General features: G+C 49.0%; 2 protein-coding genes across 2 annotated transcripts; both read left to right on the top strand.

The window, feature by feature from the left end:
* The first annotated feature begins 1,344 nt into the window (after positions 1-1,344).
* On the top strand, positions 1,345-27,621 carry Il22ra1 (interleukin 22 receptor subunit alpha 1). Its single transcript, XM_059256191.1, has 7 exons — positions 1,345-1,387; positions 5,779-5,911; positions 6,705-6,883; positions 10,922-11,097; positions 18,849-18,987; positions 23,230-23,351; positions 26,668-27,621. The coding sequence occupies exons 1-7, from the start codon at positions 1,345-1,347 to the stop codon at positions 27,619-27,621; spliced, it is 1,746 nt and encodes a 581-aa protein (XP_059112174.1).
* Positions 27,622-40,696: 13,075 nt separating this feature from the next.
* On the top strand, positions 40,697-91,903 carry Myom3 (myomesin 3). Its single transcript, XM_059256192.1, has 36 exons — positions 40,697-40,857; positions 41,579-41,659; positions 43,008-43,167; positions 43,804-43,961; positions 49,020-49,115; positions 49,883-49,971; positions 51,911-51,955; positions 52,259-52,399; positions 54,488-54,649; positions 55,971-56,112; positions 56,832-57,031; positions 58,171-58,224; positions 58,606-58,733; positions 62,869-63,052; positions 65,648-65,822; positions 67,504-67,625; positions 67,998-68,185; positions 68,398-68,524; positions 69,912-70,090; positions 72,229-72,343; positions 74,002-74,158; positions 74,596-74,705; positions 75,101-75,145; positions 76,142-76,278; positions 78,844-78,988; positions 79,186-79,245; positions 79,428-79,495; positions 80,675-80,785; positions 83,686-83,773; positions 84,232-84,270; positions 84,510-84,618; positions 85,783-85,946; positions 86,906-86,942; positions 87,112-87,134; positions 89,181-89,236; positions 90,597-91,903. The coding sequence occupies exons 1-36, from the start codon at positions 40,697-40,699 to the stop codon at positions 90,858-90,860; spliced, it is 4,320 nt and encodes a 1,439-aa protein (XP_059112175.1). The 3' UTR covers positions 90,861-91,903.
* Positions 91,904-143,518: the final 51,615 nt, after the last annotated feature.

Genomic DNA, 143,518 nt, shown 5'->3' on the forward strand with positions numbered 1-143,518 from the left:
TGTCATGTGAGGTGGATGGGTTTGATCCTCTGGGTTTGCAGTTGACAATGAGGCCAGGCAAATTGTCACAGGGCAGGGTCCTTTATCATGTACACCCTATACCTAGCCCAAATAGACTTCTCCCATCATCTCTGGGGCCCAGCAAGAAGGAGAAAAACATTTCTTAAACACTCACACCTTTGATACCATGAAGTTCAACTTCATCTCCATGGACACTGCTGTCCAGGAGTGCTCTTTGAGGTGGAATAAGAGCTGGCGGAGGAGTTTCAATCCTCACTACCCCAATCTAAAGTCCTATGGTATTGCCGATTCTGGCCTCTCTAACGCAGCAGAAGGAACCCCCTTGGTTATTATTACCTTTTTCTCTGCGCGTGCATGTGCATGTTTGTGCGAGTGGGGCCAGGCACACATGTGTGGAGCTTGGAGGACAGCCTCAGCATCAGCACCTGCTTCCACTTTCTTTGAGACAGCCTCAGCATCAGCACCTGCTTCCATTTTCTTTGAGACAGCATCTCTTGTTGCTCGCTGCTCGCTGCAGCATCCTCAGGCTAGCTGGACCACCAGTGTCTGCAGATCCTCTTGTCTCTCGCCCAGCCACCTATAGGAGTTCGGGGATCACAGACATTGGAACTGCATGTCCGTCCAGCTTCACTGAGGTTCTGGGGTCTGAACGCAGGCCTTCATGCTTGCTTGAAAGAGTCCTCTCTACTCCAATTTCCCCCTACTTTTTATAGCTTCTTCATCCAAGATTCAAGTTTAAGATCGCCTGGGCTTCCCACTTCAGCCGTCTTGCCAGGAGGAGGCTGTTCCAAGTGCACACTGTTCAGCCTAGGAGGACGGGATAGGTGCCTTAAGCCCCCGGCATTTCCTCCAGCCAGAATCAAGCCAAGGAGTCATTGCTGAAGGAGCACTCTGATTGCCCCCTCACTTGCCCCATTCTTTTCTTCTTGTAATGAATTCTTAGGGCAGGCTTTGATATGTGCCGATCGCTGTCTGATAAGACTGTGTTTGGGCTTTGCCTTTCCCTCTCAGTGTGCTGATATACCACCAGGGCCCTTGGGATGAATCAGTCACCAGACCAGATAAACAAGCCCTTCTGCTGCTGGTGCCTCATCAGCACCCAAGAAGGGAACCTCCCTTGGATCTCACCCAGGCCCTGGAATTCCTCAGCACTAGACTAGGTACCTTTGTACCCCTGCCCCCACGGGCCTGGATCTTACTCTGCTCTCCTCTCCCCGCCCTATGCCAGGCGGAGCCAGCTGCCAAAGCGGCAAGACTTCACACACAGCCCAGCCTCCTTGCAGGGTCCGGAGCCGAGGTCCAAAGGGGCCCTGGGGGGACCCAATGAAGATACTACTGACCATCTTAGCTGTGGGAACCCTAACCGGTGAGTGCTTCCTAACCTGTCCTCAAATCCCCCTGCCCCAACAGCCAAGGAGCACATTTGCCTCCTCGTGCCCCAAGAGCCTCCTAACTACCAGTTTCGTTTTCTTCCTTGCTGGCACTGGACTGGGTGCCGGGTTTTTTTCTGGAGACAGAGATGGCCTTCTCCAGGTAGCTGGAGGGGACGCTAGAGTACCCCTAGACCCTAGCTTCTTGAAAGGACTCAATTGACCTTCCAGTATGCAGGCATTGGCCAGCTGTCTGAACTGGGGGTGCTGAGTCCCCACCCTTCAGTAGGTAGAGTCTTAGCCTGGGGGTGGGTACCCACTTCATGTTCAGCTTCTGACTAAGAAGAGGGTGACAGGCCAGACAAAGCTGGAGTTAGGCCATCCATTGCCTCTGCCCTCGTCTCCTCGGGCCACTCTGGCTGGATCAGTAAAAGCCCTTTCCTTCAAGAGTGGCCAGATGGGTTGCACTAACATGCCAGGGTGCCCATAGAAATGAGACTACTACTGTGAAGTCCAGTAAAGTGAATTTTGGGGTTCATACCTGTGAGAACCTCACGTGAGCTGTGGGCATGGTCTGATCTCCTGAAATGATTCTCAGAAGTCGGAGCTCAGGCGTGATGGAAGGAAGTGGTCCAGCCGTCCCATAGACCTCCTCCTTGTTTACTGCAGAATTCTGTCCCTAAAGAAACAATCCTGCTCTGGCTCCGCTCTCCAAACAGTACAGATGGGCCCTTAGCATCAGCACGACTTCCTCACAATCCCGCCTGTGACAGGCTGTGGAGATTAGAAGCAGCGATCCCCGCCACCACCTCTGCAATTCCTCAAAGCGTGTTCTCTTATGTCCCACAAGTTGTGGTGAGGAGCTGTGACTCTCCTGATACTTTAAGAGGGGTGCGGGCGCAGAAAGGAGCCCTGAGGTGACAGGTCTCTGACATGAGCCTCAGACACAGGCTCCCACCCCAGCTCTCAGGCTGGCTCCAGGTCACTGTGCATGTTGGCAATGCCTTTGGTTTTTTTCCCCTTAGCTCCCACACCAGCTGATACATTGTTTTTCCACACAAATGTGAAACCTGTCTTTTATAAAGTGGCTGGACAGCCAGACTCCTCACCATACATCTCCTCCTTTCCCGGGTTTCACAATGTAGACTTTCAACCAGGAAGTGTAGGGATGACGCAGGCGGGAAGGGGAAAGCAGATGGATTTCAAGAGGGAAAGAGGAGAGAGAGAAGCCTCGCTGACCCCCTAAGTTAGGAGGGGCTCTGCCACGTCAGAAAGCCCACTCGGGTCCTCCCCACCCTGCTTCAATCAGGGATGCTCCCACCTCTCCCAGCCCAGACATCCTCCCCGGGGACTGTCCCCAGTAGCAGCCTGCCCTGCAGCAGAGTCTAAGCCACCTGGAGGGGACAGACAGACCCCAGCCTTCTCTCAAATCTACTCTCTCCTGTGTGGGGCTCACCCCCCATGTCCACCCAGAAGCCTCTACTGAAGTCTGTATTACTTCTGCTGGTCTCTTGTCCCCAGCTGAAGACCCGCCCCAATAGAGAACTCTAGAACTGGCCTCGAATCTGCCCAGCCCAGGATCGGAGCAGAATGATAGTCACATCTCAGGCCCAGCAGCACAGCCACCACACTGGGTCGAGGCAGTGGGAACACTCGAACCCTGTCCCCAAGGTCCCACTGGGAAAGCCTGGAAAACAAAGATTGCCACAGCTGTGCCCCAGCCTGACCCAGATTTGGGGAGGTGTAACCGGGGCACCTGCAGGAATAGGAATGGGCTGTTCCGATCGTCTGCCCACCCTCACCCCTGCAGCGCACAGATCCCTCTTGAGAAAGCCATGTAGACTTGGACTGTAGGAATAGCTACCCTCCCCTCAAGCCCTCCATCTGCTCGTGGCTGTAGTCAGGTGTGGGGGAGGCAAGCATGTACACATCAAAGACATGTGTACTCAAGGCCTTCCCTCAAAACTCGGCACCTGCCCCTTTTCCCACCCTCGCCAACCAGGCTGTTCTAAGTATGTTCAGAGCTGGAGCAGCTCAGCTGCCATTATCTGCCCCTTCTTCCTCACCACAGGTGGGGTCTGGCACATCAGAGGCAGCAAGCCCCTCCCTGGTCACCCTGGGACCCAGGCCTGTCCGGCCCTTTTCTTGTCTAAAGCTGAGCAAAAGGCCTGAGCTGGAAACAATGGCTGACAGACAGGTTCTGTTTTAGTCTGGGGTTGGGGTTTGGGGCACTAGGTGTTGAAGCCCTGCTCTGTCTCCGAGCTACACCCCCAGCCTCTGCTGCAAATTCCCTAGCCTGTCTTCTGTCCTTCTCCCTCCTTCCATCCCCCTTGAACTGGTGCCCCCCCCCAGGACTCAGGTCACTAACACCCCCACTTAGCAGAGGTGGAGGACATTCCTTCCCCCCCCCCCGCCCCCCCCGCCCCCCACACACTCCTGCTTTCCAGCCCCTCCCTTACACTCGGGACAGGCAGAGTCCTATGGAGTGCTGGTCACCCACCTCGCTCCACTGCTCAGTTGAGCAGTCCGTGTAGCCCTGGGACCCTGTCAAATGCTAACTGTGACGCTGGTCAATAGCACTCATGACTAGCTCATTCATGAAATGGGAACGGCAGTAGTCATCATCTCACAGGGTGGGCGTTCAGTGAGTGGAGAGGCTGGGGCCGGGGGCGAGCAGTGGCACATCCCGCCCAAGCGGCTGCTGCTGCTGCTGCTGGTATCGTCTGTTGCTAAGTAAGTCAAATTGTCCCCATTCTAAACTGAAGGAAATGAGATCAAATTGCTTAAACAATTTCCCCATGGTGACCCTGTCTCAGTGTAGAAAGCTCCTTTGCCATCCAGCATGGCTAGTAGGTGGGGACTGACATGGGAAGAATTCGCAATATGTTCTTCACCACTGTGTGAAAGGATTGACTTCAGACATGTGCTGTCTTGGGGCTTTTACCTGGCGCACTCTAAAATAAGATTAAGGATGCCAACCTCAGTGTTGAAAAGTGAATGAGACAGTAAGTATTCACAGGGTGTAAAGAAGTCTGACAACTTGATTACTGCTGGGAGCGGGGGTAGAATTTAATGCTTTAGGAAACCCCTTGGTAATTCCCTCAAAAGTTAAGAATAAAGGTCAAGGCTCAGCAGCAGAGTGCTCACCTATCAACATCTCAGACCCTGGGTTGCATCCTCAGCAATGCAGAAGATAAATGAATAGGTAGATAGATAGATAGATAGATAGATAGATAGATAGATAGATAGATGATTGATAGATGATAGATAGATGATGGATAGATGATAGATAGATTATAGATAGATAGATAGATAGATAGATAGATAGATAGATAGATAGATGATTGATGGATAGATAGATAGGTAGATAGATAGATAGATAGATAAATGATAGGTAGGTAGATAGATGATAGATAGGTAGATGATATGATAGATAGATAGATAGATAGATAGATAGATAGATAGATAGATAGATGATAGATGATTGATGGATAGATAGATAGATAGATAGATGATAGATAGGTAGATGATAGATAGATAGATAGATAGATAGATAGATAGATAGATAGATAGATGATTGATAGATGATAGATAGATAGATGATAGATAGATGATGGATAGATGATAGATAGATTATAGATAGATAGATAGATAGATGATAGATGATTGATGGATAGATAGATAGGTAGATAGATAGATAGATAGATAGATAGATGATAGGTAGATAGATGATAGATAGGTAGATGATATGATATGATAGATAGATAGATAGATGATAGATGATTGATGGATAGATAGATAGATAGATAGATAGGTAGATAGGTAGATAGATGATAGGTAGGTAGATGATAGATAGATAGATAGATAGATAGATGATAGATAGGTAGATGATAGATAGATAGATAGATAGATAGATAGATAGATAGATAGATGATAGGTAGATGATAGATAGATAGATAGATAGATAGATAGATAGATAGATAGATAGATAGATAGATGATAGGTAGATGATAGATAGATAGATAGATAGATAGATAGATAGATAGATAGATATAGATAGATAGATAGATGATAGGTAGATGATAGATAGATAGATAGATAGATAGATAGATAGATAGATAGATAGACAGATAGATAGATGATAGATAGATGATAGATGATAGAAAATGTTCTAGAATTAGGTAGGTAGTGACAGCTGCGCAGGGTGGGGATGATCTCAGAAGACACTGACCTGAACACTTTAATGGTGGATGTCTTGGGGTGTAAACCATGGCTCACTAGGCAGGGTGAGAGCAGGGAGTAGCACTGAAGAATGAGGTACCCCCTCCTTGAGGGGGGATCCTCAGTGTGCCAACCCACTGGTTCACCCTGCTTTCTCCTCCCGCAGCTCACACTGCAGAGGACGCACCTGGTCTCCTTCGATACGTGAAATTCCAGTCCAGCAACTTTGAAAACATCTTGATGTGGGACAGTGGACCAGCTAGCACCCCAGACATGGTCTACAGCGTGTTGTATAAGAGGCAGGTATCTCATCCTACCCTACCCTCTCCTGACCCTGCTCTGCAGCACCTCCAGGACATCCCCAATTCCAAATGTCCCCACACAGACAAAGCTCTGCTCCTTTCTATATCCCTCACAAAGGGAAGACACAATAGAGTTAATAGTACAGGCAGTGGAGTCAGACTGAGTGTGAGAGCCAGCTCCAACCATGTAGCCTTGGACAGTCAGGGAAGCCTCAGTTTCCCCATCTGTCAAGGGTGGGTAATGACAGTGTGCTTATCACGGATCTCAGGTGGAGTAAGATGGCATCACTAGAGTGCATGCCCTCTGTGTGATAAAGTACTAACAACTGATTGTCATGGGCGCGTCTGGGTCCACGGAAGCTGCACCCATGCCTCCTACCTGTGTCTAGCTCCAGCACCTCCACAAAGCCCAGGTCCCTTCTTGGTCCTGCCACTTCAACATGTGGCAAGTCACTCTCCATCTCTGAGCCTCTGTCTCCTCACCTGTAAATCAAGGCTCACGGGGGCTTGTGAAAGGCTAGGTGGTAAGGAGCACGGAATAACTCAAGCTGGCAGGGTTCCGTCTGGTCATCAGATGCCCACTTCAAACCCTTGGTCACAGCTTTCTCCTCTAAGTGCAGCTTCCTCCCTTGAGAACAACACAAACACACCTATAAGGACCATTGTGAGAGCTGACCTCAGCGCCCGCACAGACGGCTTTGATGCTGAGTAAATACCAGATGTCCTTATCACCATTAATAAACCACAGGCCCGGTGTGGCTCTTCATTCCCTGCCTGCCTTCACCTACAGGTACGGAGAGACAGAGTGGCTGGCAAAGGCAAGCTGTCAGTGGACCAAGCAGAAGTCCTGCAACCTGACTATGGAGACAGGCAACTTCACCGAATTTTACTATGCCAATGTCACGGTTTTCAGATCAGGAGTTCAAGAATTCTCCAAGAGAAGTGAACGTTTCAACTCACTGCAACACAGTGAGCAGGGGGTGCCTGCTCACTTCAGGAAGGGGAGAGGCTGGCCACACATCTGGGGGAAGGGAAGAGGCTGGCCTACACATCTGGGGGGAAGGAAGAGGCTGGCCACACATCTGGGGGGAAGGAAGAGGCTGGCCACACATCTGGGGGAGGGAAGAGGCTGGCCTACACATCTGGGTGGAGGGGAGAGGCTGGCCACACATCTGGGTGGAGGGGAGAGGCTGGCCACACATCTGGGTGGAGGGGAGAGGCTGGCCACACATCTGGGTGGAGGGGAGAGGCTGGCCACACATCTAGGGGGAGGGGAGAGGCTGCCCACACATCTGGGGGGAGGGGAGAGGCTGCCCACACATCTGGGGGGAGGGGAGAGGCTGCCCACACATCTGGGGGAGGGGAGAGGCTGCCCACACATCTGGGGGGAGGGTAGCGAAGGGAGAGTTCTCAGACCTTCTGGAGTGGATGGGGACCCAGCAGATCTCTGCACTCAGGGATATATATGGCTTTCAGAGAAGGTATTTCCAGGCCAGGGCACATCCCAAGGGGTTGCTCCTTTTCTCTACCTCTATTCAGAACTTCTTAGGTCAGAGGAGGTCCCACCACCACAGCTGGGGCTTTGAATTCCTTTCCCTACTCTCTTGGTATCCCTTGTCTGTCCTCTCAGGATGTAAAGCCCTCCAGCTCTTCCTTTGCTGCTGAGTCTTAGATAAGATCCGGTTCCTCCCTTGGCCCTGCCAGTCCTGCCTAGCCCAGTCACAGGTAGAACTCTGTATTCAGCAGGTCTCATTCTCTGCTGGTTCCTGCCTCAGAGCCTACACTGCTCCTCAGGTCTGGGAGCTTAGTTCACCATAGACTCCGAAGAGAATCCCTGCCTCTAGCCCTGACCACCTGTCAAAGCCAGCTGAGATCTTTATTCTTTATCTTTATTTATTCTTCATCCCAGTGGCCCTCGGATTCAACCAAATGCAAATGAAAAATATTGGGGAAAATATTGCATCTGCACTGAGAGTCTGTCCACGTTCTTCTTCCCTTTGCTGTCTGGGTGATACACAACTGTTTATATAGCACTTACATAGTATTAGGCGTTATCTGTTAATGGTACACAGAGACCGTGTTAGGCTGAGCACAGTACTGGGCCACTCTACACAATGGACTAAGAATGACAGATTTGTGCATTGGTGAGGCAACCCAAAAGCAATCCCCACAGACACTGAGCCCCTGTGCACTGTTCATGTCGTCCTCACGGCTCAGGTCACAACTGGCAAAGACCACATTTGCTTATTCTCAACCTCCCCCACAAAGACACGAGCTTCAGGACAGCCTATGGGACCCACTGTGTTCCATGCCATTAGCAGAGTGCCTGGTACATAGAAGAGACTCCAGATGTGACCACAGAATGGATGAATGAATGAAAGAATGAATGAATGCCAGGTGCCAAACCCTATACACGCTAAGCATGTGGTGATGTCGACTGACTTACAAAGTCACAATTCCCTGTGTTTTGAGACAGGCTCTTAGTCTGTAGCCCTACCTAGCTTGGACCTCACTTCATAGCCCAGGCTAGCCTCAAAATAGCAATGTCTTGGTTTGCTTTCTGTTGCTGTCATAAACACTGACCGAGGGAGACACGGGCTTCTCTAAGGCTTACATTTCCAGATCACAGTTCATCATTGAGGGACACAAGGCAGGCTCACTGCAGAAACCATGGAGGAAAGCTGCCTTCTGACGTGCTCACAGGCTCACATGCAGCTAATTTTCTTACATAGCCCAGACCTGCTTACCTAGGGATGGCACCACCCACAGTGGGCTGGACCCTCCTACATCAGTTGCAATCAAGAAAATGCCCCACAGACAGGTTCACGGGCCAATCTGATGGGGGGATTCCACCTCAGCCTCCTGATCTAGTGTCACATTCTTGTTTTGGAACCTCCTTTTTTTCTATATAACAGTGTCATGAACTTTGCCCATTCTAGGAAACATTTTCCTCAACCTGATTTCCCATAGCTATGAAACAACCCATTCTAGTGGAATCCTAACTCCTTTTCCTTTCTGAAGATATTTATCTCCATTTTCCTTCTTTTTTTAAGATTTCTTTTTTACATTTATTATTTAGTTTTGTGTGTCTGTGTGTTCGTGTCTGTCTGTGTCAGTGTGTGTGTCAGGATGTGTGTCTGTATGTGTGTGATGTGTCTGTGTATGTATGTGTCTGTGTGTGTCTGTGTGTGTGTCTGTGTGTCTCTGTGTGTGTATGTATGGGTCTGTGTGTGTCTGTGTGTGTGTCTGTGTGTGTGTTAGGATGTGTCTGTGTGTGTGTATGTGTCTTTGTGCGTCTGTGTGTGTGTCAGGATGTGTGTCTGTATGTGTGTATATGTGTGTGTGTGTCTGTATGTGTGTGATGTGTCTGTGTATGTATGTGTCTGTGTGTGTCTGTGTGTATGTGTGTATGTCAGGATGTGTCTGTGTGTGTATGTGTCTGTGTGTGTCTGTGTGTCTGTGTGTGTGTGTGTGTGTGTGTGTTAGGATGTGTCTGTGTGTGTGTATGTATGTGTCTGTGTGTGTGTATGTGTGTGTGTCAGGATATGTCTGTATGTGTGTATGTGTGTCTGTGTGTGTTGAGGTCAGAGGACACCTTTCAGGAGTTTGTTCTTTCATTCCATCATGTGGTTTCCAGGGATTGAACTCAAAATCATCAGACTTGGTGGCAAGCACCCTTACGCACTGAGCCATCTTGCCAGCTCTAGCTCTGCTTCTCAGTTTCACTGGAGTAAATTCTTTGGCTATGATGGTCTAGACCTTGGAGAACAACAAATCCTTGTTAGACTTGTGCAAATCAGATTCGGGGCAAGTGGGACGCATGAACTCCTGAAATTGGATGACAGATTTTGGTGTGCTGACATTATCATGGATCAAAGCACCAGAGCAATCGTCATATTATTTAAAAAAGCTACGCAGGGGCTGGAGACACGGCTCAGTCCACTCTTGATATATAGCTGTGAGGACTTGGTTTGAATCCCCAGCACCCATGTAAAAAAAGTAAAAATAAAAATTGGGCTGGAGAGATGGCTCAGAGGTTAAGAGCACTCACTGGCTGCTCTTCCAGAGGTCCTGATTTCAATTCCCAGCAACCACATGGTGGCTCACAACCATCTATAATGAGATCTGGTGCCCTCTTCTGGCTTGCAGGTGTACGTGCAAGCAGAATACTGTATATATAATTTAAAAAAAAATCATCAGGCATGGGTGTACCAGCCTGTAACCCCATCACTGCGGTGCTGACAGGTGGGGCCTGGGAGCTCAGTGGCCAAGCAGCCTAACTGAAATGATGACTTCCAGTTCAGTGAGAGGTCTAGCACAAGACACCCAACAGTCTGACTGACAAACTAGCTCAGCAATCAAGAGCACTGGCTGCTCTCGCAGAGGACCCGGGTTTGATTCCCAGCACCCACATGGTAGTTCACAACCGTCTGAACTCAGTTCCAGGGGATCTGACACTCTCTTCAGTCTCCTTGGACACCAGGTACACATGTAGTACATAGACAGACATGTAGGTACAACACCCATACACATAGAATAAACCCAATATCACCTCCACGTGTACACACACACACACACACACACACACACACACACACACACACTTTTTTTTAAAGGTATTGTAAAACAGAGAAGGTCATTTGGAAAATTCCATCCTGAGAGAGCAGAGTCTTGGGAGTAGAAGCGATAGCATTGGACCGGGTATTACTTAGACTCTGTCTGGACTCAACAGCCATCGATACCCCCAAAATTGTCATTGCAGCAGACTAAGGGGAAGGGTGTTCCAGGCACATATTGGGGATGCCAGGGCTAGGATGCATGGAGGTGGAACTAAAGGCATCAGATGCAGGGCTAGTCCCCTTCCTTCCTGGGTACCTCCCGTCCACCCTCTGTCACCCCCAGGCAGCCTCATTCTTGAACGACGGCCACTCAAAGGCCTCTTTACACATGTTGAGTTCATCGCTGCTCCACAAATCGTTCTGAGCTTTTCTCTCTCCCGCTTTCTAGCTACCATCAAACCACCGGCTGTGACCTGTATCCCCAAAGTGCGGTCCGTCCAGATGCTAATCCACCCCACATTCACACCCATCCTCTCGGAAGATGGCCACCAGCTAACTCTGGAGGAGATTTTCCAGGACCTGTTCTACCGCTTAGAACTCCATGTCAACCACACCTACCTAATGGTAAATATAGGTCATATCCCAGACCTTCCCGAACCCTCTTCCCTCCCAAGAATATCGGTCTGCTTTCGGCAAAAGTGACGCATTATATAAAACAGCACTTCCCCAAAAATGTCCTTGTGGGGTTCCTAGAATCCTAGTGGGGTCATGAGTCATGACCGACCTCTGTAGGCTCACGTATTTGGTAGCATGCTCAAGGGAGGTCCTCCAGAGCCAAGGCTTCAGTTTTGTACCATGCAAACTGTTCATATTTAATTTTATACCATACAAACTTGTCATATTTAATTTTGTACCATGCAAACTGTTCATATCTATTGGACCAGATTCCTTTGCTTGGTTGGTACATTGATTGGTGTTTTGTTTGTTTGTCTGTTTGTTTGTTTGTTTGTTTGAGGCAGAGTATCACTCTGTAATCCAAGATAGTCTTGAACTCACTACAAACTCATAGCAATCCTTCTGCATCAGCGCTAGTATTACAGGCTTGTGTCACTGGGCCTCCTTCAGAAAGCTTTATTGTTTTTTTGCCTAACATCCTCCAATATCCCAGAGAACAATACAGTTCTATTAATATATCCCAGAGAACAATACAGTTCTATTAATATCTCCAGTCCTTCTCTTTCTCTCTTTCTCTTTCTCTCTTTTTTTTAAAATTTATTTTATTTATGTTTCAAGACAGGGTTTCTCTGTGTTGCCCTGGCTGTCCTGGAACTCACTACGTAGTCCAGGCTGGCTTCAAACTCACAGAGATCCACCTGCCTCTGCCTCCCGAGTGCTGGGATTAAAGGTGTGGGCCACCACCTCCCAGTCAGTCTCTTTAGAAAATGTTGGAGCCATGGGTCAGCACCATACCTGTATTAGTAAAGTCCTTGCCTAGTATGTGCAAAGCTCTGGATTTGGTTCCCCAAGCCACAGAAACAAAGTGTGCTGGTGTATGCTTATAATCACAGCTCAGAGGTAGAGGCAGGAGAATCAGGAGTTTGGGACCATTCTGAGGCCGCAGGTTTGACCTGTGTGAGTCTGTGTCTAAAAAAGAGAGAGAGAAAGGAAATTACAATCCTGGAGTGAGCCCGGAAGTGTTTGGAGAAACTGTGTGTCGGGAGTGACTTAAGATGGGTCCTAACAAGAGGTCAAAAGGCCACAAGTGGCAGACAGTATGCAAATGATCTGACTGTGTACACTCCCCTGTGTACCATTAATCCATGACTCAATTGGGTGAACCTTTATTTCCTTCTCTGCAGTTCTGGGGGAAAAATCCCTCAAAGAGTGAATGACCTAGTGGGTGGGGGAGGGGTTAAATCAAGAATTGGAACAGGCACAGCTCGGCAGGACCTAAGAGACTGCGGAAAACTCTGGGGTGTCCATGCCACTTTCTGAGGCATGCTAGCATGTCACTTATCTTCATCACAGCTCCGTGAATGGGAGCTAGCATCCCCATCTTTGAGATGAGAAGACACAGACTCAGAGAGCTTAAGCCACTCACTGGACAGGGTCACAGATTCGAGTAAAGCCTGCAGTTACCCTGGAGGGCCTCCATCTGTGGCGGCACCATGATCAGAAAGAGAAGCAGGACCATGCACAACGTTTTTGGAAAGCCCAAAGCTGGCTGTTCTGGCTGGAGCGTGAAGCCACAGGAGGCCGTCTTCCGGCATGGCATGCCCGTGCCTTGGACCAGTGGCGTCAGAACCTCCCAGGGAGCTTGGTCAAAGCGCAGCTCCTGTGGGCCCTGTCAGAAGTAACTCAAGGGACAATAGGAGTCTCAGAGGTGTCAGGAGGGGTGTGGCAGAGCTGAGTGCTGCAGGTCACAGAAGCAGGAAACACAGAGAGAGGACACAGGAAGAGGCCAGGGCATGACTGGACGGGCTTCAAGGACACACATGCAGTGGCCTCCTTCCCCAGAAGACCACTTCCCACCTCTCACTGCTTCCTAGTGAAGCCATCAGATTACAAACCCATTAAGGGATTGATCCATTCATCAGGTCAGAACCCCAGCAATTCCATCCTGAACACACTCTCACAGACACACCCAGGGGCAGCCTCTCTGTCCCCTAAGTGGCTCTTAATTCAATCAAGCTGATGAGACGGACCATCAGCTCCCCCCACCCCACCCCCAGTCTGCTCAGATGTTTGCAGCGGCCTGGCTGAGACCCGGATTGTAGTGACCATCCCACAGGGCACTCCTCCCTCGCCTTGAAGCTGGAGAACCTCGGGTGTGGAAGGACTGTGGGAGACAAGCTTGAGGAGCCTGTTGGGACTGCGCTGTGGAGGCCAGGGGTGCAGGTGGTGGAGGATTCCTGCAGTCGTCATGGCAACAGCTAGAGATTAGCCCGTCATCAAAGCAGCTCCTTCTGATAAATATTTGGGTTGGACTAGAGATTTTATGATTCCTGATTTCTAATTTAATTTGGCCTGTGGTCCGTGAGCTTGCTCTATCTGAATTAGTCTTTTTTTTTTTTTTTTTAAACTCATGAAGGTTTGTTTTATGGCCTGCCATCTGCTTGGCTTCTGAAGAGAGTAAGTGTGTTTGGAGGTGTAGGGCAGTGTGCCCTGCAAACACCAACTAGATAGTGAAGCCCAGTGGAGCTCTCCCATCTGTATCTTTTCTGATGGGGGTGGGGTGGAGTGTCTGTATTGTTCTTTTAGCTAATAAGAGTACTGGACTCTTCAGCTAGGCATCTGAGTTTATTTATCTCCCCTTAGTTCTGCCCATTTTTCTGTCATGCATTTTGAAACTATTATTAAACACATGCATGCATGATTCTCACATCTCCCTGATAAGTTGGCCTCTAGTCACGATGACACCCCCTTTTTGTCTCCTGCTGAAGTCCACTTTATCTGACATGGATATTGCCACTCCAGTCTCCTTATAGTGTGTATGGCATATACATACATATATATTTAAAGATTTATTTAATGTGTATCACATGCATGCTTGGTGCCCCTAGAGGTCAGAAGAAGGCATCAGATCCCCTGGAACTGGAGTTATGGATGGTTGTAAGCAATTATATAGGTGTTGAGAACTGAACCTGGATCCTGCAAAATTAGTGGGTGCTCTTAACCACTGAGCCATCTCTTCAGGCCCCAAAAGAGAAGCTGGAAAGATGGGCTCTGACGTGGGTCCTATGTAGCTGGAGTTTCTCAGTTGTTAAAGGCCATTGCTGAACCCATACAGGCTTGTCTGTTGACCATTTTAAAGGTAGAGCTGTTGGTGTTTTTGGAAAATTATCAGTTGTTGTGCCCTGTTCTTGTATGACATGGATGGCTGGTGAGCACTCATTAGAATAATATCTTTTAATATTTCTCTCAGAAACATGTACTAATTTATGATTTGTTTCTGAGATTGGAGGGATATTAATCTGAGTATTCCATTGTTGTAACAAGTCTCGACCCCACAGTTCATAGCTATGTTAGCCATATATGGTTTTAATTTTCCTTTCTGTCCTTCTGGACCTATACATTCAAGCCATCTTGCACTTTGTTTCACTCGAGATAATGTCCCAATTCCTAACAGTTGAACGTTTACCTCCTGAAGAGGCCAAGTTGGATGCCAAAATTCTGGTGCAATTATGGTAATGTCAGCACCTGTGTCTACCAGACCAGACAACAAAACACCATTTATCTTTATTGTTAGTTTTGGTCTTTGTTCATTAATAGAAGTTTGCCAAAAAATTTTCTTTATGTTTTTTCCTGAATTTCCTATTTTCTCTGTTTCATCATCTCGACTAACATGATTTATTCCAATAGACGTTTGGTTATTTAGTTGCTTTGAGTAGGGGTTTCTATCTATCCAGCCCTGGTGTCTTTCTTTTTTTTTTTTTTTTTTTTTTAAAGATTTATTTTTATTTATTATGTATACAGTGTTCTGTCTGCATATACACCTGCAGGCCAGAAGAGGGCACCAGATTTCATTACGGATGGTAGTGAGCCACCATGTGGTTGCTGGGAATTGAACTCAGGACCTCTGGAAGAACAGGCAGTGCTCTTAACCGCTGAGCCATCTCTCCAGCCCCAGCCCTGGTGTCTTTCTATAACCATTTATCTTTAGCCTGTGTCTTTATATTTAAAATACATCTTTGCAGACAATATCCTGACAGCTTCCCTTTCAAGGTTTATTTTGTGCATGTGTGCACATGTAGGGGCATGCACATGCCACGGCACATGTGTGGAGGTCAGAGGACAGGAGCTGATTCTCTCCTTCCACTACTCAGGTTTGAACTCAGGCCGTCAGCGCTGGCAGCAAGCGTCTTTACCCACTGAGGCACCCCGCAGGCCTTTTTCACTGACAGGCGACTCACATGCCATAAAAACACATTCTTTTCTCACCATTTTTGTAACGTGTGGACTAGAACTCAGAGCCTTGCAGGTGCTAGGTGAGCACCTGGCCACATGCCCAGACCTAAAGTCACCCTTTTAAGGTAGAGTCCCGAGGTTTTCAGCACACCACAGAGGGGCACCACCGTCCCTCCTACTTACTGCGATTCATCCTGTCCATTTGTCTTCAGGTTTCTGTCTTCTCTCCTTCCCAAACCATTGTGAAGGCCACTCTGCACTTTTTTTGAAATAAGATATTGTTCAGTTCTGGTTTCCAATATTTCTATTTACCAGACACTACTGAAATTTCTTTCTTTCTTTCTTTTTTCGAGACAGGGTTTCTCTGTGTAGTTTTGGTGCCTGTCCTGGAACTCACTCTGTAGCCCAGGCTGGCCTCGAACTCACAGAGATCCGCCTGCCTCTGCCTCCCGAGTGCTGGGATTAAAGGCGTGCGCCACCACCGCCCGGCTTTGAGATTTCTTTACTCGCTGCATTTTGTGTGTGTGTAAAGGGGCACAGGTGCCACGGCACTTCCTCCAGGTGGATCCCGGGGATTGAACTCAGATCCCCAAGCTTAGCGGCAAGCACCTTTATCTGCTGAGCCATCTCACCTACCCTCATTTATTCATTGTGAACATATTGTCTTTTACTTCCTTGAACACAGTTTGACAGCTGATTCAAAAGTGTTGTGTGTTAAGCCAACACTCTGGTCACGCTGGGGTCACAGTTTTTCTTTCCTAGTGTGTTGTGTAACATATCCTGAATATTATGAATGCCGCATTGAAGTGACTCTGGATTGTGTTAACACCTCCAAGGGGTGTAGATTAGTTTTTGTTCTTTGGGGGGTTGTTGTTTGTTTGTTTGTTTGATGTAACAAAGTCTCCTGCTGTAGCCCAGGCTAGCCTGGGACTGATCGTGTAGCTAAGGTTGGCCTCAAACTGGCAGCTGTCCTATCTCTGCCTCCCGACTGCCACCGTGCTCGACTTCCTGGGGTGTTTTTGCATTAACTTGGCTAAACTCCACTCTCTGACGTCTCCACTCAGTCTTCATTTCATTTAGGCTTGGAGGCTGCCTCACGCATGCAGTGTGTATGTGAAGGCATCCAGGGGTAAGGCTGAGTTCCCACAGAGAACCTGGGCCTCCTCCACAGAGTGTTCCTGTCTCAGATTTTCCCCCACTTTCCAGTCACTGGGATCACCCCAAACTGTCCTCTGGTTTTCCCGGCAAAGTGACACAGCCTCTAGGCTTCAGCCACCCCGTAGAGTACAGGTTGGAATCTGCCTTCAGGATAAAAGGCATTAAAGGTTCGGTTGCTGTTAACCCTCCCTCACTCCCTCTGTGGCTCACCCCCCAGCGCCTTTAGGCAGCTCTTTTTCTTTTTTTTTTTTTCCATTTTGATCATTTTATTAATTGCTTTTCATCGCCATGACCAAAGTACCCAGCAGGACAACTTAAAGGGAAGAGTTGGCGCTTGGGCTCACGGTTCCAGAGGGCTCAGTCTGTGGTTGCTGGTACCGTGCACTCGGGCCAAATTCATGGTGGAGGAATATATGGCAGAGAAAGCTTTTCATACACAGAAAATAGAAAGCAAATTGAGGGGAGGAAGGGACAGGAGGGGAGGGGAGGAGGGCTGGAGAGATGGCTCAGTGGTTAAGAGTGTGGCCTGCTCTTGCAGAGGTCCCAAGTTCAATTCCCAGTCAGGTGACTCACAACTGCTGGTAACTCCAGTTCCAGGGGATCCTGGCTTCCAAAGGCACTGCACACACACACACACACACACACACACCCCTAATTTTAAATAAATAAATAAATAAATAAATATGAAAGCAGGGTCAGGGACATAATATCTCCAAGGACCCACCCCTTAACCCTTGACCTACTTCCTCCACCCAGGTCCTGCCTCCTGAAGTTTCCAGAACCTCTCAAAATATTGCACCCATCTGGAAACCAAGCAGTCAAAACCTGAGTCCATGTTGGACAGCTCATGGCAAGCTGTCAGAGTGTCATAGACATGTCCATAATAGTTGTTAAATCCCTAGAATCAGAGTGAAAAGTGGTCAGACATATGAACAGAAGAGCGCGAGGTGGGGAGCCAGAGGGTGACATGCTAAACCAAGACAGAGGCAGGGACAGCTTGGGAAGGGTTTGCGGTGCCGTGATGATGGCCCTGGACTTGTACCACAGGATATTTGCTGTATGAGCTCCACAAAAGAGTAATTCATAAAATAAAGCCACATATTCCATCCACTTCATGCAGACATCCCCGTCCCCACCAGCCCAGGCCCCTCCCCTATCAACCATCACAGGACCTTAAACCTTGGCTCATGTGTCCAGGAGAGAGAAAGCATGGCCGAAAGAGTCCAAAAAAAAAAAAAAAAAAGAGTCCTTTAAGGGAAGCCGTTAACCACAGAGGACGAGTTAAGTTTGGGTCTCCAAGATGAGGAAAGTTAGAAGTTATAAAGAGAATTTGAGAACAGGAAGCAGTGTTAAGGGTGGGGTCTGGGAACCTGTAGTGTGGGGGTGCCTGCCTGGTGCCACCCAGAAGGGGTTTGTTTGGTCCATCAGAAACCCTTCAGAGTCATGCATCAGTGACCGTAGAGGCCACAGGTCCAGACAAGATCATTAAGTGACCAGACAGAGATAAAGATGGGTGAAGAGTTCATCCTGCGTGGCACAGAGGGGCTGACACAGGTGACCTAGCCACAGAGTGACAGGAGCCCCCCAAGGGCGGCACCAGGCAGGCAAGTTGGGGGAATCCAAGGTAGGGGAGCTAGAGAAACCTGGGGCGAGAGAACCACAAGTGGTTACAGCAGCAGGACAGCAGACAGAAATGAACCCCAGCTTACTCAAGTCAGGGGTTTATCAGAGGCCCAGGGCCCTGCATGCCCAGAGCTTTGGGGGGGCGCTGTAGATGGGGTTTGACTAGGATGTTGTTGCCTTGTGGATACGGGCCGAGCAGCTGAAGCTCTGGAGAAGCTTTTAGAAAGATCACAGTGGCACCAAGATGAATGTGACAGTGAACAGGGACCACGCCAGAGGTGAGTGTCCAGCCAGGGGCCACAGCAGAGCCCAGGCTGGGGAGAGCAGGGCAGGAGGGGCAGAAGGGGGGAGGAACAGAGAGTGGGGGTGGGGTTGATGATGGAGGGGGCAGAGGGGAGGCAGGGATGGTGCTGGCAATCATGCTGTCACCACAGCAGCTGGTATCTGTAGGCGCCGCAATATGACAGACCAGGTTCTCTGAGAAATGATAAAAGAAGATGGAGCAGAGTGAAAGGCCACCAGCTGAGCTGCCCAGTCAGGCTGGCTGAGGGGGTCGTCTTAGTCAGTGCGAGGAAGAGGAATGAAGAGGGGTGTTTTGTACATGTGTATGGGGTGTGTGTGTGTGTGTGTGTGTGTGTGTGTGTGTGTATGTGTGTGAGTCACACTGGGTCCTCTGTCCATTTCAGCACCTTGAAGGCAAACAGAGAGAATATGAGTTCCTGGGTCTGACCCCCGACACACAGTTCCTCGGGTACATCACAATTTTGGCTCCAATGTGGTCCAAGGAGAGCGCCCCCTATGTGTGCCAAGTGAGGACGCTGCCTGGTGAGTTCAACTGAGGTCAACTGAGGGGGGAGGATTCCTGGGTGCCCAGCTTAACCTCATTCCTTCCTCCCTGTAACCAAGGGGATGCTTGGCAGGCCTCTGAGAACCCTTGGAGACTGGTGGTGTCGTATTAAGATTGATCTTTGTTTATCCATAGCTGAGTTGTCTAATGGGTTCACTTAGTGAATGTTTAATCACCGCCCTCAGCCAACGCCTGAATTTCTTTCCTCTGGCCAGCTTTGTGTAAACTCTGGCAAAGCAAACATATGCATTATCAACTCAAGGAGCATATACTAGGGGAGGAGGTGTGCAGGGGTGGGACAGAGAGGATAAAATGATCCTCAATACCTTTAAAGCCAACGAACCACAATGGTGATAACGATAGCTCGAATTTCTGCTAAGCGGACCACGGACTAGTCACTATGAACCATGACCCCCGCACAGTCTTGGGGGGCGGGGGGGGGTACTTCAATCACCCTCATTCTACAGAAGAGGAAACTCAGGTTCAGAGTGGTTACATAGTTTACCCAAGGTCACACAAGAATGATGGAATGAGGCTCAATTCCAGTGACCATTCTAAGCACTGTTATTGTTGCTGTATGGATAGTTTTGAGTCATCTGCTTGGGGAGATCGTGGCGTGGCCCCTTCCTCTAGCACGTTTTGGGGACTCGGGCTATGGCTCAGTAGCAGAGTGCAGGCAAGGTTTGGGGTTCCGTCCCCAACTATGGGAAGTAAACTATGAAAAGCTTCGGAGCACCTGCTCTTTGGGTAGGCTCATGTTCCCAAGCAAGTTAGAAAGTCGTGATGCTAGTCGTGATGTCCAGCTAGAGCAGGACAGTGACGTCAGTCGATGGGGATGTCTGTGAGCGTGGGGGTCCACCCGAACTGTCGTGTTCACGTGACTTCTGCCAACTGTAGTCTCCCTCAGAACTCAGTTTGAGAACTGGACAGCAGTGCATGGCACTGCCTGAAAAATGGTCCCTGTCCTCAGCTTTGTCTGGAAACTCAGCCCATCAGAACCTGCAAGAGACTAGCTTCTCTGCCTGAATCCCAGAGCATTATCCGGCAGGAGACGCAGCTGGAGGGCAGCCAGCCCTGGCCGACATGATAGGGCATGCCCTTCCTTCGTGAGGGACCCAGGCACCAGAATAGAACCTGGCAAGCAGGAGGCTCGGAACAGAAACCACTTTGCGGGTGCCAAGCCGGGGCGTGTATAATGTGATCTTTGACCTTCACCCCAACCTCATGGGATATGTGTCACCTGTCCCCAGGCACCCCACCCCACCCTGCTTCTGGACAGCAGACGGGCCACTCCTTATCCACCCTCCTAGGGGCTTGACCCCATGTGAGCTGGCTTGCAATACCACACTAGGTTTTGTTTGGGTTTGGCTTTTTTGTTATGTTTTAAAACAGGGTCTCCCTCTGTAGCCCAGGCTAGCCTCTGAGATGACAGGCATACTTTCACCTGAGACCATTGCTGCTTTCAACTGAAGCTTGCTTTTCTCGGGTATTTCTTGCCCGTGGACCTAAGATGCTTTCTCCTTAAAGAACGAAGTATGTTACAAGCTTCCTGCTATTACAAACGACTCCATGGCTAACATGCCAGATGCTTTATGCATTCTTCTATCATCTTTATGATTGCATATATTTCTTAATTTTTAAAACACTCCCCCACCCCAAATGGTGGTAGCATAATCCTCATTTTACACAGGAGGAACTCTGGCTCAGAGAGGTTAAGTAACTTCCCCAAGGCTACACAGCTGGTCAGGGAACCCAGTTAGCTTTGCCTGACTCTAACCATCTCCTCACAGCTAGCCCCTTCTGGCTTACCCTGCCAGAGTGAACATCCTGCCCTTGACCTTAGTCTAGGTTTGCCCTCTCCCCAGATCCCAGAATCCCCTCTTTATTTCCTCAGAATGCCTGGAAGTTACAGAATAGCATCCCAGCATCTTGGTAGGGGAAAGGGGTGTCAAAGTTATCTCACCTCATATATTTCACAAATGAGGAAACTGAGGCATAATTGTACATTGTCTGTGAGGATATGCTCTGGAGTCATACTCATCCACCAAGGAGCTGTGTGATTTTGGGCAAGTCACTGAACCTCTCTGGGCCTTATTCTTGTTGCCAAGAAGAGAACATCCCCATCCTTCTGTGTGTTCTGGTGATTTGCTGGGAGAGCCTGGGCATGCAGGTAAAGCTCAATAACTACAGGTAACTATTACCAAAGATGCTGGACCAGAGAGGATTGCATGGCAGGAAGGATGCTCAGCTCAAGAGCAAAACAGACCTCTAATGTCCCTGTACCTCATCCTCAGGTTGTCATTATTTTCTCTCCCTGCCTCCACCTGGGTGAAATGACCTGTGGAAATCTATCAGGCCAGCGATGTCCATGTCCCTGGTACAAAGAGCAGTGGCTTTCCACTAACACAGGGCATGTTGTAGAGACGTCCATGTCTTTCTTCTCACTGTAGAAGTGACAGTGACAGGGGCCAGCCCATTACTTCGGGCTGGCCCAGATTCCCCCAAGGCCCTGGACTAGAGGAGGCTGGAGGTTAGGACTCTGAGATCTCTACCACGTCTGGTAATGGACTCCCTCACCGAAGCCAGCTGGGGTCACAGGGGGTCGTGGAGAGAAGGAGACAACGAGGGGGCCAGGACCCCAGGTCACGTAAACAGCCGGTCACCGGAGCTTCCACCAGCCTCTACCTCTCCAGCCTTTCACAAGCGCCGCTCTGACTGACAACAGGAGAGATCACACCAAGAACCCCCACGCCTATCCCGAGACAACGGGGCAGCACAGAGACAGAAGTCTCAGCACTCCGACTCTGTCACTTTTCAGAGGCTTGGTGACACCCCAGGGTCCTCCGCCAATGCCAGAGACAGGGGACAGGTCTACCTCAGTCTACCCTCTGACCGCTGTCAGGGAGGCAAGATGGCCCTCGGACCCCAGCGGGGGTGGGGAGGGGGACCCAGCCTGCTCACTGCTCTCCTGCCGGGAGCCCTTCCTCTGATACATGAGAGGTGAGAAAGGCCCTAGCAACAGTGACGGAGCCGTCTGGACCCTCTGCACCAGTGGTTCCAACCTTCCTAATGCTGCGACACTTTACTACAGTTCCTCGTGCTGTGGTGACCCCCCCCCAACCATAAGATTAGTTCCGTTGCTACTTCATAACTATAATTTTGCTACTTATGAATCGTAATGTAAATATTGGTCTTTTCTGAAGTCTTAGGCAACCCCTGTTTGTGGCCCACCCCCCCTCCAGGTTGAGAACCAATGTTCTAGAACCTTCTAGACCAAACTCTGAATTGCAGACACTTGGAAGTCCCGGTGCCTATGACAGAGCTTGCGTCCTGACCAGGCTCACCTCCTGCTGAAGGAAGATATTGGCTAGCATACAGATGCTTGGCCCAGAGAGTGACTAGAAAGTGTCTAGATGTGGGGTCTGAATGAACTGGCCGCGTGGGCTGGGACATCAGTGGCCATCTGGGACCCCTGGCTATGTGAGTTGGAGCCACACTGAGGAAAGAGACCTGAAAAGAGGCCTTCCTTAGATCCCACTTTTGTTTTTAAGGCAGGGTCTCATGTAGCCCAGAATAGCCTTAACTCACCCTGTGTGGGGCATTTACCCAACCACCCCCACAGTTCCCCAGAGTTTTCTTGAGTGCGAGCAGCAGGAAATATTAGATAGAAGGATTTATTGCGGAGAATATCGCAGAGATAAACAGATAGAAAATAAAGGCTAGCCTCGAGAGGGCCTGGAACCTATTCCAACGGGCCCCGACTGTCTCTGCCCCAGGGTTTTTATAGAGACGCCAAGGGGTGGAGCAAAAGACCTCCTCCCCCAGCACAGCCAAGTGCAGACCATCCCAGACACCTGCACTCAGGCCCGTGGTCCTAATCATCGTCTATGCGGACCTGCTGGGTAAAGCCACGAGGAACCCGAGAACGGGCTCCCACAACCCTGTACCTAAGGATTGCCTTGAGCATCTGATCCAGTCTCTGCCTCCCAGACGCTGAGATTTCAGGCCTGCACCCTGCTTACACAGTGATTTATTGAGTCCAGGGCTTTGTGAATGCTAGGCAAGCCCGTTCCCCACCGAGCTACATCCCTAGCAATGCATTTTGCCCTTGAAGGTGGTGAAGAACTCATCCTGACAGATAGGGTCACATCGATTTTGCTAAGGACAGGGGCCCGGAGGCCTCCAAGCCTCACACAGCCTTCTCTTGTCCTCTTCTGCAGACCGGACGTGGGCCTACTCCTTCTCAGGTGCTGTGCTGTTCTCCATGGGTTTCTTGGTCGGCTTGCTCTGCTATCTAGGCTACAAATACATCACCAAGCCACCTGCACCTCCTAACTCCCTGGTGAGTCACCCACCTGGGGCTAGAGGGGGGTATCTTGGGGAGACCCTCCAAGTCCCAGAGGACAGGGGAGCCCTTGAACAGTGCGAAGTTCTGCCACAAAGCAGATTGGGTTTATAAAGATGGTCTGGCAGGTTCCAGGGTGTGAAGAAGGCGTATGATCAGGGCAGTGGGATTGAACAGGGGTGCCCTTGAAGGCATCGGGGCCAAGTGGGAACACAGGTCCTGGGGAACACCAAGGGCTGAGCAGTGGGGCTCTATGGGGCTGCAGAACCCCTCACTATTTGACTAGAAAGTCAAAGCTCAGTGTATGGCTACAGTCGGGTAATCCCAGGACAAGGGGCCCTGATACAGAAAAAGCTCAAGGTCCAGGCCAGCCTGAGATGCACAGTGAGACTTTATCTTACAAACCTACCCCCACCTCCGACAAAGAAAAAAAATGAAAAAACGACAACGAAGAAATAAATCAAAAACACAGACAGAGTGGTAGCTATCCCAGCACTCAGAAGTTGGAGGCAGGAGGATCGGGGTTTCAAGCTCATCCTTAGCTAGAGTAAGAGCCTGTCACAAAGTGTAGCAAGGGCTGGGGACACAGCTCAGTTGGCAGAGGGCTTCCCCATCATGCACAAGACTCCCAGTACTGTGATCCTAGCACTCAAGGAAGGGGAAGGCAGGAGGGACTCAAGGTCATCCTTGGATACATATCAAGTTCAAAACTAGCCTAGGGTACATAAAACCCCACTTCAAAGAAACAAAACCAGCCAATCATGATGGCCCACATCCTTAACCCCAGCACTCAAGAGACAGAGGCAAGAGGATCTCTGTGAGTTTACAGCCAGCCTTGTCCACATAGCAAGTTCCAGAACAGCCAGGCTGCACAGAGAGACCCTGTCTCAAAACAACAGCAACAAAACTAAACAAAAAGCCCCAAAATGGGCAGCCCAGGTCTGCCCAGCGAGGCCACCCACTGCCACTTTTTTCCCCCCCATGAGAATCCAGGCTTCAGATCGTAACGTGAAATCTCTAATTTCAAATACCGACATCTAGTTTTAGCACCAAGTCCCTAGGGAGTCAACACATCTCATCAGCGGCCCCATCTGGCTATGGGCCTGGCCTCGGCTCCAGCAGCAAGGTCACCATCAGAGCCTCAGGCTGAGCAGTGTGGCTCTGGAGCCAACTCTCTCCATCTGCGGGTCTCAGAGGGCATTTCACATAGTGTCACAGTCCTGGCTATCCAGTGTCTCTCAACCTCTTCTGGCCCTCCCCACATCCACATCCGTTTCCACCTCAGTCCCTCATAGCCATGCAAACCACAACCTTGAGGAAGCCCAAAATCTGGGTCATCTACTTCCTGGGCTGTCAATCACCTAAGTTACTCTACCAGAGATGTAACCTGGACCTTAGATGCCACAACATCCATTTACTTGTTTGGTTTGGTCTTTCAAAACACCGTCTCACAATGTAGCCCAGGCTGACCTCTAACTCAAGATCGTTCTGCATCGGCCTCTCTAGCTTGAGCTGCCTCAGAAGTTGGGTGCATTTGGAGGGAACTCTGTGGGCAGGGATGGATTGTGTACATCTTGAATGAACCTCAGTGCCTTGACAACCCGCATAGAGGGCCTTGCCTATCTATATCACAAAACAGAACATGGAGCTGGCTTAGTGGGTAAATACTTGCCATGTAAACATGAGGACCTGTTAGGATCCCTGTACTCACATAAATGCTGGGAAGGTGTGGCCGCCCACCCATAAACCCAGTGCCCTAGAGGCAGAGACACGGGATTCTCAGATCAAGGTGGCTAGTTAGACCAACCAAACTGGTGAGCTCTGAGCTCATTATCAATACCCTGCCTGCTACAAGCTGCAAAAATATACAAAGTAGGATTTCAGCTGATTACGACAAAGCTATACCTGGAAGAAGCCTAGGGCCTTCCAGAGGTCACGCTGAGGCTCAAGGAGCCTTGGTGATATTTGGCTTTTGATTATCAGCCGTTTCCTGCTGTGAGTTTCTTGTGTGTTTTTCCATCATTTATTGGGCACCATTTCCCCTCTACTAAAGAAATATTTAGATAACCTGTGCTGACAGCTATGTACAGCCTGAACCCCAGTTCAAGTCTCCCTGTAATTATCATCATTGGCAGCATCCAGCCTGGACTATCCCCAGACGGAGCAAAGTACCTTATCAGAGATACCTCTGTACTAAGAACAGACTTAAGCATCCAGACTACCTGTTTGAGAAGGCCTGGCAGATGTGCCAATTAAGCTTAACTACCTCCTTTCCCAAATCTTAGCTCTAGTTCCAGATCTCCCTTTAACTATCACCAGAGGCATCTAGCTATACACAGGTTGCCTAGCGACCGAGCATATCTTTCCCCACTCTGCAGAAAAAAAAAACGGCAGACAGCTTGGACAGATAGGAGCCACAGGAAAAAAGACAGTTTTATTTTCTCCCATTGACCTAGCAACTCGACAATCACTGCCTGAGGAAACTCTTACCTACCTTTTTGACCCTGTAGAATTCAAGCCTGGTGACCTTGCTCGACCAGGGGACTGCTATTGCTTGGGTTTATAACTGGACTCCTGTAAGACTTGGGGGGTCTGAGGAGGTACGTAGAGAACAGAGAGAACAGAGAGACGGAGAACCGAGAGGGACAGGAGGATTTTGACCAGAGAGAACTTGTGGACGAGATGGAAGATGAGGAAGAGTCAGATGGGGAAGTACTAGCTGGGTAAGAACGAGGTGAAAAGGACCTAGATGAGGCAGAATTAAGACAAGAGAATTAAGATGGAACTTAGAGGGAGCAGTAGATAAATACACAGAGAGAAATCAGGCAAGAAAGGAGCTAGGCATGAGAGCAGGACTGAAGCTGTGTAAACAGGATGTTGTTCCAGAGGAATTAAAGTGAATGGACTAAGAGCTTGGTGTGCTGAGAGTCTATCATCCCGAAAATAGTCCTCGCCCTTTGTAGTTCTCTCTCCTGAGCCCCTGGGATGTGCGGTATTAAGGCTGGTCCCTCTAATATTATACAAGGCCTGCCTTGATATAGAAGATGAAGAATGGCCAAAGATACTGGGTGTCAGTCTCTGGCTTCCACACACATGTGCATGCATACACACTTAAGCACCCATGAGCACACACATCATGTACAAGATCATGAGAGAGAGAGAGAGAGAGAGAGAGAGAGAGAGAGAGAGAGAGAAAGAGAGAGAGAAGGAAGGAAGGAAGGAAGGAAAGAAAGAAAGAAAGAAAGAAAGAAAGAAAGAAAGAAAGAAAGAAGACAGAGCATGCCCTAAAAGGTGGATTCTTGTCTTCCCACAGAATGTCCAGCGTGTCCTGTCCTTCCAGCCGCTACGCTTCATCCAGGAACATGTTCTGATCCCTGTCTTGGACCTCAGTGGCCCCAGCAGTCTGGCTCAGCCCATCCAGTACTCCCAGGTGGTGGTCTCTGGGCCCAGGGAGCCACCTGGAGCTGCACAGCGGCACAGCCTGCCTGAGGTCACCTACATAGGGCAGTCAGATGTCTCCACCCTCCGGCCCACCAAAGCACCACCTCAGCAGACATTGTCCCCACCATCCTATGCCCCAAAGGCTGTCCCTGAGGTCCAGCCCCCTTCCTATGCACCTCAGGTAGCCTCTGATGCCAAAACTCTAGTCTACTCGCCACAGCAGGTGATGAAGACCCATCCTTCCACCCATACCGCGCAAGGCATTCTGGACAGCTGGCCTGAGTCCTACGCTGTGTGTGGGGAAGACACTGGCAAAGACTCCACTCCTGAGCTCCTCTCCAGTCCCAAACACCCCATACCAAAGGGTCAGCTTCAGGAAGACATCCTTGCTGGAAGCTGTCTCCCAGGGGACTTTTCTCTGCAGGGAGTCACCTCCTTGGCTCAGGAGGAGATACAAAGACCAAAGTCACTCCCCCTACCTCTGGAATTTTGCACAGACAGAGGGCCTGACCTTCACGCACTGCACAGCAATGCGCCAGAGACACCACGGTACCTGAAGGGGGCGCTATCCCTCCTGTCCTCTGTCCAGATCGAGGGCCACCCTGTCTCCCTCCCTTTGCACACCCACTCCCTCTCATGTTCCCCCTCCAACCAGGAACCGAGTCCCTGGGGCCTGCTGGACTCCCTCGTGTGTCCCAAGGACGAGGGTCCAGGGACTGAGGCTGAGGCCATGAGCCACAGTGCTGCAGCCTCTGAGCCGGAACAGTCCACAGAACTGGACTCTCTTTTCAAAGGCTTGGCCCTGACTGTGCAATGGGAATCCTGAAGGGAGATCAGAGCAAGCAGGCCTGAGCTTCCTCCTGCCCAACCCGGCTGACAACCCCACACCCACTAGGCCACACACTCGAAGGCCAGCTCCAGGCGGGTGCCCTGGCGAGAACCAGCGAAAGGAAGATTTGGGGCCCAAGTGGGGATACAAGCGTATGGTGAGGGCTCTAGCGGAGAAACCACAAGCAGGTGGCATGTGCAAATGGCCTGTGCCACAGAGCCAGGCAGGTAGGACAGACAGAGTGGGGTAATGCAGGGAAACCTCCTGGAGACCCACCCCACTCTATCCCTCAGCTCCTAGGACATGGGGCTGGAGGCTGCCCATCTTCACTTGCTTCCTGGCCAGCTCCCTAATGTAGTTTAACTAAAAGCGAGGCGTCCACCTTCTCTGAAGGAGCTTAGATTGGAAGCGAGGAGACCCAGCCTAACAGGCACTTCTGCCAAGGCCGGAGGCAGCACCATGGCAAAACTTCAGGGCAGAGTGTGGCTCGGGGCTCACTCCCTGCCAGAAGCCCCTTCTTTGCTCTTCTGTGGGAGGCTTCACCCTGGAATGGCCTGTTAGTCCATCAAAAGGTGAGGGGTGTGCTGCACAGAACTTTTCTGCAGGCAGGGATCCAGAGAAAAGCATTTCAACGGGGCGTGGGACCGTGAACCCAAAGGCTTTGGAGCCTCAGCAAGTCCGGGCTCATATTCTGGCCTCTCCACATGTCTATCGTCTGCATGACATCAAGCAAGTGAATTAGCTAGCTCAAGACCTCAGCTCCCTCATTAATGAAACAGGGATCATCACACTTGTCTTAGGAGGTGGTACCAAGGATGACATTAATGTCTGGGAGGTGCTTTGTGGCAGGGTCCAATACCCGGCCACCGTCTTCCACTGTGAGGGTTTTTTGTTTTGTTTGTTTTTAAGTCTGGAAACACAAGGAGGGCCTCCTCCCTTTCATGTTGGCTCATGGGCGTTTTCTCCTGGGATAGAGACTGTTGCAGGCAAGGACTGAGCTATCTAGGGCAGATAGGAGGAGTCTCTACAGGGCTTTCTGGAAACAGGCCCAGAGGCAACACATGGCAGAGAGCCTTCTCTTTGAGACTGTGGGGGGAAGCTGTTTGGACAGAGGCCATCTCACAGGGCCTTCTTGGCATGGAGGAAGCCCCAGGCCTCTGTCTGCCCCATCTCATGACACAGTGGCAGTACTGTACCACCCTGGCCCCCTGAGGCCCCTGACCCCGTGCCTGTACCCAGGAAGAGGAAGCATCCTTTACTCTCCGCTGTCAGGAAGCCATTCCCATTATACCACTCCCATCTCAGATGGGCCTTACAGGAGGAAGCTGAGGCCCGGGCCTATCCAAAGGCCTGCCATGGAGCCCACCCTCACATGCAGGGTCTTCTGTGTCAAGAGTGGATGTTCTCTGCCCTGTTGAAATTCTGGGGGGCTGAGTCTGGCCGAACACAGAAAAGGAAGGGCCCCTAAAGGGCTCCTGAGAGATAAGTGCCCTCCCCATCACCACCTTGCCCCAAATTTCTGAGACACAGCCCCACACTCCATCTGCGTCATCGTGGCCCTCCCGAAGTGCACCGGGCCCTTCCGCTGTGCTCACCTGTGTTTCCCCCTTTTTTCCCCACTTCACCCCCTTAATGACACACAGTGACAGGTGGGGCGCTTATCTATATATCATTAATATTTAACCTCCCTCTAAGGTCATTGACCCAGTATCTCCAGCCAAAGGTTAACTGCCTCCACTTTGTTTAAGAGTGAAAAGTCACTGAATGATAGGCCTGTTCTTACTCGGTCAGTGCAACCAGAGCTGCAGAGACGCTTTTATGGAAGGCCATAAACTGGCTGCCAGCTCCCAGAACTATGTGTGTAGCAACCATAACAGAAGTGAGGGAGAAACAGGAGTGTCTAAGGAGGAGCCCATGGCCCCCCTCTGAGGGCCCCTCTGAGGGATCACGACACACGCTCCTCCCCTGGCATCCCAGGTCGATAGCTGGGCTGGATCCTGCTAGAAGGCAAGCTGTCAAAGTTCCACAGTGTCTCAGGTGAGCTTAGCTTTCCTGAGAGCCCTACCCTACCCCATAACCTGGAAAGTCTCCAGCTCTGCCTGTGGTGCCCTGTCCCACCCAGAGAAAGGTGAGTCTCCGAGTCGCCTGCCTAACAAGGAATGGCAGAACCAGGAGTACGAGACTAGTGACCACAGCATTCCCCCAACCTTTTCCTCCGGGGACAAGTCAAGACCCCAGACCCCTGTCCAGCTGGAACCCACAAGCTGCATGCAGCCAAGGAAAGCCGTGACTGCATCCCAACACGAAATGGTAAACTTACTTAAAACATCATGACATGTTTCTGTCCTTTTTTTTTGGAATGTAGTTGCCTGGTTTGCAAGTATGAAGATAACAGTGTCATATCCAGAGGATGCTTGAAACCACAGGCGCGTCCAAGTCCTGCAGATGCTCTGGTGTGTTACGTGCCTGTGATAAATCTTAATCTGTAAATTAGGCACCTGAAGAGACACCAAACCACAGAATAGAATGGCAGCTGTAGGAAGCACAGTAAAAGTTACTTGAACACAATACTTAGTTACCAATAACCAGTCTGACTGAGCGATGGGTGTGTAGCCTATAGAGAGTGAATACACCAGATCACAGGATGGTGCCCATCTATGGCCAGATGGAAGAGGATGGCATGACATCTTATGTCAATTGGAATAAGGGGCCACATAAAACTTATAGATTATGGGGCTCAGTGGCTAAGAGCACTGGCTGCTCTTTCAGAGGACCCAGGCCCGATTCCCAGCACCCACAAGGTGGCTCACAACTGTCTATAACTCCTGTCTCAGGGGATCTAGCCCCCTCCCCTGACCTCTGGAGCACAGGCATGCATGTGGAGCACAGACATGCATGTAGGCAAAACATCCATACACATAAAATAAAAACGAAAGAGGGGGAGATGTTTTAAACTTATGAATTATTTCCGGAAATTTCCATGTAATATTGTTGACTAAAGGTAACTGAAACCAGGAAAAGCAAAACCGTAGATGAGGAGAACTCACTGTAGCAGCTGTGGTGAGAGAGAGAAAGGACCCGACCTGTCACTTAGTGCATTTCCGTCTCCATCGTCTGTCCTCCTGCTAATCTTCCTTCCGTGATGCACTGCGGTGCCGTCCTTCCCAAGGAGGAAAATGTGGTTCAGAGAAGTGAGTTTTCCTCCTCTCAAAACTTGGGACTGAGAGTTAAGGACCTAGATAACTCAGCAGGTAAGAACATTTGCTGCACAATCCTGAGAGCCTGAGTTCAAATCCCCAGGACCCATGGGAAAAAAGGAGTGGACCGGTAACCCAGACTCAGGAGAGGGAAACAGCAAAGGACCCCTGGGGCTTGCCGGCTGCTAGCCCAGCTCCAGGTTCAATGACAGGCTCTATCTGAAGGGAGTAAACAGCCAGTGACAGGGCAGGATGGTTGATGTTATCCTCTGTGTTCTGCATACATGTGGGCAGGGCACACTCACCCACATGTGTGCATTCACCACATACCACACTCACATTCACACACTCACCCACATGTGTGCATTCACCACATACCACACTCACATTCACACACTCACCCACATGTGGGCATTCACCACATACCACACTCACATTCACACACTCACCCACATGTGGGCATTCACCACATACCACACTCACATTCACACACTCACCCACATGTGGGCATTCACCACATACCACACTCACATTCACACACTCACCCACATGTGGGCATTCACCACATACCACACTCACATTCACACACTCACCCACATGTGGGCATTCACCACATACCACACTCACATTCACACACTCACCCACATGTGGGCATTCACCACATACCACACTCACATTCACACACTCACCCACATGTGGGCATTCACCACATACCACACTCACATTCACACACTCACCCACATGTGGGCATTCACCACATACCACACTCACATTCACACACTCACCCACATGTGGGCATTCACCACATACCACACTCACATTCACACACTCACCCACATGTGGGCATTCACCACATACCACACTCACATTCACACACTCACCCACATGTGTGCATTCACCACATACCACACTCACATTCACACACTCACCCACATGTGGGCATTCACCACATACCACACTCACATTCACACACTCACCCACATGTGGGCATTCACCACATACCACACTCACATTCACACACTCACCCACATGAGTGCATTCACCACATACCACACTCACATTCACACACCCACATGAGTGCATTCACCACATACCACACTCACATTCACACACTCACCCATATGTGTGCATTCACCACATACCACACTCACATTCACACACACACTGTGCCAACAACAACAAAACTTGGGGATTTGGCTCAGTCGGTAGCATGCTTACTTAACACTCACAAACCCCCTAGCACCCGTAAACAGGGCATGGTGGCACATACCTGTGACCCCAGCATGTAGGGGAAGAGGCAGGAGGATCAGAAGTTCGATGCTGATTGGGTGTGATGGCTCCCACCTTTAATCCCAGCACTCAGGAGGCAGAGGCAGGCAGAGCTCTATGAATTAAAGGCTAGCCTGGTCTACATAGTGAGACACTGTCTCAAAAAGAGGAGGAGGAAGAAGAAAAGTTGTTCAAGGCCATCCTCAGCTATGTAGTAGGTTTGAGGCCAACCTGGTCTACATGAAACCTTGTCTCAAAAAAGAGAAAGAGGAAATTTTTCTTTGGCTCATGGATTCTGAAAAAATGTTCTGTCGTGGCGGGGAGCGTGTGCTGGAGGGAACAGCAGCTCCTTCTCTCGTGGTGAAAATGAGGTGACGACAGACGCCCAGGCCTTGTTGAATCGGGAAGCACAGAGCTCAAGGCAGCGAGGAAGAGGGTATATGCCCCCTCTAAGAGACCCACTTATGCTAGCTAGATCCCATGCCCCCCAAAACAGCACCACCTGATGGGGCCCTGGCATCCAGACGCATGGGCCTATGGGAGGCATTTAGGCTCAAATTTTAACAGGAGTTCGTTGAAAATATAATTTCCCAACATTGCTCTGGGAGAGAGAGACAGACAGACGGACAGACACAGACAGATGACAGAGAGACAGAGAATACACGTTTTGTTGTCAGTATTTGGGACAGAGTCTTGCTATGTAACCCCAGTTGGCCTGTCTTTCATTATGTAATCAGGCCGGCTTTGAACCCATGACAGCCCTCATGAACTCATGGCCTGTGTCTCCCAAGAACTGGGATTACAGGTGTGCAGTACCGTGCCAGGCTTAAGAATGTGTGTGTTGTTATGTTTTATCTATTTTGCGTGCGTGTTGAGGGGTGCCCGGGCCATGCAGGAGTCAGTTCTCCCCTTCCACCATGTGGTTTCTGAGGATCAAACTCAGGTCATCAGGCCTGGCAAGAGCCTTGACCTCGATGAACCATCTTGCAGGCCCAAGAATTTATATATATATATATATATATATATATATATATATATATATATATATATGATTTATTTATTACGTATACAGTGTTCTGCCTGCATGTGTCCCTTCAGGCCAGAAGAGGGCACCAGATCTCATTACAGATGGTTGTGAGCCACCATATGGTTGCTGGGAATTGAACTCAGGACCACTGGAAAAACAGCCAGTGCTCTTAACCGCTGAGCCATCTCTCCAGCCCCAAGAATTTATATTTTTAACAAACTCTTGTGAGGTTTCCCCTCAAGCAAATTAAAGTAACAGTGTCTCCATCCACAGCCTCAATTTACAATCCTCCAACAGCCCATCACAGGACAGCAAGGCTGGGGTGATTAAAACCCTTAACCTCCAAGCCCTCAGCTCTGTGAACAGACAGGACTTGCCTGGGTTTCTGTCCCGAAATAAGGCTAAACTTCTGCAAGTTTCTAAAAGGTCAGGTCCTTCTGTGTCCCTGCTGAGTCAGGGTCAGCCTGAGCAAGAGGCTGTGACCATTTCTTCCTGTGCCTCCCCACCTTCCAGACAGTGGAGCAGAAACAGTGCACTGAGACAGGAATGACCAGAGGGAGTCCTGTTTGCTTCCCATCCTGTCTGCGCTGAGAATCAGAGCTCTGAAGCCCCAGCCCACACACTCAGCCTGCTCTGGAGACTGGAGTAGATCCAGAATCTCCGTGGACCAGGAGGAAGGAGGCATCTAGGTAGGCAATTCTCCACAGCAACCAGAAGTTAGTGCCGTCGGCCATGGACAGTTGCTCTCTGAAAACAAAACAAACCAACAAGAAATGGTTGTAGACTGAGTTGTTGACAGAGGTGACAGAGCTCCAGACAAATAAAAGGGAGAAAGAAAGAGGAGAAAGATGGAAATAGATGTGGGATACAGAACCAAGCAAAAATGCATTTCTTGTGTTTTGATCACAATTTAGTCTTGCAACTATTCTGCAAGATAGGTGACTGTGGTCTGAACGTTGGTGCCCCCCCCAAAAAAAAAGTGTGTATGTGTGTGTGTGTGTGTGTGTGTGTGTGTGTTGCATGCATGAGTGCATACATGTGGGGGGGGGCACATGCAAATGTGAGAAGGCCAGAAGTCACATTGGTGTCTTCTTCAATCACTCCCTACCTTAATTTCTTCGAGTCTCTCATTGAACCTGGAGCTCGCTGATTAGCTAGACTGGCTGGCCAGCGAGGCTCCTCCTGTGTCTGCCTCCCAGTGCTGGAATTACAGGCCCATGCCCTACTCAGGTGTTCGTGTGTGTTCATCCAGCACTTTACCCACTGAAGCATCTCCGGAAGCCCTCACAGGCTGGCACTGACCCCTTATGCAGCTGGGTCAAGAGCCGGGAACTTTACAACCTGATTAGGTCCTGATGAGGGGTCGGTGGGCACGTCCTAACCCCTACAGCTCTTCTGTCACATGAAGACACAGCAAGAAGAATCTGAGACATGCTACACTGGCTGGTTTTATGGCAACTTGACACACGCTAAAGTCATCTGAGCGGAGGGAGCCTCAATTAAGAAAAGGCCTCCATGAGATCAGGCTGTAGGCAAGCCCGCAGAGCATGTTCTTAACTAGTGATTGGTGAGGGAATGCCCAGATAAGTTGGTGGCCCTGGGTCCTATAAGGAAGCAGGCTGAGCAAGCCATGAGGAACAAGCCAGTGAGCAGCACCCCTCCATGGCCTCTGCATCAGCGCCTGCCTCCAGGTTCCTGCCTGTTTGAGTTCCTGTCCCAACTTCCTTCAATGGTGGACTACAATGTGGAAGTGTAAGCCGGATAAACACTTTTCTCCCCAGCTTGTTTTTGGTTGTGGTGTTTCACCACAGCAACAGTAACCCAACTTAAGACACATGGAAAATGAAACTTGACCTTGAACTTTCATACCTTCAGAACTATGAGAAATAAATGTCTATCCTTTTTAAATGACCTAGTGTATACCAGGTCAAATAGACTGAGACAGTATTTATCCACTCATTTTTTTGTTTTCTATTAATTGATTAATTAGCTTTGATTTGAGACAGGGTCTCATGTAGCCCAGGTTGACCTCAAATTTGCTATGTAGTTGAGGCTAGTCTTGAACTCCTGATCCTCCTGCCTTGACCTCCAAAGTGGTATGATTATTGGCATGTACCTAGCTTTCCATTCATTTTTAAAGACAAGTTGAGGGCCCGCCTGTACTCCAGGCATTATTATTTCCTTGGGGCTAAGGACAGAGAGAATGGAACAAGTCAGTGTTCCTGCTATCTAAAAACCTTTCCCAGTCTACAATTAAGGAAACTGAGGCTCAGGAAAGAAGCTGAAGGCTGAGCACGATAGCACATGCTTGTAATCCCAGCACTCAAGGTGCTAGGGCAGGAGAATCATGGATTTGAGGCCAGCCTCAGCTACAGAGTGAGACTTATCTCAAGATTTAACAATGAACTAAAAACACAGACAAGAGGTCAAGGCCCCTCAGAGGCCAGGTCTCCCTCGTTAGTGAATAGAGGTTCCTATGACCAGCATCGAGGCCGAGAGCTGTGTAACTGAAATCATCTTCCTGCCACTCTGTTTCCCGTCTCAGGGTTGGCTACACTTACAAAGGACCAAGTGATTGGGGCTGCATCACCATGCATGATCGGCTGAGGGAGACAGGGGAATGGACCCCATGTCCAGATGGATGGGGGAGTAGTGAGACAAGGCCTTCAATGTCCCCAGAGTTCAGGAGAGACCAGTAGAGCCCTCATTTGTCAACCATCTACGGTATGTCTGGTGCTGTGGGGGAAGCTGAGGAGTCTGCCGGGATCCTTTCTATTAAAGGGTCCAGTTGGAGACAAGGTCTCACTGTGTAGCCCAGGCTGGGTCTGGATGCCTGGGTCCATCTGCCTCAGCCTCCTGAATGCTGAGATTACAGGTCTGTACCACCATGCCCTGCAGACAGACCATGAAGCAGCCATTACTGTCCCCTGGAGTATAGATAAACCAGAAAAAGGTGACTTGCTAAACCAGAAAGCCAGGGGACTGGTCGGGATCCTGAACAGTCAGTCTGAGGTGCCCCTGACTCTGGCATATGTCTGAGTTCGTCCCTTCCGGCTGCCTCAGAGGGCAGGGACAAAGGGGCCTATTTTAGGACTGTGTTCTTCTGAGAAGAGGTGCATCTCACTTAGACATCACAGCAAGTGTGTGGACCCAAAGAAGCTCTTTCTAGATGGGAGGATAGGAGAGGAGGAGGCAGAATGGTGCATACTTAAAACCATGGCACTTGGAGACTGAGGCAGGAAGATGGCCAGTTACAAACGAGCCTGGCTCACCTTGTCTCAGAATAGTAACAACCTTGTGTCAGAGCAACCGAAAAAAAAAAATGGTCAGGCTGAAATGATTTCTCAGTGTTTGAGCCCTGGCTCCAGTGAACCCGGGTTCAATTCCCAGCACCCACAGGGCAGCTACATCTGTATTCTCCAGTTCCAGGGGAGCTGATGCCCTCTTCTGGCCTCTGTAGTTAGCAGGCATGCGTGTGGTACACAGACATACATTCAAGTAAAACACTCGTACACATAAATTTTTTTTTTTGGTTTTTCGAGACAGGGTTTCTCTGTGTAGCTTTGCGCCTTTCCTGGAACTCACTTGGTAGCCCAGGCTGGCCTCGAACTCACAGAGATCTGCCTGGTTCTGCCTCCTGAGTGCTGGGATTAAAGGCGTGCGCCACCACCGCCCGGCCATAAATTTTTTTAAAAAGAAAAAAAAAAATGTTTAAAGAAAAGGATGTGGGAGCCAGGCACTCCAGCATCCTCCCTGGGAGCTGCTATGACACCAGCCTGGGGAAGAGACAGAATCAGGGAAGCTTACAGAGGGCTTTGCAAGTACAGCAGGAGATTAAGATTAGGACTGAAGAGCTCAGTGCCACTCACGCCCTCTCCCCAGGGAACAGCCTCCTAAGTTCTAGGAAGAGCAGCCGGTGACATACCCTGGTGCCTGTGGTCCCGTGAAGAGGCCCGTAGAGAAGCCATGTTCTCCAACCTAAAGCTGGCACCGTCTTCCCAGACCTGCTCATGCTCTGGAGGGTCATGTCCCTCCCTCATGGCTCCCCAACTCCTCTCCTGGGCCTGCCTCACCCGCCACATACAACCGTGGGCAAACCAGGAGCCGGGCCAGTAACTGCTAGATTGACGGACCAGAAAAAGCCACACATTTCTGCCTTAGCCGAGGGAATCAGAGTTTTCACATTCGGGTCACATATCTACATGGAGCTCGGTACCCCGGCACGCTGTCTCTGTCTTTCAAGAAGGAATTCAGATCAGGGAAGCTGAAAGCCGTCCCCAAGGTACCCTGCAGCTGGAAGGAGAATTGAGAACAAACTTCTATAGCTAGGAACACAGCGTGTCCGCCTTCCCCAAACCAGGCTGGAGCTCTAGGCGTTACTGTTCCCTCTAGGCAGGGAATGGGGTGGGGTGGAAAGGCTAGAGGTGGGGGAGGAGCAGCGTGAGTAGTGGGGGCCACCCCACCTGTTGCTGCTGCCCAGCAGCGCTGGCAGGAAGGCACGGCCCTCCCCTCTGCCTCCACCCTCACCATACTTCCCATCCATTGTCATCACACTGTCTCAGCGCTGCTATATTTAAGACGGTGCAGGGCTCCAAGATCACATTCTTCACCCGTCCTCACTGAGCTGAGGGCAGGAAGAGACCAGGGACCTTCTTCCTGTCCTGGAGACATTTGCGTGGACACCGCTGTTTCTGTGAGTCACACACAGGGATCAGGGTCTGAGAGAGCCCTGCTGAGAGAGACCCCAAGTCTCTTTCCACAGGGAACGACCTATGTGGGGGTTGTATACAGTGTATGTGTAGTGTACATATCTGTGGTGTATGTGTGTCTATGGTATGTGGGTTTGTGTATGAGTATATGATGTGGGAGGTGGTCTATGCATAGGTTTACATGTATGTCTATAATGTGTGTATGTGTTCATGCTGTGTGTGTATCATGTAGTGAGGGGTAGTATTTGTGTGACTATGGTGTGTGTCTATAGTATAGTGTGGGAGATATGTGTATATGAATGTGTGTATCTATTTTGTGTGTGTGTGGGTATGTGTGTGTGTGTGTGTGTGTGTGTGTGTGTGTGTGTGTGTGTGCTATAGGGTAGGTGTGTGTTTATTGTGTGTATATATATGTAAATATATTGGGAAAGGGGCTTGGGAGATTTGAGCTTGCTAGCACCCCAAGTGAAAACAGGGAATCCCAGAACTCTATGCCTCATTTCACTGTCGTAGCTCTGGGTCCTCTGAGTCTTCTGGTCTGAGTCCTCCTTGATAGTAAAGCTAAAAATAAAGAAAAGAAAGGCCCTTGGGGGGACACTTGGAACCGGAGCCTTGGCTGCATGAGGCAGCCAGTCAGGGAGCTCAGAGCTGACAGACCCAGCAGGGCATGCAGTATGCCGGCTGAGTCCTGGTTGTTCAAACCCAAACCCTGCAGTCCCAAATCCTAGGGCCACCAGGTTCATCAGGCACAGGGGATGGGGACGTGGGGCTCTGCTGGGAAAGGAACAGCCTCCACTAACCAGGCCAGATCATCACAGCCCTCCAGAGAGCTAGGAAGCCACTGCATGTCCCGGCCTGTGCCGACCCACTGGGCAGGATACATCCACTCCAGCCCAGCCAATACAGCTCCTCACAAAGGGCAATGGAGGCCACGAACCTGTTCCCTGCTTTAATCCCATACTTCAGTCAGCGCTTTAAAAAGCATCCATGGCTCACCGCAGAGGAGGGGGTCTGGAGGCTGAGTGCCAGTGGGCCACTGTGTTCCTCAGGGCAGAGTATCAGGAGAGAGCCAGTGATGACGTCAGAGCACACGAACCCTTGCTGTGGGGGTCGTGGCCAGTGTCCCAGGACATCAGTGGAGCCTCGCTCCCCAGGGCAACCCTTGTAACTGAGGAAGAAGTGTGCGATGGGCAGATCTGACTAGCTCTCTGGGTGTATAGATTTTTCCTATCCAGGAGATGCCAGAGCCAGCCTAAGTGGGCAACTGTCCTTTGGCTCTGCTGAGACACTTAGGAGCCAGGAGAGCTTTTAGAACAGTCCTTAATGGCTGCAGGCTACAGCAAGCCACTGTCTTCCCTGATGGTCACAGCTGTGGGCAGCACAGAAACCAGACCTTAATGAAGTGGAAGAAACGCAGGCCCATTGACTAACCCTCAGCAGCCTGAGCCCCACCACCATCGAGTCACATAAGACCTACATACAGATACGAAATAATCAGTAAGAGGGGGCACTTTCTTAATCAGGACCAAATTGTAGGGTAGAGATTTATAACACCAATAGGAGTAAAGGAGAGAAAGTTCTAGAAGGCCTGCTATGTTTTTACAAGGCTTCTAAGGAAGATGGTGGCCATGCCTGACACTAGGATGGGACTTACTTCTCCAGGCTTTCAATTAACCCTTTTGAGCCCCTGTCCCAGGAGTGTGGTGGGTACATTTTACAGATGAGGAAGCCAAGTTATAAAGTCCAAGGGCACACACTTGGAAGCAGGAAGAGGAACAAGGGTCGTGGGATTGCACCCAGTCACAGACCCACAGTCTCTGCATCATGTGTCCACACGGCACCTTCAGATTGGTCTTGGAAGAGTGGCTGGGGTGAAGAAACCTGTAGTTCAAAGGCACAGGGTAGGACTCAAGATGAGACACTTGCCCGTTCTGGACCTAGACCCAGCCTTGGACAGCATCATGCTGTCACTCAATGTTGCTTGGATTCCAATGGCTTCCTTGGGGGAGGGGGTGAGAAGGCGTGGCATCAACGACACAGACACCGGGAGTCTGTTGAAAGCAAATAATGAACTCATTTATTCAATAACAGGGAAGGCCTTATATACCCTCCTCCCAGTGCCCAGTCTGTGTGGTTGTCCCTCATTGGCTGGGCACGATCAGGAACTCTGACATCAATCAGGAACTCTGACATCGACTGTTGCTAGGTCCTCAGGCAGACTCTGCACAATCAGAAACTCTGTCAGCAACCAGGATCTCTGACAGTGACCAGGGACTCTGACATTGACTGTTGCTAGGTTCTCAGGCAGACTCCAGGTTGGCTCTTAAGGAGTACTTATGTGCATGCCTTGACAACTGGTCTGAGCCAATTTCCTTGACCCTATGGGCCTGTCCTACTACAACTCATCATCTAGAAAGCCAATGAAGGGGATGAATGGGACAGGACTGTGGCTGACAGCCAGGACTCCGCTCCTCAGTGGGGTTCTGCTCACCCACTGCCAAGGCACATGGGACCTTAGAGAAGCCAGGCTCTCTCTGTGCCTGCCTTGATCACCTTGGTCCCTCACCTTCTCAGGCTTCAGTTCCTATGTTCCTCTAGAGCAGCGGTTCTCAAACTGTGGGTCGCGACACCTTGGGGGGGGTCACATAACAGATATTTATATTCCAATTCGTAACAGTAACAAAATTATAGTTATAATGTAATGAAGTAGTAATGAAATAATTTTATGGTTGGGGGGGTCACCACATCATGAGGAATTGTATTGAAGGGTCACAGCGTTAGGAAGGTTGAGAACCACAGCTCTAGGGAAAGAGGATGCCTGGTGGGATGACCATACACCTTGGCCTTGACAGGTTGCTGCATTCGCAGCCATGACTCTGCCCCACAGTCCCGAAAATGCCGGGGAGCCCCAAGCCTCCCAGGCTGTGCAGGTGCACAGGCTGGAACACAGGCAGGAGGAGGAGCAGAAAGAAGAGCGACAGCACAGCCTGCATATGGGCTCTTCCGTGCAGAGGAGGACCTACCGCAGCAGGTGGGAGCACCCATCCCTGGCCCCTCCCTGCCCCAGGACCCCAGCTTGAAGCATAGCCCAGCTGTCTGTAGAGCCTGTCTGAGATGAGACACGGGCTGATGGGGGAGTGTGTTGCGACTTTTTGTCACCATGTCAAAACACTGAGAAAAACACATTAGGAGTGGGGGGTTGTTTTGGGTTTTTTAGGGGGGCTAGCCATTTATGGGGTGCATTCCAGTCTTGACTCCACTGCTTTGAGCCTGAGGTGAGGCAGAGCAATCGTAACAGTGTAGGGAGGAACAAGGAAAGGAGGGAGGAGCCTGGGACATGACAAAGCCCCCAAGACCTACTTCCTCTAACCAAGGTTCACCTCTGGATGTTTCTTCTGCTCCCAATAAAACCCTCGAACTGAACCCATCAGGGGAGTCATTGACTGATGAGCACACAGCCCTGTGGTCCAGTCACTTCTCAATGAGTAAATCTGCCAGCTGAGGACTGCGATTTCAACACAAGTCCTTTAGTGGATACCTCAGATCCAGACCCTAACAGGAGGCACAGCATGTCCTCCGGAACCTGTCTGGGGTGGGCAAACACCTCTGCTCTCTGAGACCCCAGAATGAAGAGGGAGGTTCAGTATGAGAAGGGAGCTCAGGGGGTGCCTGCTGGTACCCTAATGCATAGCCATGGTCTCAGGAACCCCAGGCAGTCCCCCAAGAGCAGTGACCTCCCTTTCTCCTGGCAGTGAGAAGGAACAGCAGTTCAGCTCTGAAGACTATGCCCTGGCTGCTGCCCTGGCCCTGACAGCCTCCTCAGAGTTGTCCTGGTAAGTCACATGTCTGTCCCTGGGTGAGGAAAGGCTGTCTTGTCTTGACCCTGGTCCCTGGTCCCCTGTTCCCTACCTCACCACTGGGCTCCCACTGATACACAGTGGACCTGTCCGAAGTCCCTTTGGAGGAGAAGGGCTGGGCAGGGTGCAAACCAGCCACTTTCTCCACACCCAGCTTCACACACACACACACACACACACACACACACACACAACACACACACACACCCGAAGAGTCCCCACAGCAGGAAAGGACTGTCCCTGAGCAGCTATCCTCATTACCCAAAGTAAGAGAGGGATTAGCCATGGATTACAGAGCTGGTAACGATTGCAAGTCTCACACAAGGAATGGAAGGTCCCTGAATGCCTCTCCAGAGGTACCATAGCTTAGGGAAGGGCCCTGAGCTTAGAGGTCTGGGACACAGTCCTGCTGTCCTTAAGCCAATCACTGGACCTCAGTTTCCTGCCCTATGAAATGGGGAGAGGAACACGTGTCCACTTGGACACAGCAAAAATCAGCCAACGAAGCCAGGCATGGTGATACACATCTTTAACCCCAGCACTCAGGAGGCAGAGGCAGGAAGATCTCTGTGAGTCTGAGGCCAGCCTGGTCTACTAAACAAGTTCCAGGACAGCCAAGGGCTACACAGAGAAACTCTGTCTCAAAATAATAATAATAATAATAATAATAATAATAATAATAATAATAAATCAGCCAGTGTTTGTTGAGCAGCCTCAAACATTCCATTCACAACTACATGCTTATTAAATTCTGTTGGTTAGCAGGTCCCCACACATATACACATTTACATACAAACTTTTTTTTTGTTTTTTTGTTTTTTTTTTTTTTTTTTTTGAGACAGGGTTTCTCTGTGTAGCTTTGTGCCTTTCCTGGAACTCGCTTTGGAGACCAGGCTGGCCTCGAACTCACAGAGATCCTCCTGGCTCTACCTCCCAAGTGCTGGGATTAAAGGCGTGCGCCATCACCGCCCAGCACATACAAACTTTTTTGAGACAAGGTTTTATGTAGCCTAGGCTGGCTCAAACTTACTATGTAGCCAATGGTGGTCTTGAACTTTTGGTCCTGAGTTCCGGGACTATAAGCATGTACCACCACATCTGGTTTATGTGGTTCTGTAGATCAAACCCAAGGCTCTGTGCATTTGAGGCAAGCACTCTACCAACTGAGCTGAATCCCCAGTCCCCTTCCAAGGTGTCTGCAGGCAGAAGAGGATGCAAGGCTGTGCTTGGTCCTAAAGCACACTCCCAAGGACCACTAGCATGTGGGGGTCGGGGTACAACTGCTCCAGCCTCCACGGACCCTGTCTGAGTCCTGACCCTGCAGGGAAGCTAAGCTGAGACGCCAGACCACCACAGTAGAGCTGGAGGAGCGTGGACAGAGGCGCGTGGGCTTTGGCAATGACTTGGAGCGGATGGAGATGGCCTTCCTCCGGACCCAGAGGCTGCTGCGCCAGAGACGTGACTGGAGGGCCCTGCGTCAACGGGTGAGGCACTGGGGTCCCCCTTCCCGCCAGCCTTGGATCTAACACCCACCACAAGCCCTATCCTCACTCTCACCCCTTCTCAAAAGAAAGGACTCAGGTCCTGGGTTCCAATCTCAATACCCCTGCACTTGGCTGTGTAACCTGGGAAAGGGTCAGGCTGTTTTTGATCCTCAGTTTCCCGCCTGTGACTCGGGTGTGGCTGTAACAGCTCTGGGCTGAGGTAGAAATTAAATGAGCTTAGATTTGTAGTGACTTCTCAGTGAATGTATGACCTTCACAATTGTGCAGAGTCCGATGTCCCTTCCCTACCCGCTGTCCAGGTCAGACTTCAGGCAGCTTCTTTACATAACATACAGTGTTTTTCATGGATTGACTCACTTACTCCCAATTACAACCCCCAGGGAGGGGGCAAGCAAGTAAATATCCTCATCATCCTCATTTCACAGGCAAGGAGAATAAGGCTCTGCCTGTGATCCCATAGCTGGTCCTAGAGCACATTTCCTGCCCACTGAGCAACACTGCCTCAAGGTGGAGTGGATGAGGGCTCAGCCAGTCTGAATGCTGGGGCTGGGGGGTGGCAACATGGTGGGAAACCCATCCCTGGCCCCTAGGAGTCACACACCCCTTCACCTCCAGACAGAGGAGAAGGTCCGCGAGGCCAAGGAGCTGATTGAGCTGTGCTCTGGCCGCGGCCCCTGGTTCTGGATCCCGCTTCGCTCGCATGCCGTCTGGGAGCACACCACTGTACTGCTGACCTGCACTGTCCAGGGCTCGCCTCCATTCCAGGTCACCTGGTAAGCTCCTGGGGCTGGAGACAGAGTGTTCACACTCCGCCCCTCTCGCTCGGAGGTCTTTGTGGTCCTCCATCTTCACCCAAGCTTCCTCTGTCTCAGCAAGGCCACAGCCCACAGACTCTGAGCTCTGCCCACCCTACACACAGAGCAACGACAGCTGCCTGGGAGCCTCAGGCCACCTCAGGCCTTGGTTATTCTTAGTCACCTTCCAGCCGGGCTGGGCCTGGAAGACTGGCCCCCTGGAGAGCCAGCCCTTGTAAAAATATGATTCTGGTGGTGTGAAAAGGCAGCTGCTCTGAGCTGAGCATCTTCAGCACTAGTGACTGTCTGGGAGGATGGAGAGCTAGGGAGGAGAGGTGGGAGGGCCGGACCCTGCTGGGAGAGCAGGCTCAGATCTAGAGTGTGAGCCTAAAGTCAGGCCCAGCATGCCCTCCGCTGAGTCAGAGTGTGGCCTCAGGTGTATGACGTAACCGTCCCGGATGATGTAACCTTCCCGGATCCGGTGTGCCTTCACCTCCTGCCCATACAATGGACTGAAGATCCCTTATCCAGTTGATGCATGCTAAGAGTTTAATGTCCCACAGAGGAAGTCCTCAGAACTTGACAAGAGCTGGGAAATTGCCAGGCACGGTTGCACATGCCTGCAATCCCAGCACTCAGGAGGCTGAGGCAAGAGGATCATGTTTTTAAAAGAGAGAAAAATGGAAAGAGCTAGGAAAGCAGGAGACATTTCCAGAAGCACACCAGAACCCCAGAAGCCTCACAGCTGTGAGGGTTCCCCTGAGCAAGGTGGTGGAGACGGGGTAATAGTGGCCACTTCCTAGAAGGAGTCACGCTGTCCACAGAGTGGAGTCCCTGTTCACAGGGTCTTAGGCCAATTGCCAGGCATGCTAGTGGATAAGGAAGGGGTTCAACAATATTTACCATCAGCATAGCCTTCCCAGGCCCTTCAGGGTCTCACCATCAAGGAACGCTCAGCCCAGGGAGGACTGGACACAGAGAAGTAAATTCATGGTCCTGCTCAGATCAAAACGGACGGGGAGGGAAGGTAATGGCTGTCCAGGACTGATGTCCAGGAAAGCTTCTCAGGAAGATGTGGCATGGGAGCTAGACGATGAAAAGCCCATGGTCCAAAAACAGAAGAAAGGGGGTAGCATCTTGCTGGGGCCCGCTTTACACAGACCCAGAACTCATGTCCTGTTTGAGCCTTATCTAAGGTCACACAACCAAAGTGGACCAGGATTCAAATGCAGGAATCCTTCCAGTAGCCACAGAGCAAGAGATCAATAGGTAAACTCTTTTTTTTTTTTTTTTTTTTTTTTTTTTTAACTTAAAGCACACAGTGCTGAGGAGTTGAGGATGGGAAGCATGCAGGCAGGAGATATCTCCAGGGAGCTGGCCTCCAGGCTGGCCAGTTCCAGCTGGCATGCTTTCAAAGCCGAGCACGGGGCAATGTGCTGGGCACCAAGACCGAGGTGCTGTGGAGACCAAGGCAATCCTATGTGCCAGTGGCTGGCCACAGTGGGAGGTCTGCTTCCAACTCAGATCTGGGCTGAGTGGGGGTTCAGAGCCCCAGCTGTCCATCTGCAGCCAAGCCCCGCCCATCTTGGCTCTTAAGCCCACATCTAAGGCATTCCATGGGAGCCTCTAGGAGGGGGATTGGTTTCTGCTCCAGCCAAGAAGGCCAGCCCCACAGAGCCAAGCATTTCTGAAAAGGTAGAAGCCAAGGCCAGGCTGTCCAGCCCCACTGACTCTGGTGGCCCCTGCGGCCCCCTGGCTTCGTGATCCCGGAGCAGAACCATGAATGTGACTGGTCTCTAAGGGTAATATCCCTGCTCAAGATCCAGGCTTGTCAAGAGAGTCCATTCATTCAGCAACTACTGAGCATTTCTTAGCTGCAGAAGCATTGGGAGGACTCAAACGCACGGCCTTACCCTAGGGAGGCAAACGTGCTGAGCACTGGGTTACACAAACTGGAGCTGGTGTCGCTGAGGGTGCTGGAGCTGGTGCTGGTGTCACTGAGGGTGCTGGAGCTGGTGTCGATGAGGGTACTGGAGCTGGTGTCGATGAGGGTACAGTGTCACTCACTGAAGGTGCTGGAGCTGGTGTCACTCACTGAAGGTGTTGGAGCTGGTGTCGCTCACTGAGGGTGGACTTGCTACTTAGGGCACGCAGGGGAGGGGATCTGTCCTCCGGTGGTGCACAGTGGAAGCCAGTGCTCTACTTGGGACCGCATGTGAACAGGAAGGAGAAACCCAAGTCTGGGTATTTGGGGGAGCTCAGTGCTTAGAGGGGTGCCAGGAAGAGGTGAAGGGAGGGGTCAGCAATGGCTGGAAAGCAGGCTGGAGCCAGACAAGGTGTGTGACTGACCAGCCCAGGTACATGGGGGATAATGGAGAGTTCTGGCAGCTTCAATGTCAGAGACGAGGTGAGACATGGAAGGGGAGAGACACGGGAAAATGCAGAGGATGCCCACAAACTCCAGGCAGATAGAGCCCTCGGCCAGATTGATCAGGTCAAGGGAGGCCCACTCTGGCTATGGTTAGCCCACAGAAATAAACCTTGAATCTCACTAAAGTCACCTAAAATAGATCTCTCAGACAAAGTACCCTCAAAAATGAAATCTAGGGCTGTAGAGATGGCTTAACAGTTAAGAATGAGTACTGTTCTTCCAAAGGTCCAGAGTTCAATTCCCAGCACCCACGCTGGTAACTCACAACTGCCTATAACTCCAGCTCAATGAAGCCAAAGTCTCTGGTTTCTATGGGTTCACATGCACAATTCCCCCCACACCTCGTGCACAGAATTATTTTTAATTAAAAAAAAAAAAAAAAAAAAAAAAAAAAGAGCTGGGTTGTGGTTCCAGGACAGCCAGAGCTACGTAGTGAGACCCTGTCTCAAAGACAATCAATCAATCAATCATCAACCAATCAATAAAATCTAGCATCAAAATACACTGGGAGCACTAAGTGTGAAAACACAGGCCTCTGATCCCTGTTTTTAGGAGGCTGACTGAGGTAGAAAGGTCACAAATCTGACACTGGCCTGGGCTACCCAGTCAGACACTGTCCCCAAGAACCATGAGATTTAGGCAAATAGTAAAAGTCTCTCTCATGAGGCCTCTAGCTGGACGTGCAGGATGAGGCTGAGGGCCTTGCAGTGCAGGCCACGCCCTAAGCTACAGCTGCTGCGTCTTGAGAGGAAGGCTGGACAGGCTGAGGTGTCTGGAATGTTCCTGACAGGTGTGGGCTAGGGGCCTGGCCCTCAGAGCTGGTGTGTGTCCAGATTAGGCACTGCCCTCCCCACAGGGGACTTAACTGGGCCCCTTTCCGAAATGCGTACAGCCTGGGGACAGGGTGGGTGTGCCTCTGTTCCGTGACCATGGAGATAAACAGAGCGCCCGGGACAGACAGGCCAGGTCCAAGGAAGGCTTGTCCTCGGCCTGGAGCGCCCTCTGTCTGCAACAAGATGCCCTCCTCTTCAACCTTAACTGCCAGCACTTGAGCAGGAAGAGGCATGTCGGCACTCACCCCTGAGACACACAAACACACATACCACCACCACCACCACCACAACAACAACACTGGGGGTGTGCTCAGAGTTTAGCATTTGCCTAGCATATATGAGTCCACACACACACACACACACACACACACACACACACACACACACACCACACTGGTGTCCAGGTCCTACACCAGAAGTCCTAATTTTATCTGGGACACAGCCTGCCTCCTGAGCATGGAGTGGCTTTGTTTTATCTTCCAGCAGCTTAAATAAGGTAGCAATTCTTTTTCTGGTGTCTGAACACAGCACCGGCCACCGGCAATTCTGCCCACAGCGTCCCAGCCTTCTTCCAGCCACAGGACACAGAGGAGGTCACAGTGATGCAAAGTGTGTCAGCAGCAGCCATGGGGCACCTGTCCTCATTTGCTGTTGACCATTGTCATATGACCACACCTCCCAGAGAGAAGGGCAAAGAGAAGGCAGTATGTTGGGAGGCGCCAAGGTAAATCCTGTTTCTTTAGAACTGATATGAGAGCAATGGGTGGTCACTGACACAAACCCTACAAGGCTTGCGTCAAACACCATACGTAGTAAAGAGCCTTCGGGCTGCTGAGACAAACCCGGGCCTCACGTGTGCCAGGCAAATGCTCCACGCTGAGCCTGCACCCCAGCTCCCTGTGGAGATCTTTAAGGTTCCTTGGGTGATTTAATCGAGAGCTAAAATTAAGAATCAGATATGGAGGTGCACACCTGTAATCCCAACACTCAGAAGGCTGAGCCCTGAAGATCTCAAATTCAAGGCTCATGTGAGCTACATAGTGAGACCCTGTCTCCAAAGAAGATTGAGGAGGAGGTGGGGAAGAGGAGGGGAGGAGGTGGAGGAGGAGGGAGGAAGGGGGAAGAGGACAGAAAGAGGAGAGAGAGAGGAGGAAGAGGAAGATGGAGGAGGAGGGAGGAAGGGGGAAGAGGAAGACACGCAGCAGCAACTAGGCTTGGTGGCTGTTCTCTTGTGATCCCAGAGCTTGAGAGATGGAGGCAGGAGGATTAGCAATTCATGGTCATCCTTGGCTACATTTCCAAATCAAGGCTAGCCCAGGCTACCTGAGACCCAATTTCAAAACTTTAATAAATAAATGACAGTAATTATAATCTCTGCCCTAGGGAGTTATAGTTGGTACAGGCCCCCCAAAGAGGAGCAAAAGCTCAAGGCTTAGTCCCTGGTGTGCCCTGGAAGTGCCTCTGGTAGCAACCCCAGACTGGGGCGGATCTCTGAACAGTGAGCAGGGCCGAGGAAGTGTTACCCCCACCTCAGGATCACAGCAGTTCTGCAGAGTCAGCCCTGTGTGAAGTTCTGCAGAGTCAGCCCTGTATGCAGTTCTGCAGAGTCAGCCCTGTGTGCAGGGCCAGCCCAGTGCACTCCCACTCCCCAGGTGAGGACACCGAGGCTGGCAGTGAAAGTCCCCTGGGTGAGCCGCACATGACTGAGGCTGGAATCCAGGCCCGAGAAGCTCAGCATTTCTCCTCCTCACCACAGCTACTCTGTCTCCACAGGTACAAGAATGACATCCGGATTGACCCCCGCCTCTTTCCAGCCGGCAAGTACCGAATGACCAACAACTACGGACTGCTGACCCTGGAGATCAGGAGGTAAACCACAGACCCAATGTGGCCCTTCCATGACTCGGGTCCCAACACCTCTGAGACCAAAACTGGACTCTGGTGCCCGGGTTTAGTCATCCTCAGAAGGCTTGTAAGACCAGGGGAAACCTTAGGGGTCAGGTAAGACTGGTCTTTGAAGCAAGAGAGATCTTGCCCCAAGTGCCAGGGAACAGGACACCAAGGGACTCTTGGCTTGCTGATTGGGCCAGATGGACACATCCTACCATCTACTCTGTCATCAAGGTACCTTGGACAGGGACCAGTCATGCTTTTTTTGGGCACACACAGGGTTGGTCTGGCTGTTGATGAGACCCAGGCCTGAAACAGAAGATCTGGGCATTGTGCCTGGCTCTGGCATGGATTGGCACTAGTCCTCAGCAAGTCTACTGCCCTGTGTGAAAGGAGACAACCCTGCTCCTGGTTTTTGACATGGAGATGTCAATAGGGGAGGAGGCAGTACCTGGAAAGAGGCACAGACAGCTGCATTGAGTTTCAGCTGCTGTAAGATTCTGGGAGAATCGCTTCACCTTTCTGATATTCTACAGTCAGTGATGAATGCAGTATGGAACACGATATTTTCAAAGCCCTTGAGTTGGTTTAGGCTGATGAGATAGCCCTAGTTTTTCAGAGAGACCCAGTGACCAGCCCAAAGACGCACAGCCCAGAGTCTTCCCACCAGGCTTCCTTCTCACCCAGGCTTTCCCATCTGCAGAGGGGCATGTGCTCCTACCAGATTCTCCCTCCCTCCTTTTCAGATGTACGGTTGAGGACTCAGCCACCTATACTGTGCTGGTGAAGAATGCCTACGGCCAGGCCTCGTCCTTCGCCAAAGTCCTCATCCGCTGTAAGTCCACACATCTTCAGCAGGTCGGGTCCCGAAAGCCCCAAACCAGCAGATAGTCATGGACCTACGGTCACCATGAAGAAAGGGTCATGTTGGCTGAGATTGGGAATCCTGGGGGCCTTTGGACTGAGAGAGCCTCCTCTCTCAGACTAGCAAGGACAGCTAGGTAAGCTGATGGCATAAGTGTGACAAAACAGGAACCTCTGTCCCTGGAAATTGATGTGGAGAGCCACCAGGAGGAGAAGGAAGGTCCTAACTCCCCCCCCCCAGCACTCATTATGCATCGAGGGTATACACTCTATCCTGTGCCGGCCTTGAACTTAGCTCTGTCTACAGGGTCATAACAGGCATGTAAGTCACTAGATTTTGTGTGGATGAACTAGGTAGACGGACTAGAAAAGGAGGACTGCCCTCCACGTGGAGGACAAAACAGACTGGGTTCAGGCCCCAACGCCCCTTGACAGCCCTCCGTGGAGAACCTAGTCGACTGTTCCAGGTGACCTTTGTCTGCCCATCTCCATGAACATGTTGGAGCCTGGCCCAGATGAGAGCCTCCAAGAGGGTGGTCCAGGAGCACAGGGGATGTCTAAGCTTCCCTACGCCCTGCCCCACTGATGCTCTAGGCTTTCTTGTGTGCATTTTCCTGTTGGTCTCGTCCCCTCCTGCATGCTGCCCCATGAACATTCAAACAGCACAGCTCACAGCAGGTCAGACACCCAGGCATCAGCCAGACCTGGCTTCCCACCCTGCCTCTGCCCCAGCTAGCCGGGATCCTGCTTCTGCCTCAGACTGACATACTGTTCCTGGGAGAGGATGTTGTCCTCTGTCCCTCTGTGAATGCCACACCTGGCTTTCAGGGCTCTGGAGTGAGAGGCCCACGGTTTGTGTATTCTCTCTTCGTCTCTCTGTCTCTGTGTGTCTCTCTCTCTCTGTCCCCCATCCAAGCAGGGCAGCTGTCCAGCCCTGCCCTCCTTGCTTGTCTCCATCCTTGTTAAACTGTCCTTTGCAATCCTCTACTCTGTACATTCCTGAGATAGCTCTCAGGAGGCAGCTGTCCTCGTCACCCATCCTGCTTCTCTATGTAGACATTTGAGCTGCCCCCTAGGCTGTGCCCAGAGTGAAGCTCAAGGTCACACACTGGCCATACACTGTCTCTCTGGCCAACCCTTCCTCCCTCCCTCCGTCCCTCCATCAAGGCCAGCTATTCAAGGATCCCCGCCTGGGGCATCAGCTCACAGATACTGTTGCTGCCCTCTGTATCATCTCCATGGTAACATGGGGTGCTGCTGCCTCTATGCATGTTCCTGTGCTGGGAGACAGGACCCAAGGGTCTAATACTGAATCTCCCACCAGCTCTGTGTGCCACCTGGAACCTCCCCCTACCCTTTCCGGACCTAACTCTGGGGACCAGGGTCACACCATGGCTCAGGCTGCTGGGGTTAGCTGGGTGACTCTGCCTCGGTTTCTCCATCTGTGAGGATAGGCAGTTAAGCCCTAGGGGTGGCTGCTCTTAGGGGGATCATGTCCATTTCACTCTGAACTTCCAGTCTCTGTCTATGATGATACCATGATACCCCCGGAAAGCCCAGAGTCTCTGGCCAGGATTGTCCCCTTTGAGGACAGTGTACGATCCAGTCAGGAAGTCCAGGCAGAGGAGGAAAACCAGCATTTATGAAGCACCTACTGTGTGCAGGGCACTGACTGGGGGCTTTATTTGTGGAAATCAGTTTGTTCACAACCAACACCTTCAGGGAGCACTCGCAGCTCCCATTTTACTGATGAAGAAACTGAGGCACAGAAACATAATGACTTTTCCCCAGAGGTGCTGCAGGGGTCACTGACAAGTCAGGACTCAAACCCACACCCAAGGCCACGTCCCCAAATGTATAGGATTGAGGGATCTGAGTCCTCTCTAGCCGTGTTTGCCTTATTTTTGCAGCTTACCTGGGGAAGGATGCTGGCTTTGATTCCGAGATCTTTAAACGTAAGTGGGCTGGGGGGTGCACAGGGCATCTGGGATCCTTCCTGCTCAGAACAGTCACTATTGCCTACAAAGGCTATCCACGGAAGGCTGTCTATCACAGGCACAGATTCCTAACTGACATGCCCACTTACGGGGTTCCCTCCTCCCACCCCAGGATGTCTTCCCCTGCTGATACCCCTTTGAGAACTGTGAATCCTGACCTAGAGGAATAAGCACAGCCCAGAAGAGTTCTTGCTCCCATTTAGTCCCCGGGACAGGCTGGTGTTCGAAAGACTTTGATCTCATGTGTCTGTCCCCACCCAGGATCTATGTTCGGCCCCAGCGTGGAGTTCACATCGGTGTTGAAGCCAATCTTTGCCCGAGAGAAAGAACCCTTCTCCCTGACCTGTTTGTTCTCGGACGATGTGTTAGAAGCTGAGCAGAGGATCCAGTGGTTCAGAGACGGTGAGGCCTTGGCCTTCCAAGGCAGAGCCCCACTCCCTCCCAACCCAGGGACAACACCCAGTCAGCCATGCCCCTTCCCCAGGCAGTGCCAGAGGAGTGATGGGCACAACCAGGTGGAGTCACAAGTTGTCTTCGTTTCTTTTCCTGGTGCCGAGATACAGCACCCTGACAATAGCAGCTTAAGGGAGAAAGGGCTTATTTCGGCTCACGGTTCAAGGGTACAGTCGACCATGGCAGGGAAGCCATGACAGCAGCAACATGAAGCGGCTGGTCACATCCCATCCACAGCTAGGGAAGCAGAGAGCAGTGGGTGATGAACACTAGCTGCTGCTCAGCGCCCTTTCTCTACACAGTCCAGGACCCAGTAGGGGACAGTGCTGCTCCTGTGAGTGGGTCTTCCCACCTCAATGAATGCAATCAAGATAATCCCCCACAGGCACACCCTGAACTCACAGTCTTATCCTTAAACATCCTTAGTTTGATGGAGGAGGCTCAGCACTGTCCTTAGGAATCGCTACTCTGAGGGGAAGAAACAGCTTGTCTGATGGAAGGCACCAGACCCATCCCTAGGAGACAGCTGTTCAGGGAAGGGTCATGGCTGCTTCTTGAGGTGCCCTCAGTCTGAGGGAGGCAATCAGTCTGCCCTGAAGAGCACCATCTCTGGGGGTGCTGGGGGCATAGTTCTCTCAGCCCTTAGAAATCATCCTGCCTCAGATTTGCCCCAGCTCCCGTCTGTTTCTATCTGCCCCACTTTGGACTCCAAGACTCCACTCTGAGTTGAGGTCCAGGAGTGGGCAGAGACTAGCATGGCCTTAGGGAGTTGTATGTCAGAGAAGCCACCAGAGCCACCGCCAGTGAGGTCTACCCAGGCGGCTGTGCTCAGGCACTGGCTTCATGTGTCTCCCCTGCCCTGGAGTGAGCAATGATATTTGAGACAAAGGGACCAGAGGCCAAGGTCAGGGGGCAGGACAGGCTGTGTAGCTCACCCCAGGCTTTTTGAAGACAATGTATGATGTACAAGCGCATATATGTGTACATGTGTGTGCACTTGTGTGTATGTGTGTGTGTTCAAGATTAAGAGCTCCAGACTGGGAAAGGTTAGAGCAGGCTACTCTGTGAGGACAGAGGACAGTTGACCCTCTGGTCCTGACTGTGGCCAGGCCTGCAGCCTAAGAACAAGGAACACACAGCCTCCCTCCCCATGCCCTTGCCTTGAGCCCAGGGAGGAGGCACCTGCCGGGGGGTGGAGTGGAGGAGCTCTGAGGGACAGCTGCAATAACAAGACCTGTGTCTTTTCCCAAACCTGTCCATCATTTAAACTAGAGTGCTGACAGGAAGGAGGAGCTCTGGAGACAAGAAAGGACTGTTCTCCAAGGCAGCTCAGGGAAGGCTGCTGGGAGAGCCCCACTCAAGGTCCCAGTCACAGATCGCCCAGTCCTTCTGCTGACCTCTGCCCCCCTTGCCCAGGTCTCTGCCCTCCTCACTGTGAGAGACCCTGGCCCTTCAATGAGCTCCCTTCTCTCTCAGTCCAATTCCTACACTAAAGTGCAAGCCACAGCCCTTTTGACAGGGGACTTGCCTATCAAGCCTGAAGCCCTGGCTTCCCTTCCCAGGACCACATAAGTACGGCATGAAAGCATATGCCTGTCATCCCAGCACTCAAGAGGCAGAGGCAGGAGGATCAGAAGTCTGAAGGATACATAGGCTACATGAGACTTTATCTCAAAAAAAAAAAAAATCACTACTTCCATCCAGTGAGTTCCCCATGAGAACCCTCATGAAGGGTTCCTCTCTTCTTCCCACAGAACCAGTTCCTCACCTGCTAATTATCTTCCTAATCCTTTACCCTCTCCTTGAGCCCCACCCTCCCTGAGCTCCGGTCCCATCCTCCAAATATCTTAGAAGAAAGTCCAGAGCCCGAACTGACAGATCTCTGAAAGCCCCAGGATCTACCTCCACCATCAACCTGGACCTCAGCCTTCAGCCACACCAGCTGGCCAGGGCCTCCAGAATTCCAAGCTTCTGTGAGCTCCTGGGTGAGGCCAGGATCCCCCATGAGCTCACACTGGACCATCTTCCCCTCCACAGGCAGGCTACTGAGGTCTTCAACACGCAGGCAGATACTCTACGCAGACCGCCAGGCATCCGTGAAGGTGTCCTGTGCCTACAAGGAGGATGAGGGGCTCTACATGGTCCGAGTTTCCTCCCCCTTTGGGCCGCAGGAGCAGAGTGCTTACGTCTTTATAAGAGGTAAGCGGTGGTGGTCAAGAGGAGCAGCTGGATCCAGAGACCACAGCTTGGTAGGGGAGACTTTGTCCAAGGCCCCTGCACTCTTCAAAGCCGGGGTTCCTCTGCTATAAGATGAGGAGCTGGGTTGGGTCCCTGCAGTAGCAACATCCTGTGGATCCTAAGAGACACAACCAAGTCTCCACAGTCCCCAATAGGAGACGCAGTGGGGACCAGGAGGGAGGGCTCTGTACAGTGTTGGAAGGTTCTGGTCACTGACTTCTGCTTCTGGTGTCTTAACCCTGCCTGTATTCAGCTCCTGGCTTGGTCGTTCTGTGAGTCGGGTGTCCATGAATGTGTTGCTTTACCTCTGTGAGACTCAGTTTCTCAACTCTAAAATGGACATTGCTCTGGAGTTCACAGATCGATTGTGTCAACTGTTCAGGTGCCTGGTATAAAATGGCACCTAATAAATGATATGTCGCCCCTCCCCCAGATGCATCTGTCTAGTGGGGTCAGGTTAGCCTCCAGTCACTGGTCCTCCAGGTAAGAACAGGCCCTGGAGGACTCAGGGAAAAGGAGGTCAGACAGGGCATAGGGGGAGGTCTAGGTGCCAAATGGTCTCAGAGGATGAGTCCTTGTTGGTGGTTGTTTTTCCTCTTTTGGGGGGGCCTGCCACCCAGCTTCCAAATCACACATGGAGACTTATTCTTACTTATAAATGCCTGGCCTTAGCTTGGCTTGTTTCTTGACAGCTTTCCTTAAATTATGCCCTCTATCTTTTGCCTCTGGACTTTTCCTGTTCTCTTACTTCTGTAAATCTTACTCTTACTCTGTGACTTGCTGTGTAGCTGGGTGGCTGGCCCCTGGAGTCCTCCTCCTCCTCTGGCTACTTCTTCTTTGATCTTTCCTCCCAGATCTCTCTCTCTCTCTCTCTCTCTCTCTCTCTCTCTCTCTCTCTCTCTCTCTCTCTGGTTTTTTCAAGACAGGGTTTCTCTGTTGTAGTTTTGGTACCTGTCCTGGATCTCTCTCTGTAGACCAGGCTGGCCTCAAACTCACAGAGATCTGCCTGGCTCTGCCTCCCGAGTGCTGGGATTAAAGGTGTGCACCACCACTGCCTGGCTCAGATTTTGCCTTCTTTTAATTCTCTCTGCCTGCCAGCCCCATCTATCCTTTCTCCTGACTTGCCATTGGCTGTTCAGCTCTTTATTAGACCATCAGACATTTTAGACAGGCACAGTAGTAACAAAGCTTCACAGAGTTAAACAAATGCAACATAAACAAAAGTAACACACCTTAAAATAATATTCCCTAACAAGTCCTTTTTTCCCCCTCTGGGGTTCAGATGCTGCAGCTGAGAAGCCAGGAGTCCCAGGCTCCCCACTAAATGTCCGGTGCCTGAATGTGCATAGAGACTGCCTGACCCTGACCTGGGCCCCACCCAGTGACACCCGGGGTAGCATCATCACTGGTTACTCCATCGAGCTGTGAGTTACATTGTGGTGTGGCAAAGCGGCTTGGGCAGAATACTGACAAACAGCTTGTTGTGGGGGTCGGGGCAAGAGGTGGGAAAAACAAACTCCGAGCTAGGTGTCTCATCCCTGATTCTCAGAACAGGGCAAGGGGCTAACAGTAAGAAACAGCTTAGAGACAGCGCAAGAGTGTCCATTTTTCCAAATCTCTTTCACAGTGATGCCTAGAATTCTGGGACAAAACCGTTAAGTACTTTGAAGCCTGAGTCTCTGTGAATTTGGTGGCTAGGTCAGACCCCAGAGGGGGACACACTGAGAGTGGGGTCGGAGGGGTGCAGACACAGAACTCCCTACCTCCTTCATGTGCTGTGGACGCTGAAGCCGGAGCTAAGGAGAAAACCAGGCCTAAGAGAAGAGGGGCCGGTGACTGCAGGGCATGCCTGGGCCAGTTTTCTAGCTCTCTATGTATGCAGGGAGAGGGGAAGACAAAATCGAAGTAGGGGTGAAGGTACCATCATGGTGTTGGGGACACAGCAAGCTCTCCAGAGGCACTGGACCTTCCAATCATGGCAGGGGATGGTGAAAGATCTCTAGGCCCAGGCTGGGGCAAGGCTTCTTTCTAAGTGGGAGTGGAGGACATGCATAGGCAGAAGGCAGCTATGGCCTGTGTGCAGGAAACAGCCCCTATAGGGGCTCAGACATAAAGGGCTGAAAGCCAGGGTCTATTTCCACAGGTGCCAGGGTGATTCGGAGGAATGGGTGCCCTGCCATATGGCCCCTGGGGGAACCTGTCGGTGCCCGATCCAAGGCCTCATTGAAGGGCAGAGCTATCGATTCCGAGTGCGCGCCATCAGCAAGGCCGGCAGCAGCCTCCCTTCCAAGGCCTCAGAAGTGGTTGTCATGGGTGACCATGATGCAGCCCAGAGGAAGACAGGTGAGTATGGAGATCCTGAGGGGACCCTGGAGGGACCCAGTCAGGGCTCTCAGAATAGACAGCCTCAATGGGAAAGAGGTGACCTGGTGCCCGTTGTCAATGCTGCTGTAAAACACCTAACAAACAGAGTGTAAGAAAGGCAGGGCTTGTTTGGGCTCCCAGTTTGAGGGAGCAGTCCCTCACAGCGGGAGAGCCGTGACCCTGGGAGCATAAAGCAGCTGGTTACATTCTATTCATGGTCAGGAAGCAAAGAGAGGCGGCCGCCACTGGTGGTCTCAGTTTCTCCTTTTTACTTAATCCAGAACCCCAGCCCACAGAATGGTGCCACATGGCAGCTCACAATCGTCTGTAACTCCAGTTCCAGGGGCCCTGACACCCTCACACAGACATACATGCAGGCAAAACATCAGTGTACATAAAATAAATTAAAAAAAAAAAAAAGAATGGTCACACACACACATACACATACATTTAGGACAGGTCTTTCCACCTCATAAGACTCCCTCACAGACATGCTCAGACGTTTGTTTCCATGGTGATTGTAAATTCTGTCAAATTGACAGTCTAATACTAACCATCATCCAACCTCCAGGAAGGCCTGAGTCTGAGATTAAGAAAAAGAAGAAGATACTGCCCAGCCCTAGTTTGATGAGAACTCATAGTCTGATTCTTGAGTATTCTTAGTCTGGTGGAGGAGGCATAGTCCTGTCTTTAGGAACCCCTCCTCTGAGGGGGAAGGAACAGCTGGTCTGGTGGAAGGCACCAGACCCATCCCTAAGAGACATCTGACCAAGCTCTGATCACAGCTGCTACTTCAGGTGCCCTCAGTTTGAGGGAGGTGACCATCTGCCCTCAAGCCCCACCTCTGGGGGTGTTGGAGACACAGCTCTCCCAGCCCTTAGAAGTCACCATGCCTTGGGTTTGCCCCAACGCCATAAGCTTGAAGCACATGGCTCCTGTGTCTGGCTCCATCTGCCCCAAGAACAACAGGGCCCACTTTGGACTCTAAGAAAGCTAGACCCAGAAGGCCCATTCCTGAAGCCGCATGGCCAGGGCTGCTAGGCCAAGCAGAATCAGGCAGGATACAGAACCTAAGCTGACTCCTGACCCAATCCCCTGTGCTCCATCCTGCTTCCTAGAGATTCCCTATGACCTGGGCAGCAAGATCACCATCAGCAAGAATGACTTTGAAGGTATGTGTGACCTTCTCCAGCTCTGTCCCTGGAGCCAGCCCCCTCACAGTTCCAGGACTTGTGTTCATTGGCTGGCAGAACAGGGAAGCCATTGTGTTCAGAGTGTAGAAGGATCTACTCAGAAAAAAACAAACATGGGTTCCCATAGAGTGCCTGGCCGTGCCTCTGTGGAATAAATGACTTCCCAGGAAGACCCTGGGCAGGGCTTCAGGGAACCAGGGTCTGGTGCTGGCTCTGGCTGGGTTTGCTGGGTGAGCTACGACAATCTTCTGCCCCACCCCACCACCCCCCATGCTCCTAGTACCCTCTGTGGAATGCAGGGCTGAGATTAGGGGTCATTGAGCGCAAACTCATCTCTCTCTTGATGACTCTGGATTCCAGATGCTGTAACCATTCCCTCAGCCCCAACCAATGTCCACGCCAGCGAGATCAGAGAGGCCTACGCAGTTCTGAGCTGGGAGGAGCCACGTCCCCATGGCAGAGCCCCACTGACTTACTCTCTGGAAAAGGTACAGATGGGACTGAGAAACAGCCCCCAGGATAGCCTAAGACATAGGCAGCTATGGGATCTGGGGTGGAGGTGGTGCAGAATGTGGAGAGCCCCAGGAACAACTTTGGGGTCTTCAGAGATGGGAATTACTGCCTGGAAGGGCCTGAGCTAAGCCTTACTCTAAGGCAGGAGGATGGATTACATGACCTTTTTATGGTGAAAGCCAAGGTAATTACATAGTGCTCCCTAGGGTCAGACAGCTGTAACTACAATGAGATCGGCTGGCTTCCTGGGCACCTCCATACCTCCAGGTCAATGGCATAGGGCCACACCCAGGGCCCAGCACTCAAGGCCATGTTGAGTGGCAAGTGAGGCTTATACTCACCAGACAGGGCACTGAGTAATGGTCCTCACTAGGGACAGAGATGGAGCAGGGGAGACTGTGAAGGAGGTGGAAAGAAGATGGCCCTTCTTTCTTGTCCAAGCAGAAGACAACATTGATGGGCTCCAGTCAAATCCAGACTCTGCTGTCTGAGGCTGAACCAGCTTCCTAAGCTCACTGTGGCTCAGTGTCCTCTGTCCTGTATTGGAAGTCTGCCTTGGGGGTGGGGGAGAACACTACACATAGCCAGGGCTAGTAACTGCAGCTCACTCACCTCCCTAAAGGCAGAGTCTGAGTTAGTAGATGTTAGGGTCCTCGAGAAGTCCCGTAAAAGACCACCAGTCACATACGCAATCCACAAGAGTGTTTAATAAAAAAAATTCCAGCATGCTGGGGTCAAGCCATCTGACAAAGGCTAAGGGTGACCCCAAGAGAAGCTCGCAGGCTCCTTTTAAGCACAACTAGGGAAATTCCAACTGTGGTTAAGTGTACTTTGAAGTGATTGGGTATAGACCCTTACTGGTACAGGAATCATTTTATGATTGGCTCCTGATGTCTATTCACCAACTGTGGTTACAGTGTCAGGGGTCTGTCTGCTGTGTCAGGGGTCTGTCTGCTGTGTCAGGGGTCTGTCTGCTGTGCCAGGGGTCTGTCTGCTGTGTCAGGGGTCTGCCTGTCTGTCTGCTGTGTCAGGGGTCTGTCTGCTGTGTCAGGGGTCTGTCTGCTGTGCCAGGGGTCTGTCTGCTGTGCCAGGGGTCTGCCTGTCTGTCTGCTGTGTCAGGGGTCTGACTGAAAATAGCAAGAACAGTTCCTGCTTGTGGCTGGGTAGGACCTTGATTGGCTACCAGACTGGACATACTTCCTGAGGGTCTGATTGAAGGCAGACATGAGTCAACATGGGATGGGAGGGTAATATGAGGCAGAGGTCTTAGCAAACTGGTCCCTGGGGAAGAAAAAAAAAACTGGTCCTGTTAGGGTCAGTCCTGTTATAAGAGAGGACAGCCGCTTCAATAATGACTTAGCTGAATCCATGAATTTAAAATGTCCAGGGAGGACTCACTACCTCTGATTCTCCAGGGAGACCCTCTTCTCACCTAGCAGATAAACAGCCTTAATTCTCTGGCATTAGAGAGCTGCAGATAACTGACAGTTTGTGGGGCTGGGAAGATGGCTAAGTACTCACTGCATTCAGATCCCGAGCATTCACATAAAAAGCCATGCATGCCAGTGGGCTCTGGGAATCCCAGTGCTGGTGCACACAGAGACAGGAGACTCCCTGGGCTGGCTGGCCAGTCAGTCTAGCCAGTGAGTGAGCCCCAGGTTCAGTAAGAGATTGTCTAAAAAAATAAGAAGGAAAACAATTGAGGAAGTCATCCAGTGTCAACATCTGGCCTATACACACCCACACCTGCATGCATGTGTGCGCGCACACGTACACACACATACACACACACACACACACACACACACACACACACACACACACACACGAATGCACGCACCCACACACGCAGGCACCCATGCCTAAGCATGCCATTCCCTCACACAAACATATGCACAAAAGAGAAACTTTGTTTCCTGGGCAATAGAGTAAGGGCTACCTGGGCTCAAAGGCTGCTTCTGCAAATTAGTAGCAATGTTGTTTGTGTTAACCCTTCTGTGCCTCAGTTTCTTGTCTGGTACAATGTTCATAATAACAATACATAATAACATAATAAATAACGCACACCGTGTAGGTCTGAGCTGTGTGTGTCGTCTGAATGTGCAGAGCGGAGCCCAGCACACATGAAGTGGATGGTAGTGTCCACTGATGCCTGCGGTCATTTTTGGTGGGTTCTAGGCCCTGACAGTCATGTGGGCCTTGGAGAAGAGGGGCCAGGGAGGCAGGGTCAGCAGGTCCTCACTGTGGCTCTCTACCCTCCATCTTCCCAGAAGCTCAGGAGCAGTGGTTGCCTTCTGAGTCCCTGATAAAGCAGAGCGTGAGCTGAGCTGATGCGCCCACACCCGAGTTTGCCTGCCCTGTCCACATCTTGCTTGATGGGTGACTTGAGACACGTTATCAAAAAGTCTCAACACCTACGCTCCCTCCCTCGTGTGGAAAGCAACATCCACCTTGCATTTCCTGAGAATTCATTTAGTCATCCAATCTCCCATGGGCAGGGACGGATCCTGGCCCTGGTGATATGGTGAGGTGGGGAGGCCTGAGAGACAAGCTGGGGCTGTAAAATTAAGGACAAGAGTTCATCGTCTAGTGAGAGTTGCTAAGGAATAAGACAGAAAGTAGGGGAGGCTTCTGAAGTCTTAGGTGTGACTGGAGGCTTCCCCAGAAGGTGAGTTCTTAGTGAGAGCCTATAGAAAATTAGGAGCCAAGAATATTCCAGAGCATTCCTGATATAGGTTGCAATAATTATGAAGGCCCAGAGATAGGACCTGGGCCTCTGGAGAGCAACAGGAAGACCTAGGTATAATGTAGTGGAGAAAGGAAAGTGAATGGTGGCCAGATAGGCAGCGAGTCACAAGGAAGTGTCTCGTAACAGGTCAGGACACAGGAGCTTGAAAGGGTTCTGAGCAGACAGGGACCGGTTGCTATAGAGGATCCCACTGACAGCCACTGAAGAAAAGACCAGATTGAGACACGGTGGTGCACACCTGTAATCTCAGCACTTAGAAGACAGGCAGGAGGATTCAAGAGTTCAAGGCCGCCCTTGAATGAGTTTTATGCCAGCCTGAGCTACGTGAGACCTTGTCTCAAAAACCAAAAAGGGGGCCCCGGGCATGATGGTACACACCTTTAATCCCAGCACTTGAGAGGCAGAAGCAGGCAGATCTCTGTGAGTTCGAGGCCAGCCTGAGCTACAAAGTGAGTTCCAGGACAGCCAGGGCTATATAGAGAAACCTTGTCTCAAAAACAAACAAACAAGCCGGGCGGTGGTGGCGCATGCCTTTAATCCCAGCACTCCAGGCGGATCTCTGTGAGTTCGAGGCCAGCCTGGGCTACCAAGTGAGTCCCAGGAAAGGCGCAAAGCTACACAGAGAAACCCTGTCTCAAAAAAACAAAAAAAAAAAAAACAAAAACAAAAACAAACAAACAAACAAACAAATCAAAAGGGTTTGGAAAGATGGCTCAGCAGTTAAGAATCCGGACTGCTCAATCAGAAGACCAGAGTTCAGATCCCAGCTCGGAACAAACACCTCTAACTCCAGCTCCAAGGGATTGGATGCCCCCTGCTGGCCTCTGGGTACTCTCACACATAAAATAATAAAATATATCTTCAAAAAAAAAAGATAGCAAGAAGTAAACAGGAAAGGGGGAAGGGAGTAGGGGGAAGGAAGAAAAGAAAAGTAACAACAAAAAGCTGACGTCAGAATGAGAGGAGTCAGTGAGACTAGTTAGTAATTCAAGCCACAGGTGAAGCTGGCCTGGATCCAGGGTGTTGTGGGGAGCTCCCACTGGACCCTGGATGTGTTTTGAAGGTGGAGTCAACTGGCTTTGTGGCTAAAGCACAGGTTTGGGCCCAAGTGATTGCAGCTGTTAATGCCATTAGCGTTGTGTGAGCCGCATCGGAACCCACAGTTAGTGCTGGCCACACCTCCCGCCAGGGGCTCGGCAGACAGAGTGAGGAGGTTGAGGAAGCAGACGGAGGAGAGATCAGGTACCCAGGAGTTCACCCAAGCTGCAGGCAGCTGCTCTGAGAGCCTGCAGGGGAAGGGCCCAGCCCACAACCAGGCTCCAGCAGCCACTGAACCAACCTCAATCCTTCTTGCTCCCCAGTCCGTCATAGGTAGTGGAACCTGGGAAGCCATCAGCTCAGAAACACCCATCAAGTCCCCGAGATTCGCCCTCCTGGACTTGGAGAAAGGAAAATCGTATGTCTTCAGAGTGCGAGCCTTGAACCAGTATGGCATGAGCGATCCCTCAGAACCCAGCGAGCCCATTGCCCTGAAGGGCAAGCCAGGTACCGAGTGACGCTGCTCCATGGAGGGAAAAGGCGGGCTATTCAGGTTGTCAATCCTGGGATAGGAACTCCAGCTTCAGCAAGGAGCATTTCCCTGTCACTGAAGCTGAAAAGCATCATAACCTCCAGTCTGTAAGGTTTTGAGTTATCAGAAATTGCATTTCTCTGGGCAACAGGCCTGGGGAGGGATGGGTGTTTTCCCTGGATCAATGATTTCACACTGGACAGTCACCAGCTGGGTTTAGCACAGGCGTGAGCATGAGAAAGCATCTCTCAGTTGTGAAGGTGTCCTGAGCCTCTTAAATGGGTGGACTTCCTGTGCAGGCCTCTACTTCCTCCACAAGTGGCCAGACAGTCCCATGTGAGAACTGGCTCTCCAGGCAGACCTGGTGCTCTCACTTGCCACACTTATGATTCGGGGGCCCCTGGTGACTGTCCCCCCAACTTTTGACTCCTCCTGAGTTCCCCCATGAGAGCTCCATCCCACCCCAATTTCTCAAGACCCCTGTTCTTTCAAAGCCTCTGCATTCTGAGGTTCTCTGCTCTCCGAGAGGATCTGAGGGCTCCATGGAGTAGCCCTGGATTTGCCCTGCTTCAAAAATTTATGTATACATGCATATATATATTTACGTGTGTGTGTGTGTGTGTGTGTGTGTGTGTGTGTGTGTGTTAGTCACTGTTCTATTGCTGTGAAGAGACACCATGACCAAGGCAACTTTAAAAAAGCTTTTAATTGGGGGCTTGCTTACAGTTTCAATGGATACTCCATTATCACAATGGCGGGAAGCATGGCAGCACACAGGCAGACACGGTGCAGGAAAAAGGCTGAGTCTAGTATGGGCTTTTGAAACCTCAAAGGCCACTCCCCTACCCCCCACCCCCACCCCCATGACACACTTCCTCCAACAAGGCCACACCTCCTAATCCTTGTAATCCTTTCAAACAGTTCCACTCCCTGGTGACCAAGCATTCAAATATATGAGCCTATAGGGGCCATTCTTTTTTAAAAACCACTACAGTATGTATATACATGGCACATGTGAATGGGCTGGTGGGCAACTGGTGTTTTTATTTGATTCTAGTCTGATGGACATTTCACTTTGATTCTGGGCTTTGCCAGTGAATGGTTTGTGGTTAGATGCCTGCAGCCTCTAGACCAGCCTCAGAGCAAGACACTGGTACAATTCAGAAAAAGAAAGAATTGAGAAGGAAGAAAAAAATAAAGGCATTTCTTTGTATTATGAAAGTAGATTTTACTGTACAAAATGAAAAGAAAAAAACAAGAGAGAAAAGCAAGGAAAGAGAGAGAGGGAGAAAGAGAAGAAAGGAGGGAGGCTGTGCCAGGCTTTTTATTTTGGGCCACCAACCAGCTCCCAAGTCATGAAGTGGAGACTTATTAGTTATGAATGCTCAGCCTTAGCTTAGCTCTTATTTTAATCTGTTTTTCTTTATCTACAATTTGCCTCTGGTTGTTTTTTGTTTTTTGTTTTTTTTTTTGTTTTTTTTTTTGTTTTTTTTTTAGTCTTTCTTCCTTTCTGTCTATCTTACTTTCCTTCTGTCTCCATGGCCGGCTGGAGGCTGCCTGGCTTCTGGTCCCAGATGTGTGTCTCTCCTTCTCTTCCCTCTCAAGCCCAGATTCTCCTCCTACTTATTCTCTCTGCCCGCCAGCCCCGCCTATCCCTCTTCTGCCTAGCTATTGGCCATTCAGCTTTTAATTAGACCAATCAGGTGCCTTAGGCAGGCAAGGTGAAATAAATGCAACACATCTTTACATAGTTAAACAAATGCAGCAGAAACAAATGTAGCATACCTTCACATAGTTAAAGTAATATTCTGAACTGGAAGCCCATAGGAAATGCCCTTTTTCCCATGATTCCTCCTCTGGAGGTTGCTGTAGTAAGCATCAGGGTTATCAGCTTCTACCCACCCATTCATTCATCGGAGCTCCCACCCACCCATAGGCACACACATATCCACCCATACACACACATACACAGACACACACACACACATCAACCATCCATTCATCCACCTATACATGCTTGTATACCTCCATATATACATACAAACAACCATCTGTCCATCCATTTAGCAAATCATGGGAGTCCCAACTCAAACAACTTCGTCTTTGGGAACCATGAAAATCAGTATAGAATTTTCAAGAAAAGAAAATCAAGTTGTTGTTGTTTGGGGTGTTTTGTCTTGTTTTGTTTTTTGTTTCTATTTTTGTTTGTTTCGTTTTTAAGATTGAAGTTAAACCTGGGGAAAGCTGTTCAAATTGGAGCAGGGTGGGAGGAATGGAGGGAGGGAAGGAGCAAAGGAAGGAGGGAGGGAGGGAGAGGGGAGAGAAGGACTGACTGAGACTGATGTAGGAGGCCTTAGTGCTTGGGTGAGGAACAAGGTGCTGTAGGACAGGAGAGTGGGTATCAGGCACACTCAGCTTGGGCAGTCCCAAAGCCCTGTAGCAGTTCAGGAACCTAGCCACTGCCTTGACTGCTGGGGAAGTCCTCCCAAATGCCCCCGTGCTCCTCCTCCTCCCCCTCCTCACCTGTCAGAACCATAACTCTGTGCCCTCTCTCCGCCCCTCCTTTTCAGCGACTCTTCCTCCGCCAGCTCAAGTTCAAGCTTTCCGAGACACACAGACCTCCGTCTCCCTTGCCTGGGAGCCTGTGGAGGGTGGCACGGAACTCCTGGGTTATTACATCTACTCCCGGGAAGCAGGGGCATCAGAGTGGCAGACGGTGAACAACAAGCCCGTCCTGGACACCAAGTAAGTCTGTCTCACTGGCTCCTGGCCAGGACACTGCAGGCCGAGCGCCGCTCTAAGCTCTTCCATGTGTTGAGTTCTCCCAGCTCACTGCAATCCTGCCTTCAACATGGCTGTTTGTGCTGTTGTTTTAAAGATGGAGAAACTGAGGCACAGAGTCTTAACTTAGACCTAGCCAAAGTTCCTATAATAAGTGAAGGCAGGGGACCCGGACCCAGAGGGTCTGTTTTAATACATCCACTCATTGAGAGGCCTGTTGGCAGGAGTCTGATGGTGGAGGTAACCTCTGTCAGACAGGCACCCCATAGAGCTACAGGAAATGTAGGTGAGGGAAAGGGAGGCCCAGGGTTCCTGTATCATCCAGAGGAAACAGGGTACGGAAGGCAGTTTCCTACAAGGCAGGGTTTCTTTGAAGGGCCTGGGATGGTAATTCTCTGGAGGGTCTTTCAAAGGATTCTCAGAAGCTGAGTCACGGCATCAGTGTAGATCATACCAGACACTGTTCTCCAAAGCTGAGCGTGCGTCCTGAGCATGAGCATGCGTCCAGCAGCACTGGGTGGGAGGTCGGCTTCCTTGGCCTTGACCCAGCCCCCTTCCAGGCGTCTTTGCATCTTTTGTATGTTTCCCAATGTGGTGAATGTGTACATCTATATGTTCGTGTAGGTTTGTGGACGTGCGTGTGGAGGCCAGAGGTTGACACTAGACGGCTTCCTCGGTCAGTCTCCACCTTTCTTTTTGTAAAGTGTGAGTGTGTGTGTGTGTGTGTGTGTGTGTGTGTGTGTGTCCACAGATGTGGGTGTGCACATGACACAGTAGACCTTTGAAGGCCAGAGAACGATGTCAGTCCTCACCTTCCAACTAGATTGAGCTAGGGTCTCTCGTTCACTGCTGTGTGTGCTCGGCTAGCTGGCCTGTGGGCCACGGGCAGTTCTATCTGCCTCCCACCCTGTTAAGGAGAGCTGGGATTACAGACTATCATGTCTGGCTTTTTGTGGCTTCTGAGGAGCAAAACTCATCTTCTCGGGCTTGCTCCACAAGGACTTTACCCACTGAACCATCTCCCGAGCCCCACCTTTTAAAGATATTTTAAAATTATGTTTATTCACTAATCTGGGTGCATGTGGAGGTCAGAGGACAGCCTGTGGGAATTAGTTCTCTCTTTCCACCATGTGGATCTGGAAACCAAACTCGGGTGGTCAGGTTGAACCGTCTGCTCAGCATCTCATCTTATTTTTTGAGACAGGGTCCCTCAATGAACCTGGAGTTCACTAATGGACTAGGCTGGCCGGTCAATGACTCTTTCCTTCAGGGATCCTGTCTCTACCCGTGCACATACACCTGGAGCAGAAGTTACGCAAACACATCACCACACACCACTTTGGCAATGGTGCTAGGGACCAAACTCATTTCCTCAGGCGTGTGTGGTACACACTTTACCAACTACGCCACCCTCCAGCCCCTCATCTTTACATGTGGGTGATGGATTCTAGAAGAACAGATATTCTTTTCAACCCTAAGGACGACATTCTTCGTGTGCCATTTCATATGTCACCAAGAGACTGGGGCAATATTTTAGACTCGAACCTTGTACTCCTAGCTCACTAGTGACCGTTTAATCCCATAAGGCAGTTGAGATACTGTCAGCTGTTTGGACACCCCTGAGGACTGAACTTTTCTCTCCCAGGTTCACGGTTCCAGGGCTGAGGACTGGGAAGGAGTATGAATTTTGCATCAGGTCCGTCAGCGAGGCTGGGGTTGGCGAGAGTTCAGCTGCGACACAGCCTGTCAGGGTCAAGCAGGCTCTGGGTGAGTCCAGGGCAGGTCCAGCCTGCAATCCTCAGGGAAGCCTGGCCTGAGCAGGAGCCAAGACCATGTCTTGGAAGGTCTATTTCCAAAACTCTCTCAAGGGAACGGGAGCTTTTTTGCTCACTCTTTCCTTCAGGGAGGAAGTGACAGTGCCCTGAGGCCATGGTGAGTACTGATCCTGGGGAGTGGGAGAGCTCCCAGGCTCAGAGATCAGATTCCAAGACACCCTTGAAGGGAGCAGACACTGCTACTCAGAGCGGACTCCCAGATCAGAGTGGGCACCCACCAGGGGAGGCTTATCAGCTCCCTGGGGCCCACTGCTCAATTCAGCCACCCCAAGGAGCCCTCTCCTTAGTCCTTGCCTCCCCACAGCTACCCCATCGGCCCCATATGACTTTGCACTCCTATCCTGTGGAAAGAATGAAATGGTCATTGGCTGGAAGCCCCCCAAACGGCGTGGAGGTGGCAAGATCCTGGGCTACTTTGTGGACCAGCACGATTCGGAAGAGTCAGACTGGCACCCAGTCAACCATCAGCCTATCCCCAGCCGGGTGTGCAAGGTGAGGCTGCAGCTCCATCACTACTGCTGTGCAAGGTGCAAGAAGCCTGGCGGGAAAGCCTCGGGGTTCCCCAGGCCCTGCCACCCAGTAGCTCCCAGAGCAGCCATATTGGAAGGCCCACAGGTCTCCCGCTCTGGCTGTCCCACCACCATGGTACCTCCCACTTCTCTGCCCCAGCGTCAGTTCCACGATCTGACTTTCCACCTCTGCAGGTCACCAACCTTCACGAAGGCCATTTCTATGAGTTCCGAGCCCGGGCAGTGAACTGGGCGGGTACTGGCAAGCTGTCGGCACCCAGCGGCCTGTTTGAGTGCAAAGAGTGGACGATGCCCGAGCCAGGTGAGAGACCGAGAGCCAATACCCAGACTTGTTCCCACTCCCCCTCATCATACCAACAACACAAATGTCACTACCCACCCTGGGCGTCCTGCCTTGTTCTGTTGGTCTAGACCCCACATCCTGCACAAGCTGACCCTGTAAACCAGTGGTTCTCAACCTTCCTAATGCTGTGACCCTTTAATACAGTTCCTCGGATTGTGGTGACCCCCAACCACAAAATTATTTTTGCTGCTTTTCCATAACTGTAATTTTGCTACTAAATCATAATGTAAATATCTAATATGCAGGATCCCTGTGAAAGGGTCATTCAGTGCCCCCTCCAAAGGAGTCATGACCCACAGATTGAGAACCACTGAGGTAAACCCTGATGCAGACTGTATCTTAAGCCGGCCTGAGAGGGTCCCTAACTAGACCACTATCTGGTCCCAGCCAAACTGTCACCCACCTCGACACCATCTGATCTCTTTCTGGCCACAGACCTTTCATTAACCCGCAGGCCACACTGTCAGGACAGCCAGGCTCGCCCAGGCCTTTCGATCTACCACCCTCAAACCCAGTCCTGGACAACCAGGGACAGTCAGCCACCCTGAACACAACTCCTGCAACCTTACTGGCTGTCTTACCAGAAGCCTCCTAGCTCTCTCGTTCCTAGGAAGAAATAGTCTCTGCCACATCGCCCTGTGTGTCTCAGTTCTGTGTTCCACATAAAACCTTCCCCAGGTGCTGGGAATAGCTCGGCGGAGGAGCACTTGCTGGCATGTGGGATGCCCTGGGTATTACAGGCTGGGATGCGATTGGGAGCAGCTAACGTCAACGGGGTGTTTGCTGTGTGGGTGCTTTCTATGAATGACCCCCCTGTTGCTCTCTACAGCTCCGTGTAATAACCACTGTTGTTGCCTCGCTTTGAGGTGAGGAGACAGGAACACCAAGGTTAAATAATTCCAAGTGCCCACCACCAGGAAGGGTAGAGCTGGGACGTGACCCTGGCAGTCTGGCTCTGGAGGTCATAACCAGTACACCTGCCATCCTTGATATCAACGTGGCAAAAGTCTGGGAGGGTTCATGCTGTCTCAGAAGGGGTGGGGAAGGTCGGGGAGGCTTCTGGGAGGAGGTGAAGCTGAGCATATTTTAAACAGCAAAGCTCCAGGTCCAAGGTCAAGTGTTGTGTAACCAAGGCTGGGCCAGGTCTCTCTGTGCCCACAGGAGTCACTTCCAGACTCAGTGATGACTGACAAAGTGTCCAGCTTGCACACTTACTGCCCACTGCTTACACACTGACTCGCACAGCTTGCTGCCCACCTGTCTGGCTAGAAGGCTGATGGATGGTCAGCCAGCTATTACCTGGCTAAACAACCCCACATCTCTGCCCATATTTCATCCCCCACAGGCCCCCCATATGATGTGCGGGTGTCTGAGGTGCAGGCCACCTCCCTGATGCTGCAGTGGGAGCCCCCACTGTATATAGGAGCCGGGCCAGTCACAGGGTACCGAGTCAGCTTCCAGGAGAAAGGCTCTGAGGAGTGGAATCCTGTCTCCCCAGACGCCACCTCTGGCACCCACCTCAGGGTGAGTTTCTGCCCCTCTGTCCTCCCGGCCACAGCATTTGGCAGACGTCAGTTGTAATTACAAATACCAAGAAAACAAGATCCTCGTGAACAAATGAAGGCGTACAGGGAAAGTCTTTTATACCGACAAATGTCACTATCAAATGGTGGCTTCGAAGCTGAAATGTTTAGATGACATTAGGTCTTCTAGACACAGGAGTGTGGACATAAGGTGAGACCAGTGAAGAGGTAGAAGTTTGGCAGAGTCTGGGTTCGTCTCTCCACAGTAGAGTCGGCCAGTGCACGGTGGATGGTCTTCTTGCCGCTTCCCTGTGTTGGCCCAGGCCAGGGCAGATGGCCTCCGTGACTTGGCACTGGTTTCCACCTTGGGACGGTTGGCTGCCACTCAGTAACTCACTAACCACTTCTTGACACCTACTTACTGCCAGATCTGGACCAGGTCCCAGACATTTTAAGCTAAACATGCCCTGGGCATTGGTGACAGAAGGGATCAGAGGGATTCTGGGAGCTCCAGGGAGAAAAGTCAGAGCTGCTTGCTGGCATCCTGGCATAAGTCACAGCTGAATAAGGACGCCTGGGTTGGAATCAGTTAGACCGAGAAGGAAGTGGGGCTGGGGTGTTCAGGCAGAGACCTCAGCAAGGGCAAAGGCCGGGGACCCTGGGGGAGCTCTAGAGTGACGGTCACTTACGTAGGAGTAAGAGGGCTCAGGTACATTGGAAGACTTTAGGTCATAAACATCAGAAGTGGAAACTGACCCTGAAGACCGCTGGAAGATTTAGGCATAGTCAGATTGGCAGAGGTAAAGACAGACTGGAGAAAGGTCCAGGGGGCAGAAATATCTTTGAGGGAACTGTGGGGCTAATCCAAAAAAATAGAGAGAGAGTTTCCATCGAGGCACAGCTGGGGCACGGACAGGAGCGCCTGCTTTAAGACGTGTTAAGGAGCCTCGTTTGGTACTGCCGTCTAATCCCAGCTACTCCGAAGGCCCAGGCCGGAGGGTAAGAAGTTCATAGCCTGCCTGGCCTCCAGAGCAAGTTCAAGGCCAGCCTGGGCAACTTATTGAAACCCTGTTTCAAAACAAAATATTAGAGCTGAGGATGTGGCTCAGGTAGCAGACTGCCTGCCTAGGATGCGCAAGGCCCTGGATTTCATCCCCAGCACCAGGTAAGCCAAGCATGGTGGCTTGCAATCTCCTCGCCCAGGAGGTAGAGGCAGAAGGATCAGAAGTTCAAGGTCATCCTTGACTACATGTCTGGCCTACATGAGATTGTTTCCAAAAATTAATTAATTGATTAATTTTGAGACAGCGTCTCACTGTGTAGCTCTGGCTGGCCTGGAACTTGGATGTAGACCATGCTAGCCTCAAATTCATAGAGATCTGTGCCTCTGTACTGGGACTAAAACGATGCACCATCACACCCAGCTAACTTTTTTTTACTATTAGGAATGTAACTCAGTGGTAGAGTATTTGTTTAGCACCCATGAGGGGCTGGGTTCAATCCCCAGTGCCATTAAGGGGAAGAAAGAAAAATAACTTGTTTAGGGCTAAGAAAGGAGCATGGAAGGTGACCCCAGGTCTGTCTCAGAGCCTCTGAGGAGAAGGCAGTATCTGTGAGAGATGAGGAATGCAGGAAGGAAGGGGGCTTTCTAGATGGGAAGACAGTGAGTTACATCCAATCAGCGCCCAGAGGATAAAGCCGGAGGGGGAGGCCAATGGAAAACTGGAACTGACAGGCAGGCATGGTGGTGTGTGCCGGTAATCCCAGTACTTGGGGAGTAGAGACAAGAGGCTGGGGAGTTCCAGGCCAGCCCCAGCTGCATAAGCAAGTTAAAGAGCAGCCTGTGCTGCAAGAGACCCTGTCTTAAAACAAACAAAAATTAGAACTTGGAAGCCAAGAACGAGGATACCGGCCTTTAACCTCAGTAGCCCAGAGGGTAAGGCAGGAAAATGGTGAGTCCCAGGCCAGCCTGGGCAGCATAGAGAGGCCCTATCTCAAAAAGAAATCAAAAAGCACCCTAGATCCCAGGAAAAGGGCATATTCCTGGCCTGCCCCAGCCCAGGCGGGGTCCCAGCAGCTCTGGACAGTGTCTGGGCAGATGCCCCTTCCTGTCCTCACAATCTGCTCTCCCACCCCCAGGTATCTGACTTGCAGCCAGGAAAGCAATACATGTTCAGGGTCCAGGCCATGAACTCAGCTGGGCTAGGACAACCATCGGTGCCCACTGACCTTGTGCTCCTGGAGGACAAGCCAGGTATGATGACCAGGGAGTGCCAGGCTGCACTGAGGGACTGGGGTCTGGGTGCAGGGGATGCTCAGAGGGAAGGCGGGAGACACATGAGGATGCATCTGGAGGCCTGGAGCCATTGGGCTCTGACCCACCCACCACTCTACCCACTGCCAGCTCAACTTTCCCCCGGGCTTGTGCCCCTCACCACCCTCTTCCACAGGCTGTGAGGGGATCTTCCATGCTTTCCATGCCATAAGCATGAAGTTATGCAACAACCTGAACTGATACCCAGTTCCATCTCAGCCATTCTGTGTAGCTTTCTCTCCTCAGCTCCCAGGGCCTGCAGTTTCTCCTGCAATGCATATTAAGAGTTGTGCCTAGGTCCTCACACAGGAGGACTCACTTTGTTCTAGTGCAAAACAGTTCAGCCACCAAGGCCCACAGACAATAGACTCACCCACATGGCTAGCTAGATAGCACATTCTGTTAAGTATTCAACCCACAAATACTTGGTGAGGGCCACATGCACCAGGGACGCGGCTGTGGGTGAGGCAGCAGATCCAGGCCCACATGCATCGGGACGCGGCTGTGGGTGAGGCAGCAGATCTAGGCCTGCATGCACCGGGGACACGGCTGTGGGTGAGGCAACAGATCTAGGCCCGCATGCACCGGGGACACGGCTGTGGGTGAGGCAGCAGATCTAGGTCCGCATGCAGCAGGTACTCAGCTGTGGGTGAGGCAGCAGATCCAGGGCCGCGTACATGGGGACTCAGCTGCAGATGAGGCAGCAGATCCAGGCCCACATGCACCGGGAACGCGGCTGTGGGTGAGGCAGCAGATCTAGGCCCGCATGCACGGGGACGCGGCTGTGGGTGAGGCAGCAGATCTAGGCCCGCATGCACGGGGACGCGGCTGTGGGTGAGGCAGCAGATCCAGGCCCACATGCACCGGGAACGCGGCTGTGGGTGAGGCAGCAGATCTAGGCCCGCATGCACGGGGACGCGGCTGTGGGTGAGGCAGCAGATCTAGGCCCGCATGCACGGGGACGCGGCTGTGGGTGAGGCAGCAGATCTAGGCCTGCATGCACGGGGACGAGGCTGTGGGTGAGGCAGCAGATCTAGGCCCGCATGCACTGGGGACGCGGCTGTGGGTGAGGCAGCAGATCTCTGCTGTTCTGAGAGGGGAGACAGGTACAGGGAGTGGACCGACAGTAAAGGCAGATGGCAAACTAGTCCATGAGGGAGTTTTAGGATAGCCAGGAGTAAGGTAGGGATGTAGCTCAGTGGTGGAGGGCTGGCCTAGCTCTGGCTTTTGTCACAGTACTGCAGGGATGAGAAGAAAGAAAAGAGAAATGGAATTTTTAGAGACAGGAGCCAGGTGTGGTTGTACACACCCATTACCCTAGCACTCCAAAGGTCAAGGTTGTAGAGTCGTGGATAGTCTGGACGACATAGTGAATTCAAAGCCAGTCTGGGCTAATGTAGCAAAATTTTATTTTAAAGAGAAGAATTAAGAGGGGCAGGAGGAGGAAGAGGAGGGAAAGAGGGAGGAAGAGGAAAAGTCAGTCAAAAAAGACTCAAGAAGTCTGAGCTCTAATCAGGCAAACGACACAACCCAGTCATAACACCCACCCACCCCCACCCACCCCACCCCCGCTGTCCCTTCCTGGACCTCATCCCCAGATGCACAGGAGATTGAAGTTGGCGTGGACAAGGAGGGCCAAATCTACTTAGCGTTCGAAGCCCCCGAAGCCCCCGACTTCTCTGAGTTTCAGTGGTCGAAGGATTACGAGGGTCCACCCGACCCGCAGAGGGTGGAGGTGGAGGACGAAATTAACAAGTGAGTGGGGTGTGGGGGCAGCATCTATGGGGGGGGGGGGGCGGACGCAGAACTGGCAGCGAGACACGCAGGTTGGCCAGAGCTGCCCCATCTGCCATGGCGGTGCTAGCTGCCAGCTCAGGGAAAGCAAGGGAGGGTGCCTTTACGGGCAGACATGAAGGCATTCTTTAAGGATTCTTTGCCGCTGCCTACAATCCTCAAGCATGCACGGAGTCACTGGCTGCTTGGTTGCAGATCATGTGCCACACTGCCCAGCTCCAGAGCTTTTGCTGGCCTACAGGGGCCCTCAAGAGGGTGCAAGGGAGTAGCTGTCCCTGCTGTCAAGCTTGGCCAGGACTTGGGACAGGGCACAGGCCACAGAGCCAAGATTCTCCAGCTCCTGCCCTTCATGAGCCCAAAGCCCCATCACAGAGCATCAGCTTGCCTCTCTCTGCCAGGTCCAAGGTCATCTTGAAAGAACCTGACCTTCAAGACTTGGGTATCTACTCAGTGGTGGTCACCGACGCTGACGAAGACACCTCCGCAAGCCACACATTGACAGAGGAAGGTAATGGCCTTACTCCCTGCCACCTCCTCAGGGAAACAAATCCTGATCCAGAGCCCAATCACCAGTGCCCAAGTGGACCTTGAGGCTCAGCCTGACCAGAGCTGGGTACTAATGTGGTCACGCCTGCAGAGCCTGGCATGTAAGAGGTGCTTTTCTGAGCCAGTGGGGAGCACGCAGCCTTGGAGTGGCCAAGGGTAGCTGCAGCGTCTCCCACAGTTCCCCAGGACCAAAGCCCAGAGTTCTCACCACCAGCCTCTGTGAAGCACATGACCCCAGGCTGATGGCAATGTGGAGCTCTCTTGGAAAGTCTCAGCGTGGAGACCCTAGGATGGCTGCAGTGGGACCCTGTGGCCTAATGTCACATCTGTTTTCTTTCTTGCCCCTCGCTGTCCCAGAGCTGAACAAGCTGAAGAAGTTGAGTCATGAGATCAGAAACCCAGGTAAACACTGAAGTGCAGCTTCCTCTGGTTCCTAAAGGCCCGTGAACATGTGCTGAGCAGAACTGAGTCAGTCAGCAAGGATATAAGGTGGGAGCAAGAGCTAGGGGAACCACAGACTGGAAGGCCAGAGACCAGATGCATATGGATGGGGAAAGGACAGCCGCAGGGAGCCAGAGACGTGTGAAGAAGGAAAACAAGGCAGTTTCTTACAAGGCATAAGCATCACCATCATCATTATCACTACCACCCTTATCACCATCACCACCATCACCGCCACCACTACCATCATCACCATCAATACCATCACCATCATCACCACTACTGTTGTCACCACTACCACCATCATCATCACCATCATCCCCACCCATCATCATCACCATCCCCACCCACCATCATTCCCACCCATCATCATCACCATCCCCACCCACCATCATTCCCACCCATCATCATCACCATCCCTACCCACCATCATTCCCACCCATCATCATCACCATCCCCACCCACCATCATTCCCACCCATCATCACCATCATCATCACCATCATCCCCACCCATCATCATCATCACCATCACCACCACCACCACCACCATCATCCTCCTCCTTATCAGCTCTTGAGACATCTGGACATGAGATCATCTAAACCTCCACTTCCTTCCTTTGTCTCTGGATGGTAGAATCCTTAAATCCAGTCCAACACTTTATCACGTATTAGAATCACCTTGGGAACTTTTCCAACTCTTGCTCCCAGGCCATGCCCCAGCCAAGTCAGAACGGGCGGGGGTGAAGCCCAGACTCCAGCGTTTAAGGTGCCTTGACGAGGAAATGCTTTTCTGAGGTCAATTCAGTCTGCAGAGAGCTTGCAGGCCTCCAGCCAGGCCCAGCTCCTTCAGGCTCTGCAAGTGTCTCCCACATTCACTGCCAAGGGTGGGGCTGGGTGGGGCCAGGAGAGTTCGGAGAGGAGAAGGCTCCTCCCCATACCCTTCCTGTGTCTCCCAGTCATCAAGCTGATCTCTGGCTGGAACGTGGACATCCTCGAGCAAGGCGAGGTGCGGCTCTGGCTGGAGGTGGAGAAGCTGTCGCCAGCTGCCGAGTTGCACCTCATCTTCAACGAGAAAGAGATCTTCAGCTCACCGGTAAATGGTGCCCACAGCCCCTGGGGAGCTCCCCTGCCCCAAGGCCTCACCTGTGAGCTGGTGCCTGGGACCAGCTGTCATTTCAGAAATAGCTGCCATTTCGGGGGAGGGGTGTGGGGTGTGCATCTGTTTTGTACAAGTCCTGGTTTTCCCCATACATGACAGGTGTGGACAGGAAGAGGACACAGGAGTACTGGTTACTAACCAGTTCAGGGGACATGTCTACAAAGCACTTTCCACACCCACTGCCACTTTCAAATGTCCTCCCCGGCATCCCTAAGATGGAAAGCCTATGTTGGGGCTGACAGTTTCCCAAGCCTAAACCTCTGCTTTAGATAGAAATCTATAGCACTTTCATCCAGGCTCAACAGACATCCAGGGAAGATCTGCTCTTCTCTCAGCTGTTTTACTTGTTCGTTTTCCTGTTCTCATCCTTTGCTTTCTCCCCCCTCTCATTACAAATCAGAGCAATGGGCTGTGACTGTAGGTCAGGGGTAGTGCGTTGTATCCAGGAATCTACATGCCGAAATACATGGGTTTTATTTTAAATGATATTTATACAAGAGTATTGTCTTGTTCTCATTTTAATGCATGGGGAATGTAAATAGGTTAGAAGGGGCTGTTGACATTCAATTGTTTTTACCTGGAAATGTGACAGTTTCATTCAGTCTCATGACAGTGGTCACTTGCGGATTTCATCTCCATGTGGCAAACATGGATTAGGGCAGGGATGCAAGTCAGTGGTAGAGCACACACCTAGCATGGGCAAGACCCTGAGTTAGAACCAAGGAAGGAAGGAAGGAAGGCAGGGAGGGATGGATGGACAGACGGATGGATGGAGGAAATAGATTTTCCAGAGAAGGGGATGATGGTTTGGATCAGAGGAAATATCACACAGATGTGGGGAATGCATGAGCAGCCCTGCGGGTGCCCCGTGTTCCCTTCTCTACCTCCCTCTCTGTATCTGCACAGCAGGGCACATTTTCCCAGGATCAAAAAAGAATAAGCCTGGGAGTATTCTGAAAGCTGTGTGTAAAGAGTATACACTGGGGGCTGGAGAGATGGCTCAGAGGTTAAGAGCACTGCTTGCTCTTCCAAAGGTCCTGAGTTCAATTCCCAGCAACCACGTGGAGGCTCACAACCATCTGTAATGAGTCTGGCGCCCTCTTCTGGCCTGCAGGGATACATGTATACAAATAAATAAATCTTTAAAAAAAAAAAAAAGAGTACACACTGAGCTTGCCACATGTCATGAGAGGCACTGTAAAGTCTACAGCAGTGGTTCTCAACTGTGGGTCTCAACCCCTTCGGGGGTCGAACAACCTTTTTGTAGGGATCGTCTAAGACTATCAGAAAACATGGATATCTATGTTCTGATTCATAACAGTAGCAAAATTATAGTTATGAAGTAGCAATGAAATAATTTTATGGCTGGGGGGGTCACCACAACATGAGGAACTGTATTAAAGGGTCACAGCATTAGGAAGGTTGAGAACCACTGGTCTAGAGGCTTTCAGTGTACATTGTTTGGATAATCAGCCATCCTTAGGGAAAAATATAAGTAAGTCATTCCCTTCAATCATACATGCAAATAAAGCCAGGGGTAGTAAGGACCTAAATTCAGAGAATAAAACTTTTAAACTGTTAGTGTGCAGCAGGATGTAAATGACTGCTATTTCTAGAGAGTGAGTATTAAATTGTAAAGGGAATACTGGGCGTAGGTAGTACTAGCTTGTGATCTCATCACTTAGGAGGTTCAGGCTGAAGGATCAGAAGTTCAAGGTCATCCTCAGCTACAGGGCAAGTTTGAGGCCAGCCTGGGCTACATGAGACTTTGCTTCAAAAAATTATGGGGACCAGTGGCTGGAGAGATTGCTCAGTGGTTAGGAGCACTGACTGTTCTTGCAGAGGATGCCCGGCACCCACATGGCAGCTCACAACTCCAGTTCTAAAGAATCTGATGTCCTCTTCTGGTCTCCATGGGCACTGCATGAGCATAGTACACAGACAGACAGACAGGCAAAACATCCATACCCATAAAATATAAATCAATCGATCATTTAAACAAAAAACTGGGGGTGGGAGAGAGATGGTCCAGTGGGCAAAGGCATTTACCACCAAGCTTGGTGACATCAGTTCAATCCTCAGGATCCACATAATGGAAGGAGAAAACAGAACTGACTCCCACAAATTGTTCTCTGACCCCTCCACACATGTGCTGTGGCCTATGCATTCCCCACCCCCACAAAACACACACACACACACACACACTAAATTAAAGTGTAATTTTTCACTTAAATTGTAAAAAAAAAAAAGTTGAAAATAACCAACAATGAGACATACTGAAGGTACAGAGTTTATTATTAAATTATAATTAATTAAAGCATAGGGTGCTGGGGACCCCAATCTATTCTCTCAGGAACCAGGAACCCCTCCCCCACTCCCTGGACATTGACAGTTCTGCACATAGCACCCCAATCTTGATCACATTCTGAGGTGTGCCCCTTGGTAGAGCTCCCAGAACAGGAAATGCCCAAAAAAGGACTCTGGGATTTGTTCCCTCAGAACCGCAAGATCAATTTTGTCCGAGAGAAGGGCCTGGTGGAGGTTATCATCCAGCAACTGTCCGAAGATGACAAGGGGTCGTACACCGCCCAGCTCCAAGATGGAAAAGCCAAGAACCAGATCACCCTCACCCTGGTGGACGACGGTCAGCCGGGCCCCACCCCTCCCTGAAGCACCTGCCCGCCAGCTTGAACCCACCCTTCCCTGCGCACCCTCCCGAGGCTCTCCGCTCACAGCGCTGGGGTCCGCGGAGCACGCCCCTGCTTGTCCGTCCACCCCAGCGCCCACTCTAGGGACCTTTGTGCTCTCCACTCACGCTGCTTCCTCCCGATGTATTCACAGATTTTGACAAGCTCCTGAGGAAGGCAGATGCAACCAGAAGAGACTGGAAGAGAAAGCAGGGTAAGAGCCGTTGAAGTTATTTTCATTTAAGGAGCTCCCAGGCTCGTCGCTTCACCCCAGTCCCTTGTCCTGGTCTTGGAGACCAGGGTCTTTAGCAGCTGAGTTCCCCTGTCTGACCACCAGGTGGCGCCCTGGCTCAGCCTAAAGCACAGGACTCATGAATGTGTTCTCGTCCCCTGCAGGTCCTTATTTCCAGGAGCCTTTGAAGTGGAAAGTCACAGAGGACTGCCAAGTGCTTCTGACATGCAAGGCAAGTGTCCACCCATCTCACTCTGCCATCGGCCCAGTGACTCATCCCCAAGCCCAGTGGCTGTCCTTGCCCACTCCATCCTGGAATTTTATCTCCTGTGCCTGGCTGATCCCACACCCGGGAAGTGCCCCCCCCACATACATACATAGACACATACACACATGCACACATACATACATACATACACACATATATGCACACATATACACATAATACATATCCACATATACACACACATATGTAGACACATCTACACACATATACACTCACACATAACACACACACACACACACACACACACACAGACATACACGTGGGGGGGGGGGGTGCAGGATTAGTGTGAGTTGAATCAGCAGCTTCCCAGCCCCAGAGAGCTGGGAGCTAGTGAAGGTTCTCTGTGTTGACGGGGCTTCCTGTTTATTTTAACCCTTGCCGGACACTGCTCAGTGCACCGAGGTATGAGTTAATTTCACCTGCCTCGCAGTCATCTATACTTTACCTCAGAGATGAGAAAACAAATAAGGAAGTAGCTGAAGACACAGGTCACAGGGGCTGGGTCCCAACCGAGTCACCCTGCCTCCAGAGCCCAGGTCCTTCCGGCATCTCATAGCTCCTTTGATAACATGCAAGGGCCCCTCACCAACAAACTGAGAAGGAAACCGCCAGGGCTCAGGAGGCCCTGGTCATACATAGTTCTCTTAGGCCTCTGGGAACCCTCAACGCAAGGCAGAATTACTGAAAAACAGCATGCCTTGTGGTTGACCAGACACAGTCAGGAAATGTATTAATTATAGGGCAGGAGAGACACTCTGGGGCACCTCCAGGAAGACTTCCCGAAGGAGATGTCATCTGACTCGTTAAAAAAATGTATACAAGAAAACTGTATTAATTATAGGGCAGAAGAGACACTCTGGGGCACCTCCAGGAAGACTTCCCGGAGGAGATGTCATCTGACTCGTTAAGAAGTGTGTACAAGAAAACAGCAGAAAGGGTCAAGAGGCGGGATGTAACTTTAGGAAAAGTCAGGATCCAGAGGAGACCTATGGTGTGAGGAAGGGTCAGCTGACTAGTGAGTCTCAGCAGGAGGAGCTGTGCTTGTGAAGAAGCTATCCGAGTTAGGCTTTTGTTTTTAAATGGAAAGTCCGGTGGACTGATGGCGTCCCCTCACACTGCCCTCAGGTGACCAACACCAAGAAGGAGACTCGCTTTCAGTGGCTCTTCCAGAAGAAAGAGGCTCCCAGTGGTCAGTACAACCCACAGACGGGAGACGGGCTTCTCGGCATTGAGACGGTAAGTGTGGCTGGAGTTCCAGGTTCACCCTGATCAGCTGCCAACCGGGCAGCACCAAGAGCACTGGGTGGAGCCGGAGCATAGCCAGTCACACGGGAGCACCAGAACCCGGCGAGATAAATACCAGGGACTAGAGAGCTGCCTCAGCGGCTCCTGCGGAGGACCCAAATTTCCAGTTCCCAGAACCCACAGGACAGCTCACAATTGTCTGTAACTCCAGTTCCAGTGGATCTGACGCCCTCTTCTGGCCTCCATGGGCATTACACTCACGTGGTGCACAGATACACAAGCAAACAAGCACTTATACACATAAAATTTTTAAAGAGAGTGTTTTTTAGAAGATAAAAACAGGGACCTGGGAATGTAGCTCAGCTGGTAAAGAGCTTGCTTAGTATGCACACAGCCCTGTGTTGACTCCCCAGCACCACATAAACCAAATGTGAAAGTGCTTGCCTACAGTCCCATGGGGAGGCAGGAGGATCAGAAGTTCAAGGTCATTGTCAACTAAATAAGGTGTTTGAGGCCAGCCTAGGTTACAAGAGTCCAAAAAAAAAAAATTATGCAATTTTTTTAAACTCAAAATTAACATTAAAAACTGGGACACAAATGTTTCAAAAGACAGGCCTAGTATTACTTGTTACTAATTTTTTTTCCTCTCTTGGGATCCAGGTCTGGTTCTGATCCAGCATTTGCAGCCTTGGGCTAGTCACTGGTATTGGTTAAGTGGCAGCGGAGAGTCACGAGCCATAGTTACCTTTCTAGAGCTTTATTGGGAGAGAGAGGGAGAGAGGGAGAGAGGGAGAGAGAGATAACTGCATGGAGGGGGGAGTACAGAAGGAAAGAGAACGCACAAAGGGCACGCCCGCTTTTTAGACTGGGATGCTGTCGCAGGCTGGTGACGTAATTAAGGACATAATCCTTACAACTGGCCCTCTCCAACCTTACAGTTATCTGTTCTCTGTGAGCTCCCTGTACCAGTCTAGGGCTGAGGAAGGGATGATGTCCTCCAGTGAGGCAGGTCCAGAGAAAAGCAGGCTTGGAGCCAGATTCTTTCCTACACACAGTCCCCAGAGGACTAAGGCAAGCTGGGAGAGCAATCCCAGGTTGATTCCCCACCTGCCAGATGCCTCTGTCTGCTGCTGACTTCCGGGACCTTCTGGCTGGGTGCTGAGGGCACTGGACAATTGATCACAGGTTCCGACTAGAAAGGAAGTAATGAGTCCAGGGTCTTCTCCCACCCTTGACCAGGACAGTGCCCTGTCAGCCTTTGTCACTGTGAAGCATGCACCTCAAAGGGGTGTGTCATTCAGTAGGTACTTAATATTTATGGATTCTTTTTTTTTTTTTTTTTTTTTTTTTTGGTTTTCGAGACAGGATTTCTTTGTGAAACAGTCCTGGCTGTCCTGGAACTTACTCTGTAGACCAGGCTAGCCTCAAACTCACAGAGATCTGCCTTCCTCTGCCTCCCAGAGCTGAAATTAAAGGCATGAGCCACCACCATCGCCTGGCCTGTGAGGAATTTTCACTTGAATAGTTTATGAGACTTGAAAGGTTTAATCCTGAGCTGGTTGTAGTAGGATCACAAGCCTATGATCCCTAATAGGTTTTCTGCCCACCCACCCCCATAATAAGTTTCTCCACCTATGAAGTAAGCCGAAGCAAGCTGAACTGAAAAAGTGTAACAAGAGGTGTATTGTAAAGCAACTCCCCGGCAGGTTCACTGGTCTCACAGACCGAGACCAGAGAAGTCAGGCGCCAAGAATCCACCAATGGACTCTTGATACAGTCACTTGTCCTGTGGAGGCGGAGCTTTCTAGCTTTTGTGGTGTTCATTCTCAGAACCTGGGGTACATAGACAGCAAGGATGTCAGAGCTGCTTCACACATGAGTAAACTGAGGCTCTGCCGGGTGAAATGCAAGGACATGAGGTCAGAAATCACTCCCCAATGGGTGCAGCCATGTCTGCTCCACAAGGCTGAGGCGTCCTTGGTCTTCTGTCCACCCCAGTGGCCACTCTAGGGACCTTTGCCCTCTCCAGTACCACCCCAATATGACTGGGACTTTATGGCCTTCTGTGGGTAAAGAGGATGTTGTATTGTAGAGGAAGACCGACCTCTGCCTTGGATCCTGCCCTAAAGGCACTATGTGGAGGTGGCCTGGGTGGGAGGGACCTTTGAGGAGCCCTAAAGGAGTTGCCTTCTGATAAGATGTCTCTTCTGACTCTGCTTCCTGCCCCCAAAGCACACCCCTGGGCCGAGGCTAGCTTAGATGCTTTGCCTAGCACATGAGAGATCAAGGTTCCATCCTCAGCAAACATTTTCAAAAGGGCAATCAGGTTCTTACTTCGGTGGTTGTTGCTTCAGATTTAATTTGAGACTGCAAACACGTGCCAGAAGGACCCCGTGTTCTGAGCCAAGGAAAACATGCTTTCTTCTGGGGACCTTGCAGGGATCCTTGTATCAGGGCCTCAGGGAGATCTCAGGGCATGTTGGAGAGTTTGTGTCTTCTACAGGCAAGTTCTGCCCAGGCTGGACGTGCTGAGTTGAGCTGGGCTCCAAGGAGCCTCCTGGGAATCCAGACAGGGTGTCCATTTCTACGCTCAGCACACACACGTGTGCATGTGTGTGCACATACCACATTCACTCATACAAACTCTCACACATACACACACACATTCACACACACTCTCACATATACACTCACATACTCACAGGTACACTCACACACACACACACTCTCACACACATTTTCACACACTCACAGACATACATGCACATACTTCCTAGACGCACCAACTCCAGAGCTGACAGAGGCCACGTAGGGTTGGGACCTGGGACCTCCTGACTTGCTGTCACCTCTCCTTCTGGGACCCTTGCACACACTGTCATCTTCTTCTGTAGTTTTCCAAGGAAGACCAGGGAATCTACAGAGCGGTGGTTTCTGATGACAGAGGAGAAGATGACACTGTCCTGGACCTCACAGGTGAAGGTAGGAGCCAGTGATGTCAGAGATGGGCCACACTGGAGCAAGAGACTGTGGTGTGGCTCGTGGCCTAAGATGTATGGGCTCTCCATATCACTTGGGGAAACTGAGGCACAGAGCAATTGAGTTGCCCAAGATTGCACAGCTAGCCAATAGTAGGGACCTGGTGTGCTACTGTGGTATGTCACAGTTAATCCGGGCTTGAAGACCCCCCCACACACACAGAGGGCACTTGCAGTTCTTGCTGCTGGTTAACACAGCTCACAAGAAAGTTATTGGATATCAGTGTTAATGCCTGATCCGTCACTCACCACCCAAGAACCCCCCCACTCCCGAGTCATTCTCCAGAGCTCTCCACCCTCAGAGAGACTCTGAGTTCCCTCACCCTTCTCCAAAGACACTGCCACCACCCCTGGACATCCCTAAGGGAACCCACCCAGCTGAACATTCTCTGTCTTCCCCAGCCCTGGATGCTGTCCTCACTGAGCTGGGCAGGATTGGTGGTAAGTGAGCATTCTTCTCCTCTTTGCCTTGTCCTGATGCCAATGAGCCTCCAAGGATTCCCCCCAGCAGCCTCAGCTGCGGGCATGGGTCTAGTGTCTGCCCTCGTGACGGGGACAGAAGCCCCCACACAGTATTGTGTTCCTACCTTACGGCCCAGAGCTGCAGCAAGCGGGCTGGGCCCAAAGCAAACCACTCACTGCTCCTTGGGGAGACTCACCTTTGACCTCTGCATCCTCAGCTCTCTCGGCAACGCCGCTGAAAATCCAGGGGACTGAGGAGGGGATCCGGCTCTTCAGCAAGGTCAAATACTACCACGTGGACTACATGAAGACCGCTTGGTTCCACAAGTAGGTTGGCCTTGAACCAGAGACTGTGCAAGCTGAAAGATCCCAGCACCTGCCCCATTAGGATTCTCCTACTCCCCTACCTAGTCCTCCCACGGGTCCCAGACCCAAGGGATCAGCAGAGGGGAAGTTCTTACACAGGTCTGTCCACAGGAATGAGAGGGATAGAAGAGTCTTCCCCCAGGGAAGATGGGAAAGCTGGTGGTAGGGCCACTTCTCTGAGGTCTCCATGACAACAGGATTGTGGTCCTAGAGCAGTGTCTGGAAACCAAGGGAGGAGAGGATTCGGGAATCAGGGAGAGCCAGTCACAAGAGTGATGGTACACTTGTGGGCCTCTGCAAACCCGGGTAGCCAGGCTCAGGAGGCAGGTACAGCCAGAGAGAGCTGTGGGAGGGTCAGGACAGGAAATCCCCCAGATAATTTGAGAACGGGATCTCCGTAGCGCGTCTTGTCACGTGTGTGTCTTGGTCCTGTGGAGTAGTCGTGGCTGCACCCACTCTATATCAAAGTCTGGACCAACTTGGGCAAATCTGTACAATGAGAGAGTGTGAGGACCACAGGAAGTGTCGGGATGATGGGGGCCCCTTTTCCAGCCAGAGCTCCTGAGCTCTGTGACAATAAGCCTGGGCAACAGAACCTTGGGAACACGGGCTTGGTGTCTTCAGGGAGGAAATGTAAGTAGAGAAGAGAAAAAGTTGAACTTTCGCTGGTTTCTGAGTTAGGAATGACTGGGCAGAAACCCTAGGAGGGTTAAGCTGGGAATGAGGTGGGGGAGTGACTCCCAAGGGCAGGGAAGTCACTGCTTCAAGAAGGCCATTTGCTCATTGTCCCAGCCTGCAGGTCGTAGGACAGATAGAGACCCAGCTTTTGTATGAAGTTGATCTGCCATGGGATTTGATGAAAGAAGGAAGAAAGGAATGGGTGTTTGAATGCTGAATGAATAGATGATCCGATGATGAATGAAACCCTGAACAATGAATGGGTGAATGATGGTCAGATGATGAATGAAACCCTGAACAATGAATTTGTGAATGGATCTATAGCAACTGTCTGGTGGGTGGTCACACTTCTCAGTCCCCCATCTGAAAACAACACCCAAAAGAGGGTCTGTGGACAGAGAATCAGACCCACAGTCAATCTTAGCCATTCTCTGCCTTTGCATTCAGAGACAAGCGTCTGGAGAGTGGCGACCGGGTAAGGGCGGGCACCACCCTGGATGAGATCTGGCTCCACATCCTGGACCCCAAGGACTCGGATAAGGGCAAATACACCCTGGAGATAACTGCTGGGAAAGAAGTCCGACAACTCTCAGCAGATCTGTCTGGGCAAGGTAAGCCACCCTCCTGTCTGTCTGTGTGCTGAGAGGCCTTTCTAGAAAATCACATGGGGTAGGGAGTGTGGCACACATCTGTAGTCCCCACGCTAAGGCAGGAGGATCCAGAGTTCAAGGTCATCCTCAGCTCCATAGTGAACTTGAGACCAGCCCAGACTACATACAACCTTGTCTCACTCACCACAGAGGACAGAGGGGTGACAAGATGGCTCAGGGGTTAAAAGCATTCGCTACAAAAACCCGGTGCCCTGAGGTCGAGTTCCAGAACCCACATAAAAATAGAAGAGGAGTCGGGTGGTGGTGGTGCATGCCTTTAATCCTAGCACTCGGGAGGCAGAGGCAGGTGGATCTTTGTGAGTTCGAGGCCAGCCTGGTCTACAAAGCAAGATCCAGGAAAGGCACAAAGCTACACAGAGAAACCCTGTCTCAGAAAAAAAAAAAAAAAATGGAAGAGGAGAAACAACTTCGTGAGATTGTCCTCTGACCTTCACATCCACGCACAATAATTATAATTTTTAAAAAAATTTTAGCCGAGCGGCTGATAGCACACGCCTTTAATCTCAACACTTAGAAGACAGAGGCAGGCAGATCTCTGTGAGTTTGAGGCCAGCCTGATCTACAAAGCGAGTTCCAGGGCAGCCAAGGCTACAAAGAGAAATCCTGTCTCAAAAAATCAAAACAAAACAAAAATTTTAAAGGAAAATTCCGTAATGAGGTCAGACAGGGAGGCACATACATCCCTGCAATCTTAACACTTAGGAAGTAGAGGCAGGTTCAAAGTCAGGTCCTAGGCCACACAGTGGGAACTTGTCTTCAAAAGATAAAGAGAAAAGAGGGTCCCAACTTTTGGGAAGTTCTCTCCTCCTCCAAGCCTCGCACCGCCCTGTGAGAATCCTGGAATGGGAGGGAAGTTACCAAGAGTCCCCTGAGCCCTGTCCTGCTTCTCTGTCCTACAGCTTTTGACGATGCCCTGGCAGAGCACCAGAGACTGAAGTAAGTGTCCCCCACAGTCTCCTTGTGAATCACGGGGCCCCCGAAGGGGTGGAGTGACTATTTTCGGGCCCCTTCCCGGAGCCCTATCCAGCTCCACCTTCCTGGTCTCACAGGGTAAGAGAAATGACATGCGACAACACAACACTGTGTTCCCATTTCTGTCTTTCAGGGCCTTGGCCGTCATTGAGAAGAGTGAGTCCCCAGTGCTCTCCTTCCTCACGTTCCTGAGTCTAAGCTGGCTTCTCTAGAACCCAGCCTGCTGGCAGACAGCCAAAGTCCCAGCTCCCCAGCAGGCTCCATGGAGTTCTGGGGCCTCACTGGGCTACTGGGGACACCTGGGAGCTAGCTGTAAAAAGACAGATGGATAAGGAAGTCATGGGTTAGACAGGCCTGGTGTGGGTCTGGTGCCGAGTGGGTGCACACAACTCTTGGTGGGAACCCCAAAGGCAGGGAACTGAGAGGAATGAGCTAGCCTTTCCAAGTCGGCCTTAAGAAGAGGATGACCTGGAACTTGAATATGAGGCTTGGGGGAGGGGGGATGGAGGTGATGATGGGTCTAACCCAGAATTGCCCCAGGCCCAGGGGATGTGACACAGCTTCTGAGCTACCCAAAAAAAAAAACATTAATCCATGTTCAAATCTGCCCCACTTATGAGGTCCCCCCCACCCCGCCCCACCCAAGCTGGCTTTGAACAGCCCAGTGTTGGGACTATAACCCTCAGGTTTCCCTGGCTCAGTGATGGGTGATAGGATTTCAGTGACAGACAGTGGCGGCAGCAGAGTCCCACAGCCTTGCCAGCCTGACAAGGAAGGGACCTAGATGGCTAGATGCAGTGTAAAGTATACTGCAGGACCATCAACACAGAGATGTTGGTGACCCTCCCTGCATGATGCCATTGTTCCCTACTGTCCCCAAGTGACGGGAAGGACAAGCATTGGATATGTAACTGCAGCCCTGACAATTCAAGGTTCCAAGTGAGCTTACCGTGTCAGCCAACATTAGGGGAGACGGTACATCCAAAAGCCAGCCTCACATGCGCTCAGGACAGAGGGGACCCTTACACCATCACCAAGTTATATGCCAGTCGGGTTGGGGTTTTAGCTCAGTGGTAGAGTGCTTGCCTAGCAAGCGCAAGGCCCTGGGTTCGGTACTCAGCTCCAGAAAAAAAAAAAATAGAAAAAGTTATATGCCTGACACAAATATCCCCTCCCAGCCAGGACTCCCATAGAAGGAATTTAAACTTGACTACATATGGTTGCTGGGGCTGGAGAAATCAGAGTCAGTGAGAAAAATGGGTCCGCTCCCTTAGCTGTGGAGAGCTGGTGCAAATTCCTGCCTGTGGGCGGAGTTTTCCTGTCCTGCAGCTGCTCTCAAATAATCACTCAGAGGCTTAATATTAATTAAGCTCGGTCAATAGCTCCAGCTTGTTACTAACTAGCTCTTACATTTTAAGTTAACCCATATTCCTTATTTACACTCTGCCATGTGGCAGTACCTTTATTAGCATGGCACATTCATCTCCTGCTCCCTCTGCAACTACCTGTTGACCCTCTGACTCCGCCCTTCTGCATCCCAGCATTCTCTGTTTGATTGTCCCACCTAACTTTATCCTACCTTGCTATAGGCCAATCAGCTTCTTTAGTCCAATGAGAGTAATACATATTCACAGTGTACAGAAGGGCCATTCCACAGCACCTGCCCAGGGCAGTGTCCATCTCTGGGACCTTTCCTGTCTGATTCAGGATCCTTCTCCCTTGCACACACTGGACAACAGTCATATGCGCCAAACTTTTTGCACTTCTGGGACGCAGGGTCTAGGTGTCCCCATGGCCTCTGGTGCAGTATAAGGGACACATTTACTCCCTAGTTAGTATTTTATAACCACACTGTCTTCCTGTGGCCACCAGGACCCTCCTTGGACCAGAGTCAGGGTGTCCAAAGAGCTGCCACTTTCCCAGCCCTCTCTTGGTCCTGCCCACTTCCCCATGGGTCAGAGACAAAGTTTGTTGGGTAGATTCTGTTAGCTCCAGTTCATAGCAATCCCATTCACCTTCTTTCTCTTGAGGACAAGGCAATCACTGTCACTCCTGGGTACCGCTCATCCTAGTGCACGGGACAGGATGTTGAGGCAGAAACTAGAAGGCTCCCTGATACTAACCCTCCACGCTGAGGAAAGCTGCTGGGCAGGAGGGCAGCTGGCAGAACTTCAGCACTCAGGTCTTTTCTTTCCATTCCAGATCGGGCCAAGGTGGTGAGGGGCCTGCCAGACGTGGCCACCATCATGGAAGATAAGGTACCATTCCTCCCAACCCACAACCAGCCAGCCCATGCTTGTGTCCCCTCGAGGATTCCTTCTGGGTCATGATAGAGTGGAGTGCTATGGATTCGAGAGCCCAAGGGGACAGGCTGACCAGGGAGGTGGACCCACCACAGCTGGCCAAGTGACTCAATGGTCACATGTGTATCTGAGCCTGGTGTCAGACCCCTGTGCTCCACCCGCCTCTGTCCCATCTTTAGAGTCTTGGTGGAGCCTGTGCCTCTGGCTTCCACGAGAGTTCAACTAGAGAACCCTTGAAAGCTGTAGTGATTTCAAAGTCTCCTGCTGGCTTTCTGCAGGCTACTAGTACATGTTAGTACATATCTCCTCGGGGCAACCACTGAAAATAGAGTATTGGTTCTAGTCCCTCTTGACAGCGAGGGAAACTGAGACCTAGGGTGGTTAAGTGTGACACAACCTGATGGATAGAGCTGAGGTTCGTACCCCAGCAGCCTAATTCCAGAGCCTGGGAGCTTCATCATTATGTTGTAGTATTCTGCCTTAGACCTCACTCAAGAGCTTCCCAACTCAATTCACAAACCTTGGTGTTAAAGTCATACAATCTTCAGGGATGGGAGATGGCTCAGCAGTTAAGAGCACTGGCTGCTCTTCCAGAGGAACCAAGTTCAATTCCCAGCACCCACATGGTGGCTCACAAGCATCTGTAATTCCGGTTTGAGGGGATCTAATGCCCTCTTCTGACTCCTGAGAACACACATATATACACACATGCAGGCAAACATTCATACACAAATTTTTAAAAACAATATGATCTTATTTATGTGGTAATGTCACAGTGGCATATATCTTACCAAAAGCAAAAGTGCAAAGTGCAGGCCATTCTGGGTAGGCCATTGCTAGAGAATCATCTAAGATTCTACCTAGGAAGGTTTCCTGTAGAAGGCTGAGGGTTGGAGAAGGGGGTTGAAATAAAACATGTCCCCCTTTACGGGTTACAACAGAACACTGGAAGAGCTGGGGACGTAGCTCAGTTGGTAGAGTGTTTGCCTAGCATGCACAAAGCCCTGGGTTCAATCTCCAACACTACATAAGCTGGGCATGCGTGTATCCCAGCTCTGAGGATGTAGAGGCAGGAAGAGAGAAGTTCAAGGTCATACCCAGCCACCTGGCAAGTTCAGGGCCAGTCTAGGATACATGAGACCTTGTTTTTAAAACGCACAGGCAAACACGCCCATGCACACATGCATGCACGCACACATACCCTTTGTTCATAGCAGCTGCCTGTACTGGGAACTCTCCATGTGCGGCTTAAAGGCAGATGCGGAGTTCAAGTTACAAGGAACTAAAATTGCTCTCTTCCTGTCAATTAAAACAGACCCTGTGCCTGACCTGCGTCATCTCAGGAGACCCATCCCCTGAAATCTCTTGGCTAAAGAATGACCAGCCTGTCTCCTTCCTTGACCGATACCACATGGAGGTGAAGGGTACTGAGGTCACCATCACCATTGATAAGGTCACCAGTGAAGACAGTGGGCGCTATGGCATCTTTGTCAAGAACAAGTATGGCTCAGAAACGGGCCAGGTCACCATCAGCGTGTTCAAACATGGGGAGGAGCCCAAGGAGCTGAAGAAGATGTAACGGGAATGTCCAGGGACAGCCTGAGATCCACCCTACACATACCAGCAGGCCAACCAGTGGGTCATAACTTAGTACAGGCTATGGGGGTGGGACAGGGAAAGGGACAAGGACATGACAGAGCTAGACCCAGTATACCAAAGAAGATGAGCAAAGATTTTGCTGGGGTCCTCAGAGGACTCCGGGATGTGGGGTAAGCCCTGGCTTTAGAAACCGGAAGCTGGGGTACAGGACTCAGTTTCACAAAAGCGCTTCACAAGCCTTTCTCATCCATCAGATGGGCATTCCTAGCCACTCCGAGGGGCTTTATGAAAATCCCTTATCAATCTATATCAGTGGGTCACAGCAGGAGGCACCTTTGCTCTGCAGGGGACAGTTGGTAAAGCTGACAGAGTTTGGTTGTCGCAACTGGAAGTGTTTACTGGCATTGAGTAGGTTGAGGCTGCAGATGGTGGTGAGCACTTCAGCTCCCATGGCACAGAATAGATCCTGTTTTAGGACAGGGTTGTTACAGTTCTGTAAGTCCATCACTCATTGGAAGAATAGCGCACACAAGGCTGAGGACGACCCTGGAGCTACATAGGTAAACGTTACGCAGCCCCCCTCCCCACCCCCACCCCCGAAACGGACTTGGGTGCAGGTGACTCCAGGGCAAGGCAGGAGATAATAAAGGTCACTAAATGGGTCCACGTAAAGTATCTTCACTGATCAGAGGAAGTGGGCAATGGCCAATCCAACTGGGAGATGCAGCGCTTTACAGTGCCCTTCAACACTGGGTGGGACGGGGCCCTAAAAGGTGACTTCAGTCTGGCCGTGGAGATGGGAGGAGGACACCGCAGGAGCAGGAGTGGCAGGAGCAAAGGTGAGGACCGAAGAGAGTCTGCCCCTGCCTAGGTGACCTGGGATGCCAGACATGCAGCTGATGACCTTCCAACACGGAGCCTATATGACCTGTGACAGACACTTTGGCTGGCCTTACGCTGTGGATCTCAGTACACAGCTGGACATTTGTCTGCCTTCCAATTTCTCCTACTGCAAACAAGATTGGGAGGCGTTATAAAATTATAGCTGTTTGTTCCTAAAGCTTCGATAACTTCGGAAATTATAAAAGAGGAAATAAAAAAAAAATCCGTATTCTCGAGATCAGGAGGCAGCCCTGCCTGTGGTTTCTGAAATGACCTTAGAACTGAGGGACAAAAGGAACCAGCCCTCAGCCCAGCAGCTAGTCACCCAGCAGGATATGTGGGCGTCTGCAGCCCCCAGCGGCTCATGTTCTGGGCTCCATGGTGCTTAACGAGATCTCTGCTGAGGAGAGGTAGGGATAGGGGTGGGAGGTCTTGATGAAAGTTTGGGGAGCCATGCAGGTCTTTCTTTTATCACTAATGTGTGTGTGTGTATGTGTGTGTGTGTGTGTGTGTGTGTGTGTATGCACGTGTGCACACCATGGCGTGCATGCGGAGGCCAGGTGACTTACGAGAGCTGGTTCTCTCCTTCCATCATGTCAGTTCCAGAAATCAGACTCAGGTCATCAGGTTGCGGGTGTGTTTGTTCTCTGAGTCATCTCACCCCCAAACACCTCGACTTCAAATACCTTTCTGTCTTCCGGCCATGGGTCTTGCAAGTATTCTTCCTTTTTCTGAGCCTCAGTTTCCCATCTATAAAACAATAAGACTATCAAGTAAAGGTGACACATGCCTGTAGTTCCAGAACCTCAGAGGTGGAGGCAGGAGGATCATGAGTTCAAGGTTATCCTCAGCTTTATAGTGAGTTCAAAATCAGCCTGGACTACATAAGACCTGTCTCAGAATTTTTGTTTGTTTGTTTTTTCGAGACAGGGTTTCTCTGTGTAGCTTTTGGAGCCTGTCCTGGATCTCACAGAGATCCACCTGCCTCTGCCTCCTGAGTGCTGGGATTAAAGGCGTGCGCCACCACCGCCCGGCAAGAAATAATTTTAATTAATTTAAAAAGCAGTGAGCCAATAAGATACCTCCATGGGTGAGGTGCTCACTGGACAGGCCCAACAACCTGAGTTCAATCCCACATAAAGGCGAAAAGAGAGAAATGGCTCCACAAAATTGTCCTCTGACCTCCCACGTGCACACAGCCACGTGCATCATACACTGGCATGCACATACATACAAATAATAATAATTAATAAAAATTGGGGATAGTGAAATGACTCACTGGCTAAAAGCATTTGCCATACAAGCCTGACAACCTGAGTTCAATCCTAGCAGCCACATGAAAAACCCCAGCATCTTTACATCAGGATGGGAGGCAGAGACAGGAGGATCTTCCAGAAGCCAGCAGGCCAGATCGTCTAGTGTATGCAATGTGGTTGAAACAAGAGAGACCCTACTGTAACAACGTGGAGAGAGAGAGAATCAACTGCCAGAAGTTGTCCACTCCTTGTATGTGCTCTGTGGCACACATGCATCCCCTGCCACACAATAATTAATAAATACATAAATGCAAATTTCCAAGCCAGGCTGAGGTAGCGCATGCCTTCAATCCAAAGACTTGGGAGGCAGAGGCAGGCAGATCTCTGTGAGTTCGAGACCAGCTTGGTCTACAGAGTGAGTTCTAGGACAGCCAAGGCTACACAGAGAAACCCTGTCTCAAAAAACAATACAAAACAAAAAGTAATTTCCAGGGCCTATCCAACTGACACTAAATTTTTTAATGTATCATTATTATTATTACTTTCCACAACTCTGTTCTCCTTTGCTTTTCTTTCCTATAAAAATGTGGTGTAGGAAAAAAGCTCCCTCCTGACCCACACTCCCATTCATTCCCATACTCAAAATCTCTAAAAGGAATCTTCGGGCTTTCCTGTGTCTATGAAAACAGAGCAGCACTTGGGTGACATTGAAAAGCTATTAACCATAAAGGAACATAGTGTGAGCGCCCCCTATTGGCATGGTTTGTGTTGCATTCTAAAAAACAGATATAGGAAAGCCTACCCTGGGGAAAACGGGAGCGTCTTATTTAGGTGATTAAAGTCGTGAGCCACCACCGCCCACCTTTATTTAGGTGACAAGTCCATTTGGGAACAGAAGCTGGCCCCTGCTGCTGCTTTAGAGTCTCTGTAGCACATTAATCATAGATGGGTTGTTTTTTGTTTGTTTGTTTGTTTGTTTGTTTGTTTTTAAATCCCTGATCCGATAATTCCAATATCCCGGGCATCCCTGAGCCTGTCTCTGATACCTTGTGTGGTCTGCCTTCTAGCCTGCCTTTGTATTTTCCTGTGGAAAGACAGACCAGATAAAAATAACCAGGTAAAAATAACTGTCATAAATAATAAAACATCACATTTTTTATGAGAAAGGTACAGGCTTTTAATTATTATTTAAATCTAATTTTATTAAATTTATTATATAAATAAATTGGCATAAATAAAAGGGAAAAAATAAAGGCTTTTAATGCTGAGGGGAGGTATAAAGTGTGGAAGAAGAAAAAATATTATCTGATGTGTGACTGGGTCTCAGGTTTTGGGGGAAGAGCAATCTCATGTAGCCCAGGCTGGCCTGGAGCTGGCTATGTAGCCAAGGATGACCTTGAACTCCTGATCCTTGAGACATCACTTCCCCAGCACTGGCATTACAAGCATACCCAGTTTAGGCAGTGCTGGGGATTGAACTCAGGGCCTTGTGCATGCTGGGTAAGCTGCATCTCAGGTCCTGAATCTCAAACTTGGGTGAACCTGTGCCCAGTCCCTGAATTCCACACACACCCCTCGGCTTTTCTTTCCTCCCCAACGGTGGGACAGGAAAACTCCATGGCTAGCAGTATGTGTTTCCTTCAGCTGATTAGGACCTGGTAAAATGGTTGTCCTAAGGTCAGGTTCTAGCGGGACTAGAATGCTCTAGCATGTTAAAAGCTGGTTAATTTTTCCTCCTCCTGTTGGATATCAGAGGGGATTTTTCTCAGCTATTCACTGTAAGGACATGGTCTGGCTCCTACAGGTAAAACTCACAAAAGTGGGGGAGCCCCCAGAAGGCTGGATCCCCTCAAATTCTCCCTCAGACTTGGTCAACTGAGTCTCCAGCACTGCTTCCCATGTCCCCATGAGTCCCTGTGTTCACCTGTCTGTCTCTCCACCCCTAGAGATGGCAATATGCCTTGTGTCCTTAACTTCTAAGACAGATGGGTCTAAGAAGAGAGGTTCGGTACTTGTTAGACCAGACTGCCAAGCAGAGGCCCCAGCTGAAGAACACAGCCTCCTGTGGAGGCTGGAGAGCTGTCTGAGGCTCTTTTCTGGTTGTTGTGATACAATATCCTGACAAATGCAATTTAAAGGATAAAAGGTTAATTCTAGCTCACATCTCAGGGGACTAGTCCATCATGGCAGGGAAGGCAAGGGAGCAGGGACTTGGTTACTTCTCATCTGTAGTCAGGAGCAGAGAGCGACAAAAGAATGTGTGCGTGTGTGGGCAATGAATGAATGTGTGCATGTGTGCCAGGGCTCAGCAGGACCCCTTTTTACACAGCACTGGATCTTCTGCCTAGGGGAATGAATGGTGCTACCCACAGTGGACCGGTCTCCCCGGTTCAGATAATCCCTTACAGACATTCTTGGCAGCCCATCCTCCAGGTCATTTCGAGCTCATCAAGGTGACAATTAGCACTAGTTATCACAAGGCCTCCCACACTCACTCTGACCTCTTGCACTTAGTCCTAAGGGGATCTCCAGTACCACAGGGACAGGGCCCAAGTGAGGAGAGAGACACGAACCAACAACCTGCCCGTGGGTCTTTTCCATCTCCAGCTTCTACATTCCTTGAGCCTGGGGTAAGTGGCCCTATGGTCCAGTGAAGCCAGACTGCCCATCTTCATCTCTAGCAGCTTGGAAGCCTGGCCTTCCCTGTACTCTCCCTTTCCAACCTGCTCCAAGACCCCCTGACTCCTGCCTGCTCCTCCCAGCATCCTCAGCTATGATTCCCATCAGCCTCTCCTACCATTCTTTGCCTGACTCCTCCTGGGAATAGCTCAGTTCACTCAGTCTGAGTCCTGGTCCCCTGTGTGGAACACTGGACATGAGGAACCTTGACTCTTACGTGACAGGAACCCATAAGCAGCACACAAGCAAAGAATCTCCAGAATACCCTAACAGGGGATCTCCCAACATGTTATTCTTTCAAAGAGCCCAGGCCGAACGTGCAGGTTGGAGGAAGCACGGGCAGCCAGCAGAGTCCCCTCAGTAACATACTCTTTTCCCACCCTAGTTATACCACCTCTCACAGAATAAGCAGCGCCAGACGGGAAGAGCACCAGGTACAGGAGCCTGGCTGGCAGGAAGCGGCAGGTCTGGGTGATAACTACTGCTAGAGGTCCGCTGAGGCTCCAGGTGGATACTTTTAATACTTAGCTGCCCCCCTCCAATTAATTAACTTTTAAAAATTCCAAATAGCTTTAAGCAACGTAGGTGACATTTTCACACACACACACACACACACACACACACACACACACAGGTGCAAATATGAAAAAATGAAGCAACATTCCTCAGACGTCTCTAATGACAGGAAGCCAGATATTTGATTTTCAGCATTTGAGAAATTGCAGAAGCTGGAGACATTTCAGCAAAGGAAGGCCCTGGGTAAGGGCAAAACAAATTACACAGGCTGTGAGGAATGTACCCCGCCCCGCTGGGCCTCCCAGAAATCTACCGTGTCTGAGCCGACCTTTTCCAATGACCTGTCTGTCCTGTGCTAGCTGGTCTACAGAAGAAGAAACTAAAAAGCCTTTTTGTTCCCAATGAGGATTGTCCATGAGGAAATGAGTCTTCCGGGGTTTTGCTTTAAATGCTCCGGTGTAGGGTGAAGCAGGAGGAGAGAAATGAGAAAGTTAATAGTGGTGTTTCTTAGTGGGACGTGGTGGCTCACGTGGTAATCCCAGCACACGGGGGCTGAGGCAGAAGGGTTGCTGTGAACACAAGGAAATGGGAGCTACATAGTGAGTTCCAGACCAGGGTACAGAGTAGAGACCCTGTCTCAAAAAGTCTATGTATTAAAAAAAGAAGAAGAAGAAGAAGCCGGCTGGTGGTGGCACACGCTTTTAATCCCAGCACTCAGGAGGCAGAGCCAGGTGGATCTCTGTGAGTTTGAGGCCAGCCTGGTCTACAGAGCGAGATCTAGGACAGGTACCAAAGCTACACAGAGAAACCCTGTCTCGAAAAACAAACAAACAAAAAAAAAGCATTTGTATTATATATTATATGCATCTACTAGAGATAATTCTTAGAGCCTGGTGGTAGCGAGCTAGAATTCTCTCTAGTTTGTGTATGTTTGACATTTTTTTCAAAGTAAACTTAAGGAACCCCAGGGGGAAAGAAACCCTCAACTGTCTTTTCATCTGAAGTTCGAGTATTATTTTAGGGTACTGAATTCAGGCACATGAGTGCAGACTCCCTCTCTTGGGATTGGTGTGGCCTGGTTTTGTCCAATTGTCCTAACTCTAATTAACAGAAGCTCTCCTTAGAAACACTTCTCTGGCCACTGGGATGGCTCTGAAGGTCAAGGAGGCTGCCGGGCACTCCCCACAGTGGCTTTTCCTGAACAAGCTGTAGACAGTCTTCCAGCTGACATGGGATGTTTCCCCTGGCATCTGTCATAGCTGGGTCATAGTTGAAAGTAGAAGTGATGAATGTGGGCTGGCACCCACACTCCAAGGCTACGAAAAAGTCCGTGGGAACATATCTGTGCAGGGTTGCTTCAATTCGAAGCTGCCTAAATCCTCTTCTCTTATTGGATTTTACTTTGTTTTGCTGTTTTAAACAGTAAAAGGCCTGGCCTTGAGCAAGTTACTTAATATGTCTTCTTTTAAAATACTGCTTTACATTCATTTATTTTACATTTTATTTACTTATATATTGTGTGGCGTGTATGTATGTGTTTGAGTGAGGGTACATGTTTGAAGGCCAGAGGTCAAGTTGGGTGTCTTACTCAATTGTGTTCCACCTTATTTTTTGAGACAGGTTCTCTTGATGAACTGGAGCTCACCAATTCCACAGGCTAGCAAGCCCCAGAGATCCTCCTGTCTCTGTCTTCCCAAGGTTGAGACTATGAGTTCGAGCTGCCATGCCTAGCTTTAGTACATGGATAGTGGGGATCTGAACACAGGTACTCATGCTTACAAAGCACTTTGCCTGCTAAGCCATTTCCCCACCCACTGGACCAGGTTCTTAGAGAACAAGAAATGTTTTCCCCCTTGGGGAAACTATTTCATGACCAACTGAACTATGACATAATTAGGTTATTTTTAATGTAATTATCTGTTCCAGAGCAAACCTCAGCCTGTATGTCCCTGAATGCACAGCTAATTAAATGTAATTAATGCTAGTCTGAAGGGCATTCACAGCTTGAGAGCAAGGTAGCAAGCTCTAATTAATAGCCTTGCATTTTTCCCCTCCTACTGGGTATAACTTTTGGCCACTTGAGTCCTTTTGTTTATGTCAATAGGAAGTTAAAATTGTGGCTAACTAGGAAGTTAGCTAATAGGTTGTTTTGTGCCCATCAGCTAGCACATGGCATCATGGCTCACCTTAGTAACAGATTTGCTGGTGGGAGGGCAGAGGCTAAATTCTGAGAAAGATTATTTCAATTAAAAAAAACTTTTTAATTATGTGTACCTGTGTATGTCTGTGTGGGGGTATATGCACATAAGTGCAGGTTCCTGCTGAGGCCAGAAGAGGGCACCACATTCTTTAGAGCTGGAGGGTTACAGGTAGTTGTGAGCCACCAACACAGGTGCCAGGAACCAAAGTCCATCCTTTGTAAGAGCAACAAGGGCTTTGTACTGCTGAGTCATCCCTGTGTCCCTCCATGACTTATGAAGCAAAGCTATTAATAGACATGGAGAGTGCAAACATAGACATATGTTTGGTTCCAATAACCTACTTCTCATTACATTCCCACATAGAAGCCCATGGATGCTATCACCTTACATTGTGTTAAATGGTCCATTGTTTTTTGGAAGCCATTAGGCATGTGTGTGTTATAAAAAATTATAGCGCTGTTTTGTCTTTTTGAGACAGGTTTTCATGTAGCCTTTCAGTGAAATATGTAGCCGAGGATGAACCTGAACTCATGACCTTCCTGCTTCCACCTCCCAAGCACTGTGGTTACAGGTACACACCACCACATCCAGATTTTGTTGTTGTAGACCAGCCTGTCCTGGAACTCACTATGTAGCCCAGGCTGGCGTAAAACTCAAGGATGATCCTCCAGGGTGCCTCAGCTTTCCCAGTGCTGGTCCCATGGGGGCACACCTGGCTAATTTCTACTTTTGAACCCAAATTCCAGACTCAATTAGACTCTGGACAGCTTGAGAAGAGATGCAGAGTCCCCATGACTGACACTTCATGTCCTCCCTAATCTAGAGTCCCATCACCCTGACACTGGTGTCCTTCCCACTCCAGGAAAATCACAGAATGGAAAAAACCGGCGGGTGGTGGTGGCACACGCCTTTGATCCCAGCACTCGGGAGGCAGAGCCAGGCGGATCTCTGTGAGTTTGAGGCCAGCCTGAGCTACAGAGCGAGATCCCGGCCAGACACCAGAACAACACAGAGAAACCCTGCCTCAAAAAACAAAAAAACAAAAAACAAAAACAAAACAAACAAACAAACAAACAAACAAAAGAATGGAAAAAACCTCTTTGTTGGGAGCAGAGAATGGGGGCAGAAGTCTCAAAAGCCGTTATCAGCTGCAGGGACTTGGCTGAAGGTCACTGAGGGATGACAGTTGTCCTCGGGGCCTTGTGCTAGGCTGGGATGGATGACTCCACCTAAACCTCTTCTCACACTGTGTGGAAGACTGTCAGTGTGATGTATGCTCAGTTCACTCCAAGAACAGGCCCTGAGCTGCAGCTGCTTCCGGCATGGTCTAGGTGCTGACATCTGTTTTCTTGAGGGAGGGAGAAAACCAACATGGACAGCTGAGCACAGCCATGTCAATTCCACTCCAAGTGCCTTAGTTATTTGTCTCCCTGCTGTGAGTAAAGACCTTAAGTGACCACTTAAGGGAGAAAAGCTTCTCCCAGCTCACAATTGCAGGACACGATCCATCCTGGCAGAGATAGAGGAGGCAGGTCCATGAGGCAGCCACGGTCAGGAAGCAGAGAGCCACTACACTGATGAGCAGCTCACTTTCTCCTTTGTTTTGTTCGTTTTGTTTTTGTTTTTGTTTTGAGACAGGGTTTCTCTGTGTAGTTTTGCTACCTGTCCTGGAACTCACTCTGTAGCCCAGGCTGGCCTCAAACTCACAGAGATCCGCCTGGCTCTGCCTCCCGAGTGCTGGGATTAAAGGTGTGCACCACTATGCCTTTCTCCACTTTCTCCCAGGCCATGGAATAGTGCTGCCCACATTCAGGATAGGTTCTCCCTCCACAATTAACCCGTTCTAGGAACTCTCTCACAGGTACACCCAGAGGTTTGTATGCTAGATAATTCTAGAACCTGTCATCAAGTTGACAATCAAGGTTAAAAGTCACACTTAGTAATATGCTCAGAATGGTGAACAGGGAGTTGAACACATACTTACATACCAACGTATGGAGCTGTATTATTCACAACAGGCAGAAGGTGGAAGCGATTCCAGTGTCTGTCAACAGATGAATGGATAACTCACATGAAATACATACATACATACAGACAGACAGACAGACACACACACACACACACACATATAATTGAATATTAATTGGTCTTTAAAAGGGATGAAATTCTAGCACATTATATGACAGGGATAAACTTTAAATGCCAGTATGATTCTACTTAAACGAGTGACCTAGAATAGGCAAATTCAAACAGAGAGCAGGACTGAGGTTGCCAGAGCCTCTGGGGAGAAGGGACTGGGGAGTTTATGGCATGGTGTAGAGTTTCTGCTTGGAGTGATGAACATTTTCCAGAAATAGACAGCGGTGTGATTGCAAAACACTTTAAAACAATTAAATCAGGTAAACTTCATGTTATGTATGTTTCACCACAATTTAAAGAAAATCAGTGGAAACAACTGTCTTGAACCCTGGTGGCTCTGAGGTCCTTGACACCTGTGAGGTGGTGAGGCGACAGATCCTGAATGAAGCAGGAGGCCTCTGGCCACGTTGTCTGGACTGGGCATGGAGGAGGTGATGTTCTGGCCTGAGACTTGAAACGTGAGAGAGGGCCAGCCTTGAAGAGAATGTCCCAGGGGAGGAAGCCACAGGCAGGGAAGACAGCCACAGGAAGGCTGATGGTGTCCAGGGGCACCAGCCAGCAAAGGGACTGAGCTCCAGAGGTCATACTGAATGGCCAGCCACTAGAGAGTCCCAAACAATCATGCCCTAGAGACCAGGTTGCAGAGGGGCCAGAAACAGGAGCTAGGAGACAGTTAAGAGACTACTGCCAGGCCAGAGATGGCTTAGCACTAAGGAGCACTTGTTGCTCTATCACGAGGATGGGAGTTCGAATCCCAGCATCCACTTTAGGAGACACACAAAATGCTTGTAACTCCAGCTGCAGGTGTGTATTTGCTTACGGTGCAGCCACTGTATTGAATGTAAACAACACAAGCACACACTTTTTTAAAAAGGGGGAGTGGAAAAGTGACTCAGAGGTTTAGAGTTACACACTGGACCTGAGTTCAGTCCCCAGCACCCACATCTGGTGGGCCACAAGTGCTTGTAGCTCCAGCTCCAGGGGATCTAGTGCCCTCTTCTGGACTCTGTAGGCAACTGCACTCACACATGCACATCCTCACACACATATGCACATAATTTAAAAAATAAAAACAAGAGGCTACCACCAGCCAGACTTCCTTCACCTAGTCTTACCGAGGTTTCCCTAAATACACAGTTCCTTCTTCTTCTTCTTCTTCTTCTTCTTCTTCTTCTTCTTCTTCTTCTTCTTCTTCTCCTTCTTCTTCTTCCTCCTCTTCCTCCTCCTCCTCTTCTTCTCCTTTTTCTTCTTTTTCTTCTCCTCCTCCTTCTTTTTCTTCTTCTCCTCCTCCTTCTTCTTTTCTTCTTTTTTTTCTTTTTTTTTTTTTTGAGACAGGGTCTCTATATTGCCCTGGCTATCCTAGAACTAGATATGTAGACCAGGCTGACCTTGAACTCACAGAGAAGATCTGGCTGCCTCTGCCTCCTGAATACTGGAATTAAAGGCATGTGCCACCATGCCTGGTTAAACACCCAGCTTCCTAAACTATGTGACCCTCACAAGGAGCTTCTGTAACTAAATGTGAGGGCCTAATATGGGGATTTAACAAGGCAACTCCACGTAGTTAAAAAGGAGGTTTATTTTGGGGTAACTTACAGCCAGTAAAGAGGTTGGTTACAGGATCCGAGAGAGGTAAAGTGCAGTCCAGCAGAGTTCTCTGGAGAACTCTGACTTGGTCCGCCATTCAGCATCCAGGATCACAAGGAACCAAGAGGCCCAGCACGTCCATATCTCAGCTCTTAAGGGCTCCTGTCTCGGCTCCACCCCAGGGGCAGGTCATAGGTAGGCATGGAAGTTACCAGAATCCTCACTAAGGGTAGTACTTCCAGGTCAAAGCTGGAACAGCTACCCACTACAGGGGCCATGAAAAATCTGGCAACCATAGAAGTTTTTGAACCCACGACAACAAATAAATTAATTCAGAATCAAACATAATGACCCCATGCTGTTTCCAGTGGCCTTCACACCACCATATTGCACCATGAGACTTCACTTCAGCCTTCATTTGAAAAATACAACACGAGCACTTCCAACTGCTGTTGCTCTCACGCCACACAGCACCCATGAATGCTGCCTGAGACATTCATGAGGAACTGTGGGATCTTGCCCGGTCCCGCGGGCCAGGTTATTTGATGAGACCCGAGGAGGCACCTCCTGAAAGATCAATGGGGGCGAGAGAGAAAGGAGACCAGGCGCGTAAAGGAAGACAGAGTCAGTCTGAGTTGCGTCGAGGTCTCCGTTTATTGACTGGGTGTTGAGGCTTATAAACAGGGCTTCAGGCAGGGAGGGGGAGCAGGGGGAGCAGGGAGATAAGAATGGAAAATTCTTAAGGGAGGGTGAGGTCGCTTTGGTCCCAGGCCCCTGCAGCCGACTAACAGGCTCCAGAAAGTTTATCTAATCGTATATCCTGCAGTTAGGCCAGGAACCTTCTGTCAAGGCTTGATGAAGCAGGGAAGGTCACACAAAGTTCGGGACACAGCTGTCCGGAGTCGGTCCCCAACAGTTCCCCCTCTTTTCTCAAAAATGGACCAAGTCCATGTGATCGGGGTGGTCCGAGAGAGTCCGTCTTAGGCTACACAGGGGGCTTCCCACGCTCGGCAGCATGCTGTGTTGAGCCGGTCTCAGGCGACCTCTGTATGCTGTTGTCTCCGGCGTGGGCCCTGTACTATTCCCGTCATTAAGTACCCTCTAGCAGGACCGTGGGGACGTTAGGGCCTTAGGACACTGAGTCTGAGTCCTTGATGGGACTCCTGGCTGGCCTCCTCGGAATCTACTCTGTGATAATGAATCGAGACGTGTCATGGTAAGGCCGAATCAATCTGATTTTTGATAAACTGAGTCAACCGCTGAAAGGCCCAGGGACCAAAGGTCAAACCACCCGTGCTGATTTTTAAACTCCCTTTTTCTTAGAGCCAGCCTTTCCCTTAATTTTTCCATCGATTCCCTGACAATACCATTATGGTCGGCATAAAAGCAGCATTCTCCCTTCAAGGCTGCACTTAATCCCCCCTCCTTTAAAAATAGTAAATCCAGACCTCTTATGTTTTGTAACACAACCTCAGAGAGTGAGGTTAAAGATTTCTTCAGAGCAGAAATGGATCTTTCTGTGGCCTCTAGGTCAGTAGTCATAGCCATTTGTGACTGCATAAGGTGGTTGCTCTGCACGAGGGCAGTAGTTCCTGTACCAATTCCTGCAGTGATGCCCCCAATACCTAACAAGAGGGCAATAGTCATAGACACAGGTTCTCGAGTGTATCTGCCTCTCTGCTCAAAGAATTCCATATCGGAGACTAATTGGACCAGAACATAAGAGTTTTCCCATTATCAATGGCAAAGCGAGCTTCCCCTTATTTAGTTTTTGCCATCTGCAAGTGTGTCATGGGTTCAGAGGTGGATATTGGAATTCTAGCATCCTCAGTTTAGTGGTACCCAGACATGAATCATCATTTAGTTAAGACATCAGTGATATAAGAGTCAACAGTAATTAGCAGAAGCACAGGGCCAATTGATGGCTGACAGAGTTCCTTATCCTCAAGGAACTTGGAACTTTATCTCAGGTTCCCTATGACAAGAAATTCCCTTTTGATCTAACATTCCAGGGTGGGAGGGAAACAGGGACGATGTTTTCTCTTCTATAATTACTTCCTGCTGACATTGGGACGTTGTTATCAAGGTCCTGGAAAGCCAGAATGTTAGTCAAAGACAAGAGGGAACGTTTTATTGACCAGCTGAAGAGATGGTATGCGTATCGGCTGAATTGGTCCATATCAGCTTTCAGCAAGTTCAGGGCTCATAGTCATTTGCAGTAGGTTGTCACCAGCAAATGATGCTTGGATGTATCTGTCAGCCAAGTGGAAACCTGTTGAGATAGATATAAACTAGGAACAGGAGTTAAAACTTACAAACTTATTTGGAACTTTTAGACCCATAGTCTTAGTAATTGTAGTATTATCAATTTGCCCTGAAATCCATATTGAACTGAAATTTCTTTGGCCCAATGAAAAGCATCTGTAAGTCTATATTTAGAATCTGTTTATCTTTTTAAAGAGACTTGTAGCTAGAGTTTTCCTGCCTGGCCCACAGTCAGAACCAATCTCTCTCATCTGCCAGTCCCACAGCCGCTCAGACCCGACCAAGTAAACACAGAGACTTATATTGCTTACAAACTGTATGGCCGTGGCAGGCTTCTTCCTAACTGTTCTTATAGCTTAAATTAATCCATTTTTATAAATCTATACCTTGCCATGTGGCTCGTGGCTTACCGGCATCTTTACATGCTGTTTGTCATCGTGGCGGCTGGCAGTGTCTCTCAGCCTTCCATTTCCCAGCTTTTATTCTCCTCCTTATTAGCTTTATTTTTTTTATTCTCTTTAATTAATTAATCCATTGATCAAACAATTACTAAGATGACAAAGGTATAGCTAGCCCAGTCATCAATGTTATCAAAGATCTGAGAAGGATAAACTCTACCTGAGTACAGACTTTTAAATCTATTTAAAAACAACAGAGACTATCCATTACCCAGACTGCCATCATCCCAGGCTCCTATAGTCTTCATAGTGTTGGCAGGACAGGTGTCAGGACAGCATCAGTCTTGGCTGCTGGGCCCACAATGTGAAATTCTCCCTGTGGAGGAGAAAGACTGACCTTATCTTGTCAGTGTCTCATAGGCCAGATCCCTGGCAGCAGGTGTTGAGTCAGAGCGTCTTGCCCAGTGGTCAGTGTTGTCCACAATTTAGGTGGCATCTTCTTGTTATTGTTCCATATCTTCTTTGTAGACCTTGGGAGTCATTGCTAGGAGCTGGGGAGCTCGGAGTCTCTGTTTGCTATAGTAAGCTTTTTATCAAATAATGTAAATGCCATATTTATCAGATCTTTGACAGGTTTGAGGACCATTATCTATTAAATGTATCTGAGACAAACAAATCTAGGCCTAATCTTGAAAATATCTCTAAGTTTGGTAACAATAACCAGGCCAATTTGTTCTCCTATAGATATATTAGTCAAATATACCTCTTAGTTTTTTTTATTTAAATAGAACAGTTTATGCTTTAAACTAGTATCTGAATAGCCAGATGACTAGTATTAACTTGTATTCCTTAACACAAAGGACATGCAAACTCAGACATTCAAAACCAAACATACATGTGGCCACATTTTTCATTCATACCTGTAGAGTAGACAGACATTTTTACAACTATGACCCTTTGGAGTCTTAATGTAACAGCAGAATAGCAAGACAAAGAAATCTGAAACATGTTTCTTTTTTTTTTTTTTTTATATATCTCAAGCCATTTTTTTTTTAAATCATTATTTAAGCCTTTTTTATTCTCAGACCTTTATATCTTGCTTTTACGTATTCTAATAACTGTGGGGCGTTTACCCAACCACCCCCACAGTTCCCCAGAGTTTTCTTGAGTGCGAGCAGCAGGAAATATTAGATAGAAGGATTTATTGCGGAGAATCTCGCGGAGATAAACAGATAGAAAACAAAGGATAGCCTCGAGAGGGCCTGGAACCTATTCCAACGGGCCCCGACTGTCTCTGCCCCAGGGTTTTTATAGAGACGCCAAGGGGTGGAGCAAAAGACCTCCTCCCCCAGCACAGCCAAGTGCAGACCATCCCAGACACCTGCACTTAGGCCCGTGGTCTAATCATCCTCTATGCGGACCTGCTGGGTAAAGCCACAAGGAACCCGACAACGGGCTCCCACAGGTCCCCCTTTCTTAATATATAAAAAAATAACTATTAATGGCTTACAGCAATCTCCATAGCTGTTACACCTCCCAGTATGGGAGTAGATGATGATAAAGATGGCATTTCTCTTTTGAATTAGGTCCAAGGTGACTACAGCAGTCTTAGCTGCCTCAAGCCCTTTCTAAACCAAAAACTCTTAAGGTGACTACAAACTTAAAGAATCCCTTAGCTTCATCATTACCATTAACAGGTTAACATAAATATTGCTATACATAGTCACAATTCTCTCAATCTTACAACTCAAAGCAAACTCTTAACAGAACCATTTGAATTAGCATATATGGTGCTAAATATAGTTAACAATTTTCTCCATCTTACAACTTTAACTCAATCATTTGAATTTTCTTGCTAACAGAACTTAGGAAAAACTTCAATGTATTCACATCAAACTTAAATATTTCCTTAACTCCACAAAACCAGGGTACATTAATATCAATAGGTTTCTGCAAACATAATTCAATCTCATAACTCCTCCTTTTCTTTATAATTTTTTAAACAAAATCTCAAACCTAGTTAGAGGAACCCAAACTTTTCCATTTAAACAGTTCCATTTGTAACAAAACCAGTCCCAGAAAACAGTTTCTGGGTCATTACTGTAAGTAAACTCAAAATTGTCCCATTGCAATGAAATCTATTGTTCAGTTCATTAAGTCCTAAATTCAAATGATAAATTCTGATACTAGCCTTCCAAATATGAAGAAATCCAGAACCAAAATCTTTCTGTAGTTTTATCTCATTTTAAGTTCAAAAAGTTCAAACAAGAAATAAATTCTGGTATTAGGCTTTCACTTCAAAATATGAAGAGATTTTTTTTTTTAACCAAAACTTTTTGCAGTTAACAATTTTTGTTCAAACAAGCGTCTCTGAACTTATTCTTAAGCCAGAGACCTTTTTAGGTACAGTAGTATTCTAAACCACACCATTTTTGATATTAGCTCAGGTTTTTCTGTGTTGTGTCGATTTTCCACGGATCTCAGCTGCGGATGCCTTGTGCTGGTTCTGGCGTCCGCCATTCTTAGCTTCTTAGCGGCTTCTGGAACTTTTGAAAACTACTCAGACTGACTACTTTGCAGTCTACTAGGACACTTCCTTCTGTGTCTCAGGTTCTTTCAACCATATATATTAAGAATAGATTCACATTTAACATTTACATTTTACAAACTCACATATAACATTTTTTTTTTTTGCCTTGCAAAGCATTTAGACTCACATTCAACATTTTACAAACTCATATATAACATATTAACATCTACTTATTTATATTCCTTAAGGAAACTATAGAACTACTTTAGCAAATATATTTCTTATTACTTTTTATATACTTATCATATTTTTTATGTTCATTCCATCTTATTTCTTGTTTAAACTTACATTTACAACTAGCATCTTTACTTCTTACAAGCTTATTACTACATGTCTTAGGACTACCTTAGATTCTTCTTGCAAGCTTATATTCTTAAAGGAACTCTATAAATCTATTTTACAAACTTATACAGGGCTACCATTAGCATATATTTAACTTAGCAAACACCTAAAGATTTCTTAACACAGATCTAACAAGAGAATTTTTACAAACTTACATATCTTATATCCTATATAAACTTTATTTAAATCTTATAATTTATTTAAACTTTAAAGTTAAACTTTAAAGTTCTATATTTTTATATCTCAAACTATTTATTTAGACCCAAAATATCATATATTTAAATCCTCATGACACGCTTAAGCCTTTAAATTTTTATATCTTAAACTGCTTTCTCAAACCAAAAAAATCATTTATTTAAACTTTTATCCTCATATCTCAAACCTTCGTATTTTATAAAAATATTATATTTTATCTTAACCAACAATAATTTGAAACCAATTCTCTTAAATGATGGCAAGTATTTGTAACCCACTGAACTCAAATGACCAAAACCCATTGCTATGCCCAGTTCGCACCCAAAGAAGGGGAGACTTAGGTACAGAATGCAAAAAGCAAGGTTTATTCAGATGAAGTCAAAGTTTACAAGCTGCGGCAGGGGGCTTGCTCCAAATCTCTCACGCACAGCAGGGAGATTGGAAGGAGCGCGCCCTTTCTTTGTGAGGCTAGTTCTTAAAGGCACAGACCACATAATTCATCTCTCACAGCTTCCCTTCTTTCTGGTTCACATCAGTAATTTTTCATGTTGTCTTTATTTCTTGTTTGTTAAACAACCGTGTCTAGGAGTTTTACGAGCTGTCTCTGGGGTTCGAGAAGTTTGGGATGTTTTATGACCACTTAGCCTCTGCCAGATGGTCATATATTCTGACTCTGTGTTTTTCTAAGTTTCTGTAGCTGATAAAACCACCTGGGAAAAAGGGGTCTAACTTCTTATCTACACTTAGGAATCCTGGTTTAGGCTCCTCTTTGTCTGTAGGGGATAGAGGAAGGGGGGGTTATTGAGGTTTCACACCATGTAAATTTTTATATTTCCTGTGGAAACAAAAGCATAATTTTCCCAGTATCTTGAACTGGTAATTTAACATTTCTTTTCCAGCAATACCAGGACAGAGAAGGGTTAACAAGAGAAGCTGCTGGCCAGCAGAAGAGACCTTGAAGTTATCACAGTAAAGGAAGGGAGGGTCAGATTCTCTCTTTAGTGTTCACACAGTTTTTGTCAATTGCAGGCAGTCCCCATTGCCCTGTCCAGAGCTCCTGTCTTTGCCCGCCTGTATGGAGAGCACGCACCCCCACCCTCCTGAGAGCAGCCGGCTGGCTGTAGTCCTAGCATGAGAGCTAGGGAGGGACGGAGGTGGCCTTTGTTATGCCTCTCTTTCCTCCTCTTCCTCTAGGAAAATAAGGGAGGTTATTAGACAGAAACAAATAACATTTACACAGACAATCCAAGAACCGGAACATCAGCACTGAGATGATGGCCTCATTCACAGCCAGCAAGCCCCTCATGCAGTATGCAAGCCCCACCTGGCAGGAGCTACCTGTTTATCTCAGTTCAATCGGGGAGTGGGGGTGGGGAACTCAGTTCCCTCTATTGTGGCTCACACATCCTTCCAGTGGGCTAGGCAAAGGTCTAGTAGAGAAGAAGGGAACTGTCCCATAGCGTCCGTCACAGTCAAGTCAACAATAAGAACAATTGAACTCAGGACCATCTGTAATGAGATCTGGCACCCTCTTCCATATACATAATAAATAAATAAATCTTTAAAAAAAAAAAAAAAACAATAAGAACAATTAATACATTACACACAAGACCAAGGGCACACGAAAAAACTTTGCCCCAACAAAACAACCAACAAAGCTCCAAGAACAATGACAGCCTGATGTGCTGGGGGGGGGGGGGGGTGTAACCAACCCTCCAGGCTCAATCACATCAAAAACAATCCAGACTCGAGGATCTCTGTTTTGATCATACAGACATCAGGGGCTTCCACATCCCTGTCAGACGTGTACCTTTTTTTCTTGTAAGGAAGAAGAGAGTAAAGTAACAATGATCACAACAAAACATACAAAAAAAACCCACAAAATGGCTCTGACAATTTCCCGGGACAAAATACAAAGTGGCACTTCCTCCCACCGTGGGGGAAGATACCCAAAGATGCTCCTAAACCAAATGGTCACCTCTGAGGTGGCCTTAGGGCTCTGGGACGTCTCCCTTCGCCGCCAGGTTCACTGTCCGGACACGTCTGCCCCAGTGAGAGCCTGCAAAGTACAAATCGATCGACTGGTACAAAACAAAAGCCCATAAAAACTAAAAAAAGCATCGGGGACATTTTCCCCGTCTCTGATTAATTTGTTAATATCTTTTCCAACCTTGTTCCAAGTCAGAGGGTGAATTCCTGGTCCATTAATCACTAACCAGGGACATTTCTCCTCCGCATATTGGAACAATTTTATCAAATCCTTTTTCTTAACTCTTATTCCTCTCTCCCTAAGATTACCTTTTCATCTCCTTTAGAAAAACAGCCTCTTTAGATAAATTTTTGCCCATGATCGATGGGACGACATACTTACCTCAAGACTCTCCCGCGTTGCACGAGTGATGCAGTCCGGGCGTCTCTACCCTGATCCTCTCCGGGGCCCCTTCTGTTTTCCGTCGTCCGGCAGGTCACCGTGCCTCGAGCCCCACGTTGGGCGCCACTTGCCCGGTCCCGCGGGCCAGGTTATTTGATGAGACCCGAGGAGGCACCTCCTGAAAGATCAATGGGGGCGAGAGAGAAAGGAGACCAGGCGCGTAAAGGAAGACAGAGTCAGTCTGAGTTGCGTCGAGGTCTCTGTTTATTGACTGGGTGTTGAGGCTTATAAACAGGGCTTCAGGCAGGGAGGGGGAGCAGGGGGAGCAGGGAGATAAGAATGGAAAATTCTTAAGGGAGGGTGAGGTCGTTTTGGTCCCAGGCCCCTGCAGCCGACTAACAGGCTCCAGAAAGTTTATCTAATCGTATATCCTGCAGTTAGGCCAGGAACCTTCTGTCAAGGCTTGATGAAGCAGGGAAGGTCACACAAAGTTCGGGACACAGCTGTCCGGAGTCGGTCCCCAACAGGATCTTTACTGTACGTACTAAGTTTTCTGCTCTGGGGACACATAATGGCTTAAATACAGAAAATAATGACTGTTCATAATTCCCTGCCATGATCCCTCAGCATGTAGGTAACAATTTAGTCAATCTGTGCCTCAGCCCTCATGGCTCCAGTCCTGGAACCCTGGCTAGGAGAAGCAAGGAAATGAAGAACAGACAGACACGCGTACAGTACAGCTGGGATCAGGTGGGGATGGCTACCTCCTCAACCCAGAACCTCAGCCTGCTTATTACGTATAGCACAGCTTATTACGTACAGCACAGCTTATTACAGTGGCTAGTCTTGGTAACAGGTGTCTGTAGGGGAGCAGTTTGGGAATGTAAATCCTGGAGGAGGAAGCTGCAGTTGCTAGTCTTTGCACACACTGACCTGTTACTGGCCTTTGTACTCCCAAAGAAAGCTCTGCCATCCCTGCTGAGCCTCACCCAGGGAAGGCTTTGCCACTCCTGTGGGCCTGAGGTATTGGCGTCCCCAACATGGTCATGCCCATGGCAACAATGCACATTCAAGTTTACTCAGGACTTCACTCATTCACGGCTTCTTCTGCTTCCTACATCTTTGGAGGATATTGTGCAAGAATGTTTGATTTTTAAAATCACTGTTAGTACCAGGCTTGGTGGTACATATCTAGAACCCCAGTACTCTGGAGGTTCAGGCAGAAGAATCAGAAGTTTATGGTTATCCTCTGCTACATTGTGACTTCAAAGTCAACCTAAGCTGTGAGACCCTGTCCCAAAATTAAATAAATAAATAGATCAATGAGTAAAAGCTGCACAAAGCATGAGGACCCGAGTTCGGATCTCCAGCGCCCAGGTAGGCTCCCCAGGGCTTGCTGATTGCCAGCTTATAAGAGAGATGCTGTCTCAAGAATATACGGCAGAGAAAGGACAGAGCAAGCACCTGGTGTCCTCCCCTGGCCTGTGTGTGTGTTATGCACAAACACATACACACAATCACTCATATACACACAGAGAACAATCACACAATGGGCTGGACTGAACTGTAGCTCAGTGGTAGCGTGTTTGCCTAGCATGTTTAGGGCCTCAGTTCCACCCCCAGCAACGCACGTGCACACCATTACAAAAAAAAAAAAAATCTGGCTGGGTGTGGTGGCGCATGCCTTTAGTCTCAGGAGGCAGAGGAAGGCAGATCTCTGAGTTCGAGGGTCTACAGAGCAAGTTCCAGGGCTACACAGAGAAACCCTGTCTCAAAAAACAAAAACAAAAAATTAATTAAAAATAATTTGTTTTAGCAAGCTCTTTAAAGCAAACTATGGAAGTTGCCACTAAAAGCAAGCTTTACACATATTAAAGTAAAGCCACCATCGGTCCTAAGGCAAGGGGGCCTGAGGACTCCCTTTCCTCCATCTTTCTCACCCACATTACAGATTTCCGGGCTCTGTTCACCACACCAGAGTTCATCAGCCTCCAGTCGCCCTGCAAGTGAGAACTATTTCAACCCTGAAGGCAACATCCTTGAAAACTTCTCTGGAGAATGTGCGGAGATCACCATGGCAACCTGTCCAGGGCCTTGCCTGGCAAGGCTCCAAGGCACACAAATAAAGCCACTGGAATGTGGTGCAGGGCTCAGGGCGGGGCGACTAGAAAAGCTGCCAATTTTCCATGAAAACCACCGGTGAGAGGCCTCAGTCTCAGGAAGGTGTCAGTACAGAGAACTGGGTTTTCTCTGAGACGTGCAGATGCACGCACGCATGCGCAGAAACGCATTCCCCCTCCCACCCCCGCAGCTTTCCTTTGGGGCAGGGCTGCTTGAAAACTACAGCCTCCAGTTTTGTGCAGCTCAGGGGTAGAGTCCTTGTCTAGCATGCACAAGGCCCTGGGTACGATCCCTAGCACACACACACACACACACACACACACACACACACACACATCCCCGATAAGAAGAAAGGGAAGACAAAGAACTCCAGCCCTCCTTCCTCTAAAACGCTTCCACACCCCCAAGTCTTTGCTCTAAGGCTGTCTTTTCCTGAGACCTTCTCCTATTGCCTTAGGCCAAACCGCAGTCTCCCCTTCACCCCAAGCTCGGTGTGATGGTTAATGTTTGGTTACTTTTGACACACACTAGCATCATTTGGCGAGAGAGAACCTAAACTGAGAAAAATGCCTTTGTCAGATTGGCCTGTAGGCAAGTTTGTGGGATCATTTCTTGATTGATGATTGACATGGGAGGACCAAGCCCACGGGTGGGTGGTGCCACCCCCTGGGCAGGTGGGCAGGATTGTGTTTAAAAAAAAAAAAAAAAGGGTAACTCAGAAAGCCAGTAAGCAGCATCTATGGCCTCTGCTTCAGTTCCCGCCTCCAGGTTCCTGCCCTGACTTTCCTCAATGATCAACTGTGACCTTGCTCTGGAAGCCAAATAGACCCTTTACTCCCCAAGTAGCTTTTGTCTTGGTGTTTAACATAGCAAGCCAAAGCAAGCTAAGACACTTCACCGTTGCTTCGTTTTTCTCCCTACACTCAGTAGCCCCTGGCAGCCTCTGTATTCGGTTTCTTGTGCGCTACCCGGCGGCCCTCAGCTCCAGGCTGCGATTTTTGTGCATTTCATCCAGGCTGCATCTCTGCCACCCAGAACAGCATCTGACAAATAGTGGGTACACCGGGAGCATCACACAGGGAGATATCTGGGTTTCTCTGGCCTTCAGTTTTCTGAATAATTCTACCTACACGGTTCATGTGAACCCTGGAAGAGGCGTTGTGCGTTAAGGACCCAGCGTGGCTTCTGCCCTAGCACCGGTTTCCGATCTGGCCAGTCTACGGGTCGGGTCGGCTGACCTTAAGCAGACCCCTATTGTCATTCTTTAACACTTCACTCACATTCAAGAACAACTTTCACAGGGACTGAAGATGTGGAGGGTTCAACTCTCCCACCCTCACAACTGAATTTAGGCTCCGGTTCTCTGAGAAGGGCAAACATCAAAGGGCCATTTATCCACAAGGCCCTTACATTCAGGGACGAGGGAGAGAACAAACAGAGAGGGTCTGAGTCAGCCGCACAGTGTCTCAAGGACAAACCCAGCAGCCCTCTTCTGAGTCACGTCCAAGCTTGTGCAGATGTGTCCAAAAACCGGTAAGACTGAACCTCAGCCAATTAAAGATATACAATGTAACTGCTGCTTACTTAACCAATCATGTAGCTGTCCCTGAAACTCCCCTTAGCTGTACATAAAAGGGAGCTTACATGTCCCTCTGGGGTCATCGCCATTTTGCACAGGTGAACGACCCCACTTGCATGTGGTATAATAAACGCTCTTTGTTCTTACATACTATTTGAGTCTGGGGTCTTCCTTCAGCGTTTCCTTGGACCCTACAGATGCAGGCTGATAGAGCACTTACCTAGTATACACAAGGCCCTGGGTTCCATCCCCACAAATGAATGACCTTTATGACATCCTCCCTGATACCCGGGTGCAGAATGACAATGAAATAAATCAGAGGTTACACACACACAGAGATTTCCTGTCTCTTGATATGTGTTAAGACACTGAGAAGTCTTTGCCCATTAATAGATGCAAGGACTTCCAAAGAATGAAGAAAAAACAAGGTCTCATGCCATATACCTGTAATCCCAGGACAGGGAGGTGGTGGGGATGCTCCTGTTTCACAAGTCTGAGGGAAGTCTGAGCTAGAAAGTGAGACCTCTCAAGGAAAGGTAGAGCCAGAGGCCTGGGAGGTTGCTCAGATGGAAAAGTGCTTACTGCTTACTAAAGCATGGGGACCTGAGTTTGATCCGAGAACGCACATTTAAAAAGTCAAGTGTCAGCTGGTAGTTATAGCACACCCCTCTAATCACAGCACTCAGGAGGCAGAAGCAGACAGATCTCTGAGTTCGAGGCCAGCCTGGTCTACAAAGTGAGTTCCAGAACAGCAAAGACTACACAGAGAAACCCTGTCTCAAAACAAACAAACAAACAAACAAAAAAGTTGAGTGTGGTGGCACACACTTGTAATCCCAATGCCAGAGGTGAAGACAGGTGAATCCCTGAGGCTCAATAGTCAGCCAGTGCAGCCTAATTTGTAAGCCCCGGGTCCTAGTGAGAGAACCTGTCTCCCGAGATTGACCTGTGGATTTCCACATGCACAGGCATGCACACACACATGTACATGTACATAGACACACTGGGGTTAGCTTTTATTGTTGACACAATTTAGACTCACTTGGGACCATTCCCATTGTCTCAATGAGGGATTATTTAGGTTGGCTTTGTGAGCATGTCTGTGGAGGATTGTTTTCAATACGTTAATTAAGCTGAGAAGATCCACCCATTGTGGGTGGCACATTCCCTAGGCAGGAGATTCTGAACTGTGTGAATGGAGAAATCAAGCTGATCACTGGCATGCATGCATTAATTCATTGTTTTCTGTTCTAGGTGGATGTGATAAGGACTGGTTCCTTCTTCTTCCTGCTACCTTCATTTCCCTACAATGGTAGACTGTAACCACATAATTGTGATGTGGTTTTGTAAGCCACATAAACCCTTTTCCTTTAAGTTGCTTTTTTTTTTTAATCACAGCAACAGGAAACTAAAACACAGAGAGAGAGAGAGAGAGAGAGAGAGAGAGAGAGAGAGAGAGAGAGAGAGAACAAGCATGGAGAAACTGAGGTGGAGAAGAGAAGTTTGGAAGCTGCCCTTCGGTCTCACCACAGTAAGTAGTCAGACAGAAGTGGAGCCCAGAATCAACTAAGCTCCAGAGCTTGTTTTTTCCCTGCCATCCCACCTCTGTTCTTTGCATACTTATTTGGTAAAAGGCCTGCATGCTCAGCTAGCAAGTCCAGAGTGTTCCATAAGTAACACTAAAAATAAAAACGCAACTGAAGATAAGAATGGGGGATATCTACCAAGGAAAGAGGAATTATTTTTGGTTGATACAAATGCAAAACTCTGCAGGCAGGAGGCAACTCTTTCTCTGGGCCTGGCGAAGGCTTTGAGATTCGTGTTTCCATTTCATTAGCCGTCTCTGTCGACGCCATCACAGATTTGGAGTTGCACATATGATGCTCAACAGAGCTTTCTCTTTAGACGAAGTTTCTGTCTTGTATTTTCAACAAGCCGCTCCTTTGGGATGCTTTTGATTTTATTTATAACCTATTGCTTCATCTCACGGCCAGGGTCTGACACATCTTGGCAAGAGCTATGAGATGCAAGAGCCTCCAACACGCGCCACCCTTCCAGAAAGGGAGCGGAGAACTCTCAGCCCGAGCACACTGACCTGCAACTAGAACATTCCGTGCCAAATGGAGTGGCGTGATGGATGGGGCTTACACTCATGCTCTGCACAGTGCCTGCCCATGGGGCCTTGAGATCAGCCTGAGGAGAACAGGGTCTGGACACGACTGAAAACGGTTTCGTTTTGTTTTTTCCCCTCCCAATGCCAGATGTTAAACATGTGCCTGTGCTCAGCCAGATTGCTTGAAGTCTCACTTATTATAAAAATGCAAAAAGGATTTTGTGTCCAAAATCAGAAAGAAAAAAAAAAAACGATTTAAGGGATAGTGATGTAACTCAGTAGGTAGAGTGTTTGCCTCCTGTGCGTGAGGCCCAGGGTTCATCCCCAGGACCACATAAACCAGATAGAGGAGCTGGCAGAAGCCTGTAATCACAGCATTTGGGAGGTGGAGTCAGAAGGGTCAACAAGGCAAGGTCATTCTCAGCTATAAGAAGACTTTGAGGCCAGTGTGGGATAATTGAACCCTTGCCTTAAGACTAGAAATTAAAGAAGAAGAGGGGGAAAGAAGCTGAAGAGTTGGCTCAGCATTTAAGAGTATTGACTGTTCTTCCAGAGGACCTGGGTTCAATTCCCAGCATCTATATGTTGGATAACGATGACCTATAACTCATCCCAGGGGATCTGATGCCCTCTTCTGGCCTCCACGGGCACTGCATGCACATAGCGCACATACGTACAGGCAAAACACTCACACAAAATAAATGAAAAAATAAATTTTATTTCAAAAAAAATATAGGAAACCTATTAGTATAGAACTATTTTGCCTTTTTGTTTGTTTGTTTTGTTTTGTTTTTCTAGACAGGGTTTCTCTGTGTAGTTTTTGAGTTTTTGTGCCTGTCCTGGATCTTGCTCTGTAGATCAGGCTGGCCTTGAACTCACAGAGTTCTGCCTGGCTCTGCCTCCCTAGTGCTGGGATTAAAGGCGTGTGTCACCACCACCTGGCTCGTTATTATGTCATTTTTATATCTGAGAAAAATCTAGATCCAAGCCAGACATGGTAGAGCATGCATATAACCCCAGCACAAGGAGGCAGAAGCAGAGCAGGAGAATTGCTGCAAGGATGCAAGTTCACGGCCAGGACTACATAATGAGTGACTGTATCAAAAAGGTACAAAGAAAAAGCCGGGCGGTGGTGGCGCATGCCTTTAATCCTAGCACTCGGGAGGCAGAGCCATGCGGATCTTTGTGAGTTCTAGGCCAGCCTGGTCTACAGAGTGAGTTCCAGGACAGCCAGCCAGGACTGTTTCATAGAGAAAACTTGTCTCGAGAAAAAAAAAAAAAAAAAAGAAAGAGAGAGAGATGGAGGGGAGAAAGGGGAAAGGGAGAAATGGGGGAAATGGAAAAGAAAATCTAAGTCAGAGACTGAATCCATTGCCCAGGATCGCCTATCTAGTAAATGGCATCTAGGAGCACCTGACTCCAAAGCCCATGTTCTTAATGACACCAGCTCCCAAAATCCTTCAGTGAATGAGAAAAGAAGACAGAGAGTACCCTATCTGCATCCTAATAGAGCTCAAACATCAATGGACTTTGTGGAGGGGCCCCAAAACAGCTTGACCACACAACAGCCATGACAGGCTTAGGGGCCTAGACACAGCTTCTGTGACAGGCTTACTGGCAGGCAACACATAAATCCAGGAAAAGCCTCAAGCTGATACTACCCAGGGATGAGGAAGTACCTGACATCCCAAACATTCCAACCACTAGATAAGGTGGTCAGATGTCCTTGAGTCTAAGACACACCTATTTTTGTTATACAGATACCCCTAGACATTTGTCAGCCAGTCAGGGTCCTGGACCCTGGAAATCCCTCACCTCAACCTCTGCTGTGATAAAAACTCTGCCCCACCTGAGCTCAGGGCTCTCTGCTCTCACCGCTGTGTCGGACAGACAGAGGAACCAAGCTCAGAGCTTAAAGAGAATAAAGGCTCTTTGCTTTTACATGCTGGATTTGGTCTCTGTGGTTGTCTTTTTTGGGGTTCCCATGATCTGGGCATAACAGCTTTACCATGGAAGTGTTCAGCAGCAACCTGGAGAAAGAGAGCCCCTCACCCACCTCCTGACCCCGGGGCATCTGAGAAGTGAGCTGCACAGAGTGCTGCAGAGAAAAGCCCAGGAGGAGTCTCAGGTGTCTGCTGGACAAGGAAGAGAGACGCTTCCCTGAGGAGGGCACATTTCTAGAGGCATTTGCTTGGCACATAGTAGGACATTTCTGAATGCAGTGGTAAGTGCTGGAGCAGCCAAGCAACGGGAAGAGGGACCTGAAGGAAGACAAAGACCAGGAGGGCTTGGCTTTGAGTGTAAAACAAGATAGAAGTGTTGTGAGGAACAGCAGGTTCAGTTGGCCGCAAAGTTTACAAAGCCTCTGTTCTAGCAGTGTGCCGATAGGCAGGAAACATTCAGAACATTCTGGAAGGAGTTCATCCTGTCCTAAGCCGGTTGTGGAAGATGTTCTCCAGGGGTGAACTGGCCAGCAATAGTTGTTTGGTCCCTAGAACTCCATTGGCTGGAGAACACAGCAGACGGAGGGAAGAGGCTGACAGACTCAGACTCAGGCTGCCAGGAAGAGGTCAGCAGTAGCCTAGGAGGAGCAGTTTCTGACAAAAGTATATCCTCCCTGGGGGTCAGCATGGAAATACCTGGCCAAGAAAAGCCATGCTCACATGGCTCTGAAATGCCAGCATATACCAGGTTCCTCGATAAACGCTTGTCAATTGGATAAATTAATAAATGCATCTACTGCTGGGCAGTGGGGGCGCACACCTTTGATCCCAGCATTTGAAAGGCAGAGACAGGCGGATCTCAGTGAATTCGAGGCCAGCCTGGTCTACAGAATGAGTTCCAGGACAACCAGGGCTACACAGAGAAACCCTGTCTCAAAAAAGCAAAAAGAAATGCGTATACTGCTTCACAATATTTCTGATTATGGAATCTAGCGCAGCCTCCTAGTAACATGGAAGTTTGCCCAGCATTCGGTTTCCAGGTTCAATTTGTCTTAAGTCTGGATCATTTCTCCCTCTTCGCCTCCCCCCTCCCCACCTTTCATTGTTAAACTATAGCTATTTCCTACACAGGAGAATGTGTCCGAGGCTGCACCTACAAATCCTGCAGACTGCTTGAACTTGGCTGAGCAGAACATTGCGGTGAGCGTGGAGAGACGGAACAGAACCGTTAGCAGCCAAATGATCTTGGGCTGTCTTCAAGTTCTTTAAATAGCCGTTTACTCTCTGCCTCTGGATGCAACCAAACGACCCTGTATTTTGTTTGGCATCATAGCTAAGTGTGACACAACCAGCCTCCACCCGCTCCAAGCTAAACCTGTGAAAGGGACAACCCCACAAGTCTCGAACCTCGCCATAGCCCCCAATTTGATGACCCCAGCTATATGTATTGTAACTATATTGATTTGTAGCTTTCTTTCCCATGACATAAAAGATCACATTGGTGAACAGTACTCTGGTTTCCGCCTGCCGCAGCCCTCCGGCAGTGTGTACTCCTGAAATATTTTTTCTAAATAACTATAAATATATAAAGTTAATGTAAGGCCAGGCCTGGTGGCTCACACCTGTAATCCCAGCACTCAGGAGACTGAGGCAGGAGGTTAAGGACATCAAGGTCAGCCTGAACTACATCAGTGAGAGACCCTATCTCAAAAAATGAAAGTTCATCCTAACTGGGTGACGCATGCCTTCAATCCCAGCACTCAGGAGGCAGATACTTGAACCCATAGGAACATCAGTAGAACTTTCCTGGTGAATTCCCTTTTGGTTCTCAATGCCTAGTTTAATATTTTATTTGATAGACATGCCTAATTTAAAATGTTCTGGGGCTGGCAAGATGGCTTAGATAGGATTTGTGTAGCCCAGGGTGACCTCAAACTTACTATGTAACGAACAATGAATGACCTTGAATGTCTGATCTTCCTACCTCTACCTCCACCTCCCAAGTGCTGAGATTACAGGCATGTACCACCATGCAAAATTTATGTGGTGCTGGGGGGTCAAATCCAGGGCTTCCCAGTGCTAGGCAAGCATTATATCACATGAGCTACCTCTCCAGCCCCTTTGGTTCCTTTTAATAGCCGTCTGGTATCACCTTCAGTATCTGACCTAGCACCCTCTTAACTTTTGGAATATATAGACAAACTTAGACACCCAGCGCACTGGCTTAGCCCTGCAGCTACAGCGTGCTAAGAACACCTGAACCCTAGCGATTTCTCCATCTTGCTGCGGCCTCCTACCCGATGAGCCCACCTATGTATTTTGCAATGCCTGACTGTCTGTCTGTGACTACAGAAGCTTAACTCTTTCTATAGTAGAAGGTCGTTCAGGGCAACTTGAATCCATGTTCACTCATAGTTGGCTCAGAATAAACAGTCTTCGTATTTCCCGAAAGTAAAACCTTAACACTTGCAACATCAAACGAGCAAAGAGACCATAAAAGAATAGCCTTATTGTGGGGAAGAAAACAGACTGTTCACATGATCAGGCAACTGCTCAGGGTAAACTGACATTTTCACTTAAAAACCTTCTTTCTTTGCAGTGTTGGCTTTGGAAGCCAGCCTGCTGTTACTCTGGACTGCATTCCCCAAGGAGCTCAGCATAACACTCGTGCTTTGATTTGACACAAAGCAAAGGCTGTGAAAGAGTACACCCCTCATCATTAAGGAATGGCATTAAGCAAAACCAGTGACAGTCATAGTTTAAAAGTACCACCTGAAGCCGAGCCTGGTGCAAGCCTTTAGTTCCAGCATGTGGGACGCAAAGGCAAGCAGATCTCTGAGTTTGAGGCCAGAGATCTAACCTGGTCTACATAGCAAGTTCCAGGACAGCCACGGTTACATAGTGAGACCCTGTCTCAAAAATAATAATACAAGGCATTGGAGAGATGGCTCAGAGGTTAAGAGCACTGGCAGCTCTTCCAGAGGTCCTGAGTTCAATTCCCAGCACCACATGGTGGCTCACAACCATCTGTAATGAGATCTGGTGCCCTCTTCTGGCCTGCAGAGATATATGCAAGCAGAATACTGTATAAATAATAAATAAATAAATCTTTTAAAATATTAAAAATAATAATAATACAAATAAAATAAAAGTACCACCTGAATGAAGCAACTATGACTAATGTCACTAAGGCCCTTTAAAGATATCATAAAATGCTTTAGAAATAAAGCCAGGCAGTGGTGGCACATACCTTCAATCCCAGCACTCAGGAGTCAGAGAGAGGCAGGCAGATCTCGGAGTTCGAGGCCAGCCTGGTCTATAGAGTGAGTTCCAGGACAGCCATGGCTATACAGTGAAACCCTGTCTCAAAAAAAGAAAGGGAGAATATGAAGACGAGAGGAAAGGCAGCTGAAGAGATGGCTTGGCAGTTAAGAGCACATACTACTCTTTCGGAGGACCCACATTCAGTTCCTAGCACTCACATTGGGCAGCTCCCAACAGCCTGTAACTACAGCTCCAGGGGATCCAAAACCTTCTTCAGGCCTCCAAGGGCAATCGTGTGTGATACCCCTGTAGTCTCAACACACATAATTTTTAAGTAAAATAGTTAAAAGGAGAGAAAGAAGCTAGTTACAAAATGATATAAAAATCTTTGTTAGCTTTTTTGAAACATGATCTCATGGAGCCACACTGGTCTTGAACTTGATATGCAGCAAACTATGACCTTGACTTCCAGATCTTCCTACTTCCACTTCCCAAGTGCAGGGATTATAGAGTGTTACCGCCAAACTCAGTTGTTTAAAAAAAAAAAAAAAATCATGAGGCTGGAGAGATGGCTCAGTGGTTAAGAGCATTGGCTGCTCTTCCAGAGGACCAGGATTCGACTCCCAGCACTTACAGGAAGGTTCACAACTGTCTGTAACTCCCGTTCCAGGGGATCCAGCACCCTCATACAGACATATATACAGGCAAAACAAACACCAATGCATATGAAATAAGAATAAATAATTTTACAAAGTTTTCTTAACCTGTTTCCCTCTACTGAAGGTATGGTTGAGGGGAAGGTTTTTATTTTTTAGTTTTTTTTTTTTTTTTTGGTTTTTCGAGACAGGGTTTCTCTGTGTAGCTTTGCGCCTTTCCTGGGACTCACTTGGTAGCCCAGGCTGGCCTCGAACTCACAGAAATCCGCCTGCCTCTGCCTCCCAAGTGCTGGGATTAAAGGCGTGTGCCACCACCGCCCGGCAGTTTTATTTTTATTTTTATTTTTTTTTTTTTATTTTTTTTTTTATTTTTTGGTTTTTCGAGACAGGGTTTCTCTGTGTAGTTTTGCGCCTTTCCTGGGACTCACTTGGTAGCCCAGGCTGGCCTTGAACTCACAGAGATCCGCCCGGCTCTGCCTCCCGAGTGCTGGGATTAAAGGCGTGCGCCACCACCGCCCGGCCAGTTTTATTTTTTAAGTTCACAATTCAGTGGCATGAATTACATTTAAGATATTAATTACACTTATGATATTCATTAATTACACTCATGATATTAATTACATTTGTGGTATTCATTGATTACATTCACAGTATTCATTCAATAACTATATAATGATATTCATTAATTACATTAATTGTATTGATTTATTACATTCATGATATTATGTCCTGATACTACTGTCTGTTTATGGGGCTTTTCCATCACATAAAACAGAGATTCTGTACTTAGGAAATCATTGCTCTATATTCCTTTCTTCTCCACCTTGAGATAATGTCTAATCTTTCTGTCTCTATGAATTTGTATAGTCTATATATTTCATGTAATATAATTCTATAGTGTTTATCCCTTTTTTAATGTAAAAACATTTTATGTACAACTGCAGGAGAAATAATACACAGATAGCTTGAACATAAAAACAGGTTATAAGCCAGGCAGTGGTGGCACACGCCTTTAATCCCAGCTCTGGGAGGCAGAGGCAGGCGGATTTCTGTGAGTTCGAGGCCAGCCTGGGCTACAGAGTGAGTTCCAGGACAGGCTCCAAAGCTACACAGAGAAACCCTGTCTCAAAAAAACAAAACAAAACAAAACAAAAAACAGGTTATAATTCAAAAGTCCAGGGTTATTTGAAACTGGAAAATATTTTCTCTGTAGAAAATAGTAAAAATAATAACATTTCCCAATAAGCCCTTTTAAGCCAAATAATAGCTGAATTATACATAAATCATTTTTTAAAGTTTTTAAAAATCATATTCAATTATTTATTTAGCCATGCTGATGATGGAATGTAGGTAGGCCTGTATGGCAGCCATGACAGGGTTTCTTGTTGCCCAGGCTGGCCTCAGACTCACTATATAGGTAAGGATGATCTTGAATTTCTGATCTTCTTGACACCTCTCTCCACCACCAAGGGTTGGGATTACAGACCTGCACCACCGTGCCCAGTCAATGCAGTGCTGGGGATCAAACCCAGGGCTTCAAGCATGCTAGGCAAGAACTCTACCAACTGAGCTACAGTCACAGCTGTACTTTGTTTTCTAAGACAGAATCTTGCTATGCAATGCTGACTGATGTAATCCTTACTTGTTTTGTGGCCTATGATGGCCTCAAACTCATGGAAATCCTCCTGCCCCAGCCTTCTCAGTGTTGGGACTGTTCCGTTGGAGACTCTGGCTCTCCCTTATATTGCTTCAGAAGTCCATCCCCCCACACCCCCCTCCCCCGCCTCTGCTCAGTTCTGTATTCTTGGCAACTATTCCAACTTTCCCCGCTGATGCTGCCAGCTGCCCAAGTGTTGGCCTAAGCGCTCAGCTTTTGCCCATACTTGGGCACAAACCTGTTTGTGGCAGTCACATCATCACCCCTCACCATCAGTCTATAAAACCTCACATCATCACCCCTCACCATCAGCCTATAAAACCTCCCTGCCTTAGTCTTGGCGCTTGACTTTTCTGGTCTTGTTCTCCGCCAGGGAGTTTCTTTGCTCAATATACCTCTTGTTACACTTTTTCAATTCAGCTTGATTCGGCTTACTTCATAGGTGGAGAAACTTATTATGGGGGTGGGTGGGCAGAAAACCTATTAGGGATCATAGGCATGTGATCCTACTACAACCAGCTCAAGATTAAACCTTTCAAGTCTCTGTAAACCATTCAAATGAAAATTCCTCACAGGCCAGGTGATGGTGGTGGCTCATGCCTTTAATCTCAGCTCTGGGAGGCAGAAGGAGGCAGATCTCTGAGTTCAAGGCCAACCTGGTCTACAGAGTGAGTTCCAGGATAGCCAAGTCTACACAGAGAAACCCTATCTCAAACAAAACAAAACAAAAAAGTAGAGAGTATAATGAACTGGAACTGGCTGTCGGAGTATTAAGTGTTATAGGTTGAATATGAATTGTCCCCCACATATCTGTGAACATTTGGTCTCCAGCAGGTAGCACTGTTTACAGAACCTCAGTTGGGGCCTAACTGAAGGAAATGAGATACTGAGAGGCAGGCTTTTCGGTTTATAGACCAGCCAAGGCCAAGCTTCCAGCCTTCTCCCTGCTTCCAGACTAATCCAGATTGGAGCAGGTTCTCACCACCACAATGAAGAACTACCTCCTCTGTGATTCCCACCACCATTGTGGTAGTTTGAATAAGAATGGTCCCCATGGACTCATATATTTGAATGCTTAGTCATCCAGGAGTGGCACTACTTGAGAAGGATTAAGAGGTGTGGCCTTGTTTGAGGAAGTGTATTATTGGGGGTGGGCTTTGAGGTTTCAAAAGCCCAAGTGAGGCCCAGGGTCACTCTCTCTGCTGCCTGTGGATCTGGATGTAGAACTGTCAGCTACTTCTCCAGCACCATGTCTGCCTATGTGCCACCATGCTCTCTAACTGATGATCTTAAACTAAACCTCAGAAACCATAAGCAAGCCCCAATTAAATGCTTTCTTTCTTAGAGTTGCCATGGTGTCTCTTCACAGCAATAGAACACTGATTGAGGCAACCATCCTGCCATAGTGAACTGTATCTTCTCAAACTATGAGTCAAGGCGAATCCTCCTCCCTTCTGTTGCTTCCTTCTTTCAGGACCACTCAGAGGTTAGTACTTACAAAACCTCAATGCTGGAGTGTAGAAGGAAGGCAGTCACCCAAAGCTCAAAGGCACATGGTCCCTAAAGCTTGTGTTGGCAGGAACTACCAAGTTCTATACTTCCAAGCCATTCCTGTTAGTCCTGCAGACATCTCCCTGTGGGAGCCCACGGAGGTTTCCTAATGAGATCTGAGCTTGCTTTACCCAGCATGCTTTAGGGGATGGCTTGACCATGTGCATGGTTACCAGGTGTTTGGGATGGTCTACATTTGGCTGTGCTGGGCAGAGGTCTTTTGCTCCAACGCTTGGCATTCCCTTAAAAGCCCTTTAGCAGAGACAGAAGGGGCCAGTGGGTTTTGATCCAGGCCCTCCCGAGGCTGTCCTATGTTTCTAACTGTCTTTCTCCTCTATGTTTCTATCTAAATATTTCTCACTTCTCCCTCCTCAAGAGTACCCTGGGGGAAAAAGTGGGAGCTGGTCTCCCTCACCACCCAGATCCACTGTTGCCTCGAGAGGCAACACTGTTACTGTCATTCCCCACTGCTACCAAAGATGCCCCTAGAATCCAGAAGCCTGAAGGGAATCAACTTCCTTAAAAAAAAAAAAAATCATACCTAAGTAGAAGGCAGCTAGGCAAGAGCTAGGAAAATACAGTTTGTCTTTCTCTGATGCACTGCGGAGTGAGGAGGTAGACAGGTAGGGTGGAGAGCAGCAGACAAATGTCCAGAGTGATCTGTTCCTGTGCTCAGCCCAGTGTTCTACCTCATTAATCTACAGATACTTCTTATTACAATTGTAACAACCCATAAAAGGAGGCAAGAATCCCTCACACAAAGATCCTTTCTCTCCCTGCCAAAAATGAGAAACGAAATTCATCTTTGAAGGCTGGGGCTGGAGGCCAGTGATCAAGCATATGCTTAACACACAGACGATCTTGGTTCAATCCAGCACTGAACAAAAAGGATGGATTGTTGTTGTTGTTGTTGTTTACATATTTATTTTTATTTGATGCATATGTGTATGTGCACCACATTTGTACCTACAGAGGTCCAATAAGGGCATCAGATCTCCGGGAACTGGAGTTACATACAGATGGTTGTGAGCCGTCATACGGGTGCTGGAATTGAACCCAGGTCTTCTGCAGGAATAACAAGTGCTATTAACCATTGAGCCATCTTTCCAGCCCCCAAAATTTTTTAAGGGAGAAAGTAGACTCTATCTCGTATTTATCATTGAGTGATAAGTACTCATGACAATCCATCTTTCTTGTCAGCTTAACTAAACACGTAGAATCACCATGGAAACACACATCTGGATGTGATTGTGGAGGTACCTCCAGAAAGGTTCAGCTGACAGCAAAGATCTACTCTAAATGTGATGGCATCTTGCCATGGGCTGGGGTTGGAGACTAATACCAGCAATTATCTCTCTCTGCTTCCTGATTGTGGATACAATGTCACCCACATTGTATGACAATGTGTAACCTCATGTTCCTGCCAACATGCCTTCCCCACCATGATAGACTAAATTGCTTAGAACTCTGAGCCAAATATGGGCTGGAAAGATGACTCAGTGGTCCAGAGCACTGACTGCTGTGGAACAATCTTTGTGCATTGTAGATATGTATTACTCTCACTGGTTAATAAAGAGCTGACTGGTCTATAGCTGGGCAAGAGAGATTGGGCAAGAGAGCCAGACTAAGAGAATGCTGGGAAGAGGGAGGATGGAGTCAGAAGAGTTGCCAGGAAATGCAGAGGGAGCAAGACATGCTGGAGGACAGGTAAAGCCACGAGCCACATGGCAGCACAAAGATTAATGGAAATGGGTTAATTTAAGTTGTAAGTGCTAGTTAGTAATAAGCCTGCACTATAGGCCAAGCATTTGTATATAATACTAAGTCTCCATGTCGGTTATTTGGGAACTAGCGGGTGGGAAAGAAAAGTGTGCCTACAACTGACTGTTCTTCCAGAGGATCTGGGTTCAATTCCCAGCACCCATATGGTGGCTCTCAAACCACCTGTAACTCCAGTCCCAGGAGATCAGACATCCTCTTCTGGCCTCTGAGCGCACTAGGCATGTATATGGTGCACAGACATACAAATTGACAAAATAACCGTTCACATAAAGTAAATTAAAAATAGAAAAAGAAGGGGTTGGGGATTTAGCTCAGTGGAAGAGCGCTTGCCTAGCAAGCGCAAGGCCCTGGGTTCAGTCCTCAGCTCTGGGAAAAAAAAAAAAAATAGAAAAAGAACTATTAATCAAAATGAACCCTTCCTTCCGAGTTGCTTTTGTCAGAAAAGTAACTACAGCCCTCTCTCTTCGCCCAACCGCACTTCCGTCTGGACGGTCTAAAATTCAAAGATAAACTGGAGTCGGGTACCATACTATCTTCGTAGCATTCTTTTCTTTTTTCAAGCTATGTTAAAAGGCCTTATTTGCACAGGAGCAGGAATGTCATTAAACCAGCCAATGCCATGCCCTCGTCTGACTCCTCAGACTCCTCTTCCTTCTTGTTTTCCTTCACCTCCACTTGCAGCAAGGGCAGAGCCGCCGTGACAGCGGCATCGGCAGAGGCAGCAGAAGTCAGCTGCAGCCCCACCAGCAGCCCACTGGCCAGCTTCCCAACCTCCTGGGCCATGACCTCGTCGTCAATGTTTCTTTCATTCAGCTCACTGATGGCCTTGTTGAGTTGGTCTATGCCCACGCTGTCTAGAATCTTCTTGATGTCCTGGGCACCGCGGGAGGAGGCGGCCCCAAGGGTGATTAGCAGGTAGGAGGCAACGTACAGGCCTCACTGTGCCAACTCAGGCAAGCGTGAGAAGATGCTGACGCAAGGGGGAATGAGGGTTTGAAACCACTTTTAACGTTCTTTCTCAGAAGCCTTTCATGAATCCCTTTTATCTTCAAAGACAAAAGCCGCTGAGGTAAGCGTCCCCCAAAGGTCTGTTGAAGGTGTGGTTGAAGCCTTGGTCTCCAGCCTGTTGGAAGTGGATGGAACTAACTTTCTTTCTTTCTTTCTTTCTTTCTTTCTTTCTTTCTTTCTTTCTTTCTCTCTCTCTCTCTCTCTCTCTCTCTCTCTCTCTCTCTCTCTCTCTCTTCCTTCCTTCCTTCCTTCCTTCCTTTCTTCTTTCTTATTTATTTATTATTTTTTAAGACAGAGTCTCACTGTATAGCCATGGCTAGTGTGGAACTCACTCTGTAGACCACCCAAGGCCTCAAATTCACAGAGATCCTGCCTACCTGTGCCTCCAGAGCACTGGGATTTACATGCCACCATACCCAGTATGGTGGAATTTTTAAGAGGTGGAGCTGATTGGAAATTAAGTCATGGAGGGCATGCCCTTGAAGAGGATATCGGGACCAGGTACCCACCCCTGCTCTCTTTGCTCCCTGGCTGCCAGGAAGTGAGCAGCTTCCTCTGGTGTATGCCAGGTACCATGTGCTGCCCCACCCCAGATCCAGAGCAAAAGAGCTACGCAACCGTGGTCTGAGCCTTGAACCAAAAGCAAGTGTTTGTCGTGTGGAGGGGTGGCACACACCTGCTATCCCAGCATCTTGAGAGTAGTGGTTCTCAATCCTCCTAACACTGTGACCCTTTAATACAATCCCTCATGATGTGGTGACCCCCGACCACACAATTATTTCATTTCTACTTCGTAAGTATAATTTTGCTACTGTTATGAATCGTAATGTAAATGTCTGTGTTTTCCAAGGGTCATAGGTGACGTTTAGAAGATGAAGGCAGGGAGAGCAGAAGTTCAAAGTTATCCTTGTCCACTAAGTGAGTTAGAGGTCAGCCTGAAGTACGTGAGACCCTAATCTCCAAACAACAAAAACCAGGGATGGAGATGACTGTTCTGTTCTTCTGATCACGTGCTGCAAAACCATGAGGACCAGAGGTCACAGAACTCCTGTGACAGAGGGGCATATTGCCAACTCCTGTCATTCCAGCTGTTGGAGAGCTGATACCTTTGCTGGCCTCCGTACATTTTCATACATGTGCACTGGTACACATATATGTACATATGCTCCCACAGATAACAGACATACATACATAAATAAAATAAATGTATTTTAATTTTTTTCTTTTTTTTCCTTTTTGTTTCTTTTCTTTTTTTTTTTTTTTTTTTTAGAATTTTTTTTTTTTTTTTTTTTTTTTTTTTTTTTTTTTTTTTCCGAGACAGGGTTTCTCTGTGTAGCTTTGCGCCTTTCCTGGAACTCACTTTGGAGACCAGGCTGGCCTCGAACTCACTGAGATCCGCCTGGCTCTGCCTCCCGAGTGCTGGGATTAAAGGCGTGCGCCACCACCGCCCGGCTTGTTTCTTTTCTTTCTTTTTTTTGGGGGGGGGTAGTTTTCGAGACAGGGTTTCTCTGGCTGTCCTGGAACTTGCTCTGTAGACCAAGCTGACCTCAAACTCACTGAGATCTTCCTGCCTCTGCCTCCCAAGTGCTGGGATTAAAGGCGTGCGGCGCCGCCACCCAGCTAATTTTTTTTTCCTTGATGGTGCAGTGGCGCATGCTTTTAATCCTAGCATTCAGGAGGTAGACGCAGGCAGATCTGTGTGAGTTCCAGACCAGCCAGAGCTGCATAATGAGAGTCTGTCTCAATTTTTTTTTCCCCTTTTCTCCTCATAAATTAGTTATCTCATGTATTTTAACAGTAATGGAAGTCTGATTAACATGGCTTCAGATTTAAGGCCTTACTAAACTAGACCAAATGTCCTTCTGTTATCTCTGTTAGCTTCAGCTGAACCCAGAGTCAATCTGAGGGAGCCTCAGTTGAGGAACTACCTGGATCAGACTGGCCTGTAGGTGTGTCTGGGGGCATTTTCTTGATTGTTAATTGATGTGCAAGGGCCAGGACCACTGTGGGAGGTGCCACCTGGGCGGCGTGGGGGGGGGTGTTAGGGGGCGGGGGGCGGGGCAGGGGGAGTCTGGGCTGTTTAGAAAGCTGGCTGAGCTCCAGTCACAGGAAACAAGCCGGTAGGCACTGTTCCTCCATAGTCTTCACTTCCTCCCTCCAGATTCCTGCCTTGGCTTTCCTCCACGATGGACTGTAACCTGGGAACTGAAATAAACCCTTTCCTCCCCAAGTTCTTCTGAGTCCGGTTGTTTAGTCCCGCACCAGGGACGCATGCCACGCTCCTCACTGTGGAAACCACACTGATTTAGAGTTCTCTTCCCTAACACACCTTGTCTGCCCCTCCCTCTAAGCTTTTCAGTTTCACTCCTGAGCCCCACAGTTACTCATTATTCAAGGCCTGGCTCCAGTTCAGGTCTTCCACACAGCCCTATCCTAAAGGCACAAGCCCTCCAGAACTATCCAGGCTCCCTGGGTTTGCTTTTTCCTGGCTACCCCACAGCACCCTGGGGATAAAGTCTCCTACGTCTCCATTTATTGATGACTGGCTGACTGTGGAAGTCGGGGAAATGAATTGGCAGTACATAGCAGGCTATTCATTTGAAGCCCAAGATACTAACTGTCCAGCCTCTGCTTCCGGTAGTCTCCCTTAGTGCCCACGCAGGCTACCCGATCCTGAATGATCTAATTCAATATCTCGATTCACCATCAGAACTTCAAAGTTCAGCTGGCCCTCAGAGACACTGTTTGCAGATTATGACCAAGCTAGCCGCTGGCAGGCTGAGGTGGTTAGTGACCAACGGGGCTTGCCAGCCAGTATCAAGACAGCAACAGAAAAAAATGCTTTCCAGGGGTGCTGTTGGATGATATTTGTTCACCCTAAGAAAAGCTAAGACAGGTGGCCAGAAAACTTTAAAGACCCCAAACAATAATTTTCTGATTAGATGTCCTGGGATTGTTCATGGCAAAGGTTAGAGGAAGTGAAATAGCCATAAATGTTCCTTTTCTATAGCGGTGTTGGTTTAGATTTGGTGTCCTAAGGTGTGGTCTCATGTAGCCTAGGCTGGACTCACACTCTCTATGTAGCAGCGAACGGTCCTGAGCGTCCTACCTCCACCTTCCAAATGCTAGGATTACAGGTATGAGTCACCTCGCTTTTTAGAGGTTTTTTTTTCTTTCTTTCTTTCTTTTTTTTTTTTTTTTTTTTTTTGGTTTTGTTTTTTTTTGAGACAGGGGCTTCTCTGTATAGCTTTGCTCCTTTCCTGGAACTCACTCTGTAGTCCAGGCTGGCCTCGAACTCACAGAGATCTGCCTGCCTCTGCCTCCTGAGTGCTGAGATTAAAGGCATGCGCCACTACCGCCTGGCCAGCCTAGAGGTTTTTTTGTTTGTTTGTTTTTGTTTTTGTTTTTTTCCAGAGCTGAGGACCAAACCCAGGGCCTTGCCCTTGCTAGGCAAGTGCTCTACCACTGAGCTAAATCTGGGGCGGTGGTGGCACAGCCTAGAGTTTATAAGAATGAGTAATATACAAGTCTCTTGGTTTGAATCCCAGTTTTGCAGAAAAGAAGCCAGGCTTGGTGGTAGACACCTATAGTCTCAAAACTTGGGGGCAGAGACAGGACTGCCTCAGATTCAAGCCCAATCTAGTCTATATGGCAAAACTCTACCTTTTAAAAAGTAGAAATGAGCCAGGCGATGATGGTGCGTGCCTTTAATCCCAGCACTTGGGAGGCAGAGGCAGGTGGATTACACTGTTGAGTTCAAGGCCAGCCTGGTCTACAGAGTGAGTTCCAGGACAGCCAGGACTGTTTCACAGAGAAACCCTGTCTCAAAACAAAACAAAACAAAATAAATAAATAAATAAATAAATAAATAAATAAATAAATAGTAGGAATATGAGCTGGGCATGGTGATACATGCCTTTGATCCCAGTACTTAGGAGCAGAGGCAGGCAGATCTCTGTGAGTTCAAGGCCAGCCTGGTCTACAGAGTGAGTTCCAGAACAGCCAGGACTGTTTCACAGAGAAACCTTGTCTCAAAAAATAAGAAAAGTAGAAATATGTCTCACACCTTTAATCCCAGCACTTGCAAGGCAGAGGCAGGAGAGGATCTCTGTGTGCTCCAGACCAGCCTGGTCTACATAGTGAATACATAGTGAGACACACACCCCACAGGCAGAAACAAAACAGGGCATACTGACACATATGTTAATCCCAGCACTCAGCAACAGAGGATCAGAGTTCAAGGTTATCCTCATCTTCGTGGAGAGTTCCATGCCAGCCTTGGCTACAGGAGAGCCTGTCTTAAAAAGAAAGGCAGGGAAAAGCCTAGGCATATGGCTCCAGTCAGCAAGCGGCTTGCTGCTCAAGCATAAGGAACTGAGTTTGGATCCCCAACACCCACATAAAAAGCCAGGCCCAGTGGGGCATGCCTGTAACCCCAGCAGAGATCCCTGGGGCTTGCTGGTCAGCCAGTCTTGCAGAAACTGTGAGCTCAGGGTTCCATGAGAGACCTTGTCTCAAAAATAAGGTGGACGGCTGGCAAGGTAGCTCATTGGGTTTTTGCCACCAAACCTAGGACCCACACAGATGAAGAAGAGAACTGACCCCTACCAGTGGTCTCTGACATGTGTGTGTCCACACAATCGCACACACATACGCTTGTATACACAGGAGGAAGGAGGGAGTGATGGAAGTAGGGGGCAAATGTGTTCAAAAACAAAAAGAGCCTGTAGATACGGCTCTTGTCACGGTCCTACCCAGATCGAAACCAGTTTCTGTCCCTAACTACAGTTCAGTTTTCCTCATTGGAAAAGTGAGGAAATTGAATTAGGTAATCTCCCAGGGCCCTTCCAATCATAAAACCCAAATTTATTGCTCGGTGCTTTCTGTTCTCGTTATAAAGTATCTAACTACTCATTGAAGACCATCGGCTGTCTACCATGTTTGAGGCCACCGCATATGATTGAACACATCCAGAGAGCACAGTTGACGTCATATTCTGTGTAAACTACACCCTGGTGTTGGGTGTTGTCTTAGTCACTTTTCCCATGATCAGATACCCTGACAAAAGCCATTTAAAGGAAAGAGAGTTGCTTCTGGCATACAATTTGAGGGTGCAGTCCATCATGCTGGGGAGATGAAGCTCGATCCTAAAAACCCAGAGTCAGATATTGGGGTAAAGCTGAGAGATCAGGGATTCAAAGGAGCAACCAGTCACTTCTTCCCTGTCTGGATCCTCTGACTGAATGGGTCAATCCTGTCTCTGCAAATCCTCAGACTGAATGGGCGAGATCCTGTCTCCACCCCCCTTATATTCCTGTCTCCACCTCCCTAGCGCTGGGATTAAAGGCTTGAGCCTCCCGTGTGCTGGGATCAAAAGTGTGAGCCGCCAGGCGGTGGTGGCGCATGCCTTTAATGTCAGTACCCAACGATGGAGATGGATAAGGCAGGATAAAGAGTAGGTTCAAAGACAAATCATAGCCTGTCTCTGAAACCCTGTCTCCAGGAAGAGAAGGGGCGGTGGTGGTGGTGCACGCCTTTAATCCCAGCACTCGGGAGGCAGAGCCAGGAGGATCTCTGTGAGTTCGAGGCCAGCCTGGGCTACAGAGCGAGATCCAGGAAATGCGCAAAGCTACACAGAGAAACCCTGTCTGGAAAGGGGAAAAAAAAAAAGTGTGAGCCACTACTGCCTGGCTTCTATGATTAACTAGTGGCTAGCTCCACCCTCTGAGCTCCAGGCAAGCTTTATTTGTCAGAACACAAACAAAATATCACACAACAGGGAGTCATGGCGGCAGGAGCTGGAAGCAGAGGCTTATATCACGTTCACTGAAAGGAAGCCAAGAGCTATGAATGCTTCTGATGATTGCTTTTTCCTTTTTCTTCAGTCCTGGATCCCAACCCATGAGACCCTCACAGTGGGAGGGTCTTCCCACCTCAAGTAACCTAATCTAGAGAATCCTCCACAGGCACGCCCAGTCTTGTCTCCTCAGTGATTCCAGGTCCTGGGAAGTTGACAGTCAGTATTAACCAACACAGGTGGTACATGACCCGATTATGCTCTTTGGTTGTGTAAATAAGTAAGATTATATAATTATATAATAAGTATATATGTATATATATATTTAACTTTTCTTCTTTTCTTCACATGAGGGATACATGTGTATGTGTGTTCACATGTATGTGGGTTCAAGTGTGTATACAGGTGCACATACATGCATGTGGAGGAGGTCAGAGGTTGATGTTGGAAATCTTTTTTTTTTTTTTTTTCTGAGACAGGGTTTCTCTTTGTATCCCTGTTGTTCTGGAACTTGCTCTGTTGACCAGGTTGGCCTCAAACTTAGAAATTCACCTGCCTCTGGAGTGCTGGGATTAAACGCGTAAACTGCCACGCCTGGCTCAGTTCCTCACAAACCTTTTGAAAATGTGAGGGGATTATTCAGGTTTGGGGTGGGGGTTGGGTTTTTGCTGGTGTTGTCTGTTTGGGGATGTCGTTCAGGGTTTTGTGGATTTTTTATTTGATTGTTAATTATGGGTGTGTCGCTGTGGGGGGACAAGTACTTGAGGGCAGGTGCCTGTGGAGGACAGAAGGGGCTGTCAGAGCCTGGAGCTGGAGTTACAGGCAGTTGTGAGCCACCCAGTATGGGTGCTGGGAACTGAACTTGGGTCCTCTGCAAGAACAGCATGTGCTCTTAAAGCTGAGCCATCTCTCTAACCTCCCTGTTGGAGATTCCTGAGACACCATCTCAAACTGCTGATCCTCCTCCTGCCTCTGTGACAGTGAACACTGTGTCAGCTAAGGTGAATGTTGGGTTGAGACGGCCAGGCTGGGAACACCAGAGACAGGAAGTAAAAGGGCTTGCAGGGGGAGATGAGGCAGCCAAGCTGACTAGATAAGAGGTCGGAGAGGACCCTGTGGGAAACAGCAAAGCCCGTCTTGACAGATCTGGCTGGCTCCCAGGAAACTGCCCTGTGGAGCAGTCCGGAGGCACTGATGTCCTTTCGCCCTTTTTTTGCACCCAATGTAGTTAATTGCAGCAAACTAAATTATAAGAATGGCTTCCAAGAAAACTGTCACTGTCCTGGGAAGGAGACCACCCCAGCCCTCCATAGGCAAGGAGTTAAGACACTCCAAGATAGAGACGTGGCCAAGAACTTTTTGAATTAAAAACCCTAACAGTGCAGGTAACAACGCTAAGAATTGACCAGTGGGACTGTATGCAAAGCAAGGAAACTAGCAGATAGGGTAGAGACACTACAGAAGGAAATGATTGCCAGCTATACTTCAGACAGGGGCTTAATATCGAGGCTATGTACAGAATTACACACACACACACAAGGCCAGGTGGTGGTGGCACATGCCTTTAATCCCAGCACTCGGGAGGCAGAGAAAGGCGAATCTCTGAGTTTGAGGCCAGCCTGGTCTACAAAGTCAGTTCCAGGACAGCCAGAGCTGTTACACAGAGAATCTGTCTCAAAAAACCAAAACAAACAACAACAAAACCAGGTTGGCAATGTGGCTCTGCCCATAAAAGTACTTACCACAAGCCTAGCTACCTCAGTTTGATCCTCAGAACCGACATAAAGATGGAAGGACAGAATGGACTCCACAAAGTTGTTCTCTGACCTCCACACATGCATGGAAGCATACTCACTTCACCCTACCCTGCGCACCATGCACACACTCACAAAACAAAAAATTTACGTTTAAAAGCCTCAGTGGGATACACACAACAACCTGACAATCAGTAAATGGACCAATGAGTTGAACAGACAGTTCTCAAGAAATATAAACAGCCAGTAAGTATTTTAAACAGTGTTGGGCATCCTTGGCCATTGGGAAGATGCAAATTAAAACTACTTAGGCCGGGCAGTGGTGACGCACGCCTTTAGTCCCAGCACTCTGGAGGCAGAGGCAGGCACATCCCTGTGAGTTCAAGGCCAGCCTGGGCTACAGAGAGAGTTCCAGGAAAGGCGCAAAGCTACACAGAGAAACCCTGTCTCAAAAAAAAAAAAAAAAAAAACAAAACAAAACAAAAACAAAAAACTACTTAGAAGCCGAACATGGTGGTGCACACCTTTAATCCCAGCACTTGGGAGGCAGAGGCAGATAGATCTCTGAGTTTGAGGCCATCCTGGTCTACAGAGTGAAATCCAGAGCACTGGGGGCTACACAGAGAAACCCTGTCTCGGAAAACAAAACAAAACTACTTAGAGATTTCATCTCATACTAGTCAGAATGGCTATCATCAAGAATACTGTGGTAGCTCACAGAGGCTTCCTGGTGAGACCTTACTCAAGGTCAGGGAATCTGGGCTTGTTTTAAAGGGTCTACACTTGGCTGTACGTTGTATTTTGATCTTGATAGGGGGAGGTCTTTTGCCTCACCCCTTGGCATTGTATAAAGAGCCCTTTGGAATAAAGGACTGGGTGACTAGGGATTGACCCAGAGCCCTCCCAAAGCTATCCTGTGTCTCTGTCTTTCTTATTGTCTCTTTCTATCTTTCTACCCACTATTTCCCCATTCCTCTCTTCAATAGGTCAGAGCTGGACTCCGACAGACTCCCACAGACTACAAATGAAGGACCAGGAGTGGTGGGTGGCACAGGCTTTTAATTTCAGCACCGAGGAGACAGAGGCAGGCAATCTCTGTAAATCCCACGCAAGCCTGGTCTACATAGAAAGTTCCAGATCATCCAGAGCTACAGTGTTAAAAGAAAGAAAGAGGGTGAGGTGGGGTTGGGTTTACTTTTAATCCCAGCACTTGGGAGGCAGAGGCAAACTGAGTTTGAGGCCAGTCTGGTTTGCATAGGGAGCTCCAGGCCAATCAAGGCTACATAGTGAGACCCCGTCTCAAAACAAAGCAAACAAACAAACAAAACAGACAAGAAGGAAACAAGTTTCAGTGAATGCAGGTCAGGAACCAGGGAAACCCTTATTCTGTCGGTGGGAGTGTAAACTGATGCACCTGGTATGGAGGTCTCTCAAAAGAGATGGCTCTGTGGTTAAGCGCCCTTGTGGCTTGTGTTGGCTAATCTTGGCTGCCAACTTGACTATATTTGTAATCACCAAAAACCCACGCAGCTGGGCACACCTGTGAGGGGTGGTCCTGCTTGGATCATGTGAGGTGGGAAGACCCACCCCAAATCTGGCTCATACCTTCTGGTAGCAGCCCATACAAAAGGACGTGGGAGAGGGGGGCTTTTGCATTTCACCTGCTCGCCCCCACTCCCACTGGCAAGTTCATCTATCCTATGCTGAAGCGTCCCTTCGAGGGTATTAGAACCTACTTCTCCAGAATCCCAATGTAGATCACCAACTCTTCAGGAATCCTCCAGGACTCCAGCACTAGAGCGGGACTGCTGAGACATGTAGACTTGCAAATTCTTGGCCTTTTTCTGTCCAGAGACAACCATTGCTGAACTATTTGGACCACAGCCTGTAAGCCACTCTAATAAATGTCCCTTTGATATTTATTTTTGTTCTCTTAGTTCTGTTCCTTTAGAGAACCCCGACTAATACATTGTTCTTGCACAGGGCCCAGGTTCAATTCCCAGTACCCATATGGTGGCTCATGACTCTCCTCAACTCCAGTTCTAGGTGATTCAATGTATTCTTCTGACCTCTGAGGGTACAAGGTATGCATGTAGTGCAAGACATAGATGCGGGCCAGGCGGTGGTGGCACACGTCTTTAATCCCAGCACTTGGGAGGCAGAGGCAGGCAGATCTCTGTGAGTTCAAGGCCAGCCGGGGCTACAAAGTAAGTTCCAGGAAAGGTGCAAAGCTACACAGAGAAACCCTGTCTCGGAAAAAAAAAAAAAAAAAAAAAAAAAAAGACATAGATGCGGGTCAAAACACTCATGCACATAAAATAAATCTTTTTTTAAGGCTGTGGATATAGCTTCATTGTTTGAGTATTTATCTAGCATGGAGAAGGCCCTGGGGTCAATTCCTATCCCCAGCTTTAAACTGAGCCTGTGGTGGATCACTGAAATCCTAACACTTGGGAGGTAGAAGCTGGAGTTCTAGATTGTTCAAGATAGTTTTAGATAGCTCAAGATTGGCTGGGCTTAGTGGCACAGGCTTTTATCCCAGCACTCAGGGCACAGGGGCAGGTGGATCTCTGTGAGTTCGTGGCTAGCCTAGTCTACAGAGTGAGTTCCACAACTACCAGGCTAGCTACACAGAGAAACCCTTTCTTGAAAAAAACAAAAAAAACAACAACAACAAAGAAAAAGTTCAAAGTCATCATCAGAAACACTGTGAGTTCAAGGCCAGCTTAGGCTTCAAGGGACACCATTTCAAAACTAATGAACAGACCAGGGCTGGGGTATAGTTCAGCTGATGACATGAACTAAGCCTTGGTTCAGTCTGCAGCACTGCAAATAAACAAATAGATGACATTGAAATAAAAGGATGTGCTTTCCCACCGCCCTAAGACAGCACTAAAAAAAAGGGTTGTTTTTTTTCCGTGTGTGTGTGTGTGTGTGTGTGTGTGTGTGTGTGTGTGTGTGTGTGTGTCTATGTCAGGGTATGTGTGCATGAGTGTAGATGCCCTCAAAGCAGACACCGGTTAAAAGGAAGAGTGTGAGTTGACATATGGGTGGGTATAAATATGTATGTGACCCAAGTTTCCAACTCACAAGTACCTAAAGAACACTGAGTCCTCATTGTGAGAAACTGGCTCATTGGCTTCTCACCAGTGAGGAGGCCCATTCACAAGAAACACATCTTAGTAAGCAAAGACAATGAATGTGCTCCAATTGGTTGGTCACCCACAAAGAGACGCGACATGAGCAGCTGTCACTAACAAGGGTCTGAATTAAACTGTACCAACAAATCAACATCACTGTCAACTCAAACAGAGACACCTCATGATTGACCCTGAGGGTCTACTTCTAACATTCAGCCCGCGGTATCTGGTCCATCACCTACAAAATAAGAGGAAGCTATTCCCAAACCAAGGAAATGAATAGGCATCCAGCTTTCACGCGAGTCTTAGCTCTACAGTTTTGAGAACAATACCCATGAGAAGTGTTTATTTGTTGGTTTATATAATATCACGTGTGTGGCATTTTGTCTGAATGCCTGGTGACTTCAGAAAGCCAGAAGAGGGCATTGGGTGCCCTGGAACTGGAGTCATAGACGGTTGTAAGCCATCTGCTCTAGGTGCTGGGACTCTAACCTGGGTCTTCTAAAAGAGCAGCCACAGCTAAAGTGTTATTTATTTAGAGACTGGTTCTCACTCTGTAGCCCTGGCTGGCCTAGAACTTGCTATGTAGAGCAGGCTGACCTGAAACTCAGATTCACCTGTCTCTGCCTCTCACATGCTGGGATTAAAGGTGTGTGACACTATGTCCAGCTATATTTTTGTTTTGTTTTGTTTTTTTTCAAGACAGGGTTTCTCTGTGTCGCTTTGGAGCCTGTCCTGGATCTCATTCTGTAGACCAGGCTGGCCTTGAACTCACAGAGATCCGCCTGGCTCTGCCTCATTAGTGCTGAGATCAAAGGCGTGAGCCACCACCGCCCAGCTTACATCCAGCTACTTTTTAAGTTTTTTTTTTTTAAATATTTATTTTTTATTTCATTTGCATTGGTGTTTTGCCTGCATGTATGTCTTTATGAGGGTGTCAGATCCCCTGGAACTGGAGCTACAGATAGCCGTGAGCTGCCATGTGGGTGCTGGGGATTGAACCTGGGTCCTCTGGAAGAGCAGTCAGTGCTCTTAACCGCTGAGCCATCTCTCCAGCCCTGCTCAGCTATTTTTTGAAGATATTATTTTTATTTTTAATTGCATGTGTATCTGTGAGTGGGTATGTGCACAAGAGTGCAGTGCCTATGCTGGTTTAAAAGAGGCATCAAATTCCCTCCCCGGAGCTGCGTTTCCAAAGGTTAGGAGACTCCCTATGTGGTTGCAAGATGTGCTCTTAACTGCAGAGCTCTCTCTCAAAAAAACAGTTTTCTGAAATAATCCCAATCATATCTTTAAGAAGTGGTTCTCAGCTGTGCTAACACTGTGACCCTTTAATAGTTCCTCATGTCATGCTGACCCCCAATCATAAAATTATTTCCTTTGCTACTTCATAACTGTAATTTTGTTGCTGTTATGAATCATAATGTAAATACTTTTGGAGACAGAGGTTTGTTAAAGGGATCATGATCCACAGGTTGAGAACTACTGTCTTTAGGGACTGCGTACAGTACCCTTAGAGTCTCTAATTCAGAGACTAACATTGGAGCCTTTCAAAGCTAACTTCGGGGCTGGGCACAATGGAGTGCACTCTAAATGTAGCGCAGGGAGAAGCAGGATTCTAGCAAATTCAAGCCCAGCCTGGTCTACATAGCAAGTTTCAGGCCAGCCAGCCATACCTCAACCAACATAACCAAGAAGCTAGGAGCTGGAGAGGTGATGGCTCAGTGGTTAAGAGCACAGGCTGCTGTTGTGGAAATCACTTTAACTATGTAAAGATGTGTTAAATTTGTTTATGCTGCGGAATATTACTTTAATTAGTTTATGCTGCATTTGTTTAACACTGTAAGGATGTGTGTTTAATTATGTAATGATGTATTGCTGTTTCACCTTGCCTGCCTAAGGCACCTGATTGATCTAATAAAAAGCTGAACAGCCAATAGCTAGACAGGAGAGGGATAGGCAGGGCTGACAGGCAGAGAGAATAAATAGGAAGAGGAATCTAAGCAAGAGACAGAATGAGAGAAGAGGAGAGAAAAAGGGAGAAAGAGAGGGACATGCCCTGGGCCAGAAGCCAGGCAGCTGCTAACCAGCTAGACAAGAGAAGCAGTGAAAGTAAGATATACAGAAGGAAGAAAGGTAAAAAGTCCCAAGGCAAAACATAGAAGAAGAAAAACAAGTTAAGTTATAAGAGCTAGCAAGAAACAAGCCTAAGCTAAGACCGAGCATTCATAACTCAATAATAACTCACCATGTCATGATTTAGGAGCTGGTTGGTGGCTCAAAAGACAAAGCCTGGTACAGGCTGCTCTTCCAGAGGGCCAAGATTTGATTCCCAGCACCCACATTGGGGCTCATGACCAACTTTAACTCCAGTCCCTGAAGATCTGACACCCTCTTCTGGTCTTTGAGGGCTTTTAGGTATGTGATACATAGATATATGTATAGAAAAAACACCCATACACATAAAAATAGAAAGAAATAAAGTCGGGTTATGGTGATGCAAATTTTTAATCCTCCCAGCACTCAAAGTAGAGGCAGGCAGATCTCTGTGAGTTTGAGGCCAACCTGGTCTACAGAGTGAGTTCCGACAGTCAGGGCTACACAGAGAAACCCTGTCTCGAAAAACCACCACCACCCAAAAAAATGAAGAAAGAAAAATTTAAATACAATTATTTTTAAAAATAAAAATATTAAACAAAATATACCCAAGAAAGCCAAAGGGGGGGGGAGATAATAAAACTCTCTTCTCTTGAGATTATGTGGGCAGCCATCTTTGTCCTGCCTGTGACGGGATCTTTGGTAGGAGTCACAGGGATGCAAAGACTGCTGTCTAGAAAGACCATCACTGACAACATTGTCCCAAGTGTTACTTTTTGCCATCCCCACAGCAGCCCTGGGGTCTGGAGAGGGCAGTGGTCCTGAGATCAGGGTATTAAAGGCAACAAAGAGTTTTCACATGGCACAGCCACATCTTGCCCCTCCACCACCTCTTACTGATGCAGAGGAAGCTCCCTGCAGAATTCGCCCATGTCTTTAAAACTGGTGTAACAGGCAATGGCTCAACAGTTAAGAGTGCTGGTTATCTTACAGAGAACCCAGGTTCGGTTCCCAGCACCCACATGATGAATCACAACAGTCCATAACTCCAGGACCAGGGGATCCAACACTCTCTTATGACCTCCAAGGGCATCAGGCACATACACGGTGAACAGATACACATGCAAGCAAAACACTCAAACAGATACAATAAAAGTAAATAAATGTTAAAACTGGTGTAGTAGGGCCCTAGGTGCATGGAAGGTTTAACTTTTTTGTTTGTTTGTTTTGTTTTGTTTTTTTGTTTTTCGAGACAGGGTTTCGACTTTCCTGGATCTCACTTGGTAGCCCAGGCTGGCCTCGAACTCACAGAGATCCGCCTGCCTCTGCCTCCCGAGTGCTGGGATTAAAGGTGTGCACCACCACTGCCCGGCAAGTTTTTTGTTTTTTTCAAGACAGAGTTTCTCTGTGTAGCCTTTGCTGTCCTGGAACTCACTCTGTAGACCAGACTGGCTCAAACTCAGAGATCTGCCTCCCAAGTGCTGGGATTAAAGGAGTGAGCCAGCCACCACTACCCAGCTTATCTTGTATTTTCTATCCTCAGAAATATATGTGATTACTTACGCAGAGACCATATCAATAGCAGTTAAATGGCTATGTAAAAAAATATGGTGCCTCTGTTGGAGAGTTTATTAATAAATTCAGTGAGCAAAACATTACCTAACTAGAAGACGCAAAGCAAGCACCCCTCAGACAGATCCAGGATGCAAGAGAATTGGAGAAGTCTCTGTTTCAAACGCACCACTACCTTTTCTGTGGACAGAGAAATGGCACTGCCATGGCCTTGGAGGTGGCTTATCTGGACAGCACATAGAGCAGATAAGTAGGTAAAGAACTGCCTGCAATATTCTATTTCTATCCAGGATAGGATGAACAGAAAAGAGTGAGGATGCCTGAAACACTGGGTGGAGGAGCAGGTGGAGCAGAGAGCATCTTCACCCCGCAGGCAAGGGAGATGATCGCCAACTGTGCTGCATCCACAAAGCTGCTCACAGTGAAGGCTCAAATGTAACTCGTTATGTAAATACACCTATCTCAATTGTGACAGCCAGAAACTGTTGTCCATGGCACTAATCTACATGACAAAAATCTTCCTGTGTTGTTACTGAAATTACAGAGCCTTTCCTAAGAAATGTACATTTAGTGAATTGTATCTATTGGCCAGTCAGGTATTTCTTTTTTTCTTTCTTTCTTTCTTTCTTTCTTGAAACAGGGTTTCTCTGTGTAACAGTCCTGGCTGTCTTGGAACTCACTCTGTAGACCAGGCTAGCCTTGAACTCACAGAGATCCGCCTGACTTTGCCTCCCGAGTGCTGGGATTGAAGGCGAGTGTGCCACCACTGCCCGACCTAGATGGGTTTTTCTAATCTTCACTGTGCTTTTAGAGTCATTTGGTGATCACTTTTTAAAAAAAGATTTTAAAAAATGTGTACATGTGAGTGTCTGTGTGGCGGTATGTGCACAGGTCCCTGTGGAAGCCAGAAGAGAGCGTTAGAGGTACAGGCAGTAGTGAGCCACCTAACCTCAGGGCTGGAAACTGAACTCAAGACCTCTGGAAGAGCAGCCACGTGTTGGGCCCTGGCCCCCATTTCTTGAGTAGCTGTTGCCCTGCTTGGTGACTTTGACCAGAGCTGATTCCCTGCCGGTTTCCTTCCTCCTGAACGCTCACCGGAGGTTCTTTGTTGGTGAATCCCGCACTTGGTGTAAACAGCTTAGATGCAAGAATGTGGAACATCTGTAGCAAACTTCTGCCCTCC

The sequence above is a fragment of the Peromyscus eremicus genome, chromosome 2, assembly GCF_949786415.1.
Source record: "Peromyscus eremicus chromosome 2, PerEre_H2_v1, whole genome shotgun sequence".
Taxonomy (NCBI): Eukaryota; Metazoa; Chordata; class Mammalia; order Rodentia; family Cricetidae; genus Peromyscus; species Peromyscus eremicus.

Bases quoted from the DNA above. Each gene is read 5' to 3' on its own strand.
- Il22ra1 (XM_059256191.1), top strand. From the start codon at position 1,345: ATGAAGATACTACTGACCATCTTAGCTGTGGGAACCCTAACCG. The intron at 1,388-5,778 runs GTGAGTGCTTCC...CTCCTCCCGCAG, and splicing joins AGCTGTGGGAACCCTAACCG to CTCACACTGCAGAGGACGCA. The intron at 23,352-26,667 runs GTGAGTCACCCA...GTCTTCCCACAG, and splicing joins CTGCACCTCCTAACTCCCTG to AATGTCCAGCGTGTCCTGTC.
- Myom3 (XM_059256192.1), top strand. From the start codon at position 40,697: ATGACTCTGCCCCACAGTCCCGAAAATGCCGGGGAGCCCCAAGCCTCC. The intron at 68,525-69,911 runs GTGAGAGACCGA...CATCCCCCACAG, and splicing joins GTGGACGATGCCCGAGCCAG to GCCCCCCATATGATGTGCGG. The intron at 80,786-83,685 runs GTAAGTGTGGCT...CTTCTTCTGTAG, and splicing joins GGCTTCTCGGCATTGAGACG to TTTTCCAAGGAAGACCAGGG.